Below are 144,179 nucleotides of genomic sequence, written 5' to 3'. Positions count from 1 at the left end.
ATTATTGAAATACCATCTTAAATCAATGGTGTCAGTACTTATTCTATTTGAAAATAACGCTTATTGATATCAGAATTACGTGAAATACAGCAGTTGTGATATTTGCCGTAATGTACCAGCTATGAACAGAATTCAGAAGAGATGCATTAATGTTATCAGTAAACAACGGATAGAATAAATTTCAGACATTTCTTAAATATCTTGTTTATTATATGGAATATATTTGTAAGACTTAGTTTAAAATGTATTACTTAAGTATTGTGTATTACAGCAAACTCATATTTCAGACTTAGTGTTTTTTCGTGCTATATTGTCATACAAATGAAATCTGGAGATAAATATAATTTGAACTCATTAATATCACCTAATAATTAATGCAGAATAATAAAAATAGCAAATTTTAATTATACCCTCAAATGTTCCTAAGTAAACTACCAAAAATGTATTGTAAATAAATGTGATATTTATCCTATAGCTAGAGATATGATTTGCTTTTAATGCTATTATTTCCGGATATGTTATTTTATGCCTATTATTGTGAAATTTTTTCTGAATGATGTCATATAAAGATTTTTTTTAATGAAAAATAGGTAAGTTATGAATTGCAGTTTCACAGTGGATCATTAATATAAATAAGCTTCTAGTTAGTTGAAAAAAATAGCATGTCAACAACAAAATATTTTTGAATATTTGCAGTCGCAAAAAAAAAAAAAAAAAAAAAAAGAAAGAAAAATCTGAAATTTTTCAGATTTTATATTACTCCTAAAGTTTTTTTTTTTTTTTTAAACATTTTGTGTGTTACCTTTATTTATTATTAATTAAATATCATGTTCTTCGCACTTAAACCACATAAAATTAAATTCAAAAGCAATATCACAGAATATTTAAAAATAGCATATCTTAAGAATTTCCGACAGATAGTCTCGTAATGCGCTGGAGATAAAAATGTTTTTCTTTTGCTATAGTATTGTGATTGCTCACTTTGAAATTGTTGAGTTTGTTCCAAAACTCAGGTTACCAGAAGGTTCGAGTTGAAGATTATGTTATTCAAAATTTGATGGGTCTAAGTACAATTGCTTTTTCACAGTGTGAGAAATATACATACATACATGCAAATTCTTCATTATTTTATTTTTTTTTAAATATAATACAGGGTGATAATATTAGGTGACAACAACAATTTAAAAAGGTGATAACCCATTTATAGTGAAACTGACGCAACATGCCATTTCAATATGCTTTTTCATACAGGTGACAAAAGTCCATGTGTATGATACAATATACACCATATCCATGTAAAATACCTCATACGGTACTTCGTATCCATGATATATAAGGCTAACCTAAATTACTATGGGCCCACTCGCCTGAATTGCCATAAACAGGTTACTTCTTGTTTTTTATCATAGATGCTAGTGACTGTTTTAAGTGAGACATTTCTTTCAAATATAAAAAATCAAGAGAAATTCATTTTAAAAATATTTTTTTATCAAAAGACTGAAAACTAACAAAATGGTGTGCTAAAAACACCACATATCTATCTATACATGAACCTATTTGGATTCCTAAGGAAATTTATGTAGTGACATAAAATGGCACAATAACACCAACACACAGCAACACTCAAAGCCACCTGGATTTCTATGTAAGTTAATTTATGAGGTGATTTATTCACCAAGTTAATGACTATTTAATGCCTTTAAGAAGTTTTGGCTTAAAGAATTAACCGCCTTAAAATATAATGAATTTGTTTGCCAGATATAATCTCAAACTTTAAGCACATATTAGTTTAAATTTCTGTATGCTACATTTGTAGTATATGGTGAGTACTGAAAACACATATTCTTTCAAACTTCCTCTAAAACGACTGCTACAAATATGGTGGGATCATAACCAAATTACAACATAAAATAATATTGAAGCAAAATAAGTCATTTCTTTTATTTAGTCTGATAGACTTCTCAGCACAAAATATGAAAACTTAAAACACTTTTTAATCATAAATATGTAATAGACCATTTAATGGAACATTGCACAAATATTATTAATTTGTTCAAAATACACCTTTAATTAATTTAATTTACATGTTGAAAAAATGCTTTGTTCAAAAGATATTTTAAAGCCAAAATTAAAATTTTAATGTAGTTCTGATAGCATTTAAAAAAATATGATATATTAAAAAAAAAAATCATTAGCATGGAATGAATCTCAGCAAGTACCATATGTTATATAAAATTTTAGTACTTTTCCATTATACGGGTGCCACAAAAAATATAAGATACTTTGTATTATAACAGCATTAATGAATCTTAGATTCATTAACTGCCTCCTACTCATCTTTAGGTATCTTGCAGATTGTGAAATCCATTTTTTTTTCTATAAAAATATACTTTTAGTCAAATAATGTTTATATAATCTATGTAATATAAGTAATGTTAAAGTCATCTATCAAATTATGTTTTGCACAGTTCTAAAAATGGTTGCATATCATAACGTGAATATTTGGCTGTTTCACTCGTAAAATCGAGATAGTTCATCCGATCACATTGTTGTCGTCTTCGGCATGTTATCACATATTTTAGCAATGTTTTTTTATTAGTACCCATATAACAGTAAAGTACCAAAGGAAGAAATATGTTCTGTATTTATTTGATAACAGGGAGGAGTAAAACATATATGCAACATTTAGAAATGCAAAGTCCTGCAAATCATTACAATGTTTATAGACACTAACTAGTAAGACAATCATAGATAACATTTGTTCACACTTTAATATTAGCAATAACTTTTACATTCTAATTTTTCAAGCATTCAGCCAAAACAGATTTATTATTGGTGCCTTTAATACAAGGTCACGCAAAAATAAACTTGATTTAGCATCTTGATCTGTGACTTATTCCATGTTCTTTCTGCGGTCTCTGCCTCCAGCAGCACATAAAGAAGTTAACCTTTAAATTTAGTGAAATTAAAAGTTCAAAAAAGCTCTTTCCTTCCTGCAAAGAATTTTGACGGACTAATTGCTATTGTTAAATCTGATTAACTGGAGTAATATGAAATGTTTACATACATACATAATTCATTGATTTTTAAACAGCACTAACTTGGTACATTTTTGACGAATATTTCTACCCTTTAATTTGATATTGGCAATTTTTGTGAGATGGTGGAAACGAATATTTAAAAATTCATTTACTATAGCTTTTGTAAGTGAAACAATATGATTTTCAGGAAATGAACTTTCTAACACATGGACTGAAAGAGTCTCAAAAAATGATTTACCTAAACTAAACTTTAACACTTTTAAACTTAATTTTGCTTTAATGTTACCAGATGGTATTTTTTCCTGATTCATGTTTAGTTCTTGTCTAATCAATTTCTCTACAAAATTGCAAATTGTCACCACATCTTGTGACGGCTTTATTAAACCACCTTTATCTTTATGTTGCAAAAAAGTATCATTCCTCAAGCTCTCATTTTGAAGATAAAGAGCTTCTGAACAATCAGGACATTTAATCATTTTTACAAGTTTTCTGATGATATAACCTGTGATATAAACAATAATACTATTTGTATATTCAGAAAGTTGCGAGTAGCTATCAAGAAATTCATCGTCTGCACTGTCAAAATTCTCATCATCATCTACAAAATTATATAATCTCTCAGCTGTTATATTTTTAAATACTGTTTCAGTTACTGATGGTAAAACAGTTAGACAAGGTAAAAGCTTTGTATTGTCCTGAGATGTAACATTGGCAGATTTGCTTGATTTTATGTCATTCTGCACTAATAACTGTTTATATGCAGCACGAAACTGTACCACAGATGGATTATTGTTCCAACCACCTCGTTGGCGAATACGGGAAAAAAACATCTCCAGGTGATCTTGGCTCATTTTGTAAGTAGCTATATATTTCAATTTATCACTTAAAACCAAGTCTTCAAAAATACCTTTTAAGCTTTTTGAGAGGCATAAAAATCCAATAACAGGAGTTTTACGTTGTGTTTCATATAAATACTTACCAGTTTTTAGGTCTTTCAGTTTAAGTAAATAATTTTCACAGTCTTCTAATAAGGGTTCCCAAAAAGTCTGATTGGAGATTTTTAAAGCTGCTTTTGAGCCTTTTGATAATGGATTTTTTGAGTTACATATATCAAACAAATTATTTATTTTTAAGAGAAACTCTACAGTTGATTCACAACCTTGAAACTGAGGAAATTTTAAGAAATTGTTAACATACTCAAGTGCTTCTGCAACTGATCTACTAAATACTTGAGTGGCTAAAGAAACTTTCATTTTATTACTATAAAAATTCAAATGCGAACTATTCAATTTATTTCCTAAATGTAATCCTTCAGCATTCTGAAGAGAATTTAAATCCTGAATATACTTCCACTGAATTAAATTCCCATTTTCAGCCATTAACAAGCGTTCCGCAAAAACATTACGCATCAATTTTAGCATATGACATGCATCAGGTATCACATATACATTTTTAGAAGGATTAGCTGGATTAGCAAAATATGGTTTGATACTTAAAGCATTTTGTAATTTTGCGCCTAATAATTCAGCTGCTGAAAAGTTCGTAGATATGTCATCAAATGTTATGGATATTACATTCACATTAACATCATTCAGAATATGAATAGCTTGTCTAATCAAGTTTGCTTTTTCATCAGCATTTATGCTATCAATCAAAAAATAAGCAATTGGAATTGACCATGGTACATTGATACCCACAATAAAAAATACTAGAGCTTCTTTAGCTTCAATAAGCTGACTGTTACAGATATTTTTACCAAATGTGGCATACCCAAAAAATTCTTTACCATCCCAATCTACATGCTTTCTTATTGACATTTCATCAAATATAAGAGCTACATAAACTTCATAATTTATTTTATCAACTCTTTCTCTTATAGCAGATAGAGCTTCTTCAGTGAAACCAGGACATCCATTGATGACATTATACCATCTTCTAATTGTGGTAGGATGTGGTAGTGATGGCATCAAAGTCTGCCTACAATATTCATAGGCTTTTGGAGAATAAAAAAAGAGAGAGAGAGCAAAAGATTTTAATTCATTGCCAAACGACTTGGTCTTCTTTTTCAAAACCTGAAGACTAAGTTCACTGAAGTTTTGTTCTAGCAGTTCTGCAGTTTGACAATTAACTAAATTTTCTGTTTTAAGTCTTCGATAACATTAATGAAATTATTAATCTTTTCAGCTTTCCTTGATACTCGCAAATTACAAACTTTAATTCTTTTCTTCAATTCTTCAATTTCCTCATTCTTTTTATCTATTATATTCTCATATTTTCTTTTCAGCTTCCTTGGGCTCTCAGAAATAAAATATGAATGATCAGAAGTTTGATTACTGAAATTATTTTCTTCAGATGTACTTACTTCTAAATTACGCTGTGTGGGTGGTTTTCTGGATGCTACCACCTAATAGAAATGAGGAAAATGCAAAATTATGCTTGAAAACATTGTAAAATATACATGCTATAACTGTTTGCCTTTAAAAAACTATATATAGATGACTCTAAACTATGGCAGCATTAGGAATGTTAGCATACCACACATCGCTGCAAATCCATATATACTTGCCTTTCCATAAATATTATTATTAACAGACTGCTGTTGAGCAGCTTACAATATTATAAATTACCTGCCATATTCATTATAAAAAATAAATTAAATTTTTATTTAAGAGTACAAATATTTACTCATTAATAACAAAGCACTAAAAATATAATTACTTTATAACAACTAGTTAAATGAAATCAACACTGTTTCATGACAACTCAGTATTAAAAGATCCATTACAATTAGAATAAAAATGCTATATTCATGCAAAGAAATAAGCTAAATTTTTATTTAGAAGTATAAAGATGTATTCATTTATAACAAAACAATGATAATACAACTACTTTATAATAACCAGTCAAATGTAATCAACACTATTTCATGAAAACTCAGCATTAAATGAATCATTACAATTAACATAAAAATTTTAAGGCTAGGCAGAGGTGGCAAACATCTGTAGGTAAGAGAGCCAATTTAAAATGCATGCTGGCTCTGTGAATTCAGTTACTGAAAATATTCATTTAAAAATTATAAATAATAAAAATGCATTGCAAAAACTATGTATCACATCTGCTATATACTTCTGTAGTACAATATAATCCCTGTTTAATGGAAAAAGGTCAAAAGTTTTCATGTACCTTTTTAAGATGCTCTGGAAAATCAAAAATGGTTGGAACTGCATTCTCTTTTAGGATTTTTCTGGACATGTGGTTTTCATAAAAACAATCAGGTGTGAAATGCTTGGAGCAAATAAAAGAATGCATGGTTGGCACAAAATCTTTCCTGTGTAATGACGAAACCCACTTATTTAATCTTTCCCTGTTAGAAAATGGAAACCTATAAAATAATAAGTAACTTTAAATATTATGAAAAAACACAATAAACTAAATAAAATACAATACTACTAATAACAAATACAATACAATTTGAATATAAAAATCCTACATTCAGCAGTATAATTTTTTTTATAAACAAAAATTAACTAATGTTAACATTTTTGACCCAATGTTTCAGAAAACCATTTCTACCTCCTATATTTTAGATTTTGCAATAGATATATAAAATTTACTGAATAAGAAAACTTATGTCATTTCTAATATGTGAGTCATCTTATTTCATGTAGTATATATTAATAAATTTTCCCAATATATACTTAGAGCTTACTCACGATAATGAAACTTATATTATTTCTAAATATGAGAGTTACGTCTTTTCATACAATATATTTTAATAAGTAAAATGAATTCAGGCAAAATTTCAGCTCAAAAGTACAAAAATTTAAATAACTAGCACATAGTTTTTTTTTTTTTTTATTATTTATTTTTTTTATTTATTAATTTTACCCGTCCATATCTACTTTAATACATTATTTACAATATTTAATACTTGATTAAGAATGAAGAAAATGGTTTAAAATTTCGCAAACAATTTTCATATATTACAAAAATATTACAAATGGAAAATTTGTTCCTGATGCTTACTTATGAAAACTTATTCCATTTCCTTTCACAAATCGATTAGTACAATTATAAGCAACGCAAGACTTCGGCATGGCTAAACCTATGGAAATTTAAGGAAACGGAAAAAACAAAAAAAATTCACCATATCAAAGACAAAAATTAAAAACAAGGATGTCGAAAGGTAATGTTTACTACTATAGATAACTCATACAAGAACCATGCTTCTTGCCACTATCATGGCTGATGCCACAAACTTCATTTGGAATCAAAATTACGTGTTTGAAAGAGTAGGCGTGCTCCATCTATTAGTATTACTATATCTATGATTTTATACGAGTTCGAAAGGCCAGGAAGAAAAGATGGGACAAAATAAAGTAAAAAATAAATGGCCCAAAAGTGATGGAGAGGAAAAAAAATTTTATTTATAATTAAAAAAAAAAAGGGCCTATAGAAAGATAAGGAAAGAAAGTAAAAGAATTTTGTAAAAAAAAAAAAAAAAAAAAAAAAAAACACCACGATTATGTTCATGAGTGTAGTCAAAGTTGTTATCATTTACATTAAATAGAGTCTTCCAGGTGTGTGTAATGAGTGTGTTTTGTACAGCTGAATAGATGTAAAGGTGGGGAAAAATTAATAATAAAATAATAAATATTGGGGGTCCAGTCACATAACAGTATAAGTCAAGTTTAGAAGCTAACTTTTGCTATAACAGGGAAACTAAAATTTAAAAATTTTTAAACTTAAACTTTTTTTTTTTTTAACATAGAAACCAATATTAGCCTCTACCTTGAGACACAGTAACAGAAGACACATAAGATCAAGATACATATAATATCATGCAAAGTTATACATTAAACTGGTGTCCGCGGATAACATCGCGGCAAAAACACCGCGGACGAAAACGTCGCGGAGAAAACAACGCAAGGCGAAAACGTCGTGCTACAAAACATCGTGGGAGAAAACTTCGCAAAGAGAAAACATCGCAGTTCTAAAACATCGTAGTACAAAATATCGTCGTCGAAAATAACGCGGTTCAAAAACTTCGCAGTTTAAAAACATCGCGGTCGAAAATATCGAGGTAAAAAATAAAGTATCTACAAATCATCGCATGACCATAACATCGCAGACACACTTTTTTCAAGCTTTAATAATTGTAAATGGGTATTCTCATGATGATTTGTGGGCGCAAGATGGAAAGAAGAATAATTTTTACTTCCATATTTTTTATTCACTAATAATTTTATGCTGGTAAAGTAAGAAGGAAACTTAAGCATAGAAAATTAATGCAACTTATAGCACTTAATAGAATTTTAAACCCACATAGTTAACTAACAAAGATCATTAATAAATCATTTTTTAGAAAGTTTTTACTGGTAATTTTTCATGAAAAGTATAATCTAAGAAAGATTAGAAAAAGGAAATTAACTGCATGATCTTAGATATAAGAAAATTGCTAATTTAATTATGAGATTATATTCTTCACTTTTGTTTTAATCTAATATTCTTATTGTAAAAAATATTTCTTGTTTTGTTTTACTTTATTCTTAAAGTGACATTAAAATTTTCATGCACAGCATGCAGTTAGTTAAATGAATGTTGATTTGCTAGTTATGATGAAAGTCAGCTATATAACATTTCAGTAGTGTTTGGATTTATTAGATTATGCCAAAGCACACTACGGCTATCTGCTCAAGGGCTGGGATTCCTTTGTGGAGTACATTCTCAGAAACTAGTGCATATGCACATTATACTTCAGGAAAATCACAAAAATTTTCACGCAGCTTTTTTTTTTTTTTTTCTTTTTTCGTGTGTGTATGTGTTTAGTTTTTGTTTCTTAGAAACAATGTATATTTTCAGTGAACCTTCTTGGTGACTATCTCCCTATGACGAACAATGTTTTTGAGAATAGTAAACATAGGTTTTAATCATTACGCAATTTCACCACATCCACACAAGATTAAAAAGATATGGAATTTTGAGTGGTCGCTTTAAATTGGATTGCTTACATTTATTTTTAGATTTAGACTTTTCTTATTAGCACTTTAAAAGTATTATTTAATTTTTCATATACATTTTATTCGAAAATTTCGTAGTTATTGAACTTACAGTGACCAACTTCTTAAGACAATTTTTAATGTTTTTTTTTTTTTTTCGTGTTTCTTAATTTTCAGAATATTTTAATTTATGCACTCCAGAAATCTGTAGATAAAAATCTGAAATAAAAATTAATATTTCTTGATAGTTAAATTAATATTTCTTGATTAATTTTATATTTCCTGATTATTTGTTGTCGGAATTCTTTGCGTAGCAACTTTGAAGCGACTAATTTTTCTTGTAAATTTTTAATTAAAGATAAAACTTAATCAAATTTCCCTTATATAATTTTCAAGGATAAAAACTGCACATATTTTACATTGACTTATTATCAGTTGTTTTCAGTGACTGAAACGTTTCAAGTACAATTTTTTTGTACTTATATGGCAAACTGTTTGGAATAAGAAAATGTAACATTTTTATGCATCATTTTAAATGCTTTAGAAACATATGATTTTGAATATCAATCATAACTAAAATTTAAAATCCGGGTTCGCTTCGTTGTATGATTATTTTTTAATTAAAGTAACCAGAAAGAATATTTTTTTAATGAATTGAAAGTATTTAGTGCTTCTACGCATTAAACTATTGGAAAAAGGTGGCTTGAAAAAAGGCATGTTAATTTCCGTATTTTACGTTTTAAATCAAACAAAACTATCTTTTTGTTTTAATAATTTTTCAAATCTTATAGTTTTTCTTCATCTGTAATTAACTGTAGTTTTAGTTTCACAGCTCATAATAATAAACAAAGATATACTGTGAATTAGCTAAATCAATGAGAGGTGTGTTATTAGGTAAATGTAGAATGCAGTTTATCCATGTACACCACTAATAAATAACAAATCTACTAATTGCTTGTCTGATTTCTTTACCTCAAGGTTAAACATTTTCTTCATCTTTCCCTTCCAGGGAGGAAAAAAGGCTTCTCTATCTCTTTTTTCAGCCATACAAACTCTACTACAATGCTCATTATTGCATCTGCATGAAACAAAAGGAACAAAATGTTGCATATAAGTTTACAACTTCATGGAGTTAACCGTTTTTTATATGGGATATGCGTTGCTTTTAATATTCATGTAAAGCTTAATTAGCGTGTTGGTTGCGATTCATACTATATATTTATACTTGTATATATTCGAATCACATGCTTTTTTGAGTGCTAGATTGCTTTAAATTTTTTTTCTTTTCATTTTATTATTGCAACATGGCTAATTTTTATATAAAGTTTAGTGGTGATGATGCGTATATAAGAGGACTACATATAGTCCTTATTCATTTTTGTATAGTGTCCGTATTTAATAGTCCTTATTATAATACATATTATAATAATGCATTTTAGTAATATTTACGAAGTCTCATTGATCCTGTGACACAATCACTTTCTCCTTGAACGTTACTTTTGCAATAAATTTCGAATGTTTCAGTTTCATCATAGAAGGGGAATGTTTTTCATACTGAATTATTTTTTATGGATATTTAGCGCTAAGATTTTGGTACGAAAAATGTGAACTGAATTTTGTGCTCTAATTTTCCATTAAGTTGGACAAAAAATTCTGGGAAATCCTCTGGTTATTGAAAACTAATACATATAAAAGCAGAAGATAGTAGTTTCTCTAAATTGTTTTGAATTTCTTTTAAACGAATGTCAAATGCTTCTGCGATTAATATATTCTTAAGTGTAATGGTTAAGAGTTGCTATAAAATTATAGCTCATAGGAAATGTAGAATTATAAAGCAATCAGATAATTATGAATTTTCTCATCTGTAATTGAATTTTCTCAGAATTCTTGAATCTTTTTTTAGTATTGAGTCATCTATGATTGTTTCACTAATGACCTAGCTAACTACAGTGTTATCAAATGAGTCTTACAAAAATGCATGATATTATGATGCTTAAAATCATTTTAACAATATAGATAATGGATATCTGGTTACATCTTTGTGTAAGGTCTTTCTGATTTGTATATAAAAATATTTTGCGTTATATTTATTTTATTGACAATTGTTTGGAAAGCAGACGTAAAAATCTGATTGACTTAAGGCCTTTACATTTATGACTTAAATGAATGTAGGTCTTTATACCGAAAATAGTGCTAGTTTCATAACTCCCTACAATTAAATATAATATGAATTTCTTGCTGATGTATGAATTTGCCCTTTCAACGACACATACGTAATTTGAGTTTTTGATTTTCTTTCTCCAATCAAAGAACAAATCTCATCAAAGAACAAATAAATTCAGCAATTTTAACGAACAAAATTTCTAATTTTTCTACAATATTCATTTATTACCAATTATGTATAGAGCTTAATTGCAAGAGAGAAGACTAGAAATGTTACTCTTTTGTTTGCTCGCTTTGCTGTAAAAATATCTGAAAGTGGCATTCGAGGGTAATTTGAAGTTTTTACTTAACATTAATATAATACACTTAAACAAAATCAAGTAATGTGATATACATTATAGAAGATATAATTTTACCAAATAATTACAATATTATTTTTAAAAAATACTGGTGTAAATAACTTATTTTTCTTTCATGTCTTTATTTATTTATTTATTTTGTATCAAATTACTAAACAAACTGCGTACTCTTGACTGATCTTACGATAAAAGGTGTGATTCCTGGACTAATCATCCAAAAAATTTTATAAATCATTTAAATTATGAAAAAGGTTAGACAGGAGGCAGGCAGCTGAAGAGCATTCAATATTCCCGTTTGAAAAGTAAAGAAAATATGTATCTTTTCTCATTTTAGATCTTTTTTTTTTTTTTTTACATGAACCAACCTTTTCACATATAAAATAAATAAAGCTTTGAAAGCTGCAGATCTTAGTAAGTTCAATCTCAGTGCAGATTTCAAAAGTTCTCTTGATGCCCTTCAAGTTCCATAACAGACATAAAATTTCCTGTCAAAGGCATTTCTCGTGAATAAAAAATGCATTTTTATTTTAACTAAATATGTTTACTTTTTGTTTATTTGTATTTTTCTGTTGATTAGTTCTTAAATGTTAATGTTTTTTAAAGAAATCGAAAGTTGATTAAAGAAATCGATATATTCATATGCTGAAAAATTTTTTCCTATGCTATTCACATACTCATATGTTTTTTTAAACTGAAATAAGTACTGAATACACAGTGAAATAGGTTTTTTACATTCATATACAGAAAAGTCTTTCCTCAGGCTATTCATATATTAACTTGTTAGTTATGAAATAATTTTTTTAACTTTGTCTCCATATTAATTTCCAAACTTAAGCTGAAACTTCGTCTGTAACATTAAACAACCAACGTTTTGTAAGACTCCCATCATAAGTCATCTATTTTATGAAACAGTATAGAGATTATTTGTGGAATTATATAATCACCTTATATTAGTACTTATTTCTCAGATCAATTTATATCCAAAATTGCATCCTGAAAAGTTCGTTTAAAATAATCTGTGCTACTTTCAAATTTTGCAGTGCGTCAGGAAATAATATTTTGAGTCTATATTTTAAGCAAAAGTTGCCATTCTTAATATTATACTAATTTTATTCAACACACTGCTTCATAATCCACTCTTTTTACGATTTTGAAGTAATTATCAAAATTAGGTGTTATTGAATAATGAAAAATATTTATGGCACCCTTATAAAATTTAGCGTAGATATTTCAGCCTTTTGTTTAAAATTTGTAGCTTAAGAATAAACAATAATTTTACTTTCCTTCATTTCGTTAAAAGGTGATATCATGTCAAAACTTTGCAAATAATGCACCATCTATTGATGCAGTTATAAAAATTAATTAAAAAATAATAAATACTTCATTATATACATTTAAAAAAATTAGGAGAGCGAGAAAACTGCAAACATAGTAGAAATTTCCGCCTAAGTTAGAACTAATATTTAATATTGCTTCAAAAATATTTGCGATTAAGCTATGCATCGCAAACCCTAATATTGTGAGAATATATTTTTGTAACAAAAGACCGATGTTTATAGTGTTACCCATTGCAGAAAGACAGGAAACTCTCTAAATGCCTTTCATATTTATCAAATTAAACTTCCATTTATATATTATTTTATAGCGGCCGAGCGGTAAAGTCGCTGAACACTGGTAGTTCGGTCCGAGGTTCGAATTCCGCGAACGGGCTGGCTGCATGGGCGTTTTCGTGGTTTTCCCCATGTGTAACGTGTATACGAGCCAGTTTCCCTTAGAAAGTCCTCCACGAAGGCATCCCTCCTCTTAGGCAGATAGCCCTAGTGTGCTTTGCCATAATTAAATACCCACACACACTATACCATTTTATATTTAACAAATGAAAAACTGCTGTGAAAGGACTAAGGATTTAAAAGCAAATCTGTTACTCAGTTTTCAAATTTTCTTCCTTTTAAATATGCAGAGATACGTAATAAAATACCATATTTTCTCAAAACATAATGGTGTCATATACTCGTATAAGCAAGTTTTGTCTTTTAAAAATGTTTCAGAAAGACCAAAGGGGCTTGCATATAAGATGTACTCGCGTATATAAATTTGATATATCAAAGTAAGTTACAAGAAAAGCCATTAAAAGTCTAATCTTATTATTTGAGATAAAATTAAGTAAATATATCTCCCATGGTTTTACGAGTTAAAAAAAAAGAAAGAAGTACTCAGCTAGGATAAATAACATAGAAGGGAACTGCACGGAAAAAAATAACATGAAAGACAGTGTTATTTAAACCTGAATGAATTAATGTGTGTCATTTTCTGTCCTGATAAATATTTTATGTAGGTTTGCAGTAATTAAGTCTTTTAATTTTGTTTAATTAGGTTTTCGTTACATCGTGTGGAATTCGACCATTTAAGGTAATGTGGATTACCTCAGGTAACAGGAAGTGAGAATAAATGGGCAACTGTAATTATTTCATAAAAAAATATTAATACGAAAATCTATTGCAACTGGCATTGTTATGCTGTTCGAAAAAAATTTTCCTGGAAAAAGTTAAACATGTTTCCAGAAAAAAATAAATATTTCTGGAAACTGTATGTTTATTTTCTTATTTTTCCAAAATTTATAGCAAATTATTTAGTATCATATCATAAATATCACCGCAAGTTTATATAACTTTTAAAATAAATTAACATTATTTAGCTTTTACATAAGAAAGTTGCCTTACATTTAATAAAATCTGTTATACAGATGTACTAAATGTGAAATATTCTATAAAAGAGATTTAAATTTAATAAAATTAATCATGCAATTGTGTTATGTGGATAATTAGATATAAATTTAAACTAGGTTTTTGGAAAATTGTGCAATATGTATATCAATGTAGAGGTTACGTCGATTATTTTTTTAACCGTTTTCGTCGTAAAGGCCAAATAATATTCCTTATTCGTAAAGGCAAAATAATATTCCCAATTCGTAAAGCCGTATATCATACTCCTAATTAATAATAATCCGTAAAATCATATTCCCAGTTCGTAAAGCCGTAGATGCTGTTTCAAGGCCGTAGATGTTAGATATATCATCATTTATTCTTTAAGGGACTGTGTATAATTCTAAATTTCATTTTGTATAAATTAATTTTTTTTAAAGATTACATTTTAATTTAGAATTAAGATTAATTAGATAATTAAGATTACATTTTAATTTAGAATTACTTGGTCCTGTTATTATATAGATTTAATCATACAGGAACAGACATTGTGAACACGAGAAACACAAAGAAAGACAGTCGCGTGGGCGTTTGTTGAGCAATCGAAAGCTTAAATACATTAAACCGTGAAAGCAAATTTTATAATGTTTGTGTGTAAAGAACGGAAACCAAATTTTTAAAGTTATTTTGACAGATTAAAACATGTTTCAGGAAAATCTGTATATTTCTGTTATTGGTCTGAAGAAGTATTTAATAATAAAGAAATAAATGCATATTGCACAATTCTGAAAACACACTGCTTAAAATTTATATAATTAAAAAAAATATATTTAATTTTGGAAAATCTTGTTCCTTAGATTCTAAACATTTTCCATTCTCAGCGACAAAGTTTAAATTTATGTTTTTATCATACGTATAATCGGGAAATTTCACCTCCTTAATCGAACTACATGGATATCCCATTTTATTGAAAAGAGATTAAAATGTTGTATTGTTAATTATTCGTAATGCTGAAGCTTGGCCAAAAAAGAAAGAAAAAGGAAAAATGTCAATTAAATCTATATTTTAATATAATTCATTCATGAAATTATATATCAATTAAATAAATCTGTATGTAAGAATACATGTATGCAAAAGAGGCAAAGAGCTTTATCAAAAACAATGAAGGAAGGACGATCTAAACATGTTTGGTAAACTAAACTTTTCTGGGTTCTCTTTTTAAACTGCATGATAGCTGAAAAACAAACAAATACTAAGTTAAGAAATGCTATTTCTGTCTGTACATGAAGCATCATCATTATTGACCGCAATTTTCAGCTGTCTTTTATTAACCAAATAGCCTTAAGCGCCAAGAGGGGACAGATCCCCAGGAGTTAAGCTTGATCGAAACACCCACTCCCACGGTTGACTCTCCCGATAGTAAAATTAGCCGTAACTCGTCCCTCCCGCCCCCATGGAGACAGCCCATGGAGGTCTACCTCCATGAGACAGCCATGGAGGTAAGAAAGGCCATGGAGTTTTCCATAGTTTACGTTTTAAATACCTACCTCCATGAGTTTAGCCGCTTAGCTTGTTTTTCAGGTCAATACTCAGAACTAAAAGCTTCAGGCCTTAGTTTCCTGAAAATTTCCTAATTGCTTTCATCTTGCATACAGATTGCTACAGTTTCCAGCCAAACCCTGATTCTCACGTCTCTTTCGAAACAAATATATACTACTCTAGATGAAAGAAAAATTTCATTTTATGAATAAAATAACTTAATATAAAAAGCGAAACTAAATCATTTACTAAAAAATGAACTTTTGTAAAAAACTCATAAATCAATATTCTGAAAATTTTAAGTGCGGTGAAATATAGCATTTAATTCTCTGCCTTAACTTTTCAGTGACAATGGGTTATATAAGTCTTAGTAGATGTTTAAAGAAGCCTAGAGGGAATTACACGCATCAATTTACTACATAGTTAATGTTCCACTGGTAGGAGGCATCATTTCTAACATACCCACTACAAAATTGTCGTGCGCCTCTTCTTATAGAGGTTTAGTTACAGACTGTCAATTTCTGTCAATGTCATTTGTTTCATTTGTGATAATTACCAAGAATACATAAAAAAATCAAGTCAGTTGAAACAAACAAATAAATTGGGACTAAAAGGGTTAAACTATTTAACTCCTCAAAAAAAAAAAGTATTTTTCCTTTCATTTAAATATTTTATATTTTTACAACTTGTACATCCTTGTTTTTGAGATTCTGCACTATATCATACGTAAAATTATAAATTTTTGCTCATAAAAAATTCATAGATGAGTCTATTTGAATTAATTGTGTTTCTTACATCCAAAAGCTGTTTAATATGAAGACGTATATTAATAGAGTTTTATAATATATTTTCAGTGGGAAATATGCTCTAACATATAACAAGCATTAAAATAATTGAGTCACAGGATCAGTAAGAAACCACGGTTATTACCAAAATAAATAATGACAATATACGATATAATAGAGACTACAAAAATGAATGAGGACAATATTTAAAATAAATAATGACTATATACAACTTCTCACACTCCCACACCATCGCCACTATATAAAAATTAAACATGTTGCAACAATTAAAGGAACAAAAAAGGGAGAGTCTGAGCAAACCAGTGCTTCAAAAAAAAGCATGTGATTCGAGTATATACAAGTATTAATATATAGTATGAATCACAACCAACATACTAAATAAGCCTTGCATGTGTATTAAAGAGAACGCATATCAAAGTATAAGAAATGGCTACTGCATGAAGTATAAAGATCAAAAAGATATTTCTGTTTGATTTAAAACGTAAACTATGGAAAACATGCCTTCTTTAAAGATACCGTTTTCCAAAATGTGTTAGATATTTTAGTTGAATGCGTAGAACACTAAATACTTTCATTTTATTGAAAAAATATATTTTCTGATTATTTTAATTAAAAAATAATCATGCACGAAGCGAACTCGAATTTTAAAATTTAGTTATGGTTGATATTCAAAATCATATGTTTATAACACATTTAAAGTAACACATAAAAAAGTTACATCTTCTTCTTATTCCAAACAAATTGTCATTTAAGTAAAAAAAAATTGTACGTGAAACGTTTCAGTCACTAAAAAAAAAAAGTCAATGTAAAATAGGTGTAGTTTTTATGCTTGAAAATTATATAAGGGAAATTTGATTAAATTTTTATTTCGTTAAATTTTATCTTTAATTAAAAATTTACAAGAAAAAATAATCGCTTCAGAGTTGCTAGGCAAAGAATTCCGATGACAAAGAATCGCCACAAAATAGATTCTCACTCAGAAATAGTAATTTTAATTTCGCTATAGATTTCTGGAGTGCATAAATTAAAATGTTTTGAAAATTAAGAAACATGGAAGAAAAACATTAAAAATTGTCTTAGGAAGTTGGTCACTATAAGTTCAATCAGTAACTGCGAAATTTTCGAATAAAATGTATATGAAAAATTAAATAAAATACTTTTAAGTGCTTAATAAGAAATGCTTAAATCTGATTTTTTTTTAACCAATGGCGGGCCCTTTTACTAATGGTGGCCGACTTCATCTCAGCCACTTATAAGAAGTGATGGTCACTCAATTATGGAGGCACCAAATAGGTGGGTTACCTTTGCCTCCTATGAAGGGACGGACAGTTACAACCATGCCTTCTCCGAGACTCGAGCCCGGGACCTTTGCTATCGCAGCCCGGCTTTCCATACCGTCTGGGTGGCCTAAATCTAAAAGTAAATGTAAACAATCCAATTTAAAGCGACCACTAAAAATTCCACATCTTTGGTGAACTTGCATAATAATTAAAATCTGTGTTTATTGTTCTCAAAAACATTGTTCGTCTTAGAGAAAGTCACCAAAAAGGTTCACTGCAAGTATACATTATTTCTAAAAAACAAAAAACAAAAAAACAAAGAAAGCTGTGTGAAGATTTTCGTGATTTTCCTGAAGTATAATGGGCATATGAACTACTAGTTCCTGAGAATGTACTCCACAAAGGACTCCCACCCCTTAAGCAGATAGCCGTAGTGTGCTTTGACATAACCTAATAAATCCAAAGACTACTGAAATATTATTAGCTGACTTTCGTCATAACTAGCAAATCGACATTCATTTAACTGACTGCATGCTGTGCATGAAAATTTTAATGACACTTTAAGAATAAACTGAAACAAAACAAGAAATATTTTTTACAATAAGAATATTAGATTAAAACAAAAGTGAAGAATATAATCTCATAATTAAGTTAGCAATTTTCTTATATCTAAGATCATGCAGTTACTTACCTTTCTTTTTCTAATCTTTTTTAGAATATTTTTTTCATGAAAAATTGCCAGTAAAAACTTTATAAAAAAATGATTTATTAATGGCCTTTGTTAGTTAACAATGTCGGTTTAAAATTCTATTATGTGCTATAAGTTGCATTAATTTTCTATGCTTAAATTTCTTTCTTACTTTATTAGCAAAAATTACTTAGTGAGTAAAAAATATGAAAATAAAAATTATCCTTCTTTCCATCTTGCCCTCACAAATCATCATGAGAACACCCATTTACAATTATTAAAGCCTGAATAAAGCATGTCTGCGATGTTATCATCATGCGATGATTTCTAGATACTTTATTTTTTACCACGATATTTTCGACGGCGATGTTTTAAAACTGCGAAGTTTTTGAACCGCTTTATTTTTTACGACGATATTTTGTATTACGATGTTTTAGAACTGCGATGTTTTCTCCCACGATGTTTTGTAGCACGACGTTTTCGCCTTGCGTTGTTTTCTCCGCGACGTTTTCGTCCGCGGTGTTTTCGCCGCGATGTTTTCGGCTGTAACCCATTAAACTAAGTAACATCACCTATTGCGGTTTCCAACATATTAATATACTCAGAAAACACCATCAGATAAAATCATAAATCCAAAAAAAGGCGAGAACATATCAGCAAAAATAAATAAGTAAATAAATTACGGAGTTTTTTTTATTAATTAATTATTTTTTTACAAAATAAGCATTTTATTTATTTATTAAGTTAATGGTCATAATTTATTATATGTGTACTATTTTATCAATTTGAGGCACACTGTATTAATATATGCTTTTAATTTAAATAGATAGGAAATATAGATTAAAGGAGCAAAAACTACAACTCTATACATTCATTGAGGCCCGAGATCGTGTTTTTCCCTCTCGAGAAATTCCTCAAAGGGGCCCCAATGGGTAGTGTTAACACTACTGATAAGGATAGCGTCCCTACGAGATGGTAACCAAAAAAGAACCACATGATTTAAAGCAATTACTAAGTATTTAATGCCAGAACATAATAAAATGAGAATAATAATAATAATGATCATAATAAATAAATGAATTTAAAGGTACTTTAGTGACAGATATTTGATTTAGCTAGAGAAAAGAAGTTCTACTTATCTGAACGCTCCGTTTTAATGCTGCAAAAGATTGCAAGGAAGACAAGACCCCCAGGTACAGGAGAACTCCCGGCCTTGAGAACGAGACAATGCAGAGGATATTCGCGAAAATTTTCTTAAATAAATGAAGATTTTCCGGAAAACACCTTTGAAAATTCAGCTCTTCCAAGATCCTACCTCCATCGTACGTGATCACAGCGTCCCCAAAATAAATGAATTACTGAATACAAAGGGCTGGAATAAACACGGTTAACGTTAAAAAGTTAACAAAAATTTATTCTTTCCACAAGAGATAAATCAAAATGCTGAAATATTTCTTCAAAAATATTCTAACAATATCACAAAATGTCAAACGTTGAGCAAAAATCAATTCAAAACAGAGCAACTAATTCTATCTCACAGCGAAATCGCTACAAATCAATCACAGCATTAAGTAAACAAACAGTTCGCTAGAACTACAGCTACTACTGAGATAAGTTGTTTGTTCTCGGCTTTTATAAGCTTTATAATTAATTTCTCGAATATACTGGAAACATCTATAAATATCTGGATTTTTGTCGATGGCAACAGCAATTACGAGATATTTATTTATTAGGTATTAAATGCACGCGCTATTCTATTTTTAACCTTCCAACGCAGCTGTCTTTTCAAAAATCGTCTGCGTTGCTAAGGCAACATGAAGCAAATCTAATTACAATTCTAAATAAAAAAAAACTAAATAAATAAATAATTATGAAATCCGTAAAAATATGAATTAAGTAATAATTAATAATAAAGCAAAGTGCATGCACATGCATGCACCAATATATCGAACAAAACTATGATTGGAAAACTGAGACCATGAGTTCGGCCACATTCCGCTATCGGGGGATGCGTACAAGTTCTGAGTGCAAGTGTTCCCCAAAAGCCGAAGGTAGCTGAACGCAAGCTTCTCACACGCATTTGTAATTTAAGTAGTGTGTGTCTCAGCTCGCTGTGAGTAATCTAACAACACTGAATAAATTATCGTTAATTACTTAGCAGTAAACATTTCATTTTTTCCTTCGTCGATATGTTATTTTATTATTATATATTATTATTTGCCGATATATTGGCCGGGCCGCAAAAATATTTGTTGTGGGCCGCGAGTTTGACATCCTTGATGTAAATAATAATAAAATTTATCAATTGCATCAATAATAGATAAACATTCCAGCTCAGTAATGGCATAATTTTGTTCATAAGATCTTAATTTTTTAGAATGAAAAGCAATTGGATGTAAACTACATCATGTTCTTGTTTTAAAACAGCACCAACAGCTTCTTTGGACGCATCAACAAATACATGACAGGGATATTTAGAATAAAACAAAGTTAAAATAGGTCTAGAAATCAATGCATCTTTTAATTTTTGAAAAGATTTTTGACATTCATCAGTCCAATTATAAGGAGTAACTTTCTTAAGTAAATTTGTTAATGGGGCTCTAATTTTAGCATAATTTTGAATAAAATTATGATAAACATTAATACTTCCTAAAAATCTTTGTAATTCTTTGATATTTTTAAGGGGTGGCAATTTCTTAATAACCTCTATATTTGCATTACTGGGCTGGTATTTACCTGCTTGAATTTCATATCCTAGAAAATTTATTTTTTCTTCAGCAAAATTACATTTAGATTGTTTTAATTTTATATTCTCATTCTCACATATATAAAATATTATTTTAAGATGATTTAAATGTTCACCAAAATTTGAAGAGAATACTATAATATCATCAAAATAATTTAAAGCAAATTGAATCTGATATTTGTTTAAAATTTGTCTAAGAGCTCGTTGGAAAACAGCTGGGGAATTTTTCCAACCAAAAGGTAATCTAGTAAACGCATAAGTCCAAAATTTGTAGTGAATGCCAATTTTTCAGTATCCTTTTCATTTAATTTTATATGCCAATAGCCTGATGCCAAATCCAGTGTAGAAAAGATTTTTGCATTTGTTAATTGATCTAATACAGCATCAATTCTAGGAATAAGTTCAGAATCAGTTTTAGTAATTTGATTAAGCTTCTTGAAATCAATACACAATCTGCTTCTGGACTGCTCATCTCGCTTACAAGCTAAAGTTACAGGAGCAGCATAAGGACTATAAGAGGGTTTAATAATTCCAGTTTTTAACAATTCATCTATTTGTTTTTTAATTTCACTATTATCTTTAGGAGATACTCTATATGGTCTATAGGCTTTTGGTAATTCAGAAGTTAATGTAACTCTGGGAGGTTCAACCCTTATATAACCAACATCATATTTACTTTTTGTAAATATATGATTATAATCATTCAACAATTTCTGTAATTTACTGTTAAGAGTTTTTACTATTTTCAAAATAATTACCACAATTTTTAGTACTAAGATCATTTTTACATACAAAATTTTCACTATTATCAAAATATTTACTAGATTGTTTAGCACTGATATCATTTTTACCTACATAATTATTTTGGAAAAACTTGTCTACTTTAACATTTTTACTTATCTGTTTTCCAAGCTGATACACTTCATAATTATGAAAATTCAATTTTAAATTAAATAATGAAACACATGGTGATGAAAGCAATAAATAATTCAAATTTGAATCTACTACATAATATATCACATTATTTTCTATTTTACCTATTTTACACTTTACTTTGATTATTTTCCCTATATGAACTTGACTAGATATTGAAAATATTTTATCATGAGATTTCACTGAAATTTCTCTAAATTTATCACCAATTTTGTTAAAATTTTTTAAAGGTAAAACGTTAATTTGCGATCCCGTATCAATAATACTGGGAATTTTTTCCTGTCCAATTTGGACATTCACTTTAAAGTAATATCATTTTTTAACTTCTCTTTTAGGAACCATGTTATAATTAAGAGCAGGTAATTGTGGATATCGAATTGGACGATACGGATACCGTAGAGGTCGGTATTGCACTTGTTGATAATTAAAAGGTATCACACTACTAGAACTTTGATAAGGAGTGGATTGCACTGGCCTGGGATAATAGCACCTCGGAACAGTGTGCCTTGGAGAAACAAATTGGTAATTACTATTTTCTAGACCTTCCAACGGCATCTGAACTGGAAACAGTTTCCTAGCAACAGTAAACCAGTCTTTCGGTGTATCTATTTTTTGCACTGTTAACAGCATTCTTTGAGACTCAGGAAGTCCTTCCGTAAGTGCTTCCACCATTGTGGACGCTGTTAGTTTCAAGCTGGCTCCTAATTTCAACTTATTACGAAAATAAACATCAATATTATTAAATTTCTCGTATTTTAAAGACACAAAATCGCTAAAAGTAACAGATTCCGATGTCGTGAAGTATGTCTCGAAAATATCCTTTATGTTGTTCTAGTCTTTATCTAAACAATCACGTAAATAGAGGGCTAAAGCCTCTCCTCTAATACACTCCGAGAAAACAAATTTCTTTTCCTTTTCTGGAATGTTCTTTGCAGCACATTTCTCTTCAAACAATAGAAGATATTTGTCTATTGAAAAATTTGTACTTGTGCCGTCAAAAATTGGGGAACTGAAATTTCGCTGTGTCCACAACAGCTACGGATTCTTGCTTATCATTTGACATTTTTGCCGTTTTTGAGCGTGTTAGCATTCCAATCATAAAATCTGGAATTTAAGAGCTCGCATACACATCAATTTAAAAAACTAAAATCAATCACTTTAGAAGCACTTGATAAACGCATAACTTTGGAGACGAGGGAGAGCACTTAAGCATCGCCGGAAAAGAAACAAAAGCATCAGACGATAACACACTGTCCTTGAACGAATTTCACCGTCGAAAGTTGCGTTGAAAGCGAAATGCGTGTTGAAATAAGACAGTAATAGAGGAGTTTCCCGATGAATTAATCCTACAGGCTGATTAATAACTGTAACATTTTTAGTTATTCCAACACATCGTGGGTGAATGGTGAGGGTATTCCATTACACGTTTTGGCAGATGGTTGACGAAGCTGGGATGATTGAACAACGGATAAAAATGACGACTCAGGACATTTCACTTTTAAAAGCATATCTTTATTTTAATTTAGAGCAGATGATATTTTCCAGATGAAGTTACTCAAATAACTTATTCAGTAACTGAACTATTAGATACGACTGACTTTAAACTTTAATACGTCATAACGTTCTAACAAAGAAAGAGGAGCACAGCGGAGGCGTTAGCAGGACGAAGGCGAGAAGGCATCTGTCTAGGAGAACTTATGACGCAGCATGTATATGAAGAGGTTATGTAACAGAGTAGCTTCTAGAAAAATCGCGATCTATTTTTTTTATATATATATTAAATATATATATATATATATATATATTGAATATAAATAATATATATTGAAATATGTAATTAAAATATATATATATTGAATTTTACGCTTTTAAAATCAAAGGAAGGCAAGTATTGAGACAGGAAACTACTAGATTCTTTATAATACTTCATTTATTTTCCGCTCAATAAATAAAATTATACACCTGAATTCTCTTAATCCACATATTCTGGTAAATGCTTTAGATTCGAAGCTAATTGTAGCTTGAGTCATTTTCTCGATATAAAGAGCAATAATATGCCACGAACATTAATCCGAATATCAGTGCGTGGTAAGTTTCGCAAAAGTGAAATGTTGAAGATTAAATAAACTTATAAAATGAAAGCATTACAATATTTTTTACTAAAATGGCAGTTGCATTTATACGCCATACATTTATAACTTCGAAAAAAATGCCATATAAAACGTAAACAAAAACTTGCCCTCATATACACAGTTCCAAAGGTTCAGCGTTGCAAGAGCAAAGCTATTTGGTCCATTTTGAAACCCCTCCTTAAGAAGCAATACTAATGTGCACCCACGGAGGTTAGAATTCTAACCTTGTGTGCACGTGTGAATTAAGCGCCCCTGTTTCATGGTTTCTACCCGTATCTGTAGCTCTATAAGAAGTGTCCTCGTAATTGATTGGTAAATTTCCAGAATTGAAAGATCTATGTTTATGTTCATGCATTATGTTGTAGATCTACTACAAGATAATACGTACGTTGTAGCATCTACAGATGTTGTACACACTAAAGTACAAAGTCTGTAATTCGGACGTCCATTATCCGGAATGATCTATAATACGGACCTCAAAGCTACAAACTTTACGCATGCGCGTTGAATATGCGCATACATTACGCATGCGCCCGTCGAAAGAAATGTTTAATAAAGTATACTTTATTTTGTTTATAAACAAATAAATATTAAGCTTTTTTTGTAAAATTTGATACCCTTTAGATCATAATTGTTCTTTATTTCATAAATTACGGTTTCATATTTTTAATTGTATAATTTATGCATGCCATCTTACCAGATTTAAGTTGAAGATCTATAATCCGGAATCGCCGAAGTCCCAACGAGTCCGGATTACGGACTTTGTACTGTACAACATAATACATGAACCAAACACGATACGTGGGCACAACGAAAAATATAGAAAGAATCAAAACAGTATAAAAATCATAATACAAGGAAATAAATATTAATCTTTGCAAAACTACAACTATATATTCGAAAACAGCTAGTACATTAAACATATAAATAGCAACACAGTTATTACATGGTCATGAATACATATTTAAGTAAGAATGCGAAATAAATAAATATGAACCCCCTTAAAAAAGCATAACATAAATAAATATTCAAATAAAGCAATACAAGTCAAAAATAAGTAAAAAACAAATTACAAATATATAACACTAATCTTAAAATATACAATCATATAAATTAGAATATAATAGGTAAATTAAAATTACAAATTCTCGATGCACGTTTTTGTAAATTGTAGAAGCAGAAATATTGTGGCAAAAGGATAAATGGTTCTTCTTATTTCTTCTTTTTTCAAATGCTAAGATTTGAAAAGGAGAAGTCAGACAGAAAACAAAACTTCCGGACATCCGATAAAAATCATGATTTTTCATTCTCTTATAAAGAATCTAGTGTAACATTTGTGATTGTGTTTCTGCCTTTAGCGTTTTTCCACGTATACAAAGAATGGAAATGGACTCCAAATCTTTTGCAAAAAATATTGAAAACCCTTATGCGGATAACAGACTTGAAGCCAAACTACAATATTACAAAAATTATTATTATATGCATATATTAATTATTAATCTGTTATTAGTTTTAGTTCTGATTTCTGAAACGACAGATAAAGTATTTTGTAGCAAATGCTTCCAACAATTTTGTGCAAACTACATATGTAAATAGTTACTACCGAACTTATGTGTACAAATTGAAAGTTTTTGTAATGCTTAAAGATATACTCTTGAAACATGTTTGTATTCACTTTATATCGTTTGATCATAAGTTTCAGAAGTTAATCAAAAAGTTATCTGAAACGGAGATTCGTGTAAGTAATACTAACAAAGATCAAGCAATTATGCACGCTATAAAATTACTTCCTGGTAATTACACACTGTAAAGTAATTTTGGAGTCAGTCACATATTCTTGTAATAATTATTACCTCCAGTACAATTTGTGGTACTGAAAAAGTGTACAAAAACATAGCTTTAAATGACTAAACGTATTGTCTGCAAGATATAAAATTTTACAGTGTGTTATATACATAAGTTAAATTCGATTTTTATTTACACATATACTTGTATAATACTGAAATAAATGTCTTCTAACCTTTTTCTGTTTTGAAGTACAAATTAATGTCTAAGTGAAATAATAAAGCACTCTTATTAATGCCGTATGTTACTATTTATTTCATTAGAATACGTGGAATAATATAATGCATTAAAATGTTTATATAGCTTTTTTATATTAACAAGAGATTCATTAACATTTTAGCTAATAATTTTATTTTTGCATAATGTTTATTTAATATTTTTGATACAAATATACTAAGAGAAAAGAGATTTTTTTTAAATCCTGTTTTGTATATATTTCACGTTTCAATAAAAAGTCGCATTTTTTTAAATTCATTGACGTGTACTTGCCTATTCAGCATTGACCATTCCTAACACCAGAAGTGGGGGCTATTTTATTGTGGAGGCACCTAACAGGTGACCGCTGTTGCCTTCTATAAAGAGGAGGACGGTTACAACCATGCTTTCTCTTGGAATCGAACCCGGACCCTTCGTTACCCGCACTAGGCTTCCTTAAGCATTATACTGTCTGTCACAGTTACAGCTTAAATTTTACATAACGATGATTTATTAATATTAAGACAATTTAGCATATTATTTGAAACGAGAAATATTAAAAAAAAGATTTTGTTAATTACAACTAAGAATGACGCAGCATTAGTTAAACAAATGCTAATCCTTATCAACATGATGAGTAACCTTTTATTTACTAGCATAAAACGGAATGAATGCGTAATAATTTTAATGAATCTAGTTAGTACATTTCATAAAAATATTTAATATATAATTATTTTCAATATTAAATAAAGATAATTAATAATTAGAAAACGTATTCTAAAAATTGAGTTTATTTATTTTTTTTATCCAGAATATCAGAGAGATTTAAATTTAGAAGATACTGATACGCTTTACTGAATAATAACACCCTAGTGCGAGGAAGGTACATGCATTTAATGTCGGGGAGTAGCAAAACATTTCTTTTAATTAACTGAGTTTGTTGATTAAAATTCAGATATATATATGTCCTTCATGTCGCCGAATGGCAACGGTCTAGCTCGTCGGAGATAAAAATGTTTTATTTTGAACAGTGTTGCCACTGCTCAACTATAAATCGGTAGTCTTCTGTTGCTTTGTTTTACCCAAAATTCACGCTAATGGGTGTGCATCGCATTATTTAATAGGGAAACAGTAGAAAACTTAATGTCTCAAAAATAAAATTCTGCAAATACGTAATAGACTTCCATACTATTAAGTCAAATTTTCAATAACTAACTATTAAAGCTAATTTTAATGGTATTAAATTGCATTTAAAAGCGCTTAATCACATGGTGGAAGCCCGAATATTACAGAAAAGAGAAATGTTTACTTTTGCCAATATCCTATTATCAAATTAAAATATAACTACGCTGCTTATTTGATATAAACATGCATTAACTGCGATATGTATTTAAATGGAAACGTGCCATTATAATTTGCTTAACTAATAATTAAAACCCACAAATATGTTAATAGCGCCCATTAGTAGAATTTTAATGGATAACAAATTGCCGAAGAGAAGTGCTCTCGCCTTACAATGGAGATTGAAGCAGTAATTGAGTCGTTATATAGGAATTTCAGGGAATAATATCTCGGTAGCATACTTGTATTTCCTGGGTAATGCATTTCGAGTATTTTGAAATTCGAATTCAGGCTGTAGAATTTGATTCATAATAACTGAACAACTGAAATTATGACCATTTGCCTTCGGCGTTGACTGCACGAGGTGTTGATTTCAGGGTAATGTTAAAACTATTGTAATAAATCATATTAAATTACATTTACAGTGCGTTAAGAAATTTAATGCGACATTGAAGATAAAGGTTTTAAATTCTCTTATGTAAGAATCGATTTGAAAATTCATACACATATTAAACTAATGCATTTTTTCCTAAGAATATCGAACTCCACTAATCACTTTCTGGTGTACGTTCGGAACACCGACGTCCAAGCGAGCCAATAATCTAAAAAAGAAAGTTTGGCGAGCCAAGATAAATTCTTCTAAAATTTCAAAAATAACACACAATTATTATAATTGAAATATGTCAATGAGATGAATGAAATTGCGATTTCATTTTTAAAAGTTCCTTATATTGAGATTCGAAGTGAGATGTACTGATCTCTGGAACGAGGCTAAATGCTCATCTGTCAGTCTACTTTTGAAATAACTCTTTCTAAGGTTCATAGTTGAAAACACTTGTTCATATGAAGCAAACATAGCACTGATTTTCTGGGCGTGAGATATTAAATTTGGGAAACATATTTTCGATAAGGATTAGTAAAACTCTAACTTTGGCATATTTAGAAACAATTGCTTTATCAAATTACTTAAAATCAGCAGGAAAAAAAAAAAAAAAAAAAAAAAAAAAAACCGGTGCAAAATCCTGAACAGGCAAAAAAATTAAAATTCGGGCAAATTCCAGAATCCGCTTCTAAACTACACAAGAAACGCTCTTTATGATAAAAAGAGTTGAAACATTCTATATACAAATCCGTGCAAATCACAAATAAACAAGCAAAGACACATGTAATCAATTACTGCATTCCTGTAATTAAATGCACGAAAGTTTACTTTCCGAACTCAAAATCACACAAACATACATATATACTTGAAAAGAGATAAAACAGAAATCGCTATATACATAAGCGTGAAATAAGAAAACATGCATAAAAACGCAAAAAATTACCAATAACAATTTTATAATTCCCTCACGCATGTATTCAAAGTTATTGAAAGGGACACAGTCATGAATATCTTCCCTAATTATATATGTAAATTCCTTTCAACTGTATAAGAAAGCGTGAAAATAAGAAACATCGCATTAAAACACTAAAAATTCCCTAAAACTCTCACATAATTCCTTCATGCACGGATACAAAGTTAATAAATCAACCATATAAAATTTCTTAAACAGAGCCAGTAAATACTTCTAATATTCAAATTAAAAGCACAAAAACACTAAGGCATGAGTTTTCAACACCTCAGTTTAATTTCAAGGACTATAGACTGTCAACGCCAAATGTAAACATGTGGTGATAGCGATAAGGAGCGCGCCTTGCGCCCTCCTATAAGTGTGGCAACCCTAGAGGAGAAGATTTTTACGAGTAGCGAGCAGAGCGAAATAGGCCGGCTGTCGGGCAGTGTGCGCGATGTTCCGAAATAAAGCTTAATTTTTATTGTGTACTGTCTTGTTAATATTCATATTATGTAGTAAGAAGAACATAATCTGTGATATGGAATTCGAGGATTTGTGGTAAAACATATAGGAAATCACCATAATGGTAACCTGGACTGTGTTAAATCAAGCCGTATGAACTCAAGCACTTTCGGTTTTGACTACAAGCCATCACTCAAGATCTCCAAACCAGAAGTAATGGATTACATCGGTTTTCATCCTCCGAATCACAGATGAGTAGTAATTATAGATCATTTTATAACTCTGTTTTCTACTTATCATTTAATTTCATTTTCTTTAGTTAAAATTTTTGCTTTTATTTTGGCTTAAAAACCTTGCACAATGTCTGATGTTCATGCCGTCCAAATTCCGGGTTATAACCAATCAGACCCATCTTTATGGTTTATTATGTGTGAAAGTACCTTTACCCTTGCCACCCCCAAACCTATCACAGAATCCATTACTAAATATAATTATGTAGTTTCTCATCTTCCTCCAGATATTGCATCAATAGTACGGGATTTACTTATGAAACCAGACCCTATTGATCCATATACAAAGCTTAAAACTGAGTTAATAAATCGTTCAGGAGAATCTTCTCAGCAAGAAATTCGCCAATTATTATCTGGAGAGGAATTAGGCTCTCGAAAACCTTCCGATTTGCTTAGAAATATGAAACGTCGAGCAGAATCTTTAAATGTTCCTGATAACTTAATGTTAGAATTATTCCTTCAACGTTTGCCTTCGACTGTTCAGTCTATTTTGGCAGCGGTTTCCAATTTAACTGTAGATAAAGCTGCAGAAATTGCCGACAGAATTTTAGAATTAAATCCAACTCCAGGGACTTGTGCCGTTTCTCGCACAGTCGATCAGTCGCTTGAGGATAAATTATTTAAACAAATAGAAAAATTAAACAAACGTATTGATTGCATTTCTCTTTCTCGTGGTCGTTCGCCAAATCGCGGAGATCGCAATAACGAAAGAAGCAATTCCAAAAGGAGAGATTATTCTGTTTGCTGGTATCATAGACGTTTTGGGAAAAATTGTAGAGAAGACAAATGTACAAAACCTTGTTCATGGCAGGGAAACGAAACCAGCAAAGAATAGAGGCGACTTATTCTTTGCCTCAAGTTTCACGTCGCCTGTTCGTTCGTGACCGTAGAACAAACCTTTCATTCTTAGTCGATACCGGCTCTGACGTGTCCTTACTTCCAGCAAATAATTCTCAAAAACGGAATTCTCCTCAACAAACACTTTTCGCTGCTAATTCTTCCACTATCATGTTTATGGTCAAAAAAACACTTTCTTTTGGATTTCAAATTAAGACGACAATATACATGGACTTTTATTATAGCAAATGTTAGTAAACCCATTCTTGGAGCAGATTTTCTCCATTTCTTTGAATTGGTGCCTGATCTCAGAAACAAATGTCTCAAAGATTTAAAAACGCATTTTAAAACCGTCGGTTGCGTGAAAAATGCAAGCATTTATTCAGTAAAAACTGTATTTAGTGATACACCATATCACAAAATTTTAAAAGAATTTCCTTCAGTTACTAAATTACCAGACCCTAACCAACCTGTTAAACACAATATCGTTCAACATATCATAACTAAAGGTCCACCTGTGGTTGCAAAACCTCGTCGGTTAGCTCCAGATCGCTTAAAAATAGCAAAGCAAGAATTTCAATTTATGATGCAATTGGGGCATTTGAGACCTTCGAGCAGCAATTATGCATCCCCACTTCACATGGTTCCAAGAAAGGGAAGTCTGGAATGGAGACCTGTAGGAGATTATCGAGCATTGAACGCTCAAACAATAAAAGACAAATACCCTATTCCATGCTTAGCCGATTTTACTGCTGCATCGCACGGTACTAAAATTTTTAGTCATGTCGACCTGATTAAGGCATACCATCAAATACCAATTAACCCAGCTGATATCCACAAAACCGCCATATGCACACCATTCGGTTTATTTGAAAGTACCTGTATGCAATTCGGCTTATACAATGCATCCGCGACTTTTCAACGTTTTATAGATGAAATCAAGCGGGATTTAGAAGGTGTTTACGCTTTCGTCGATGACATGCTCATAGCCTCTAAAGATTCTGAGGAACATTGCAGGCATTTGAAAGCTTTATTTTCTAAACTTCAGGAATATAGACTTTGCATAAATGTTTCAAAATGCACCTTTGGTCAAACGTCTATTGATTTCTTAGGTTTTAACCTTAGTGAAAACGGAATTGAACCTCTTCCTGACAAAGTCAAATGTATTTTAGATTTTCCTCAACCTACCACTCTCACTCAGCTTCGCCGATTTTTAGGCATGTTTAACTTTTACAGATGTTTCATACCTAAAGCAGCACATATTCTTTCTCCTTTCATAAAATTGTTAGAAGGCTATATTAATAAAAAGAAATCTCGTTCTCGTGTTCAGGATTCATCCCCACAATTAAATTGGAACGAGAATGCTGAACAAGTCTTTATTGCTGCCAAAAATGCCATTGCTCAGGCTACCCTTTTGAGACACCCTATTCCCGGAGCCCAGCTAAGCATCTGGGTAGATGCCTCAGACGTCGCAATAGGCGGCACACTTATGCAGTTGTCTCAACAAACGTGGGAACCTATAGCATTTTTCTCTATGAAACTCAGAAGTCAGCAGAAATGGTCTGCGTACGATAGGGAATTATTTTCAATTTATTCCGCAATTAAGAAATTCCGACACATGTTAGAGGGCAGAAATTTTATAGTTTATACGGATCAAAAACCGTTAATATACGCTTTTAAACAGAACCCTCATAAATGTTCACCTCGGCAATTGCGCCATTTAGATTTTATTTCTCAGTACTCTACTGATATTAGGCATGTGCAAGGTTCAAAAAACGTCGTTGCTGACGCTCTTTCAAGAATCGAAATTGATTCCATAACAAAATCTCCATTTTTGGATTTTAAAAAAATTTCGGAAGCTCAACGGCATGATCCGGAGGTACAAGACCTTCTCAAAAACAACACATCATCTTTGAAACTGGAATTTAAACCGTGCCAGTATTCTGATGGTAATATTCTTTGTGACGTATCAACGGACATTCGTCGTCCATTTGTTCCGAATTCCTTTCGCAGACTCATCTTTAATCATCTGCATAATCTGTCACATCTAGGAATTGCAGCTACTACGTAGCTTATTTGTTCTCGTTATGTATGGCCCGATATGAAACGTCATATCAAAAATTGGGTGAAATCCTGTGAATCTTGCCAAAAGTCGAAAATTACTAGGCATACTAAAGCACCACTGGGCACATTCTCTCTTCCTGATGCACGTTTTTCAGAAATCCATATGGATATCGTCGGACCGTTACCTCCATCAGAAGGCAACGTGTACCTTTTGACTCTTAATAGATAGATTCTCCAGATGGCCTGAAGCCATTCCCATCCCGGATATGAAAACGGAAACCATTTGCAGAGCCATCTTCAACTGTTGGATATCTCGTTTTGGCTGCCCATCGATCATAACAACAGACCAAGGTTCTCAAAGGAGATCCGCACTTTTTGCAGAATTTACGCGCATTTTAGGTACGAACAGAATCACAACAACAGCCTATCATCCAATGTCCAACGGCATTGTTGAACGATTTCATCGACATTTAAAATCTTCTCTCAAGGCTCACGAGACCAATAACTGGACTGAAACACTAACAGTTGTTATGCTTGGTATTCGGACATCCGTAAAGGAGGATTTACCGTCATCTTGTGCTGAACTGTTGTATGGCACAACTCTCAAGCTGCCTAGTGATATGATAACGTCATCTAAGATATCTCCGTATGACACTCAATTTATCACGAATCGTCGGCATAGAATGCAACAATCGAATTCACTAGCAACATCTGCACATTGCCAAGAAAAATGTTACGTAAGTGCTGCCTTAAAGTCGTGTACGCATGTATACTTATGTGTCGATCGAGTAAAGCCACCTCTGTGCCAACCATATACAGGTCCGCATAAAGTCCTTTCTAGAACGAACAAAACTTTCACAATTGATTTTAACGGTCTGAAATCTACTGTGTCTATAGACCGTGTGAAACCAGCCTATTTGCTTTCGGACTCTAATTCGCCTGAACTGAAAACAAATAAAGGCTTAAAGACAGTTCAGCAGAATAAATCTGCAAACGAACTCTCTAAGACACAAACTGTCACCAGATCGGGAAGACACATTCACTTCCCTAAGAAATTTGTATCTTACATAACAATTTAAAACCCTTTTTTTAAAAAAAATTCATATCGTAACATATTTTTTGTTATTTCATGTTTATTATATGTGTCAATACCTTGTTATATATTGAACTGCATTTTGATCTTTTCTAATTTTATATTCTAATTTTGTAATCATGAAAAAAATACCCGGCAGTACGGATCCTCTGAGATAATTTCATAACCTGATGTCGTTCCTTTCAATGGCCATCAAAGGAACTGGGGGGAAACTCTGTGGTGATAGCGATAAGGAGCGCCCCTTGCGCCCTCCGATAAGTGTGGCAACCCTAGAGGAGAAGTTTCTTACGAGTAGCGAGCAAAGCGAAACAGGCCGGCTGTCAAGCAGTGTGCGCGATGTTCCGAAATAAAGCTTAATTTTTATTGTGCACTATGTCTTGTTAATATTCATATTATGTAGTAAGAAGAACATAATCTGTTATATGGAATTCGAGGATTGGTGGTAAAACATATAGGAAATCACCATAAACATACCTTTCGGCATAGGCTTAGTGGCTCCAGCAAACAAGGCAACTCAAAATTCACAATACACTTCTTAATAAATCAGCATTGGAGCACATAAAAGAATACATTTCAACACCAAAATCCACTCACGCGGTCTTTTTTACCAAAGTATTTCATAAAAATTAAAAGCTCAGAAAACACACAACCATCATGGCTCCGGACAGGCTTAGAACTCCTCAAGTTTGGTATAAGAAAATTTGTTTCAGTATCGAGTAAGCACCCTCCAGCGGCCGAGCGGTAAAAAATACTGAATACTGATAGTTCCGACCTGAGTTCTTTTCCCGGCGAACTGGCTGGCTGCGTGGGCCTTCTTGTGGTTCTCCCAATGCATAACGTGTAAACGAGTCAGTTTCCCTTAGGAAGTCCTCTACGAAGATATCGCTTCCCTTAGACATAAGCCCTAGTGTGCCTTGCAGTACTGAACTTAACCAAACGAATCCTTCCCTATGTAGTGTACGTTGGTGGGATGTAATAAAAAGTTAGGTAATTATCCAGAAGCATCATAAAATTATTTGCAAATTATTCATATAGAATCTGGAGATTAAAGATTTTGGATGCACGAAATAGCTTTTACTAAGAACAAATAATTAAAAATACACATTGGTATTTTATAAATATTACAGGTTAACAAATATAACCAAATAAGTTACGAATATTTGGCAAGTTCCTGATTTTTCCGTATAACATTTTGAGAAGTGCCATATCTAAGAGCTTCCGGTTCTTTTTCCCCTTTCACTAACATCGGAGAGAACTATTTAGATGTTTCGAAATGTTTTATTTGTCTTTACTCTGCGAGGCGCAACATTCATATGTAATGAAGGTTTAATGGATGGACTGCGCAAGTCTTGTAAAACTGCGTACACATAATCAAGTTTCGCTCCCCTAAGACAACATTTAATCAAGATACCAACTATTTGAGACAGAAACTTCTTGTTTCACGTTATTTTACTGAAAGTTTCTTTAAAACTATTCTCAAGGAATTTGAAAAAAAAAAAAAAAAAAAAAAAAAAAAAACTAAAATAGTGATATCACGTAAAAATAAACATCATGTAACGATATTAGTGAGTTCGTTTAGTTCCTTTTCATAAAAATTTTTTTATTGTATTTCTAATCAGGATCTGTTAAATGCATTTTTATTAAAATCAATCTGATCAAAAAGCAGAAAAACATTTTCCTAAGAGCTGCGTTTTTTGTTTGCCAATTGCTGAATAGCAGACAGATTAAGTTTCAAAGTTGAATATGTTACGCTTTCTCGAGTGGCAAAATGCTGGCGCGTGGAAGACAAAAGAATATTATTTCCAGCAGGGACAACACATTGTTATCCAGCAGTTGAGTTTGTTCATTAAAATTGAAAGACTAATATCTTACATTTTGCCGAATGGCCACAGTGTGACGGGTTGGATACTTATTGCGAACAGTGTTGCCACAACTCGCTTTCAAACCGCAGAGTGTATTAACCAAAAGTTCGTTAAATATGGGCAAAATATGAAATAAATAAAAAACAAATTCAAAATTCAAAATTTGGGCTTCGAAAGGCACCTGTTCGGGTAATCGTGTTCAAAACTTGGTGGCTGTAGGTGCCGTCGTATTTCCCAATGCGAGGATCCTACAAATATGCGTTACGCAGATTCTTCCATACTTGATATTAAAGACAGAGATTTATTGTGTAAGGAATTTCGAAAAATTGAATATTATTCACACCGCATCAAAAATGTCTGCGGAAAATCCCTAAGCTAGCATTTATGCATTGCTAATTAGACATCAGCGTAACTAAAATGAACTTAATATTTCTAATATTACAAACAATGTAAAGCTAGCAAAGCAACAATCTCTCGTCTGGCGTAGATTTAGTCAAGATCTCAATGGATTTCGAGAGTAACATGTACAGGCCTCTCTTCATCAGGAGCAAAGTAATCTGCAAAGCTGGGCAATAAATGTCAATAATGGGCAATAAAATCTGCAAGAACCAATCTTGTAGATTTCTTTTGCTGCCTATGAAAAGGGACCCGTACCTGTTTACCTTCGAAATTGATTGTGATCTTGACTAAATCTACACAAAACAAAAGGTTGTGGCTCTGGTAATTATATATTACAGTACAAATGTTACTCTTCTGTTTTGATAAACGATGTGCCTAGATGAGAAAATTAGAATATTGATACATTTTAAAATTGAAAAATTTCCTTATTTCATTAGTTCTAAAATATTAGTCAAACAGCCAAGGTATATGTAGATTTAAAATCTGATCAAGACATGGCAACAACTGTGTGTCAGAATAAGTCATTTAGAGTACACACTTCCCAACACTAATTTCCATTTTTCAGAATGTAAGTCTAAATATCAATACAATATTAATTTCACTTAGTGTCACATTTCTTATTTTATATAAAATTCTTGACGTAAAAATAAATGAGTAGCATTTCACTGTGCAACTTCATTATCTAATGTATTAAAAGCATGAATAATCTTTCGTCGGATAGAAAACGCATTTATTATTTAAGAAAATGTGGGAATTATAATTATTGATTATGATATTCAAAGCATAGTAGCATATAGCCGGACGGAGGTTTAATTAATTCACCATGCGAAGGTTAACAAAATAAGAGCTAATTCGGTAACTGTAATTACATCACTTTCATTAATTCAATTATTAAGGAATTTTTCCTATTTATATATTTATGCACTTAATTTGGAGAAAAGCAAAGCCGTGATGAGTAGTTTTATAAGAGCTCGCATTGCTTTAAAGAACTGGAAGTTATTTTTAAAAAGAAATATGTTAATTGACTTAATAGCATCATAATCAGATCCGCTAAAATGGATTTTTATGTTGCTCACGTTTCAGTTCGAGACTTGAAGAACACTTTTTGCTTTCGTTTTTTGCCCATTGTAAAGGCTTGAATTAGATTCACAGTTGTTAGATTGCAGCCTCTGTTTTGTATTTAATTATTAGATTTTGATCTTTGTATTCGGAAAGTGCAACTAAAACACAGATTTATCTTCTGTTATAGTTCTTTCTGCTTCATTTCCGGCTATTATTAGTATTACTTTTGCGGTGTGCTGGAATCACATTTTCTATTTTATATATGCAAGGTACCATATACTGCAATGATGCAGTATTACATTATAACACTGAACTGGATTCACATTTCTTATTTTATATGTACAAAGTATCATATACTGCGCCGGTGAAATATTGCACAATAACACTGCACTGGATTCACATTTTGTATTTTATATGTACAAATTACCATATACTGCATTGATAAAATATTACATCATAATGCTGCCCTAGATTGACATTTTGTATATGTATATGCGTATATAGGCGCAATATTTCACCGTAATACTGCACTAGATTCACATTTTGTATATGCAAAGCACCATATAATATATAGGCGCAAAATGACAGTGTAATACTACATTAAATGTACATTTTGCATATGCAAAGTACCATCAGGTGAAACACGGAGGTCATCATCCCTTATGCAAAGTACCATATACAACATAGGCGCAATATTGCTCCATAACACTGCAATGGATTCACATTTCGTATTTTATATGTACAAAGAATCATATACTGCGCCGGTTAAATATTGCACTATAACACTGCACTGGATTTACATTTTATACATGCAATGTACTATATATTGCACAGACGCAATATTATAAAATAATACTGCACTGGATTTACATTTCGTATTTTATAGGTACAAAGATGGTTCGCAGCATTTATGTAAATGCTGCGCATATTGTGTGACTTTTCCAATAATCATGATTTTTTTCCATTAACCATGATTCTTCTCCAACAATCATGATTCTTCTCCAATAATTATGATTCTTTTCCAATAATTATGATTCGGTTGTTAGCTTACCAACGTAAATTGTCACTATCCTGTATATTCTAAAATTAATTTTTAGAACAATTTGTTAGCTAACCAAACTAAACTGCCAAAAAACTGTATTTTATAGTTAATTTAGAACAACTTGTTAGTCGACTAATGTAAATTGTCAAGCCTGTATCCTAAATTAGATTTTACAGCAAGGGGTTTGTTAACCAAAGTATGTAGTCTCAGGTCTTTATTCTAAAATTAGTTTTTAGGACAACTTGTTACTTAATCAAACTAAATTACCACAAGCCTGTATTTCTGAAAGCATACTTTAGGATATGTTTCGCATTTTGATGCATAATTGCTTAAATTAGATTCCTCTTTCAATAAACCTCAATTAATATTAAATTTTTTTTGCTTATTTTTAATTATTGAAATTTTGTTCGGCTTAACATTATGAGACGGCGGCATTTTTTGCGCATACAAAAGTTTTTAATATTTTCGAAATTCTAAATGCTGTTGTAGTCGCCAGTGGTTTTTAATACTTATCACAAGCACGGGGTTTGGTTAGGTTAGGCAAATACGGTCGGAGAAGCTTTCGAGTAGGTAACGACCAGGGAAAAAAATTTAAAAAAGCCGTCTGCATTTTCTAAGTAAAATGCAGATGTTAAAATTAACTCAAAGCTTTATTTAGGTACCGTAGTTTACGAAAGAGTATACGTAATGTTTTCTGCGTTACTGTGTAAACGAAAATTAATAAAATACTCAATGCAGAACCAAACATTTTTCACAAAAAATTAAAATTCACAAACACCATATTTTTGAAAATTTATTAACAGAATATTTTAAATAGACAGCGCTTGTGAAGAAAATGCACACATAAAATATATTTACATGTACTTTTACAACAGGCGAAGTCATGCCAAGTGTAGGCTTCACAAATAATTTTATACTATATACAAGATCTGTAAGAGCAAAGGCAAGCTCCAAAGCAAATGTATGTTTCCAAATACATATTGAAACTTTCAGGGGGAGCTTTTGAACAATTTAACAACTAGAAGGAATAATGTATTGTAATATTGTCACGGTTTATGGTTTAGGGTTAGTTGAGGAGTCACATTCAGTTCAACCTAGTAGTGAGCCGCAAAACCCCATGAACCTCTGAACTCTGAACCTACAATTATTTTGGTTCAGTGCTCTGTGTGTGACACTTCAAAAGGAATCATCTGCCAAAGCAAGTATTTTTTCAATTAAATTTTTATCTATTTCTCTGTATTGATATTTGCATATTGGAATTACTATTTTTCATTTATACTAAAATTTTTATGTCTTTAACTTAGGAATATTTGTAATTTCTTCATATTTAAAAAGTTATTAACATTTATTTCTACATTTTCTTCTGTCTACTATTAAACCTTTATTTCTGTACGTTATCTGTGTTTTATTTTGATATATTTTTAGCTTAAAATAATTTTTAATTTAAAAATAATACATTTATTTTAATATTTTATTTAATTTATCTAATTTCATTTTGTTAGGTTAAACGTTTTCTTTGCTATGGTTACTTCACCTTTAATGCAGAAATTGAAGTATTTAAACATGATAACAGGAATGTCATTGATAAATGATGAAGAAAATGCAATTATTCTAGCAACTGAAGCTGGCTTGCTTCCCCCCCCCCCAAAAAAAATGCCCCATCTTGCCCAAAATGTGGTGATAAAATAAATGTCAGTTACTGGAAAGAAGCCAAACTTGGATAGCGATGGATTTGATGCAACAGGAATAGAGGCAAGTGTCAAGGAATGGTTAACCCCGTTGTAGGCACATTTTTTGAGAGGACGAATGTATCAGTCAATGAGGGCATGGTCTTCATATTCCTCTTTGTACTGGAGATGAATTTCACTTTTATTAAGATGAATTTTATGTTATGGAGGAAGGAGCAGAATTTGCCAGAAATACGTTATGAAACAATATGCTACTTTATGTCCTAATATGCGAAGTATTCGTATCGCATCACAGTACACAACCTGGTGGCGCAGGTGAAGGATTCTTAATCTTTTCTGTATTTATTTTGGCTCACAAACTAACTGATCCTTTTATATTATTCAATTTTTAATGAGATATGCATTTACCTTATATATTAAGCCCCGTAGAAGTCAAGTGATAAAATGACTGAATACTCGTAGTTTAACCATAATTAAGATCCTAGCAAACAGGCTGGCTTCCCTCGCAAGAGTATTCGCAGTTTTCCCCATGTGTAACATGAAAATACAAGTAAGTTTTCCCTAAAAAGTACTCTATGAAGGCACCTCTTTTTTTATGCAGATAGCCACTTATTGCATTGCTATATTGTAAATAATAATAATTAGTTATATTTCAGAGTACTTATGTATTAGCAATACTTACAGATACACCGCTAACAATACGCTGCACAGATGCTTTCTTTAGATAACTGCAAATGTTCCGAAATAATAGTTCTAAAAAGATGCAAATTGTTAAAATCTAATAAAATTTTTTATTTAATTTTCAGTTTGCAGAAGAGTGTATTCCAGTTTCAATGCTTTAAATTGCAGATGATAGAAATCGTATAATGGAAATGTAATGTTATCGACTGTTTAAGCTGTAATTCAGTTGGGAATTGGTTGGGGGAAAGTTGCTTGCCTAGTTATGCAGCAGAATTCGTGTGGACGAAAGCTGCAAGTTAGGTTACGTCAGGACATTGTAACATATCTAAGTTAAAAGGGTTATCTGTCTAAAAGGAAGAATGCCATTGCAAAGATTTTTTGAGGGAAACTGGCTTATACTCATGGTACACATGTGAAGATTATGAAAACAGCTCGCATGCCTGGCAGACGCCATTTTATTGCATAATTGTGATAATATGTTTTACCTGGTATTTGCCTTACAGGTAACACCATTTTAGTTGATGAGACATTTGTTACCAAGCGTAAGTATAACAGAGGGCAGGTTACCAAAAACATGACAATAACTGTTTTAAGCAGTTATGACAATAGGCAGTTCAGGCAGTATGACAGGCAGTATGATAGGCAGTTCTTGACAGTATATTGTCGAGAAGACAATGAAGGGCTGTTTTTTAATGGGAAAAGCAAGCGAGACATATGGCCATATATAAAACATCATGTACATTCGGAAACTTCGATATGTTTCAATATGTTTGTACCGATACAGCTAAACAGTATAAAAATACAGAAGCAATGTTGAAAGCATGTTTCCTGGAGACAACAAATCACAGCAAAGGTAATTAAGTCACTTTGTTTTTATATCTGAATATGTTAATGAATTTACAATTTGTGAATACTTATTTTACAGGTCATGAATGGTTAATCGTTTACAGTAAGCTTGCGAAAAAAATATGTTTAAAAGAAATTTTCAAGTGTTAAATAATTTCCTCAAGAATCTACACAAAAGCTTGTTTACATATTTCCATTACAGGTGAATTTGTGGCTAAAAAGGATAAATTCAATACAACAAATCAGTTGGAAAATGAAAACAAAATTAAAAAAACACAATTATTAATAAATGCAATGATCAAAGTCTGAGACAGTATATGGCCCTACAGTATGATAAGCGTTTCCGTTTGCAGCAATCTCAATATCCGGACGAAAAAATTTACCAATTCCTAGAAGATATTAAAACTGTGCTAAAACTATATTTGACGGTGCTCCCTTGGCGAACTTGGCGATTCCTGGCGGTACACGGACACAGAGTTTATACAATTCTTTGATTTGTTATTTTAACTTTGTTTAGCGGCGATTTTCGAGCCAAAAATCGCCGCTAAACAAAGCCAAAATAACAAGTCAAAGAAATGCATAAACTCGATATCCATGTGCACATCGACCTATTTTCACTTAAGAAAACGTCACAGAATTGCACAAATTCAGCATTGCGCACCAAAAAATATATAATCTCAATAAACTGCGTTTTAAATCAAACAATGAAATAACAAAAAAAAAAAAAAAAAAAAAAAAAGCACTACGCACTACACAAAGAAAATAGCCACCTACCTTATTTAGAAATTTCTCTGTCTTCAGTCTGTGGCACACAAAATTTCTAAACAGCATCCAAAAACTTTCCTCAAACAATGTTCCCTTTCTAACGGAAAGCTTTATATGGTGACCATTTGAATCTTTCTTGCGACAAACCCATCTGAATGAACTTTACGTTCGACAATATGCATTTCCTTTGTATAAACAGGACACCTATAATTGCAACTAAGTAAACCTTTATTTACACAGCAGTCAATCAATGATTCCCTCCCCCCCCTTCGTTCCTATAGAAATCTCAAATTAATCTTATCACATTCAGCCATTTTATAGTGTAAACCACAAAATAAGCAACTTCATACCTGCCAACCTCTAAAGATAAAAATTCAGAAGATTTCTCCCCCAAATTCAGAAGAACACGAAGAATTAATATCATGCTTTGATATTAAAAAAATAACAACTTATACAAATAGAAAAAAAGAAAATTTTGTACTTACATTAGTAAATCTCAATTAAGTAGTGACTAAAAAATTTATTAGGAAACATAAAACAAGAACTGAATGTTACACAAAAAAATTATTGCAATGAATTTAGAGTGCATTTTTTTGGTTTAGCCAAAAATTCTTTGGAAAATTTCCTGTCATAACAATTAATTTCCTCATAACATTTAGCAATTAAAATGTTTTCTAGAGTTTTTGGTGAAATTAAAGAACGAAACATAGTTTTGATTTTCTTCACAACACTGAAGGCTCTCTCGCACTCAGCATTACTGTGTGGAGTTGCGAGAATAGCACATAAAACTCTTCCTAGTCTATCATATTTTGGTGTTCCATCAGCTCTTTTTATCCTTTTTAAGGTACCAACGAGGACATCAAGTCTATCTTCTCCAGAACTGGCAAAGTCTTCAAATGTGCAGCAGAAAATTGGTTCTGTAGTTCATCTAAAGCATCATTATGGCATTCATTTTCTTTAATTGTTAACAAAAATGGAAATTTATCAATAAAAAATTGAATCTTTTCAAAAGATGAATTTTCAATTTGTTTCAAATTTGCCCCTTCAGCATTTAAAAGAACTTCATTTTGCAAAGGAAACTTCCTTACAATGTAATCACAGGCTGAGGAAAAGTACTTTCTAACACATTGAAAAAATTCTTTTTTCTCATGATCTTTCAAAGAATTTACAAGTTCCCTGGTTTGATTTCCAATTATAACCATTATCATGAAGTCACACACTCACATGTTGCAAAATGCATAGTTATTTCCTTTGAAGGATTCTTTAATTGTTGGAAATTCGGCTTTGTAGGCAGGCCGAAAATGTTGAGAATACGGTTTTTTTGAACTCATTTCGTAACAACGACGTATTCGTAGCACGTGCAAAAAAAAAAAAAAAAAAAAAAAAAAAAAAAAAAAAAAAAAAAGAATGCGACAATCCACGCTCGCTGAGTAATTCCCTTGCTGCTGAAGCGAACGCGAAAAAAATAATCTGGCGCCCACAAAGTAAAGAGTGGGAGAAACAAGTTCAGCGCATTGGATTAGCTGGTTAAGCGGCGAGTTGGGAGAAACTGCAGGTTACTGGATTCGAAGTAGTCGGTAGTTGGCAGTAAAACACTATGCAATTGGCGAAAATCGCTGAATTGGCGAAAAATTCTAAAATTTCGACAAAAATCACTAAAAACACTTGAAAAAGGAAAAAAAATCGTAAAAAATGGATTACGATCGTAAAATCGTAAAGACAAACACCTTTTCGTAAAAATTACGAAAAATTCGTAAAAGTTGGCAGGTATGCAACTTCCTAACCAACATCCAACACACAAGCAAACCCTTACAAATCTTTTCCCATCAGGTCAAATTCACGCAACCAATTACGTCATAATAGGGTTTTCATAACATTCAACTACTCAGGTTATCAGGTTCAATGTTCCGTCTTACTTTCTTTGGGAACATGCAAGGACCTGACTCGGAACAGAGAGCTTACTAAAGCTATGTTCAATAACTGTGGGAAGTAGACAGTATACACAAGAAGGGTATACAAAACCCTTTATTTTTCTCTCTTTACAATAATTTCCGTACTTCGGAATACAAAGACCCACTACTTGTGGTCTAAACGTAAGAATATAAAAATATAACTAAACTCTAACTTTGAAATAATAAACGTGGAAGATTGGCTTTATACTAACAGGAAGCCGTATGTAGTACAGAGAACTGTTAACACTACAATACGTTTAAAAATTATCACGAGGATTAAACCTCTGGCCTGGAAGGCAACCAGCAACTGAGTAAAACTTCTAAGGTAAGCGGCCTGCTTCGACTAACTCCTTCCTCTCTATCGCTTGGCAAAAAGCCACCACTTAAGTACTTGGCGTTCGCCAGACAAATTTTACATAAATAAGTTAACGCTTTTAATTCAGGCCGGAAGTAGAAAATAAGAAGTGATAGTAAAGATTTAAAATAAAATAAACGTTAGTAAAACTTAAGATCCTTACATACTTCCCGCCAGAGTTAATTAGTTTGAAACTGAGGTCTAAAACGACCTTGTTGAAAACTTTTAGCTCTAGAATCTAACGCGAGGCCAATCTTTTACAAACATTTCTGACTAGAAACTAGAAATTAAAAAAAAAAAAAATTGTTTTTACAATAGCAGCTCCAAGGACACGCAATTTTTCATCTGTACTGCATCTAAACAGGAGCTATTATTCAAATCTGGTTCCTTCCAGAGATCTGGAAGGAAAACTAGTTTAATGAAATGTTACACAATTAAATGGCCAGTACATGCATATTTATATTTCTCTTAACATTCTTATTTCATTCATGACTATTTTAATTATCTCTCCCCGTGCTCTCTGACATGTGTTGTAAAAGAACACCAAACACGAATGTGTTTATGTATACGTGTTCAACACTTCCTCCTACAATCAAAACACTAACGTGTTAAAATTCAACATACGAAGACCTCGTAACACACCCTAACTTCAACTAAACCCTGAGGTACTATTCTGAAAGTGGCTAACTCTGAAGTGTAGCGTCAGAGAGCCTAACTACATTCATTCAACCTTTAACACATATTCACCATAATTTAGTCTTTTTACAGTCACACGAATAAAAAAAAATTTTTAACATTACTTTCATTTTTACCATATCACGGTATTTCTTAACATTTAAAATAACAGTTCACATTGTATATAAGAACATATTAACATGCCGTTAATTTTACGCATTTGAAAACATACATTAGTAGTACATTGTTAACTTCTATTCTTTTCAAAGCAAGTGCCAATTCTTCTACATTGAAATACTACATTTCAAAAAGTCTTTCAGACTAAAACTTTTTTCTTGCCAGAATGTTTTAAATAAAATTTATACAATAACTTTTACAATATTTAAGTATCGCTATTATACATCAACTTTAGTTTTACGCGCGAGTAATTGAAAAACATAATACCAAAATCGGTAACAAATCATTTCTCGTCCTTTTGGCGATAAAGATAGACCTCGCATGAGGTAAAACTTCTTGAAATCTGCCACTTGCAGTAAGAATGAAAGATTAACTTAAGTTTGCTAAGTAACATAAAATTTTACTTATCTTTGTGATATTCGGACATTCTTTTCTGAGCCCAGTCCTGCAAGGTAGCGCAGATTCTCGTTTGATTTATCCTCCTTCTTGTGCGGGCTCGCCCTTCAGTGGCTTCCTCTAGAAGCTTTCTTTTTTTCTCCAGTTCGGTCACCCTTGAATACCTTCTTTTTCGCCTCTGCCTGTGGTCTTGGCCGTTTGATGGCAGCTGGTCTTGGCGGAACCGGGACATTTCTCTCTTGTTGTTGCCTGGATCTCGTTGCTAGCTGTTCAAATTTTTCTTGTTTCTTTGCCTCTGCAGCTGGTGTTCCTTCATCAATTCGTCGACATTTGCTGCGTAGACTCCTATCCGATGGGTTAGATCTTTCGTTTTGGAGCCAGGTTATAGCTGCCGTCATTTCTCCTGGCTCTCTTTGCATTCGTCGTACTTCTCCCTTCTTCATTCTGGGGGTGGTCGTGCTTTCTCTTTTCTGGTCGGTGGAACGGCTTCTTTTTCTTGTTACCTTCAATTTTCCAACGGAGAAACTCTTTTCAATTGCTCCTGCCTCCTAATGGCTTGTCCTTGTGATTATCGTTGTTCCACCTCTGGAGCTTGTGCCTGCAGTGTCTGCCTTGCCGGATCCTGCAAAAGATCTTTAAATATTGGCATTTTATTACGATTATAGAATGGTTTTTATCTGGTCAATGTTTGCGGAGCATGTTTCACCATTGCTGGCTTTTAACACCACTACAACCTGAGTTATTTTTTCTATGACATATGGTCCTTCAAATCGCGGAAAAAACTTGGCAGATTTATCTTCTGGTGCTGAAGAAAGTGAATGCTTAATTTTTAACACTTCATCTCCTACTTTATAAGTTACTCCCCGTCGTTTCATATCATAATAAAGCTTCTGTTTTCTCTGTGCTACTTCAGTATTCTTTTTTGCTTCTTTAATTAGTTTTTCTATATCACCCATTTTAAATTCTGGGGCTCTTTGTTGCACATAAAATAATTTATCTAACGGCGTTATAATCTTTCTGCCTAAAAATAACTCAGCAGGAGTTTTGCCCGTTGTATCATGTTTTGCGGTCCTAAGGGCGAAAGCAAATTCATTGACATAGTTATCCCAGCTTTTATGAAACTTTTTAACATAACTACGGATAATTTTCACTATATTTCTATTGACCCGTTCCGCTATATTTGATTGCGGCCGATACGGGACCATTTTTAAATGACGTATGCCCAGTTTTTGGCACATGTCTTCAAATACATTACTTACAAATTGAGGACCATTATCCGATATAAGTTTTAGGGGCGCTCCGTATTTAAAAATATATTTATTTAAAATAGAATCAGTAACTAATTTCGCGGAGGCTCGTTTTAAGGGAACAATTTCGGTCCACTTACTAAAATGATCAACCATAACAAGGAGATAGCGACTTTTATTTAACTGACTTTTTGGGAAAGGGCCCAATAAATTGATGCCAATTATTTCATTTGGAAATTCGGATTTAATACTATTTAGAAACCCGGCCGGGCGGAAATTAATATAATTAACTGCTTGACATGTTGGGCAGGACTGGACATACGCCCTTGTTAACTTTTGCAGTTCAGGAAAATAGACTGCCTCGCGTACGCGTTGGATAGTTTTTCGAATACCAGCATGAGAAGCTAAAGGGCTGTCATGGAGCTCCTGCAGGATATTTAATCTAAGACTAGCTGGGATAACAGGTCGAAATTCGTTGTTGGAATTCGTAGTTTTTGTATAAAATAATAGACCATCTATTAGTTCGTAATGGGCCGCCCTATTTCTTATCGCCACAATATCTTGGTGGCTAAAATTTTCAGGATCCTTTAAATACTCATAAACGCTTAAAATATCAGGATCCTTACCCAGTTCGGTTATTACAGTTTCTCGGGAATGTAACTTACATGCTGTGAGCATTGCCACCTTTACAGTATTACTTTCTTCATCTATTTTTATTCTGGATAGGGCATCTGCTACGATATTTTCCTTTCCGGGGCGTATGCTTCATTACCAGATTATATTCTTGTAGCTTGAGTGCCCATCTTATTAACCTTGGGGATAAGTTTTTCCCTGAGTACAATTTAGTTACCGCCGCATGATCAGAGTACACTGTTATTGGCGCCTTTCCAAAATAGACTCGTAACTTTTGCACTGCTAACAGAATTGCAAGTGCCTCTCTCTCGGTCGCGGAATAGTTTCTTTGTGTTTGATTTAAAGTTCGGCTAAAAAAAATGCCACGGGCTGCTGATTTTGCGAAAGTACCGCTCCTACCGCATAATGCGAAGCATCCGCTGAAATTTCTAAATTCTCATCCTTTTCAGGAAATTTCAACACAGGGGCTTGCGTTAATGCTTGTTTTAATTTTTCGAAAGCACTATTGGCTTCGGCCGTCCACGAGAATCTTGCCTTTTTCCTTTTTAATTTTAACAATGGTTCAGCAATAGCTGGAAAATTTTTTATAATTGACCTATAATATGAACAAAGTCCTAGAAAAGAAGAGAGCTTCTTCGCCGTGTTTGGAGTCGGATACTTTTGTACAGCGATTATTTTTGATTCGTCTGTCTCTATTCCTTTCTGATATATCTTGTAACCTAAGTATTTTAATTCAGGGGCTGCAAATTTGCACTTTTCGACATTAACTTTTAGACCGGCCTCATTTAATAAAGAAAACACCTGTCTTAAATCCTGTACATGTTGGTCGAGATTATCACTAGTAATAATGATATCGTCTAAATAGATAAATGTGGACTTTCCAAGAACAGGCCTTAACACAATGTCCATACATCGCTGAAATGTTGCCGGTGCCCCTGAAAGGCCAAACGGCATACGCAGAAATGCATAAGTGCCAGACTTGGTTATAAAACCAGTCTTAGGCACGTCCTCAGGCCTAACCCCTATTTGAAAATAACCAGTCGTTAAGTCTAAAGTCGTCATATATTTGGTGGATGTTATGTTCCTTAGAATTTCTTCAATAATAGGTAACGGATATACCGGATATTTAGTTATGGAGTTTAATTTATGGTAGTCAATTGCGAATCTCCACCTTTTTGAATGTGTCAAAGGATAGTCATTATTTTTCTTGCATAAAACCACCGGGCTAGCATAACTACTTGAGATGGGCGTTATGATCTTTTTACGTAGCATATCGGTGATATGCCATTCTATAATTTTTTCCTTATTCTTATCATACCGGTATGGTTTGTGGCGAACTGGCATTGAATCTCCGGTGTCAATACTATGGTTAGTAACCTGAGTAAATCCTGGAATATCACTAAATAACGAAGCAAATTCACTTACCACTTGTCGGATTCTTCGTTGCTCTTCATTAGGCAGGTGGTCAAGGTTTAACATCGGCGGTTCAGCCTTTTCTTCACGTACTGGTTTCATTGTCAGCTTAAGGGACGCTTCATTAAAATCCAGCGTTGCTTGTGCCTCTGAAAGAAAATCTATTCCTAAGATAATATGTGCTTGCAGATTCTTTACTATGAAAAACATAACCTTTACTTGTTCGTCTTTGATACGGACATACAGCGGTAATTTACCTATACACTTACATCTTTCTCCTTGCGCAGCTAATACTGTCGTATTATCCGAATTATATATACGATATTTACGAAAATACTTCCTAAAAAAATCTTCTGCCACACAGGAACACTACGCGCCTGTATCCAGGAGTGCGGTGGCTGGGATATTATTCACCAACACTTCAATCTTCGGAAGAGTCAAATTTTTCACCATTACTATATTTAACTTGAAGGAAGAGGGGTTTTCGTGGCCTTCGGATTTCCTCACCCTCCCGTCAGCAGAAATCCGTTTTAGTTTAAATTATTTTTCATTTCCGTGCTTTCCTTCTTTTTCCACTGGCCTTGAGACTTTTTTCCTGGATTGCTATTGAACTGTCGACGTCCGCCGGCTGTTTTTGAATGCTCGGGTTTCCTTGCCCTCTGATTCGCTTTCCTTCCGTAGCCGTGTGCTTGAGTTTGCTGTAGTCTTGGCGCACCAAATTGGTTTCGCTGTTGATATTGGCGGCTTCTTTCAATGTCCGCCGTTCTTCTACTTTCAAACTGGATTGCTAGCTCAAATAACTTTTCCAGTGTAGTCGGATTTCTTAATTCAATAAAGTTTTGCACTTGGGGCAGTAACCTCGGCAAAATCACTTGAATTATCTCAGGATCCGGACGGTTTCCATACAAGAGTTTGAAGACGTGAATTTTTCTTAAAATAAAGCTTGAGAGATTTTCGATTGATTGTTGATATATGCTGAAAAGTTCCGTTTCTAATTTCGCACGATCCCTTACGACAGGGAAGGCTTTTACTAGGGCAGTCTTGAAATTCTCGTAAATATAGGTGGGACTTCCTGCTTGACCCAAGAGACTTCTGCCTATACATTTGAACCAGTTAAGCGCTTGGCCCGTCAAAGCGCTGGTAGCTAAGGCAACTTTTTGAAACTCGTGCACGGGGTAGAGCATGAAGTGGTCATCCAATTTTTCCAAAAAACTGGTTACCGGTGAGTTTCCATTAAATGTTGCTTCCGGTTTCATCGAAGCGCGCATGGTCTGGACGATGTAACCAAATCCTTCCAGGGCGGCAGCTGGCATTTCTGGATTCTGAGCCGCTTCTGCAGGCAGCACAGGTTCTTCTTGAAACTCGGCCATGGTTATTCTTCTTCGTTGGGCGATACTATCAGGTTCAATGTTCCGTCTTACTTTCTTTGGGAACATGCAAGGACCTGACTCGAACAGAGATCTTACTAAAGCTATGTTCAATAACTGTGGGAAGTAGACAGGATACACAAGAAGGGTATACAAAACCGTTTATTTTTCTCTCTTTACAATAATTTCCGTACTTCGGAATACAAAGACCCACTACTTGTGGTCTAAACGTAAGAATATAAAAATATAACTAAACTCTAACTTTGAAATAATAAACGTGGAAGATTGGCTTTATATTAACAGGAAGCCGTATGTAGTACAGAGAACTGTTAACACTACAATACGTTTAAAAATTATCACGAGGATTAAACCTCTGGCCTGGAAGGCAACCAGCAACTGAGTAAAACTTCTAAGGTAAGCGGCCTGCTTCGACTAACTCCTTCCTCTCTCTCGCTTGGCAAAAAGCCACCACTTAAGTACTTGGCGTTCGCCAGACAAATTTTATATAAATAAGTTAACGCTTTTAATTCTGGCCGGAAGTAGAAAATAAGAAGTGATAGTAAAGATTTAAAATAAAATAAACGTTAGTAAAACTTAAGATCCTTACAAGGTTCCCATAAATGAAACAACAACTTGGCGAGGGCACCGTCAAATATAGGCTAGCCGAAACGGTATATCCGGGCTATGGAAAAAATAGTATTTTTATCTGCTTACATGCAGCAACAAATATGACAGCTTTAAAGGCTAATAGACCATTGCAAAAGTTACAGTTTGTGTAACGCAATGCAATGTAAATGCAGAAGTCGGACAGCTTTTTAAGAGCAGATAGTTACCAAAAATAGCATTTGGTATTAACAACAGCTGTTCAAAAGGAACAAGTAGCAACTACACTGTGATACATGCACCACAACTAGGACAGATTTCTTTTAAGAGACATACATTGATTCTCCTGAAAAATGTATCAGCAAAATTAGTGTTAATTCAGGAGAAGTACATGATGTAAGCATCTTAGTCTATGCCAGTCATTTCTTCAGTGTTGTGATTTATATATTGTAGTTGACCATTTTTAATTTTAAGAATTCTTGTAAATAACCGTCAATAAAACAACCTTTCGTCCTCCATAATATTGTGTTCCTGTCATGACATTTGACAATGTATAATGAAAATTATTAATTTGCCATGTTCTGTCATCTCTTGTGTTATAAATTCTGTTACGCCCTGCAAGTATAGAAAGAGAGCTTTGTAAATAATAATAATAATAATAATAATAATAATAATAATAATAAGTGCTTAATTTTCAATTGCATTTCAGAGTATGGAAAGTAAAAATCATGCAGCCCTTTTACAAACAAATATAGCAGTATTACTGGCTCGAAAATGTAATTGGCTAATCTTTGGAATATGGTAACAGGTAATTTGGCGACATTTTGGTAAGGCGGTAAAGGTTACTAGGTAGGACTTTAGCAATAATCTGAGAAGTACGCAGTTCGAATCACATATTATTTTGTCTCAGAGAAATGAGAGATCATTAGACATGTCATGTGACATGTTCCGGAAAATTCCGATCGTGATTTTAGCTAATAAGCACTTAGAAACAAGTTCGCTGCTAAAGTGCAGAATCGCCCACTTATTTGTTTGGCGCTTTTTACAAGAGTAAGAAAAATTGGATTTTTGTCAATTTTCTTTGACTTTTTAAGTGAAAATACGTCGATGTGTACATGGATAAAGTCAAGAGTGTGCGTAATGCCATTTTTACGCAATTCTGGGATGTTTTTTTAAGTGAAAATAGGTCGACGTGTATATGGATACCGCGTATGTGCAATTCTTAAAAACGCGCGAAGCAGTGGGCGATTCTGCACTTTCTCCCAATTTCGCACCTAATCTTCGTCATGATTAAGCACTTTTGTTCCATAAAAGTTCTAGCATAAGCGTAATTCGGCTAGCAGATTCTACGAAAAAAATGTTGAGAAAAAAATGCCTTTACTTTGTGAAAATAAAATGGCGTCAAAAAAAAAAAAAAACTAGCAGGTTGCTATAGCAGGGTTGGTCGCCAAATTTTCACCAAAAAATCGCCAAGTTACCATAATCCGAAGATTCACCATGTAATTGGTAAGCAGTAAATGTAAATATATATAAAAGAAGGCGTTTGTTAAGTATTTAGTACTTAGCAGTTATAATTTGTTATGCATTTCATGCTTTGCAATATTAAGTTCTTCATGATTATAATTCAACTTTCATTTCCTTAAAACTGAAATTAATACTTTAAAGTAACAATTGAAATATTTAGCATGCTTTTTTAATTCTTAAAGAGTATTTTAAAGTTTCTGTTTTTTAAAGCAAGTGTAAACCTAAGGTGATGTGGAAATGGAATCTGTCCCCCCTCCCACCTTTTTTTTAAATATTGAACATTTTAAACAGATGCTGAAGCCAGTAAGTTTAAAGAATGCAAAATATGATTCTGAGTGTGTGATCTAATATGAGGAGGACCATGCAAGACAGTGACTATAACTGCTTGATTTGTATTGCATGCAGTTTGAAGATTTCATAAGTGTACAAGAGTCATTTGGATTAATTATTTCAAAACGCGAACCTCAGATGTTAATATTTCATGAAACTGTTTCTTAGAACATCTGCAAAATATCAACAAGAATATAATAAAAGGATACACAATACGTTATGCGCAACAATTGCAAAGGGGTAAGTTAAAATTCTTGTATGTATTTTTGCATTCATTCATATATTTGTTTGAATATAATGTAAATGGATAATTTTATATAAAATATTTATTCTATATAAAATGCTAAAGTAAGGTTATTTTAACATAGAAAGTAAAAATAAATCTATAACGATCGGTTTAGTTCATCAACATAAAATGTAACGTGTGAAATGAAAGTTTTATTTTTTAGAAAATAATATATTCATGTATATTTTATCTTATAAAATTTTTAACGTTAATTAAAAAAGAAAAGTATAAACGGTAATAATGTTGGAGTTATATATATCATAATCTAAAATACTGAGGTAGGAAAAAAGTATGTAGATTAACTTAACCACATCAATAACTAAATTAGTTCTATGTGCATTGTTTACCTTTTTAACGCAAATGTGCCTAGCCGTGACCTTCGAGAGGGAGAAGGCCATGATACTTAGCTGGCTGAGCATGGCTGAGCTTTCCGTTCGACGTTATCGTCGGAAAGTCGTCTGAATTTTTAAATTTTCGTCGGAAATATAACTTTAACATGTTGCTTAGTTAATTAAAATAGCTGAAAGAAAGGAGGATTTATATACATACACACTTTTTAAGCTTTTTACAGATATTTTAATTTGTGCATAAATATAATTGAAAGAACCGAAAATCAAACGAACGTTTTACAAAAATTTAAACGCTGATTGAAAATTACCTCTGTCATGATAAATTGGAAAGGGGTTCTTAAGATAATAATTAATATTTACCTAAGCTGAAGTATTAATTTATTCGCCTTTCAGAGCAAAATATATAACCATCAACGTCTATATCTCCAGCGTATGTAAATGAAATGCTATATAAATTAGCTAATAAATGTGATAAAAATATTTCATACAAGAAACACACCTAAATCTTATAACAAAAAAGCCTTCCAACATTCATATTTGAAATGAAATAACCTAACAAAAAACATACACAACTGGCAATAAAAAGCATATACATAAGAATCATAATTCCCATTATCCTAAAATTTAGAAGCTAAAAATATGTATATGATTGAAAGAAATGGTGCTAAGAAACATCAGCATTACTACTAAATATTGTAATCCATAATTATTGCATTTTTAATCGTATAATTTTTAAAAATATTAAATTTTACATTAACTGCAAATTGAAGTTCTGTTATTTTTCTCTTGGAATTTGAAGTACATCTCTTGGTATGAATACGAATGTTGCAAGTTATGTTTTTTAATTATTACATTTGAATGCATTCCATTTTCATTGTTAATTTTTGTACATGCTTGTGAAAGCAAAAGAATTCAAGATAAATGGGAAAAAAACTTTTTGTTGTGTGCCATTTAATGAAGAGCAGATTTAAATGTGCAGTTCTTACTATTGTGTATATTATTCAAATCATTTCTGCGCAGTATCCAAGGGAAAGTACCCAAAAGAATGTTATAGATTTGAAAAAATGAATAAAATGACCGTGAGAATCTGCCATTGGCTAAATTTAGTGTATATAAATATATTTACATATGATCGAAAGAAATGATGTTAAAAATCATCAGCATTGCTACTAATTATTGTACTTTTAACAGCTTGCTATTTAAAAACCATTAAATCATTTTTTATTTAAATGGAAATAGTAGTTCTGTTACTTTTTTCTGGTAACTATCAAACACTGCATAGTTTATGTGTTTTTTAAAATATTGCCACATACACTAAATGTCAAAGTATTTCCTCTACATACGCTGGAGATATAGAAGTTGATGGTTATATATTTTGCTCGGAAACGCGAATAATTTAATACTTGAGCTTAGGTAAAATATTAATTATTATCTTAAGAACCCCTTCTGAATTTATCATGACAGTGGCAATTTTCAATTAGCGTTTAAATTTTTGTAAAATGTTCGTTTGTTTTTCGGTTCTTTCAATTATATTTATGCACAACGTTAATTAAAATATCTGTAAAACGCTTAAAAAGTGTGTATGTATATAAATCCTCCTTTCTTTCAGCTATTTTAATTAACTAAGCAACATGATAAAGTTATATTTCTGACGAAAATTTAAAAATTCAGGCGACTTTTCGACGACAACATCGGACGGAAAGCTCCGCCATGTTTATTAAGTGTCATGGCCTTCTCCCTCTCGAAGGTCACGGCCTAGCACGGATATCTTTCCTGTATCGGGCTGAAGAAGGAAATTTCGGAAAGCGTCTTTTGAAGGAAACTCTTGGCGTCAAAAAATCCTTTTGGGGGTTTTCCGCTATTCAAGGGATAGCGAAAAAAAAAATGCACCAAGTGCGGGTTAGCATATTTCACATGTGCACTTTAGCGTAGCCATTGAGGGAGGGGTTTCTAAAACGCACCAATTAGCTTCTAGAACTTTTGTGACGCTAAATCTTCGAGCCTGTGAGTGTATGCTGTTTACGTTTTAATTTGTATCAGTTTTGCAGTTATAAATATGTGGCGTATTATTAGAAAATCTCGTAGTGCTTTCGTTTTATGTGTTTAATTAATCGCTGACCTTTCACTTTCACGGTTTTTATCACGCAATCCCTGACATTTCTTCGCACCTATTATCACGCATTAATATCTGGATTAATGTTCACGGTGCATTATCGCTCTTTACATAGAGAAAATGACTCAAGCTACAGTTAGCCTCGAATATTATGCATTTACTAAGAGTTCAAGCATATAATTTTTTTGGACTGGAAGTGTTACAATGAATCTAGTGTTTTCTTATTTCAGAGCTTGCATTCTTTTGAATTTTAAAGTGTAAGTTTCCGAATACATATTGTGTATGATCTGATTATATCCATTATTAACAGTAAAAGTTAATATGTGGATAAATTTAATATATTCGTTGTGAATAAGGTAAGTCATTCAGTTTGATGAGTATTTCTTGTGTAGACCGTACATGAACAGCGAGCAATTATTAAATGTGAAATTTAACCCACTAAAATGTATACTTATCCAAATTAGTAAAGTTTACTTTGAATAAAATTCTGCATTGGTTATTAGAACATCTTTTTTTCCTTTTTCCCCCCCCCTCTATTATTTTTTCGGGCTATTTATTTTAAATTTTAATTTGTCCCATCTTTTCTTCCTAGAATTTCAAACTCGTACAAAATGTACGAAGTTCCTTTTCACTCTCCTCTGAAATACCAAATTGCCCACCTTTCTATATACCTTTCTTTGGCACCTAAGCTTGTTTTTTTGCCCATCGGTACAGAAAGACTTAGCGGGTGCAAAACAAGCTGTCTGTTTGTCAACCACAATTCCAAAAATAAGAATATGCGCATGACGCGAAATAACTTGGCGAGAAAGTTATTAGATCTTCAATACAACCAAGGCCAACTTATACTCAAGGCCTGCCAGTGTGAAAATATTCTTTTGTGTTTTCGGTTGCCTGCGTGATATTCTTACTGACCGCAAGATGGCGCTACAATTCTGCTACACTTTGCGATGTTTACAAAATTCGGACAAGTACCAAAAACGAATTCTGTCTTGTTATATGCAAAGTTTAAAAAATAGTAATCTATAGTAGTGAGATATTGTTGATTTCTTATTAGTAAAAATATTTTAATTAGAAGGAAAACATGGAATTTTAAGCTATCTCACCTTTTTTTTTTCACACATAAACACCGGCTATTTGATCTCGATTTTAATTCCTGCTTTCATCTAGACATGCGCTATTCTGAATTGTACGCATTACAACTATTTACTCTAATTTAAAGGTAATTCAGAGTATACACCTTATTTTTTAATTATTTATATAGTAAGAATTTAACAGATAGCTTCAGATCATGTACTATTTCAGTGAAAAATTTTCAAAATATTTCTATCGGCTGTACTGGGCCAAAAAATAATTTAGTATCCCCTATGAAAGATGTAATTAACATATTTTGGAGTAAAAATATTAAAGAGATTAATAAATTAAAATATTAAAGAGATTAATAAATTTAAATATTAAAGAGATTAAAGTAAAAATATTACTTAAAGAGATTAAATTTTACATACTGAAGAATTTTTTTAAATTATTAAATAACTGTTTTTAGGAAATCTTAAACAATGCAGATTTTGATCTCTGTGCAGTATTTGCATTGCAGACATTCTAAAAGTATTAGGCCCCAAAAAAAAGTCTTACTGTGGCATAGATTTTGAATGAAACTCAAACCCAAAGTTGCTTTTTTGACTAATTTTAATATTACACAGGTGTGTTTCTCTTCACTTTCATTTGTGTTCTAAATTTCATTGATGTTAACATTAAGAAACTAGTAATTGAATTAAGTGCATTGCAGCAATTTACATTTTCAGTGTTTTAGAGAAACTTCAATTTTTCAAATGAAAATAATGAAATTTTTGATAAAGCTATTGATCAAATCAATCTGTTTGTTATAAATAAAAGAGACACAGACATCATAAAATATATTTTAACAGCACACAAAAAAATAATAACTCTCATAATTATATGATTGAGAAAACGTTCAGTTCTGTATATCAAGGATAAAATTTGAAAACTTGCAATGGCTGAATATAAATAATATATCCATCACACATGCCCACAATGCTAAGTAGAATGAGGTATATACACAATTTTAGATATATATGCATTTAAAGTTAGGCAAAAAAACAAGCTTATTAAATGCACCACTTAAATATACAGCAGGTAGACATTTTTACACACATACAACATTTATCAGAATGACATGTGTACAAAATTTTATGGCTGGCAGCGTGAGATACTGATATAGTTCATTATCAAGAATAATGTATACATGAAATATTACTGAAATTCACAAAACAATGTTATCACTATTAAGCACACATATACATGAGTGCCATCTTGATACATTACCTACATGTATACCTGACATAAATCCATGTGTACCATTCCCATTCCAGATTAATCAGAAGAAAGTTACAAACAAAATTTTGAAAATAACAGCATTACATGCACAAAGATTTCAGAATTAAATAAGCAGAATGAGTAATTTCAGAACTGAGTTCAACGAGCTTAATACACAATTTTAAACCTATATGCATATAAAGTTACGCAGAAACACCAAGCTTGTTAAGTATAACCCTAAAATATAAAGCAGCTAGACAGAAAATACACTTTTTTTAATAACGAGCTACGTTACAAATAGTGAGTTTATAGCAAAATTGTAGCAGAATGCGAGCGCCATCTAGTGATGAATTTCGCGAAAGCCACTGAAAACTGGGAACCGGAATTTCGTTCAGTCTGGCAGGCCTTGTGTATAAGTTGGCCTTGATACAACGCAGACAATTTCGTAACTCCTCCCATTTTCCCCCCTTTTCGCTCGTGAAAAGGATCTGTCAACAGCCGAATTCCTTCACTGATTTTATTAGTTGAATAATTACCGCAGTTATAGTTTTTTTAATGATGGTGACTGTTTAAAACTATGATGTGAGTCTTTAATTAAAGTTTACTTCATGCTGAAGTGTGATTAATACTTTTAAAGCTTGTAAGCCGTTTACTCTTTTCCGTGTAAGCTTTAACAGTTGTTACTAATTTTCTAATGTGACATGCAACTTCTTCAAGCTATAAAACGTTGACTAGCAACTATAGAAAAATTTCACGCACCCGTAACGTAGCATATGTGACCCAGTTTTACAAATTCTTGTTTGGATCTTGGAAGAGCTCCTGAATTTTCAAAGGTGTTTTCCGGAAAATCTTCATTTATTTCAGAAAATTTTCGCGAATATCCTCTGCATTGTCTCGTTCTCAAAGCCGGGAGTTCTCCCGTACCTGGGGGGTCTTGTCTTTCTTGCAATCTTTTGCATCACTAAGACGGAGCGTTCAGATAAGTAGAACTTCTTTTCTCTAAGCTAAATGAAATATCTGTCACTAAAGTACCTTTAAATTCATTCATTTATTATGATCATTATTATTATTATGCTCATTTTATTATGTTCTGGCATTAAATACTTAGTAATTGCTTTAAATCATGTGGTTCTTTTTTGGTTACCATCTCGTAGGGACGCTATCCTTATCAGTAGTGTTAGCCCTACCCATTGGGGCCCTTTTGAGGAATGTCTCGAGAGCTAAAAACACGATCTCGGGCCTCAATGAATGTATAGAGTTGTAGTTTTTGCTCCTTTAATCTATATTTCCTATCTATTTAAATTAAAAGCATATATTAATACAGTGTGCCTCAAATTGATAAAATAGTACACATATAATAAATTATGACCATTAACTTAATAAATAAATAAAATGCTTATTTTGTAAAAAAAATAATTAATTAATAAAAATAACTCCGTAATTTATTTACTTATTTATTTTTGCTGATATGTTCTCGCCTTGTTTTGGATTTATGATTTTATCTGATGGTGTTTTCTGAGTATATTAATATGTTGGAAACCGCAATAGGTGATGTTACTTAGTTTAATGGGTTACAGCCGAAAACATCGCGGCGAAAACACCGCGGACGAAAACGTCGCGGAGGAAACAACGCAAGGCGAAAACGTCGTGAATGTCCAAATTGGACAGGAAAAAATTCCCAGTATTATTGATACGGGATCGCAAATTAACGTTTTACCTTTAAAAAATTTTAACAAAATTGGTGATAAATTTAGAGAAATTTCAGTGAAATCCCATGATAAAATATTTTCAATATCTAGTCAAGTTCATATAGGGAAAATAATCAAAGTAAAGTGTAAAATAGGTAAAATAGAAAATAATGTGATATAATATGTAGTAGATTCAAATTTGAATTATTTATTGCTTTCATCACCATGTGTTTCATTATTTAATTTAAAATTGAATTTTCATAATTATGAAGTGTATCAGCTTGGAAAACAGATAAGTAAAAATGTTAAAGTAGACAAGTTTTTCCAAAATAATTATGTAGGTAAAAATGATATCAGTGCTAAACAATCTAGTAAATATTTTGATAATAGTGAAAATTTTGTATGTAAAAATGATCTTAGTACTAAAAATTGTGGTAATTATTTTGAAAATAGTAAAAACTCTTAACAGTAAATTACAGAAATTGTTGAATGATTATAATCATATATTTACAAAAAGTAAATATGATGTTGGTTATATAAGGGTTGAACCTCCCAGAGTTACATTAACTTCTGAATTACCAAAAGCCTATAGACCATATAGAGTATCTCCTAAAGATAATAGTGAAATTAAAAAACAAATAGATGAATTGTTAAAAACTGGAATTATTAAACCCTCTTATAGTCCTTATGCTGCTCCTGTAACTTTAGCTTGTAAGCGAGATGAGCAGTCCAGAAGCAGATTGTGTATTGATTTCAAGAAGCTTAATCAAATTACTAAAACTGATTCTGAACTTATTCCTAGAATTGATGCTGTATTAGATCATTTAACAAATGCAAAAATCTTTTCTACACTGGATTTGGCATCAGGCTATTGGCATATAAAATTAAATGAAAAGGATACTGAAAAATTGGCATTCACTACAAATTTTGGACTTATGCGTTTACTAGATTACCTTTTGGTTGGAAAAATTCCCCAGCTGTTTTCCAACGAGCTCTTAGACAAATTTTAAACAAATATCAGATTCAATTTGCTTTAAATTATTTTGATGATATTATAGTATTCTCTTCAAATTTTGGTGAACATTTAAATCATCTTAAAATAATATTTTATATATGTGAGAATGAGAATATAAAATTAAAACAATCTAAATGTAATTTTGCTGAAGAAAAAATAAATTTTCTAGGATATGAAATTCAAGCAGGTAAATACCAGCCCAGTAATGCAAATATAGAGGTTATTAAGAAATTGCCACCCCTTAAAAATATCAAAGAATTACAAAGATTTTTAGGAAGTATTAATGTTTATCATAATTTTATTCAAAATTATGCTAAAATTAGAGCCCCATTAACAAATTTACTTAAGAAAGTTACTCCTTATAATTGGACTGATGAATGTCAAAAATCTTTTCAAAAATTAAAAGATGCATTGATTTCTAGACCTATTTTAACTTTGTTTTATTCTAAATATCCCTGTCATGTATTTGTTGATGCGTCCAAAGAAGCTGTTGGTGCTGTTTTAAAACAAGAACATGATGTAGTTTACATCCAATTGCTTTTCATTCTAAAAAATTAAGATCTTATGAACAAAATTATGCCATTACTGAGCTGGAATGTTTATCTATTATTGATGCAATTGATAAATTTTATTATTATTTACATCAAGGATGTCAAACTCGCGGCCCACAACAAATATTTTTGCGGCCCGGCCAATATATCGGCAAATAATAATATATAATAATAAAATAACATATCGACGAAGGAAAAAATGAAATGTTTACTGCTAAGTAATTAACGATAATTTATTCAGTGTTGTTAGATTACTCACAGCGAGCTGAGACACACACTACTTAAATTACAAATGCGTGTGAGAAGCTTGCGTTCAGCTACCTTCGGCTTTTGGGGAACACTTGCACTCAGAACTTGTACGCATCCCCCGATAGCGGAATGTGGCCGAACTCATGGTCTCAGTTTTCCAATCATAGTTTTGTTCGATATATTGGTGCATGCATGTGCATGCACTTTGCTTTATTATTAATTATTACTTAATTCATATTTTTACGGATTTCATAATTATTTATTTATTTAGTTTTTTTTTATTTAGAATTGTAATTAGATTTGCTTCATGTTGCCTTAGCAACGCAGACGATTTTTGAAAAGACAGCTGCGTTGGAAGGTTAAAAATAGAATAGCGCGTGCATTTAATACCTAATAAATAAATATCTCGTAATTGCTGTTGCCATCGACAAAAATCCAGATATTTATAGATGTTTCCAGTATATTCGAGAAATTAATTATAAAGCTTATAAAAGCCGAGAACAAACAACTTATCTCAGTAGTAGCTGTAGTTCTAGCGAACTGTTTGTTTACTTAATGCTGTGATTGATTTGTAGCGATTTCGCTGTGAGATAGAATTAGTTGCTCTGTTTTGAATTGATTTTTGCTCAACGTTTGACATTTTGTGATATTGTTAGAATATTTTTGAAGAAATATTTCAGCATTTTGATTTATCTCTTGTGGAAAGAATAAATTTTTGTTAACTTTTTAACGTTAACCGTGTTTATTCCAGCCCTTTGTATTCAGTAATTCATTTATTTTGGGGACGCTGTGATCACGTACGATGGAGGTAGGATCTTGGAAGAGCTGAATTTTCAAAGGTGTTTTCCGGAAAATCTTCATTTATTTAAGAAAATTTTCGCGAATATCCTCTGCATTGTCTCGTTCTCAAGGCCGGGAGTTCTCCTGTACCTGGGGGTCTTGTCTTCCTTGCAATCTTTTGCAGCATTAAAACGGAGCGTTCAGATAAGTAGAACTTCTTTTCTCTAGCTAAATCAAATATCTGTCACTAAAGTACCTTTAAATTCATTTATTTATTATGATCATTATTATTATTATTCTCATTTTATTATGTTCTGGCATTAAATACTTAGTAATTGCTTTAAATCATGTGGTTCTTTTTTGGTTACCATCTCGTAGGGACGCTATCCTTATCAGTAGTGTTAACACTACCCATTGGGGCCCCTTTGAGGAATTTCTCGAGAGGGAAAAACACGATCTCGGGCCTCAATGAATGTATAGAGTTGTAGTTTTTGCTCCTTTAATCTATATTTCCTATCTATTTAAATTAAAAGCATATATTAATACAGTGTGCCTCAAATTGATAAAATAGTACACATATAATAAATTATGACCATTAACTTAATAAATAAATAAAATGCTTATTTTTTTAATAAAATTAATTAATAATAATAATAAAAAAACTCCGTAATTTATTTACTTATTTATTTTTGCTGATATGTTCTCGCCTTGTTTTGGATTTATGATTTTATCTGATGGTGTTTTCTGAATATATAAATATGTTGGAAACCGCAATACATGATGTTACTTAGTTTAATGTATAACTTTGCATGATATTATATGTATCTTGATCTTATGTGTCTTCTGTTACTGTGTCTCAAGGTAGAGGCTAATATTGGTTTCCATGTAAAAAAATAAAAGTTTAAATTTAAAAAATTTTAAATTTTAGTTTCCCTGTTATAGCAAAAGTTAGCTTCTAAACTTGACTTATACTGTTATGTGACTGTACTCCCAAAATTTATTATTTTATTATTAATTTTCCCCATCTTTACCTCTATTCAGCTTTACAAAACACACTCATTACACACACCTGCAAGACTGTATTTAATGTAAATGATAACAACTTTGACTACACTCATGAACACAATCGTGTTTTTTTTTTTTTTTTTTTTTTTTTTTTTTTTTAACAAAATTCTTTTACTTCCTTTTCTTTCTATAGGCCCTTTTTTTTTTAATTATAAATAATTTTTTTTTTCCTCTCCATTACTTTTGGGCCATTTATTTTTTACTTTATTTTGTCCCATCTTTTCTTCCTGGCCTTTCGAACTCGTATAAAATATACGAAGTTCCTTTTTACTCTCCTCTGAAATACGAAATTGCCCCCCTTTCTATATACCTTTCCTTCGCACCTATGCTTGATTTTCGCCCATCGGTGCAGAAAGACTTAGCGGGTGCAACAAAAGACATCTGTCTACTTTGTCTTGTCTGTCTGTCTGTCAAATTCTTGTTTAAAGATGTTTATATGCTCGGGCAGGAAATCGTATTTTTCTGAACTATAAGAAATTATTTTTCAGTGTAACATTATTGGAAATCAAGGCATTGAAATATCAAGCAGCTGATACGTCACAGGAATAATTTGTGTTGATTTTTTTATGAAGAAAACAGCATATTTACGATATTTACGTGAAACATGAAATGCTAGAGTAAACAATCTTAGAACTACTTTTACCGAAATTTCTGTTAAGCAACCCGTTTTACATTCCGTCAGAGGATGAAATTCATCACGAGATATGTAGCAAGTTATATTATATTAAGAATGTCATTCATCAATATAGTGCAGAAATTGCATGTTCTAGGAGGAGGAGGATCTATGTTCATGTTTTGAAATTACATGTTGTGGGTTAGGTAATATTTAAGACAGCACAGAATAATATTCAGTGAAACATTATTGGAAATCAAGGTATTCACATATCAAGCAGCTGATATGTAACATGAATAATTTGTGTTGATTCTTTTATAAAGAAAGACACTTGTATTTACATGAGACATGAAGTGCTAGAGTGAACCATTTTAGAACTACTTTTACCGAAATTTCTCTTAAGCAGTCCATTTTACATTCCTTTAGAGGAGGAAATTCATCATAAAATATGTAGCAAGTAATGTTATATTAAAAATGTTAATTACAGTTATCAATATAGTACAGAAATTGAATGTTCTAGAAGGGGGATGTTCTATGTTTGTTCTGAAATTACATTTTCTAGGTTCATGTTTTATTACAAGGTAATAAATCATTTTCAAGAGGTAATATTAAAATAGCACGTGCATATCCATACTGAACACAAACCCCATTTGTACGATTTCATTTAGTCGAAAACTTATTTTAAAGATGCATATGCTGATTCACATTGGAGAGAAATGTGAATTAGCATCTTATATGTGAGGTATGTAGACTTTTAGTTAAAAGATTAATTCAGACAATCATCTGCTTATTCTCGTAGGAGAAAAACATCATGTATGTGAAGTATTTAAGAAATCATTAAGTCAAAAGTTCATTCAAAAATCATTAAGTCATGTATGTGCTTACTCACGCAGAAGAGAAATCTTATATATGTGAAATATGTAAGAAGACATTTTGCCAGGAGAGTAATTTAAACAAGCATATGCTTACTCACACAAGAAAGAAATCTTATATGTGTAATGTGTGTAAGAAGTCCTTTAATCACAAGTCTACTTTAGACAACCATATACTTATTCACACAGGAGAGAAACCTCATGTGTGTGAAGTATGTAAGAAGTCCTTTAGTCAGAAGTGTACTTTAAACAGCCACATGTTTATTCACACAGGAGAGAAACCTTATATGTGTGATGTATGTAAGAAATCCTTTAGTCAGAAGTCTACTTTAAACTGCCATATGTTTAGTCACACAGGAGAGAAACCTCATGTGTGTGAACTATGTGAGAAGTCATATAGTCAGAAGGGTGCTTTAAACAGACATATGCTTATTCACACAGGAGAGAAACCTTATGTGTGTGAAATATGTAGGAAGTCCTTCGCTCGGAAGTCTAGGCTAAGCTGCCATATGTTTATTCACACAGGAGAGAAACCTCATGTGTGTGAAGTATGTAAGAAGTTTTTTAATCTGAAGAGTGGTTTAAACAGCCATATGCTTATTCACACAGGAGAGAAGCCTCACGTGTGTGAAGTATGTAAGAAGTCATTTAGTCAGAAGTGTGCTTTAAACAGCCATATGCTTATTCACACAGGAGAGAAACCTCATATGTGTGAAGTATGTAAGAAGTCATTTAAAAACAAGTACTATATAAACAAGCATATGCTTATTCACACAGGAGAGAAACCATATGTGTGTGAAGTATGCAAGAAGTCATTTATTCGGAAGTGTAGTTTAAACACTCATGTGCGTATTCACAGAGGAGAGAATACTTGTGTGTAAGGTATGGAAAGGTTCATTTTTAATAAAGGATTATTAAGGTATGTGTTCCGACAGAAGAGAGAAAACTGTCATGTATGTAAGAATTCATTTGGACAGTAGAGTATTTTGAAAAATATGTGTTGACCTAAACCAGAAGAGAAGACTTCTATCTTTTGAGATTTTAAATTAGTGTCAACATTTATATATCAGTGTAGTAAAGATTTGTGTACGCATCAAAGAAACCTCATTTTTTGCTGTCAAGTCATTTGAATTGAATGACAACCATTGTCAGTATTAAATGGTAAGAAAATTCTTGGTAATAAAAGAGCTATTTAACGGCATAATTTTAGGTTCAAAGGTATACCGTATGCTGACGCTGTGGCGAAGTTTTTGAATTGCAATTTGAGAAAAATAAATCTTAATTTAATTTTTGTTTCTCTAAAGCAAAAAAATACATTCATGCAAATTATATTATTTTTAACTAATGATGACTTGAAGCTGCATTTGATTATCTATTCTGTCCTAAAGAGTCTAAAGCTGCTTATACCAACCTCGATTGAAAAGTCTTGTATTGTTGCTCTTATTCAGAGTCTGCCATGATGTGTTATGTGTTTCTTCCTACTTTTCCAAAATTTTAATTTTTCACATTGGATGTAACTTTCCACAGATTTTTGTATCACTCATATTTAGTGTTACATCTGTTACCTACCAAAATGCACTGTGGTGATCTATGCTTGTTACCACTTTGACATACTTCTGAGATGCAATTCTGGAGCAGTGCTAAATGTTTCATCTCATGTGTGTACTGTAACTTGTATGTTCTTTGTGTTAAAAATATTTGCTAGTTTAACCATCAAAGCTATTAAATTAATGATAATCTTTTAGCTGTAATCAAATAATATACAGTACAAAGTCCGTAATCCGGACTCGTCGGGACTTCGGCGATTACGGATTAAGGGCTTTTCTAGATTATAGATCATCAATTTAACCCTTTGATGCGCGCAATATTATTTTTATATTTTTTTAACTAAAAATTCTAGAAATTGAATATTATGATCCTAGAGACAAATAATATATGAATTTTAAAAAATCTACTCTTGCCCATAGATCTGTGGGGAATGGTCGAAATGTGAAACCACCGCACATCTAGAATTTTGAAACTTACTGATGTAGTAGAGGGAAAAACTCACCATTTTCCCCGCGTGTTTCCAATAAAACAGATTTTTAAAAAATGTATGTAAGAATTGCATTATATATAATTTTTTTACATTATTTTATAAAGTAAATCGTCAGAAAAAATTTAAAAATAAACATTATGTAATTTCTCTATAGCAGTGAAAATATAAGGATATTTGGATAAATGGATTAAAAAACTCAATAAAATAAGGATAAAAAAGAACGCAGTGTTTTTTATTTCAAAGAAAAAAAGATTTTGTGACACTGTTCAAATCATGTTTTGTGTCTTTGGTTCATGCATAGACCCACACTGCACGTTTCGCACATACATCTTGTTCTATGAGGTTTCTTCCTTGTGCTACAAAATGTACACTGCCTGGATTTAAATTTCACTGGTATATGTCCAGCGTTATTTAGTTTCTTTTCATCTGGCACATGAAATTTTTGGTTTTTTATGTTAATGAGGGGGGGGCTTTGTCTTTTTCGCTTTGTACGGATCGTTCATTTCTCATTCATACTTGTTTTATTCGTATTTCGTCCCAAAATATTCAGAAAATATTTTTAATTTAAATAAAACTTTTATGCAATTTCTATTTTTAATTATAGCAAAATATGTTTACATTAAATTTAAACCACAAGAAATAATTTATAAAATCACAATACTAGCTTGAGGAGTAAGTGTGTTGATGTCATAGAAAGGTATTTGGAAAAGAAAGACCTTTTTACTAGGCAGGTGCATCTATTGTTTAGTAATAAAATAACTCTGTGGTTTCAAAGACCTTATCTCTATCCGGGTAAAAATAAACATTCCTATTTGAAAAGTAAGTGAACTCCATTGAGAAGCAAACGCCAGTGGTTTCAAGGCGGGACCACCGAGCCTCTAGAGTATTGTAAGCATTGTGACACAATGCTCTAGCGGCGCAGTGGTCGTGCCCTGAAACCACATAGCAAATGCCATATATAGAGAGGTTTTTTATATACATGCAGTTTAATTACTGCAATATTTTATTGTTTATGATAGAAATCATCATGTTCGATGACTAACTTTTGAAATTTAAAGTTGTTTATATTAATAAAAGGAAGTTATTTTCTCTCATAGAAAATGAATTTTAAAAGGCATCAGATCTGAAGTATTAATACCTAAAACATATATGATTCTACAGTCATTTTGTGTTATTTAAATGTTAATGATCAGTAATCAATTCATTTTCACTCAAAAATTTCGGAAAAAAGAGGAGAAAAAAAATTTGGAAAATGGTGGTTTCAAGGCATGACCACCGCACATCAAAGGCTTAAATCTGGTAAGATGGCATGCAGAAATTATACAATTAAAAATATGAAACCGTAATTTATGAAATAAAGAGCAATTATAATCTAAAGGGTATAAAATTTACAAAAAAAAAAAAAAAAAAAAAAGCTTAATATTTATTTGTTTACTTTATTAAACATTTCTTTCAGTGTAAGCTGTTTAAGTTGCTTCATTTTTTGTGTTAAACATGCATGCGTAAACGCATTACGCGCATGCATAAGTTTGTGGCTTTCAAGTCCAGATTATAGATCATTCAGGATAATGGACATCCGATTTACAGACTTTGTTCTGTATTAGGTGATTTGTTTATTGTGATGAAATACTAAAGACCTGCAGGTAAATTACACACGGTAATTTCCAGAAGAAAGGCCACATCAGCGTAAACGCGCACTCGAGAAAAATGGCGGCAAAAAAATTTAAATTACACAGAAACGCCGCATCAGCGTAAACGCCGCAATAGATTAAATTGCGCGTGACATCGTCTTGGACCGTATATATGCAAAAACTCAACCTAAGTCCTGATATATGACATACCAGTTAAGTTTTTAATAATGAACTATAAATAATATTTTTAATTATCGATGTATTGTTTTTTAAAAGATTTACAAGTCTTAAGCTTGCGTTCTGTTGTGTTAAATATATTCTCTTCATCTTATATCTTCTGAAGTTTAAATAGATATACACGGATTATAAAGGTAAATTGTCTATTTGCCGTCTATCAGCAAACCGAAAAAACTGCCTAATATTTCCCTGTAAGTAACCGTAGACACTAAGGCAATCCACCTTAGATATTTTTCGAACTTCCAAATGTAAGCAAACATATAGTCCACTGCCGTTGCATTCCTCAGAAAACCATTCTAACTCCCCTATTCCCCGATGAAAATAATAGAATCGCCTCTCTCATAGGCTGCCGTTTTGGGATGTAGACGCTAGTCTTAAAAACTATCCAACAAGTACTTGTACCCAAACTGATGGGATCTGTATCTGGCAGAATGCCAAGAATAATCCATTCGTGCTGAAGGGGAATACGTCAGAGTTCGTTATTGCGAGGCAGGTGGAGTCGTGTCCGCCTTTGAAAAAAATTGCAGAAAAGGCTGGGGTGGGGAGAGGATGGGTCCTGGAAGATTCATCGAATGGCAGAGGAGATAGACTATTCGAACTGATGAGAATGTTGATTTGAAAGGGGGAAGAATGTTATTGTTCTGAGATCTCGTTTAGGGTGAATAAGGCATGTAGGTCCGTTCAAGGGAAAGAATGTAAAGAAAATAACGTTCGCAAAAAGCAACTGAGTGGTCTTTTGTGTGGGAACAGCACCAGTCCATGCACAATGACAAGGCCATCCAAACTATGTACAATGACCATCATAGGAAATATTTTATTTTTAGTGCACCTAAATGCCGCATGGGGAAAAATGCGGCACCCGCTGAAAATTTAGGTTTTAAACACGTAAACGCCGCGCCGTTTCTTCCGGAAATTACGGTAGTTCCATTTTTTTACATACTTTTTATCTAATTAAATCTATTATCAACCAGTATTCTCAGTATGTTTGTCCACCTGCAAAATCAAATATCTCAAGTGTATAACATTCATAAAACCAGTATACAGTTATCACATAATATACGAGAATGGAAACGAGATGGTCTAAGATAAATTCTTTCATATCCAGGACATACCAAGTAGAGCAGCCCCATGTGTGTAAAGTACCTAAGAAGACATTTGAGAAAATGAATCAGTATGGCAGTATTATTTCTATGCAGGTAAGGATCTCAAATATAGTACACATTCATTCAAAAAACTGTTCTTTGTTTTTTTTAATCCAGTTTTGCAAGAAAATTTTTAATTTGCAAGGATGCACATTTTATAAGCATGAACATCTGTGTACAAAAGAAAAATATATATATATATCTGCTTCACTTGTAACTTTTTCATTGTTCTTGGCAAAAATTATTATAAGCATCTCAAGCATAAAAAAAAATTGTCTCAAATGGTTCCCATAATGATGCAACTTTGGAACTAAATAGAAAATGGCAATATTTGGCACTTAGCCACCATTTTTATGGTTTTAAAATTCAAGGAAAACCTTTTTCTAGAATCTGTTGGCAACTCCTCATGAGCTGAAAACAGCACACAAGCAATAATTTGTTTGATTGACTGATTGAACAGGTGATTGTAAAGCAGGACTCTCATGGAAATTTGCTAGGTTACTTTAAAACTTTATTTCATGGAATTTATTGAAGTAACATTGCTGTTCTTCAACCTGTTTATTTTATTTAATAAACCTTATTTACAAAAAAATTATACTTATAAATGCTTTTTTTATAATTTATTTACAGTCTTAAGGGTGAAATGGCCTAAAAAATATTAAAATTATCAAGATATTAAATTAAAAAATTTTTTCAACATAAATACTTCAAATTTTATATTTTAAATGCTTTCTCCCCTTAATTTTAATTAATGTGTTTAATGGAAGTATGGGAAGAATTTTGCAAATGCTTTGATAAATAATTGCTTAATTTTTTTTTTAATATTTAGCACTTCAAGCATAGATACTTTAATATTTAGTCAGTAACTTCTAAAATTTATGCATGTAAGTTTATTGTTGCACAGACACAATACACTTTACATGATATTCTCATGAATTCAATGTAAAATACCTACACAGCATGCATCTAATTCAGCATTCTGTACAACTTCGTATGCATAAATTAAGATACAACTGTTTAGATATAAATATTAGGTATCAAATTCAGAAATATATGCATGCATACATATATTTCTGAATCCGTTCCCAATAACAGAAGAGGGGAACCAAATATTAACTAAAATTAGCATTAACCTCATTTATATCAAACATGCTGAAATACTTTCCTTGCTGTTACTATCGTAGACATCTCATTTGTGATGTTGCATTTTTTCCCGTCAAGGTTACCAATGGCTAATCAGCAGGGTTCTAAGCATGGTATTAAGCATAATGTCGGCAGAAAATACATGATATTGAGCATAAATATATCTAATATTGCTTCTTAAATGTTTTGAATTAATTCAGTAAGTGCAAAACAGTTATAAATATTTGTATACTTACAGCAATACTTCATTTTCCTTTTATTAGATTTCTATGGCCCTTCTTCCGGAAACGGAACCTAGGAATATTACATTGCCGGAAAACAATCCTATTTGAAATTTCCTACAGTGAATTTTGCAGATTATGCTTAATTTCACATACAAGTATTCAAATAAGTGATCTGTTAGATTTTCAGAATGACGACCACTTTTTGACAGCTTCTCTGTGAGAGCAAGATAATGTTGAAATCATGCAAAATAATAAATCTTCGAAAAATAAATTGCAAGTACAAAGTCAATAAGGATTGGGATATAATATGCAAATTGTGCATAGCAGTCAAAGAAAGCAATGACAATACAAGAGAAATGGTTGTTTAATGGAATTACTAGTTTCATTCTCCTTTTTCTTTACTCAGTAAGGCATACAGACAAGATTTATTGGAAGCATTTTTCAAAAGTATTGTGAGAACTTTCTTCACTATTTGCTGTAAATGCAGTACAGAGTGTGATACTGAGACTCGTTGGGACTTCAGCGATTCCGGATTTGGAATTTTTCTGGAATTATATCATCAACTTAAATCTAGTAAGTTGGCATGTAGGAATTATGAAATTAGTATTTAGCATGTAATAAAGTATTTATGATCTAAAGGGTATCAAAATTTTCAGAACAAAGGATTATATTTATTTTTATACTTTTGATTAAACATATATTTCAATGTAAGTTGTTTTGTTTTTATGCAAATGGGAAAAACATATTTCAGGGTCTGACTTGACAAAAATGGCAATTTTTGTTACACCATTCCTGTTTATGGGCAATGTCCTCCTAAGTAAAATGGCATCCAAAACATAATGCAATAAAGCATAATTTAAACAAAAAATTATAATCTAAATAAACTGTATTTTATATCCAAATAAAACAAGTAAATACACATTATCTAATCTGCGCAGTACGAAAAGGAGACCTTACCTTATTTAGAGATTGTTGTTTCCGTGGTGTGTTTCTCATAGAATTCCTTAATAGTATCCCAAAACTTTTAAAAATTATCTAAACTAGAATCTGTATACTGCCGTCACCACATAAATTCACAAGAGTAAGAATAAAAATATTCTTCGTAGTGCAGGACTGTCGGTGGCATTTCTTTTGAAGATCCCTTTTTATTGCCCCCCACATAACTTCAATAGTGTTGATATGAGTTACAGTTTTTGAATCCTTAAAGGACGCTTATAATTTACTGAGAGGTGAACGAAGCCATTTATCAGAAACGATCGTTGTTCCAGGTAGGTTATTCCATTAAATTACAATTATTCTTTCATTTGCACACCTGTCAATCCATGTTTTTGTTCCCATTCACTCTAAATTGAAGAGAAACTTCAGGTTAATCTTACCACCGGCAGCCATTTAATAGTGTAAAGCACAAAATAAACAACGTACTTCCTAACCGATATCCAATGCCGAAATAAGCCCTTAGAAAAAGTCACAATCTCAATTCTACAATCAAAATCAGCGTGCTCACGCATTACAACCCATCAAGTCACTAAAATATTCAGGTTATCACGAATCAACAACTTGGCAATAATCCAAAGCATACCTCAAAATATGGACTACCCATGCTAATACTTTCTCCTTTTTGTACACAGACATAATTTGTTGTTCAGTTAAAAAGCTCCACAGTTCAAGTTCTGTAACTGCTGTGTCTAGAATTCTGACTAACTTCTCAGTAGAATTTTTTTTTTTTTTTTTTTTTTCCAGTAACCTCTTTTACTTTCGGTAGCATTATTTTCTGGATCTGGAACCATATTACAGATTTCGCTGTCTATTAATTTATTGATTGGCGCACTGTCATCTTGATCAAAAACTTCTTTTATATCATTTACATTGATTACCGCTTCTCCACATTTTTTTACAAAACCCATAATCACCCTTTCCGTTTGCAATATCCATAAACTTTAAACTTCACAGTTATCACCTTCACTAAGAAGTATCATGGCGGGCTGTAAATTATGCTGAGTGTTTTTTAAAGTTTCTGAAGGCACATCCTCTGAGGACCTTGCGATGCTCCACACAGTAGATTTTATGCTAAAAGATTTCACATATTGAATAGTCTTCCCTTTATTCAAGAAATTTAACGTGTACTTTTAACGTGTTTTTTTTTTATTTTTTATATATATATTTGCATTTCAGCATGCACACTATACCAATGTACTTAGCCTGAATAATTGACGTACAATTTGGAAGAAAGATTAATATGTACACACTCTCTTTCACTAATGAGTTGAATATTTTTCTATAATCAGGACAATTTTTTTGTCATCAGACAAACCAACCAAATTCAAATGCTGAGGAGCCTCAGGCATGAAATGATTTTCAAACCAATCATTCATTAATGCTTTTGCCATCCATGCTCTTTTATTTATGCACATGCTAAAATTGTTAGTCTCGCTTTGGAATCTTCTTGACACCCTTTGGAGCCTTTTCAGTAGAGGTTGCCAAGGTATTTCAGGGTACATATTGCCAGAAAGGATCAGTTTCTTCAGTGTTGTAAATTTCTTCTGCAGATAATTTTTCGCTAGTAACGAGTTTGGTGAATTCATCTGCGAATAGCTCAGTATCAGCTGAAGCACTTTCACCTGAAAGTTTTAGTCATTTTTATTTCACCCAAATTTTTCAATTGCCTTATACCATGGCAATTTTTAAATTTGGTTAACTAAACTGTCAAATTCGTGCTCTCAGCTTTAAGTGAATTTCTTCATTAAATATTTTATCTTGAACCATTAGCATTGGACCCGTTAATAGTACCTGCTCGCTGCAAGGATGTCTAACCCTTTCAGTCATCACTTTATCGTCACTTTTAGTATAACAAATAATTGTTCCCTTATTCATTGCGAATGGAGTGTCAGAATCCACATAAAATTCAAAAATTTCCTTTTTCTGTTTTCTCATGTCATATACAGTTGACTTTCCAATGCTCCTCACATAATTTTGAGACATATATATACCTTTATCCATTTTTTGCAGCAATTCGACTTTTTCTTAAATAGACTTCGAAACATGCTTTCACTTCGTAGATTCTATTGCAGCTCCAGAAATAGAAATTCTTTTTGACATAATCGAATGTTCAAACTCATGTGAAACTCTTAAAACTTAAAGTTTAATTTATGAATGTTTTAACTGTTAATACTTTCATATTATTATTATCAATTTTATAAAAAATGCTGTAATATGAAAGTAATACTGTAATAATAACAGCCTGCAAAAAGTAATTAACTGGTTGAAATCAGAAAGGTAAGGAACAGAGCAATGTAGTATATTAACTGAAATGCAGTATATAAAGTGAATTTTACCAATATATAACAAGCTTTCAACAAGTACAGTCAAAAGTCGTTAATCTGGACACCTATAATCCGGAATGATCTATAATCCGTACCTCAAAGCTACAAACTTTCTGCGCATACGTGAACGCATAGTGCGTTTATGCATGAGCATAGGCGTTTACGCATGCGTATAATACGTTTACGCATGAGCGTTTATTGTATAACAGACGGTATAAGCTAAGCTTAAGTTATCTAAATATCTATTTAAGTTAATGTTGCAGATTGCGTTGTTCCTTAATCTTCGAATTGGATCCAGCTTATTATTTTTTGCAGACTGCTAGAGTAAATTTATAAAAGTAAGCTTGAACTTTTGATTATGTCAAATAGAATTTCTGATGCTGGAGCTGCCAAAGGATCTACAAAGCGAAAGTATGTTGTCCATCAAACAAAAAGTGAAATTGCTGCAAAAAATGGATAAAGACATATACTTTGTTTCTCTAACCATTCCGAAATCTGTTTATCAATTTCATGCTGCTCTCTTTTGACTGTACTTATGTTAAAATGTTTGAGTCAAGTTCTGAAATAATTGAATAAAACAAAAGAGGTGCATACAGATATTTATAGGAACATCTTGTACATACTATACTTTACAAGACAATAATATAAGTGATTTATTTATCATTCTAATCTAACAGTTTATTTGTAAACTGATAAGAATATGTACTAAATACAAGAAGTAACATTTGAGGGAGTTACATACACATGTTATACTACCTTATAACGTTATTATTTGCAAGCCAGCTTACTGAAAGGAACACATGTGGGCGAGTTTTTGAGTGAATATATTGTTACTTATATAATGGAAGAATGTGCATATCAAAAGTGTGTTTTAAGTGATGTATTTGCATTGTTTCCAGAGTAACAAACACTATTTTAGAGCTTCCTGTTGAAAATCAAAATATCAACATAATTATTTTTATACCCTGCTTGAAAACTGCTAATGAGCAGTGGAATTATATATTATAACTAATGATGTTTAACAAAATGGCATGTATTTGATGAATATTCTGAATTATCATTGTAATGCACAATTCCATTGCAATTGGTGAACTTTCCAATAAGTTTACCATATTGTAAAATTAAATAATAAGTGTATATATATGCTTCTTACGGATATTTTTTTGAGTTTCAAAGAATTTGTTTTTGATAAAATATTTATCGTATAGCAGCCTTTCCAGTTATTTGTACTGTGACTACACAGTGATCAGAAATGAAAGTTTGCACAAATGAATTATTCCATAATAATAATCAAGCTGTATTTATTCTTAGCAATATCTAGCTATTTTAGTTCTTGTCAACCAGTGACTGTCAAGATAATATAAATGAAACACCAGTAGTCTAATTCACGTACCAAATTCCATTAAATATATTTGCTGAATAAATGTTTTTATTGTGACTATATAGTATATATTTTTAAAATGCTTTCTAATATCCATAATTAAAACAAAATTTTGGCATGATAATTTTGAAAGTTCAAGATATTTATTGCCACGATAACTGTAAAAGCTCCACTGTCTGAAAATATCAGGAAATGCTAAAATTCAAGATACGTAAAAATTCGAGGTAGTTGAGCATATAAAAAGTGGAATTCGTGTTAGAAAGATCAAATCAATGAGAAAAATTTAGCTCTAAAATTATAGACAATCATCTTATTTGTTACCAAAATGAATATCAAAAGCCTACATTTAAAATTATATTGTTATGAATTTTGAATATATGTAAATACTTTTATTGAAATTATATGCAAATTGTGTGTCATGCATAATGTAACACGAAAGGCCTCAACAGTGTGAAGCATTGCTGGGAAAGCAAATTTATACTAATAAGTATATTTAACATTGAGTTAAATGGCTGTCTTGCCAAATTAGTGAGATGGCATCAAGCTGGTAGTGCTCTTGGTAACTGTCTCTAAATTTGGTTACAAATCCCCAAAAGTCACCAAATTTGGAGTCAATATTTAACTGTAGTCCTGTTCGTATATAACTGTTAGTTCTATACTTAAGTAACTGCTCCATTCTCTATGTAACTGTATCCCACCCTATGTAACTGTGTGCTGTCCAGCAACTGCAAGAATGCAAAGGTGTTGGAAATTTCTCAGTGGACAGGGGAAAATTATATAAGACTTGATCAGTTGAGTTTAGTTCAGAGGTTTCATTGACAACAAAGCTTTTAATATTAACAATAGGTATAATCAGATCATTAACAAGATATATATATATGTAATATATGTATGTAATATTTTCAGTTATTCTAACACATCGTCGGTGAATGGTGAGGCTATTCCATTACACGTTTTGGCAGATGGTTGACAAAGCTGGGATAATTGAACCACGGAGAAAAATGACGACTCAGAACTTTTCATTTTTAACAGCATATCTTTATTTTAATTTAGAGCAGATGATTTTTTCCAGATGAAGTTACTCAAATAACTTATTCAGTAATTGAACTATTAGATACGACTGACTTTAAACTTTAATACGTCATAACGTTCTAACAAAGAAAGAGGAGCATAGCGGAGGCGTTAGCAGGACGAAGGCGAGAAGGCATCTGTCTTGGAGAACTTATGACGCAGCATGTATATGAAGAGGTTATGTAACAGAGTAGCTTCTAGATAAATTGCGATCTATTTTCTATTTATATCTTACATCCCCCCCCCCCGTCAAAAGGAGAGGCCAGGGTGAGAAAAGCATTAGTACATTAGTAACTAAAAATTATGAGAAAAGATATGAAAACATCCAGGACATAGCGTACAAGCTTTAACTATGGTCTATCATAGTTCATGACTTTCTCATATAAAATTTTGACTGTATAGCATATGAAATTTTGAACATTAAAACTATGAGTTATAAATAAATATACAATATATGACTAATTTTAAAACTATAACATAATAAATATGGAATACTGATAAATAAATAAGTTATAATTACAAAAGTCCTTAATTTTGTTAAAAATGTCCATTTTGTTTTTTGAAAGTCCTTTTCATAAAAAGAGTTCGAATAGCATGAAAATATCTGGTAAAATCTCTAAATGCCAGATAGTCCACAAATATGATGCATGTTGACAGGGGCGTAGCGAGCAAAACTGGCGCCCGGTGCAAAATACCTTTTTGGCGCTCATTCTCTCCCGAAAAAAACACAGTAATATGATGAAAATCTTGTCTGGAGACCATTTGGCGCCCCTCTGCGAGCGGCGCCCGGGGCATCGTACACCCCTTGCCCCCCCTCGCTACGCCACTGCATGTTGATAGTTCACAAATGTGATGCACTTTTTTCACTGAATATGTTTTCATAATAGTAAGCTTTGATTAGAAAATATTTAAAATTTTTCTTCCTTCATATAAAACTTAGAAAAGAAATAGATTGTACAATTTATGAATAATATATTAGTGCATTTGTTCTTTTCATCGTAGGCAGTTAAAGATTGACATATTTTACACTTCAATACAAATATTATAAATATTCAAAAAACAATTCAATGTAAATTATACAATTACACACTAGAACATGAACACTTTGACTTTAAAACTATGGCATGCGCTCGCCAACAGATCAGCGTGATTACTTGCTGATGGTTGGGGGGGGAGTGCTAGGTACAAATATCGAAAAACCTCCGTTGCCTAGTACAAGGTAACTGGTTTTTGGCATTGTACATTACCTCAAAGTGTTTTTACAAAAATAAAAGATCATACAAAATCAAAATTATACGACAGATAACTTGTATAATCAAGTTAAAGTCTTTTTTTATAATTTTGTAAATTAGAAACAAATATTATCCTACAATAAGAAGAAAATTTTTGCTACAAAATAATTTAAATTATGTGAAAAGTATAAAAGGTCAAGATCGGGAGAATAATTTGTCATAGTCGGAAAAATAACTTGTCATAGTTAGGGTTTAAGTCTAAATCAGGTATTAAAAGTCATAATCAGGAAAATTTTTAATAGAGAATTTTGAAAAAATTAATTTTAATTTTGAACAGAGAAAGGAATTCTACTATTTCTGACAGTTAACTTAAACTCACTTGCTGGATTAAAAGGTCTTAATCTAGTTGAATGAACAATTTCTGATTTCTTTTTAGTAAAAGAATTAGGTTTATCAATTTCATAAGTAACTTCAGAATATTGTTTTAAAATTTTATAAGGTCCTGATATTCGAGGAGATAATTTACATATATTAGGATATTGAAATTCTTCATACATTACTAAATCACCAATTTTAAAATGAATATCATATCTTTCTTTATTTACATTATGATAATCATCAGATCTCTTTTGAGCTATTTTTCTGGCTTCTTCTATTGACGGATACAATTCTTGATTTTGAATTAAGGAATCATAAGGTAATTTTCCATACATTAAATATGATGGAGGGAATTTTGTTACAGAATGAGGGGTATTATTATACTCTTCAGTTACTTGGGGTAATAATTTTGTCGATGTTATATTACATTTTAATCTAGTTATAGTAGTTTGATTAATACATTCAATTTTACCATTAGTTTGTGGTCTATTTGCAGAAGTTAGCAATTGTTTTACATTATGATTCCTTAAAAAGTGCTTAAATTTTGAAGATGTAAAAGCAGCATTCCTATCACTTAAAATCTTTTTAGGTACCTGAATTTGTAAAATTTGTTTTAAGCAATTTATATAAGTATTTGTAGTTACACTTTTAGAAGCAAAAGTCCAGATATATCTAGTTGCATGATCAATAATTATGTGAATATACTTTTTAGTAGAAATATAATAATTTAAACCACCTACAGTATCAATAGATAATATTTCAAAAGGTTCACTAACTAATGGTAAATTTTGCATTAAACCAAATTTCTTTTGTTTACTTTTCTTATTAAACTGACATACTTCATAATGTTTACAATAATTTCTAACATCTTAAACAATCCTGGCCAATAATATTGTGGAGATAACAAATTTAGCATAGATGATACACCAATAGGACCAAATTGTATATGGACCTTTTCAAGTAATTTCGTACGTAGAGACATGGGTATCACAATTTCGTACAATCCCTGTTTTTTGATAGTTAATACATCATTCATTTTCCTATACTTAGTATTACAAACATTATCTAAATTTTGATATTCTTTTATTTCTTCTAATGATAATAAATTAACTTGCAATTTTAAATGTTGACACATAGGATTTCTAGAGAGCATGTCAGCTTCAAAATTAATAGATCCTTTTATATATTTTATATCAAAATCATACATAGATAATTTTAAAGACCACCTAAATAGACGACCTGTAGGGTGTTTTATATTTTTAAGCCAAACTAAAGCAGCACGATCAGTATGTACAGTAAAATGGTTACCATGTAAATAATAATAAAATTTATCAATTGCATCAATAATAGATAAACATTCCAGCTCAGTAATGGCATAATTTTGTTCATAAGATCTTAATTTTCTAGAATGAAAAGCAATTGGATGTAAACTACCATCAGGATGTTCTTATTTTAAAACAGCACCAACAGCTTCTTTGGACACATCAACAAATACATGACAAGGATATTTAGGATTAAACAAAGTTAATATAGGTCTAGAAATCGATGCATCTTTTAATTTTTGAAAAGCTTTTTGACATTCATCAGTCCAATTATAAGGAGTATCTTTCTTAAGTAAATTTGTTAATGGGGCTCTAATTTTAGCATAATTTTGAATAAATTTATGATAAACATTAATACTTCCTGAAAATCTTTGACATTTTTAGGGGGTTGCAATTTCTTTATAACCTCTATATTTGCATTACTGAGCTGGTATTTACCTGCTTGAATGTCATATCCTAGAAAATTTATTTTTTCTTTAGCAAAATTACATTTAGATTGTTTTAATTTTATATTCTCTTTCTCAAAGATATCAAATATTTTTTTAAGATGAGTTAAATGTTCATCAAAATTTGGAGAGAATACTATAATATCATCAAAATAATTTAAAGCAAATTGAATCTGATATTTTTTTAAAATTTCTCTAAGAGCTCATTGGAAAACAGCTGGGGAATTTTTCCAACCAAAAGCTAATCTAGTAAACTCATACAGTGTAAAATTTGTAGTAAATGCCAATTTTTGAGTAGCCTTTTCATTTAATTTTATATGCCAATAGCCTGATGCCAAATCCAATGTAGAAAAGATTTTTGCATTTGTTAATTGATCTAATACAGCATCAATTCTAGGAATAGGTTCAAAATCAGTTTTAGTAATTTGATTAAGCTTCTTGAACTCAATACACAATCTGCTTCTGGACTGCTCATCTCGCTTATAAGCTAAAGTTACATGAGCAGCATAAGGACTATAAGAGGGTTTAATAATTCCAGCTTTTAACAATTCATCTATTTGTTTTTTAATTTCACTATTATCTTTAGCAAATGCTCTGTATGGTTATAGGCTATTGGTAATTCAGAAGTTAATGTAACTCTGAGAGGTTCAATCCTTATACAACCAACATCATATTTACTTTTTGCAAATATATGATTATAATCATTCAACAATTTCTGTAACTTACAATGAGAGTTTTTACTATTTTCAAAAAAATTACCACAATTTTTAGTACTACTAAGATCATTTTTACATTATCAAAATATTTACTAGATTGTTTAGCACTGATATCATTTTTACCTACATTATTTTGGAAAAACTTGTCTACTTTAACATTTTTACCTAGCTGTTTTCCAAGCTGATATACTTCATGATTATGAAAATTCAATTGTGAATTAAAGAATGAAACGCATGGTGATGAAAGCAGTAACCAATTCGGCTGATCTTTGGAATATGGTAACTGGTAGTTTGGCGACATTTTGGAGGCGATAAAGGTTAGTACCTAGGACTTTGGTAATAATGTGAGAAGCACTCAGTTCCGATTACGCATTATTTTGCGTGAGGGAAATGAGAGATCATGAGATATGTCATGTGACATTAATGGACGAATTACAGTTGTTTAATCGGAAAAGGGGAGAAATCTGGAAATTTCGTATTTAGCTATATTCAGTGTTGTGTGAAACGTGACATTAATGGACGAATTACAGTTCTTTAATCGGAAAAGGAGTTTAATTTGGAAAAGCTTCATTGTGTGTTGTGTGAAATAGTGTTGATTAATTTTCGGATTGCATGGCGCTATGTAAAGAGAATTCTAAATTTTTAATGCGTTTATCTGATAATAATAATAAGTTGAGATTGTGTGAAAGGAAGGATATTACAAGTTTAAATGGCGGTGCAAGAAATATGGTGAAAATGGACATATTGTGAAAAGGAGTGTAAGGAAGGGTACGTGATTTGCTGAAAGTAGTTTGAGTATAGGTGAAATTTTATTAATTTCTTATTACTTGGTGAATAGACTTCCAGTTGACTACTGGATTTAGGATTTAGAAATTAGCAGTAGTACTGCAGCGACGTAATGAAGATTCTGAAGAAGATTAGGTAAGTTAGTATTTTTAATCATTTGAGGATATTATTTTTATGCATTGTTCTAAAATGTAAGGAGTAAATAAATTAAAATGGTATTATTTGAAAATTGAGCAATGATTTAGTTTAAAGTAATTAAGATTGTAATCTACTTTTTATTAATTTAATGTATGTGCTTATTTATATTTTAAGTAGTGTTTTTTAATTTAATTATATTTTAATTTAATGATCGTGATTTTGTAAGTTATATGTTTGTAGTATTTTGGAATATGTTTGAGTAGTATACGTTGAGTATTTTCATGCATATTCGTGAAATGTTTCTAATTTATGAGAAAAAAGCAGTGTACATGGATATAGTGAAGAGTGTGCGCAATGCCATTTTTGTGCAATTCTGGGATGTTTTTTTAAGTAAAATTAAGTCGACGTGTACATGGTTTAGTGATATTTTAATTAAATGATAGTAGTTATTTTGTGAATTTTATGTTTGTAGGAATTTGGTATACGTTTTAGTTGAAGTAAACGTGCATGGAAATAATTTAAATATTTGACACTAAGTATTTGTAATGTTTGCGGTATGAATTCGTTGGTGACGTTTATAATATAATAGATAATTTAGAGGTAAAAGTTTTTAGATATTTTATTTATTTTATACGTGGAAATGTTCATATTTGGAAAGGGTATATACTTTTTCGCGATCAGGTAATTTCATATATGTTCTTTTTACCGGGTTTAAAGATTCAGAAAATTGTCATGCATTTTCGTGAAATTTTTCTAATTTATGAGAAAAAAGCAGTGTACATGGATATAGTGAAGAGTGTGCGCAATGCCATTTTTGTGCAATTCTGGGATGTTTTTTTAAGTAAAAATAAGTCGACGTGTACATGGTTTATATGCATGTGTTATTGTGAAAAACGCGCAAGGAGTTTGCGATTGTGCACTTTTTCCCAATTTTGCAGTGAATATTTGTCATGATTAAGCAGTTTTGTAAGATAAAATTTCTAGTATAAGTGTAATTTGGCTAGTAGATTGTTGGAAAAAGTGTTCAGTAATTAAAAAGAAAAGAAACATGTCTTTACTTCGTGAAAACAAAATGGCGGCGGAAAAAAAAATAGTGTTGCTGTAGCAGAGTTGGTCGCCAAATTACCATAACCCAAAAATAAACCGGAAAAAAACTAAATTAGTTCTATGTGCATTGTTTACCTTTTTAACGCAAACGTGCCTAGCCGTGACCTTCGAGAGGGAGAAGGCCATGATACTTAATAAACATGGCGGAGCTTTCCGTCCGACGTTATTGTCGGAAAGTCGTCTGAATTTTTAAATTTTCGTCGGAAATATAACTTTATCATGTTGCTTATTTAATTAAAATAGCTGAAAAAGGAGGCTTTATATACATACACACTTTTTAAGCTTTTTACAGATATTTTAATTTGTGTATAAATATAATTGAAAGAACCGAAAATCAAACGAACATTTAAAAAAAAATTTAAACGCTGATTGAAAATTACCACTGTCATGATAAATTGGAAAGGGGTTCTTAAAATAATAATTAATATTTACCTAAGCTCAAGTATTAATTTATTCGCCTTTCAGAGCAAAATATATAACCATCAACGTCTATATCTCCAGCGTATGTAAATGAAATGCTATATAAATTAGCTAATAAATGTGATAAAAATATTTCATACAAGAAACACACCTAAATCTTATAACAAAAAAGCCTTCCAACATTCATATTTGAAATGAAATAACCTAACAAACAACATACACAACTGGCAATAAAAAGCATATACATGATAATCATAATTCCCATTATCCTAAAATTTAGAAGCTAAAAATATGTGTATGATTGAAAGAAATGGTGCCAAGAAACATCAGCATTACTACTAAATATTGTAATCCATAATTATTGAATTTTTAATCGTATAATTTTTAAAAATATTAAATTTTACATTAACTGCAAATTGCAGTTCTGTTATTTTTCTCTTGGAATTTGTGGTACATCTCTTGGTATGAATACGAATGTTGCAAGTTATGTTTTTTAATTATTACATTTGAATGCATTCCATTTTCATTGTTAATTTTTGTACATGCTTGTGATAGCAAAAGAATTCAAGATAAATGGGAAAAAACTTTTTGTTGTGTGCTATTTAATGAAGAGCAGATTTAAATGTGAGTTCTTACTATTGTGTATATTATTCAAATCATTTCTGCGCAGTATCCAAGGGAAAGTACCCAAAGGAATGTTATAGATTTGAAAATATGAATAAAATGACCGTGAGAATCTGCCATTGGCTAAATTTAGTGTATATAAATATATTTACATATGATTGAAAGAAATGATGTTAAAAATCATCAGCATTGCTACTAATTATTGTACTTTTAACAGCTTGCTATTTAAAAAACATTAAATGATTTTTTATTAAAGGGAAATAGTAGTTCTGTTTCTTTTTTCTGGTAACTATTATCAAACACTGCATAGTTTATGTTTTTTTAAAATATTGCCACATACACTAACTATGTCAAAGTATTTCCTTTACATACGCTGGAGATATAGAAGTTGATGGTTATATATTTTGCTCTGAAACGCGAATAATTTAATACTTGAGCCTAGATAAAATATTAATTATTATCTTAAGAACCCCTTCCGAATTTATCATGACAGTGGCAATTTTCAATTAGCGTTTAAATTTTTGTAAAATGTTCGTTTGTTTTTCGGTTCTTTCATTTATTTATATTTATGCACAACGTTAATTAAAATTTCTGTAAAACGCTTAAAAAGTGTGTATGTATATAAATCCTCCTTTCTTTCAGCTATTTTAATTAACTAAGGAACATGATAAAGTTATATTTCCGACGAAAATTTAGAAATTCAGACGACGTTTCGACGACAACATCGGACGGAAAGCTTCGCCATGTTTATTAAGTGTCATGGCCTTCTCCCTCTCGAAGGTCACGGCCTAGCACGGATATCTTTCCTGTATCGGGCTAAAGAGGGAAATTTTGGAAAGCGTCTTTTGAGGGAAAGTCTTGGCGTCAAAAAAATCCTTTTGGGGATTTTCCGCTATTCAAAGGATAGCCGAAAAAAAGGATAAGGTTCGGAGAACAGCCTTCGTTGCGCCAACTTGGCTCCTTTAAGGATATGGGCGACATTTCATTATGCCAACGGAAGTAAATATCATTTGGGGAATAGGTGCTAGGGAGAAAAGGAAAATACATGGGAAAAAAACGGATTAAGATGTGTTTATATTTGTTTTGTATCTGATTGCTAATTTGCTTCTGTTATGTTACTAAATTAGCATTAAAAGTCGAGTAAAGTGCTTCAATTGCGAAAACGCAGGGCAATTACTTTTCGATCCGTTTTTATATATGTATTAATATATCACATTCCTGCTCATATGATCTACATATGTATCAGATAGCTAGCTACTTCTGACACTTATTTCTGGATGTGTATTATTTTACAACTTTATCTGCTTTGAAAACCCGAATATTGAAACATTATGTGTATGCTTGCGAAATATTATTTCAGATATTCTCGTATAACTAACTATACTATAATCTCATATTATTCAGTTCTCATATAACTAGAATAAAAATATGCTTTTTTTTTATTTAATTTAAAAATGCAGTATTTGATAGCCTTCCATATAGTAGCCATTCTAGAATTAGTTCTGTAATGTTATATAATGTTTATTAAATTGTCTTATGCATTATTTTGTCTAAATATTCATTTTCCTAAAGAGTATGTAATCAATGTAGAGAATGCGAGTTCAATATATTTTAAAGACAGAGATAATAAACAAAAAATAAAAGGAAGACTACACATGCAACCAGATAAAAGTGACCATATTCTAAAGAAAGTTAATAAACTCAAAATGATGTGAAAGCATAGCCCAGCCACGAAATTTGCTCAAGTATAAATAAAATCTGTTATTAGTTGCTGATGAAAAAGTAAGAAAACAATTTTTATGGATAGAAATTTATGTAGCTGAGTATTGAAAGTCTGATACTTCACCGACACTGAAATAGCAATTTATATATTTTATGAAAGTGAAAAAAAAGTGTTGTTTCTTGAAAACTTCAAAAATCTGAATAATTTTCAAAACATATTCTTAAAACAAATTAAGAAATCTTCTATTTCTTAGAAGTTAATTTTTTATAATTATATGCCATATTACCTTATGTACAGATCAAGCATAGCCAAACTGAGACTCGGAATTCATAATTTACTTACATTGTATTCATAATTTAATCACGTAATAAACAACTCACGTTGTTTTGCTTTTTAAACATAATTGTCATTTGAAACAGAATTTGTATGATATCTTTTTAATAATTATTAATTTAATTTTTTGAAATCGCATTGTGTTAATAATAATAATTTCAAACTATGCTTTATTTACTTATTTCTGATAATATCAACATGGTAATTACAGATATGGCACTATTTGATAAATCAAGTAGTGCCATATCTGTAACTACCATGTTAATATTACTCTTCAAATGTGTAGTGGTCATCATCGTAGCAGAAAAGATAAATTTTTTTTTATCCTGGTAGCACCTTCATTCATAATGTACCTCAAATCGTACTGAATGCCCTATAAATATCTGTACTGTGATTTGCATTAGGAAATACAAAACATATTTAATGATCCAAATTTCCAACGAATTAGTTATGTGATGCAGTAGTGAGGTTTGATCCCTATATTGATCCTGAAGTGGGCTGAAGGCCCATGTAATAGCAAAAAACTAACTATACTTTTCTATAACCCCAAAGTTTGACAGCTTACAGTCTCATTCCCCCCTTTTTTCCCATGCTTTTTACCATTACCATGAGGAGATTGTATAGATTAAGAATCAAGTAAAAATCCATAGTTCTGTATTTTCAAATTACTGCTTTATTTTTACATTATTCTAAACAGCAGTACATCGCTTCTTTTATTTACAATTTACTGCTATTAAAATCTGTTTTTAATTATGACCGAAAAAGAAAAATTGAAAATCTGAAGGAAAAGCTTTATTTATTAGCTATAAAAAGTAAAATATAGAAAATTTTATACTTTGTACATCCAAGGAATATGCTTCCTCGGATACTGAGCAAAAGCAGTAACAGATATTTCGGTACTGTTCTATTATCAAGGGACTGTATTCAGAAATGTATGAACGTGTGTTGGTATGTATGTGCTTATATGTGTATTTGTATGCACAAATTTTTTGGCGAGCTAACTACAATTTCTCTTCTCATTTATTTGTATGCACACATATATTTGTACTTATGCATACAATGAACACATAAATGCGTACATAAACGCATACATACATTTCTGAACTCGATCCCGATAACAGAACAGTACCGCTATTTCTTTATTCGTGTAAGTAAGCATTATTGTTGAAATAAGAAACCCTTGGCAATTTACTGAAAATATTTCTTTTTAATTGAAAAGCTTTGTTAATTTTGAAACATGATAAACACCTAATTGTGTTTCTTGAATATTTCTGAATTGTAACATGCAGTTCTTACTGACATGATGTCTGATGACTTTGAAACAGAATTAGCTAATACAGGAATATAACTGCCTATGCAAATGTTCTTAAATCTTTGTGAAACTTGTCCAGTTTTTATGAACCAACATTTGCAAAAGATCATTAAACACCAACTGGTGGTTTCTGGAGTTGGTTGCATAGTATGATTTTTACTGTTTTCAACTTTTCTTAATTTTTAGTATCTACTCAACATTTTGTGAACTTATAAGTTCTGCACGATAAAACATTTGTGAATTTATTTTTCTTTTTAGTCAAACTAAAGTTGTAACCTGGAAAATGATAATACAGTGCACAGGTTTTGAGAACATAAATGTTACAGTAGCATGACTAATCTGAGAATACAAAGGAAGTACAGTACTTTATGGCCTACCCTTTCACAAAAAACACAAAAATACTTCCTACGTACACATTTTAGATGAATATTTATTATGGCAATGTGTTTTTGAATGAAGATTAAAAGGATGTTACTTTGATTCATCAATTATAAAAGTATCTGAAAGGCATGGCTTTAATTATAATAAATACTATAACATAGATGTATTAAAAATAATAAAACAACCTATTCTGCCCCATGCATCTCTTTTCCAATTGCTAGAAAATTCTTCCCCCCCCCTGTCCAACTCTTGAAAAATGCATATACATTTATTTAGATTCAGACTATGTTTCAACTTGTTTCATAAATTAAACAACAAAAGTGTAGAAAATGTTGATAAGTGTCAAAACTTGAACAAAAGTAGATTTTGATATTCATGAACTAAAACTAAATACTTAACATATAAATAAAAGGCTGACCATGTTCTTCCCCCTGAAGCCCCCTTGGTTGAAAATCCCTGTTGAAGCTATATCAAGATAGGAGAGGAAAGAAAATTTTTTAAAAAGTAACATATTTTTCAAATGAAGTTGAATATTTACCTCACAAAAGCATTCAAGGGATGGCTGCTATGAAGTATATACCTAGCTAAAGGGTTTTTTCTAAGGATTATTAATATGTATTTATGTTAATTTTTTCGCCACTGGGAAGTGAATGTTTTATCAAGTGAAGTATATTTTGAAAAATATTTTAGCTAATGGAGATCAATTTCATAAAATATTTAGAAAGTTTCAATTAGGCAATAGCAGTTGTTACCTGTTATATACAGTGATGAAATTATATTACTGGATATTCAATAATGATTATTAACTTGTTTAATTATGAGTACACATTCAGTGTATGTGACACCATACCATAAATACTGGATCAAAGTATCACTAATAACAATCATGGTAATACAGTAAATTTTAACTTCTCTTGAAATCAGTAATCAATATTTGTGACATGTAATACATTATAGCATTTAATGGTGTTAAAATTAACCAGCTCTATTTTCTAAGTACTATAATGATGTTGGTACCATTATAAAGGACTCGATTTAAAATATTGGAGGCCATCTGATGTTTTGAATGTGACAGATGTCACTAATGCATGTTAATAATATTATTCATGTAAATAATGTACAGTACATTCGCATATAAAGTATTTTGTGAAATAGCCTTACATTACTAAACAATTTTAATTTGTTGTTATTTAAAGGAAAAAATGTCACCTTTTTGGATGTTTTGTTTTTATGTTTCAGTTTATTATCTAGTGTATTAAATATAAACTTACACATTTTTAACACAGTTTTTTTTTTTTTTTTTTTTTTTAATCTGAAAGAAACAGAAAATGTGAAGTACTTTAAAATACATACTGAAATTGTGCTAAGCTTTTATCAAGTTACAGATATGTGATAGTTTAATGCAATTAAATTGTAAATCAATTAAACAATGAAGTCTATGAATAAAATATAAAATTAAAAAACTTTTTTTTTTCAACTGTGAAAGAAATAATTTTGTCGAATGAATCTTCCTTTGGTATTTATATATTAAAACCATCTTAAAAATTAATTTTGAATTGTTTAAGAAATCATGTTATTTTGCTTTTCATAATTTATTATATAAAAGTTTAAATGAATAAGATGGTAGTTCTTTTTATATTTTATATCTCTATAATTAAATAGTCATCAATTAAAATTTTAAAAAAATGCTTAAGTAAGTAGAATATTTTAACAAAATTGGTCAGTTGAAAAAGGGACATTGATATAGTTTTGATTAGTCTTTATTCAAAAATATCACTGCTCTGCAAGAGTACGAGATAAAAATACAAATTCTGATAAAATGCTGAAATACAAAATTTGACATTTCATACCTACTTCTTGTAGTTTTTCTAAGTAGCCCACCAGCGACCAAGTGAATAAGAAAGCTGAATATTGTTAGTTTGACTCGTGTTCAAATCTCAATGAGCAGGTTGACTGCATGAGTGTTTGGATGGCTTTCCATATGAAACATAAATACAAACCAGTTTCTTCTAGAAAGTCCTCCACGAAGATATATGTTTCCTTGAGCAGATATTCTCATGTGTTTTGCTTTAATAAATTAATCTGACCTAACCCTGATTATCTGTATACCCCTATAGAGACTAAAATCTCAATCTGAATTCTGTAGATGTTTGTGTCTTCCATACTATAAACAAACATCCACCAGTGGCGAAATCCCTAAATATGGATGCTTCAAATCCTTGTAAATGGGCTGGCTGCATAAGAGTTTTTGTAATTTTGGACATGTTTAACATAATACAAGCCAGCTCACATTAAAAAGTTCTCCACAAAAGTACCCCCCTTCTGCTGATAACCCTCATGTGCTATGCAATATAAATAATCTAACCTAATTTAGTAAAAAAAAAAAATATATCGGGCCCTCCAGCGGCCGAGCGGTAAAGTCGCTGAACACTGGTAGTTCGGTCCGAGGTTCGAATCCCGCGAACGGGCTGGCTGCATGGGCGTTTTTATGGTTTCCCCATGTGTAACGTGTATACGAGCCAGTTTCCCTTAGAAAGTCCTCCACGAAGGCATCCCTCCCCTTAGGCAGATAGCCCTCGAAGCTTTGCCATAATCGCACACACACACAGTAAAAAAATATCTATTAACAACAGTTTTGCACTAAAACTATTCTGCCTCTTTTAACTATTGCCTGTATGTGCGTGTATGTCTTGCATCCAGACATAACATGAACATTTTGATTTTGTATCCTATCACATGCAGAACAACAAAGTTCTCATTACCAAACTAAAGTTAGTGACAGTTTTCACACAAATTGAAAAATTTTTGTTATTACCAGGTAGATTCTTTAAACAATCTCTGAAAACAATACATTGTCACTTGTGAAATGTGGTGTTATGTAGTTTACTGCCATATGATTTTTTTTTGGAATTTTTTATAATCTTTGCTTTATTTTCTCATATAACAGCATTAGTTCTATGTATTAAACAATTTTTATTGCTAGCATATTGAAATCTTGCTTTCATGTTTGAAATCATACACACTGGAAAGGAATGGAACATAAGGAACACACTGGGATGGCATAAAATCCATAAATGTGATTAACAACTGTATCTGTAATATATACGGCATAACATGGAATCTGGTGGGTAAGACTGCTGGACATTGTTTGACAAACTCCAAATTATGGTGAACAAATTTGCTCTGTGGATGCTTCCGTGGTTTTCCCTATATATAACATGAACGGAGGCAGTTCTTCGTAGAAAGTTATCCATGAAGGCATCTTTTTTCCTTCACAGCCCAGCAGGTAAGACAGCTGAGCACTGATAGCTCAGTCCAAGTTCAATTCTCAGGGAACAGATTGGCTGCATGCATGTTTTGATAGATTCTTCCTTGCATAACATAAGTACAAGACAGTTTCCATCAGAAACTGTCTTGTAATCCCCCTCCTTAGCAGCATTATTCCATCAAGGAATATAACACTAGCACACTGTTCCATAACTTAATAAATCCAAATCTCTTTAGGCAGACAGTTAGTGTCTGAAATCTGAACTATAGATAGTAAAGTCTTTTTCCGCATATATATTTAAAAAATACCTCAGAAAATAAAATATTAATTTTTTAATGTTTCTTGTATATTGTTAAGTGTGTATCCAGAGATTAATAGATAAAAACTATGTAAATCAAAATTCTAATTTAAATTTGTTTTGCCCTTAACTCATCATTTCAATTTAGTAGGTATTTTCAGTTTCTGTACTAAAATTAGTAACTGCTTATAATAAACCTCTCTGGACTGCGTCATTCCTCTTTTAATCCATGTCAAGTGACTTCCTACATACACTTTTCTAGTAATGTCTGTCTAGTCTGTCTACATAATGCTGGTGATGTTTTGTAATCCGAGATTTAACCAGCCAATATAATTTTAGAGTGGCATTTATCAATCAGTCAAACAACATCGAAACTAATTCACTCTAAATTAAGATTTTGTACTGACCACAAAAAAACTATATAAATCATTTTGGATTCCCCCCCCCCACACTGTACATTTATTTATGTTGCTCTTAATTTTTAGCTTTGAAAACTTCCTGTACTAACAGAATTTATAAGAATTTTCGGGAATACAGGAGAGGTTGTAAATAAATTTAGGTATATCTCACTAGGTTTCCGTTAATAATCATTTTTAATATTATTTGAGGACTATTAAGTTTAAAAACACTCTTTAATTTTATGGAAATAAATCTTTTCACATATTCTATCATATAGAAATTTCATTCATAACATCCCAACTGGAAAAGGCAGTTGTAGGTTAAGTTAATTGGTAAGCACCCGTCCATTCCCGAAAGTACATTTTGTATTGCTGAGTCTTGTTAACAAGTAAACTGCATCTCAGTTTTTAATGGAAGATGACCCTGCGGGTGTTCCGAGGGTCTCCCAACTTTTATTCCTCTACTATCAGCTTCTCGAGAGAATTTCGGCTTGCCTTGTATTTTGAGTGCTCGCTTGCTTCATGCATGCAGAAAGCATGGATGATTGTAAATTTATAATAGCTTCACATTATAAGCTGACAAACATCCATGCACATGGTGGCTTATAATGTGAAGATATTATAAGTTTACCAATAGCTACGCCTTCTTCGGGATTCGAACCCAGACCCTTCACTATGGCATTCAGCGTCATTAACCATTATACCGCCTGGGCAGCCCTATACATACCAACAGCATAGAAACACCAAATTCATACAGAACCAAGTGTTTGGATTTTATTCCTCAAAATACACTATAGGTCGAACTAGGGATCTGGTGGCCTTTTTGCATGCACGCACTGCGCACCTAACAGAACTGGACCTGAATATAAGATAGATTCTGATACAAAGATGCAAATATCGACGGTTCAAAAAATTAGATTGTAGTACAGATTCATAAGAAGATAACAAATACGGTGCTGTTCATTAAACTTTCTATACCAGGAAGCAAAGCAATTAACAGAATCATATTTATCGTATGTATTGTATTTATTAATATAATGAGAGGAAGATATGATTAAATTAACAAGTGGTTTGGCGTTCATAACATCCGGAATTCAGTAAAGAAAGCCGACACATCTGGCAGCCAGTAATCCGGTTCAACATCTAATTGAACTAAGGTGATACAGGTACTTCATTCCATGCAGCTTTAGTTCTACTTTCTGGTCAATGATGGCATGGCAATCTCCCGACAACCCATGATAAGATGTTCTCAATAAGTGAGAGGCCTGGAGGAAGTGCTGATCAGGGCAACACTCGGAAACATTCTGTCTCAAACAGAGCAGCATAAGTTCGTGCATCATTTTGTTGAAAGATGGCGTCCAGCAGGCCTTGAAGACGGCACGGGCATTAAGACATCACAAATGTAACGACATTTGCCCACATTACCGGTTATGGGAACAAGAGGTGACCAGAATGAAAGTGGAATGGCACCTCATGCCAACACGCCAGGTGCTGAGCCCGTATGACTTTCACGAATGCAAGCTGGCAACGTTCATTCTCCTCCACACACGGATGCGTTCGTTCTCATGCCGTACGCAGAATAAGTTTCGTTTGAATCACGATATGGTTCACTCCTGTGCCCAGTGTCGTCGATGGCGTCCATTGTAGGTGCACTTGTCTCTGTTGTAGCGTCATGGGAAGTAGCAACAGTGGTCACTGTCCGTGGTGCTGCAGACGTCGTATTTATTAATGTAATGAGAGGAAGATATGATTAAATTAACAAGTGGTATGGGGTTAATAACATGCGCAATTCAGTACATAAAGCTAACACCTCTGCAGCAGCAACATTTGTAATCCGGCTGAGCATCTAAACGAACTAAGCTCGAATGGCAAACACAGGGGTAATTCATTCCATGCAGCTTCAATTCTATTTTCTGGCCAGTGATGGCATGGCAATCTCCCGGCAACCCATGATGAGATGAGTGAGTGATCTAGAGAATGTGCTGATCAGGACAACACTCGAACACATTCTGTCTCAAGGAACTTCAGGACAGCACAGGCAACATAAGGTCATGTATCATCTTGTTGAATGATGGCGTCACGCAGGCCTTGAAGACAGGGCACAGGCATGGGCATTAACACATCAAATGTAAAGACGTCTGCCCATATTACCGGTTAGGGGAATAATCTAATCTAATCTAAGAAAATAAGCCGTACCGCCAAAATTGGCACAACCGGCAATTTAAAAGAAACAAACTGAAAGATAACTGGATAAACACTACAACAGAATAAGGACTACTTATCCAAAAACTCATCCTCCGCTGGAGATGTGTCGGCGTTGCCAACGGGTCATCTCGACCTTCATTCAGAATAGAAACCACCTATTTCTTAACATAAAATGACTAAATTGAACTCAAGACAACTGCTAACCTAAACAACAATTATAAAATACAAATATTGCCTAGCTTAACGAACAATAAGCATTTACAGTTTTCAGTAAATTATACATTGTATGTATACAAATTACATTATAATTTATGCAAGTCAACTAAAAAATTTAAGCAATTAAACAAAAGGGTCGAAATATACATAATTATTCAAATTGGTAATAATTTTTATAAGTCCTAATTTAGCTTTATTATTGCTATATAGATATTTTTCATTATTTACAGATATATTTTGAAAATATTCTCCTCTAATTTCCTTCGTTAAGGCACAGTCCCAAATGTAATGTCCATTAGATGCTCCAGATGCATCCTGACCACATCGGCAATGAGTATCTTTCCCCATGAAACCTTTTTAGATATTCTGGAAATTGGCCATGTCCTGTTATCAATTAATTTAGCAATCTATTGTAACTTAATCTTTGCTCTTTGACAACAGGAAATATTTTATAAACCTTTCGTCCAGTTTTGTCATAATGCCATCTTTGTTGCCATGTGTGGAGAATCTTGTCATGTAGTACACTCTTAATATAATTAAGAGATAAAGGAACCGTGATATCAATATCTGTATTATAGCATGCTTCCTTAGCAGCAGAATCTGCTGCTTCATTTCCATAAATATTCGAATGTCCTTTTATCCAATTTATATGTAATTTCATTTTTGAATTAATATTGTGAATATAATTTCTGACTTTATCTACTTTTGCAGATAAACATTTTCTAGAATTAAGAGCTCTAAGGATGCTCTGGGAATCTGTAAACACCGAAATCTCCCAATTTGTAATATATTTCTCATTTTCTTCCTCATTAGCCCATCTTATGGCATATTCAAAGGCAATAAGTTCTCATCAAAAATAGTTGAATTATTATTCAATCTTAATTTAGATTTATATACAAATTTATTATTTGCAAAAGCAACAAATGCTGCTCCAACATTTTTATCAATCACGGAGCCATCAGAGAATAATTCCAAACCAACACCAGTTGGAAGAAGTGTCTTCCAGGTAACCTCTTTAAATTGTGCCGGATGAAAATGAAACTTTTATAATTTTGGATCAATTTCTCTATTAGAAATCTTCAGGTCACAATAATCTATATTCTTCTTCATATGAACAGCTTTATAAATCAGCGTTTCAGCTTCAGCTACTAAGTCTATAGGCATAACCCCAGCTAAGACCTGTAGGCTGGTGGTAGAGACTGTTCTGTAGCATCCCGTAATGGGTAGCATTGCAACCCTCTGAATCTGTAGCAATTTATTTCTCACCCTTTCCGTTCCAGTCCACCAAACGGGTGAGCCATACAAGATTATTCGTTCAATTCCTCTATTGTATAACTCTTTTAAAATACTTTTACTTTTAAAAGAATCCATACATAATAATCTATTCATCTTATTCATAATCTTAAAAATTTTTTCTTTCAATTTAGTTAAATGTGGCAACCAACTTAAATTTGTATCCAAAATTATACCTAAGTATTTAAGTGTTTTTTCGTTGCGGATTCTTTTTCCATTCCACGTCAATAAAGGTCATCTGATTAATTTTGAGCCTTTTGGGATTGTTATCATAGCCATTTTATCTTGGCTAATATCCAGCTTATTTACTTTACACCAGTTATAAAGTTTATCTAGAGCATTCTTTGCTTTTTCTTCTATAATTAATCTATTACTTCCAGAAATCACCAACACAAAATCGTCAGCATAAGCCTGCAAAAATACATCCTTTTCAAATTTCAATTGTAAGGCAGTATCAGCCACTAGGTCCAAAGTGTAGGGCCTAAAACAGAACCCTGAGGAGCACCTTTATTATAATATTTCTCAATATTTATATTATTTCTTCTGTAAATAAAATTCCTATTATTTAGATAACTATTAATAATATTGAAGAGGTTTTGAGGACATTTTAAATCTAGAAGTCTTAATTTGATGCTGGGCCACCATAAGCTATTAAAGGCTTTGCTAATGTCGATTGCAATCAAAGTAGTATGTAAATTCTTTATCTTATTAATTCTTATAGTGTCAATAATATTATTAATTGCCAAGATAGTATCTTTTCCTGGCGTAAATCCATATTGATTTGCATATAGTAGATTATTGCTACCAGGAAAATAAACAAGCCTATTGTTAATCAATTTATCGAGAACTTTACCCAAAGTGGGTAATAAACAAATTGGCCTGTAAGAAGCCGCTTGCTCAGGAGGTTTATCTTGTTTTAAAAGCAAAACCAATTTGCCAATCTTCCATGTCTCAGGAAAATGTCCCTGTTGAAAACAAATATTAAATAGATCCAAAATGAATTTCCTATTTACATAATAAAGTTCTTTATAAATTTCCAAAGGAATGTTATCATGACCGGGAGCTTTATTCATTTTCATACTCTCCAGAGCAGCAGAAAGCTCATCGGCAGTAAACAAAACATCATTAAAAGACTCCAAATCAACTTTTATTTTCCTTCGGATATCCCGATGTTCACTTTCATCCTCCTCTTCTTTATCTTCCATAAAGTGGAAGTTCATAATTTCCTTTATTGTATCTTCTATATTTTCTGTGTAAGTACCATTACTTTTACGGATAGCAGTAAAAGTGACAGGATTCATCTGCTTATCTGTGGCAATTTTAAAATGTGTGCCAAACGGACTTTGCAGAGACAATTTATCCCGTATTTTAATCCAGTGATTTTCCTTTGCAATTCTAATGTTCTTTCTATATATTGCAAGATGTTTACAATAAATTTTTTTATAATTTAATCTATCTTCGCCACAGGAATTCTGAAATCTTCTTCTAGAAGCCGAACTTTTTTCCTTTCAGTATTTAATCCATTATTCCACCATGGAGAATAGTTTTTCTTTTTTCCTGTATCGTTATAATTAAACCGAACATTTTCACATATGTCACATATGATATAATTAATTTCATGTAATTGAGATTCTATATCTTCATTGATTTCAATGCCAGAAAAATTTTCAAACATAAGCTCCTTTAGAGCAATCCAGTTCAATCTCTTCAACTTAATTTGGTTATTTTGTGTATCATCAATTATCACATTTCTAATCTCAAAATGAATATAATTATGATCACTAAGGCTAATTTTATCAGAAACTTGCCAATTACATATCTCAATGTCTTTAATCAATCTGGAAGCAGTAATATCAATCCATGAATTTCCCAATACTGAAGAGTATGTGGGAAAACTGTTTCTATTGTTGTTTACAACAAAGTTATTTTCAAGTAGAAATTCTGCTAATTTTTTTTCCCCTTGAATCCATGTGGTTTTGGCCCCACAATGGATGTTTACAATTGACATCACCATTTATTACTAATGAAGTATTTTTAAATCTATCAAACAAAGAAGACAAACAACGTAAATGATCATCAATAGTTTCTGACGGGGAAAAAAGCATGTAATCAAGAGAAAAGGACTTTTTCCATCCACCAAAACAGCAACTATGTCTTTAGAAGCATAAATTTGTAAAATGGATAAATTTTCATTGAATACAAAGACACCAGATCTTATGTTCTCACCTTTATTATAATATGCTCTGGCACTTATTGGTAAACCATATATCTTTCCTTGATAAACATAAGGTTCTTGTATGCAGATCAGATCAGTATCACTTTCTGTAACCTCAACTCTCAATTGTTCTGTGGCCTTGATTGCATGATGTAAATTGATTTGACAAATTTTAATTGTATGAGATTTACAAGCCATAATCAATTTTTTTTGGTCAATAAATCAACTTGTCTAATATAACAAGGACATTCTTTAAATGTATTTTCATGTTTAGTATTAAGGCCCAGTCCAAATCTCGAATTTGCTATTGTACAATTATAACATTTATAATCTGTTGCGGTACATTCAGTTTGAGAGTGACCTTCTAAACTGCATTTATTACAAATAGAGGTTTTTGTACAAGCTTTTTTAGTGTGTCCAAAACCATAACATTGGAAGCATCTGGTAACTCTTTTATATTCTCTAATCTGGTGCCTTGTCCATTTTTAAATTTTCTTGTCTTTCATAACCAGATTAAATGATTGTGGGTCCAAGGAAACGATCCAATGACATCCCATATTTGATTTCATATTGAATCTCGGTTCTATAATCGCATTCTCGAGAACGACATTCTGAGATTTCAGTAAATCCCTTATTTCCTCTCCATTCAAAGCAGGATCAACATTATAAATCATAATTCGTGGATGTATTTTCTTAGGTCTTTTTACATCCAATTCTTCTTTCAATGTACTATTTTCTCTTATTGCATTTTCAATTATTGACAAATCGTCGTATTTAGTGACCTTAATCAATACTCCACCATTTTTTATTTTTTGTACACTCTGCACACCTATTTTAAGATCAGTTGGAGAAATGTTTTTAATTAATTTCTCCTTTACTTGTTCAGAAGTTTGATTCCTTTCTTTAGGATATATTAGAGTCACAAATTCTACTTCTTGTTTCTTAAAACTTTTTGTTCTAGATTGTGATCTTGATCTTTGTTGAACTTTTTCTGCATAAGTAGCAGCTTGCTTTTTATGCTTTCCTCTTATATTTTCTCTTTCGGCCAATCTTCCTCTTAGTTCACCATTTTCAATAAGAACACTATTCATTGCATTATGCAGTTTTCTAAATATTTCTCTAATTTTATTACCTACAGATTTGTTCACCTTATCGGATGGGTTACCTAAAACTTCATCCAATTCTTTAGAGTTTTCATTAATAAAGGACAGTACGTTGTCAGCGATATAAGATACAGTATCTTCTGATACCGTTGAAATTCTATCTTCTTTTTCAAGAACTTCCAGCTCATTATTCGCCATCCCACGCAGAAAGACTAACTGAATGGTGCACCAAAACCTCAATTGTAAATAAAGGCATCCATTATTAGCCGTGTTCGAAGTTTGAAAAGCTTATATCTCTTAAAAGACTTGTTGCAAATGAGTAAAATTTTGCATAAATATCCACAAATGTGTATAGAATGAAAGCACAATCAATTTATATATTTACATGGTGTATAAACTTCAAATAAACAGAAAAACTTTACAAATGTATGCAAATGAGCCACTCAGAAATTCAACGTAAAAAGGCTTGTAACTTTCAAAGTACTTAAATCCGAAGCACCAGACCAAGCACGTAATTCAAAAGTAGCATATAATTAAAAACTATGCATTATAAATCCACTTGCATGGTCTTTCAAAATTAAGCAAAAGTACTCACATGCGTATGCTAATGAGCAGCTTGACACGTAGAAATTTTTACACTTCTAACTTTCTCAGTTTTACTCATCCAGTCAAAAGATGCACATTTTCAGAAACCGGAATGAAAGATGGATATAAAAAACTCACTTTCACATTCACAAAATTAAAGTTTACCGAAATACAAAGACTTTTTTTCCAGACCAAAACACACACCAAACAACATGGATGCCAGTTACGGTTAGCCAGTCCTATGGGAATAAGACGTAACCAGGATGAAGGCGGAATGGCACTTCATACCAGCCCAACAGGTGCTGGGGTCATGTGATTTTCACGAATGCAAGTTGGCAATGTCATTCTCCTCTGTGCCTCCGCACACGAATGCGTTCGTATCATGCTGTACGCAGAATGGGTTTCGTCTGAATCACGACATGGTGCACTCCTGTGCCCAGTGTCGTCGATGACGTCCACTGTAGGTGCACCTGTTTCTGTTGTAGCGTCATGGGAAGCAGCAACAGTGGTCACCGTGCTGACTGTCGATGGTGCTGCAGACGTCATCTCACTGCCTGCAACGTTCTCTCGGGTTTTAATGCCCCAAGGCATATGAGATTTTGCACGGCGTTCAATATGGACCCATTGATCTTATATTCGCCTTACAGTCATTGGATCCCGACCAACACGGGCAGCAATGTCACGGAAGAATGAATCGTAGTCCAAAGAGTCCACGATCTTGCCGTGGTCGAATTCCAATGCATACTAGTAAGAGTTTCTTCTTTTTATAGGGGGCGTAATATAATCTTAATCCGAGCAACTAACGCTTAAATACGATTCCTGAATGAAAAACCCGTTGTTCAATTTTTCCCCACTTATATGCAATGCAGATGGTATTACTCATACATGCTTTGCGCTGGAATGCTAATTGTTCTTATATCCAGGATGCCGTACTTGGGGTTCGTGTAAATTTGACATTTATTGCAAGTCGCCATCATGATGTTGCAATTTTAATAGGCAGTAGCGTAATGTTATCAGCTGACAAATAAGTACTGTTGCAAATAAATTGAAATCTATCGTACGTACATACCGGTATACATACAGCCTATCACATAGAAATCGACTCATTGAGAAGTTATCCAAATAGGTAGAAATTGCGTATGGACGAATATGGAAATGATTAACATTTAGTGTTGAATGATTGACAAGCTATGGAGCTCCAGCGGAGCATCCAGATGAAATGGATAGCTGTGTCAACACCTCTACACTCCACTGCTCTGCCAATTAAGCTATGGACGGATGGTACATAAAACGGAAGATATTCCACTGATAATGCATAACTTCCATGTGAGTATGGGTCCGTCGATCTAGGTGGACTGTACCAACGTCTTGTAGACGGGTTCGTCAAAAGTATGAGCAGATGTCACTATTTAAAGAATAAAGGAATGAGGGTGGCCGCACCATAGCTAGATATTTGGATCCGAGCGATGAGACCATTCTATGATGTTAACATGAATGGGTGAACCATGGTTGTAGAGAGCGTCAAGAATGTAACGTCGAGCAAAAGCGACGGTAGAACGCGAGGACAAAGTGATCGTCCGAACGACGTGTAGCCGGAACATCAGTGCAATGACAAGTCATAATGAGATTCTGGAAACGGGGGCTGAAGTTACAGAAGGCATTGTGCCGGCTACCCATCGTCATTGCACACCGTTAAGCACCGTTAACCACCGTTAACCAGCGGTGCCGGAGGTATTCGACCTGGGATTTAACAGACTGGAATATAATTGCTTTCAGGGATGAGTCCTGTTTCGAAGTGAGTTCCGACGACTAGCGAAGACATGTCTAGAGATGTTCAGAACAGCAATGCATACCCATCTGGATACTGTCAACGAGACAACCAGGAGCTATGGTATGGGATGCCATTTCAGCTCCCACGTTGATGAGAATGAAACAGCGGATAATGTGAGGATATACTACAAGAGCCTGTAAGTTTAAGATAAGTACCCTTCTTTCATCTAAACTAAATCGAATTTCTATAAATAAGTGCCTTTAAATCAATAAATTTTAATTTTCATCAGTTCTTAGCATTACACAATACTTGAAATTGCTCATTGCTTGTGGCTTTCTTTGTGGTTATAATTCCAAACAGAAGCCAACGTTATCAGTTCACTTCTGTCACCACTTACAAAGCCCCCTTATCTTGTTTCCAGGAATCTCGTGAGAGGGAAAATTGAGGATTTGGGGCATCGCGCTACTTCCCTCTCGGATCTTTTGGTTTCTTTTTTTTAGATCACTGAAATATATTTTTGCCTTTAAATAATATTATACCTCACTGATTTTTTTTCCTCGTACTGTTCCTTGCTATCTGTTAAATGTCCATATGTAAAGGATGGAATATTCTTCACTGCCTTAAATAAATTCTTAGAAGTATGAGCTTATATGAATAACAGTGTGCCTCATTGTGTTAAACTAGCATCAATTAACTAGTAATAAATTATGATAGTAAAATAATTAAACTTGTAATAAATTATGACAGTTAAATTAATAAATACTACTATGTTTAATTTAAGTTTTTAATACATATACTCTGTAATTTAGACAGACACACACACACATATATATATATAAATATATACTTTTTTATGTGTGTGTGCGGTTGTGGTCTTGTATTGTGTGTGGCTCTATGTGCTTTGTCTGCTGCTGTTTTTTGAAAAATGTATGAAAATGTTGGGAAACAAAATAGCATAAGTTGCTTTAGTTAAATCAATATATACTTTTGTTTGATGTTATGGGTCTTTTGCTGTTGTGTCTCAGGATGCAAGCGTACATATTACTTTGTATTCCATGCTAAATACCTTGATGCGATGCATTTTAATACTGTAACTTTTTTTTCCCAGCATTGTAGTGGCCTAGTTATTGCATGAGAAATAATTATTTTATATTTCATATATTTGTTCATGTCTTTAATTATTTTATAAAATTAACTTTAATATTTTGTTAATATTCATATTTATATTTTTTATGCTGAATGGCAACAAGTAGTTCATATTTATATTTAAATTTCTTTATGCTGAATGGCAACTAGTTCTGATTCATGATTGCTAGGTTTTGGTTTCAAAACGTTGCTCGTAGTGTCGCATTTTGATAGCTGGAAAAAAATGCAATAAACTTAGCTATTTGTTCTTAATTCATGCTGTTCCTAATCATAAAGTAATTTTAAACATTAGTAGCCAAGGCCACATCGTGGTGACCCTGATTAATTTTTGAAATGTCAACAAATGACTCTTCTGAAACTGCTATGAAAGATACGATGCAGTCACCGGAGCTTCATAAGGTGAGTGTAAATATACCTCCTTTATATGGTTTTTTCAAGTTGAAGCTCAGTTCGGAATTAGTAATATCGTTTCGAAACGAAATTTAATTATTTAGTTTCACAGCTTGAACCTAAGTTCGTCGAAAATATTTGGAACATTGTAACGAGCGATAGTGCCACAAAATATTCGAATGCTAAAATTAGGTTTATTCAAAGAAACATTTATTCAAAGAAAGTGAAAATGTATGGATTAAACGTTTCATTACTGGTATCGAACTTGAAGACATGAAACCAAGCCAACTTTTGCAGAAGTTGAGATCAGTTGCTACTACAGATGTGTCTGAAAATCTAATCAAAACTTTACGGCTGGAGAAGCTACCTGAATAAAAAATATATTATTAGTAAGTGATGAAGATGTAACCAAGTTAGCGTCTATGGCAGATAAAATTAGTGATATGAATCGGAAACCAGAAGTATTTAGTGCTAATGCTCCTTCCGTTGCCGCAAATGATTTGTTGCAAAGTATCACCTCTCTTGAACAAAAAATTCAAATAAGCTCGCAGGGACTCGGATTTACGTAATTCACGTTCAAAATCTCAAAGCCGATCTCGTAAACGATATGACCCTACTGGCAAACTTTGTTTCTATCACTTTCAATTTGAAGCAAAATGTATTCCAGAAAAATCCTCCGTGTGCTTGGGTAAACAACAGTTCCCAAAACCAGGAAAACTCGAATCTGCAGTTGGTTCAGCGGCAAACCCTTCTGCAGAAATTATGAAGGATTGTCACAAATTTCGTTTATTCGTTCGTGACCGAAGATCAAATTTGCACATTCTTATTGATAGCGGAACTGACGTAAGCATAATTCCTGCTACTTCACAGAGTAAATGTAAAATTGGATACAAACTGTATGCAGCTAATGCCACAGATATTTCCACTTATGGAATAAAAACGCTAACTCTTGATTTGGGATTACGTTGTAATTTTCAGATTCCATTCATAATTGCTGATGTCACAAAAGGTATTTTAGGAGCTGACTTTCTTCACAAATATAAATTGCTTACGATGGAAATAAGAAAAAATTAATTGATGGCGTATCACAGCTTTGTGTCCAGTGTGATGTCGCTGCTATTTCCACTAATTACGCAGTAACCACATTAAACAAATCCATAAAAATTTTCGATTTACTGTCGAAATATCCCGAAATTTCTAAATGTAACCTTTATCCTACACACATTAAACATGGTGTTACACATTTTATCACGACTGATGGACTACCCGTTTATTCAAAGGCACGACAGCTCGATTCAAAACGCTTAAAGAGGAATTTTACTTTATGCTTGACAATGGAATAATATGTCCAACAAACTCCCAGTGGTCAAGCCCCTTGCACGAAAAAGGATGGTTCATATCGTCCTTGCGGGGACTACCAACGATTGAATGCGCAGATGATACCTGATCGATATCCAATTCCTCGCATTGAAGATTTTCATCATATTTTAGGAGGTACAAATATTTTTTCTAAAATTGATTTATTCAATTCCCGTTGCAGAAGAAGACAAATGTAAATTGGCTATCATCGCTCCTTTCGGTTTATACGAATTTAACGTAATAAGTTTCGGTTTAAAAAATGCTCCTGCCACGTTCCAACGATCTATTCACGAAGTCTTATAGGATTTTCCCTATTTAGACGATATACTCATTGCATCCAGTACCCATGAAGAACACGAAAATTACCTTAAATTAGTTTTCGAAAGATTGCATACATTTGCGTTATGAATTAATGTTTTAAAATCAGTATTTGTTCGAAAAATCCAGTTTTTAGGCTACCTAATTATACCTAAGGGTTCCTGTCCTTTGCCAGAAAGAGTTCAAGCTATTACTAACTACAAACACCCAGAAACAATTCATGAACTTATAACCTTCCTTGGAATACTTAACTTTTATCGTCGTTACATAAAAGATGCAGCGAAGAATCAAGCATTGTTTCATGCGTATCTTAAGGGAGCTAAAACGTCGGACAAACGTAAAATCGAATGAACTGAAGAAGCTGAAAAACAGTCTGAAAAGTGCAAGAATGACCTGGTGAACACGGCACTGTTGTCTTTTCCCAATTCTGAACTACCTCTGGCGTTATTTACAGATGCTTCAGATAAGGCGATTGGATCAGTGTTGGAACAATACGAAAACTCCTCGTGGAAGCCAATAGCATTTTTTACTAAAAAATTAAATGATACTCAGTAAAAATATACCACCTATGATAGAGAATTATTAAGCATATATCTTTCAGTTAGACACTTTAAGCAGCACCTAGACAAGCTCGCCAACTTCAATACATCTCCCAGTTTTCGACTGATATCAAATATGTAAAAGGGGAGAATAATATTGTGGCCGATACATTATCTAGAGTTAATGAGATTTCATCGATAGATTATGATAAAATAGCTGATGAACAAACTCAAGATGAAGAACTGAAGAGTTTGCAAACCACTACTTCCTTGAATTTAAAGCTATGTTCTCTACCTTCGGGGAAATATTTGTGATGTGATACATCAACTAAACATATTTGACCGTATATTCCTCAGGCTTTCAGAAAACACGTCTTTCAGCGAATTCAGGGTTTATCATATCCAGGAATAAAATCGACTGTGAAATTAATGATATCAAAATTCATTTGGCCTAACATAAAAAAAGATGTACAGTTGTGGACAAGAACCTGCATTCCTTTCCAAAAAGCTAAAATCAGCCGGCATACCAAAACAAAATTAGGTGAGTTTGAAGTACCACCAGGAAGATTTTCTTTCATCCATATTCATCTCATTGGACCACTTCCCCCATCTAAAGAGAATATTTATTGTTTTACTGGCATAGACAGATTTTTGAATTGGATGGAAGCAATTCCTTTAGAGAATATTTCAGCTGAGAATATCGCAAGAGCCTTTTATAGCTACTGGATTGCGCGTTTCAAAACGCCAAGTAAACTCATTAGTGATCGTGGATCCCAATTTAAAAGTGATACATTACGAGCTTTGTCCAAAATCTGTGGCATTAATTTACAACACACTACTGCCTACCAGCCCTCGTGTAATGGCAAAGTTGAGCGCCTTCATCGAACATTAAAAACAGCATTAAAAGCCCACAACATATCTTGGATGGACACATTACCAACAATACTTTTGTGTTTGCGTACTGCTATTCAAGAAGATACAAATCATTCTATTGGGCAAGTAGTTTATGGCCAGAGTCTCAGACTTCCTGGATTTTTCAGCGAACCAAGTATCCAGACAGCATTGGAGGGTTTTTTTTGCTAATAAACTCCAGAAACGGATGGAAGTTGTTGGATCTAGACTAATTCGTAAAAATATATCTGACCGTATATTTGTACATAAAGACTTAAAAAATTGTTCTCGCGTGTTTCAGCGAATAGATCGGGTAAAAGAACCTCCTTATGAAGGGCCATTTCTTGTTATTGATTGCAAGGACAAATATTTTACTATTAGCATAAAAGGAAAACATGTTAATGTATCCCTGGATCGTTTGAAACCAGCATATATTTTAGCTGAGAAAAATTCCCAGTTGACACAACCTGACAACTGTAACTTTCAGCAATCGGATTCAAATTCAGATGTGAATCAAAAACATTCTCGCATAGACAGAACTAGACGTTTACCTGTTAGATTCCAGGACTGACTCTAAATTCTTCTGAGAGTGGTTAACACTGCAATGCTAGTTACTACCTATTTCTTCATCTTCGTAACGTAACTTAGTTACTGGTGGGGAAGTAGCGTAGCGGCATAGTTTTTGCATGAGAAATAATTATTTTTTACTTCATATATTTGCTCATGTGTTTCATTATTTTATAAAATTAACTTTAATATTTTGCTAATATTCATATTTATATTTCTTTTATGCTGAATGGAAACAAGTAGTTCATATTTATATTTAAATTTCTTTATGCTGAATGGCAACTAGTTCTGATTCATGATTGCTAGGTTTTGGTTTCAAACGTTGCTCGTAGCGTCGCATTTCGAAAGCTGTACGGCAGGTTGCGTTCTGTATATTCACAAATAAACTACTTATTTAATCAATCACATTTATTTTTAATTTACATAGCGAAAGAAAAGAATATTCTATAAAAACATACCACGCCGCGTATATGCACGCTAGCGATAACAGCACAAGCACGAGGAAACCTAACTACAACAAATCAGTTCACTTAAGAGAAAAGTACAGAGTTTAGTTGCAGCACTGCTATACATGAAAACACAAACAGTGAACATTTAATTTAAAAGTTCGTTGCATTGTTGCCGCATACTATCCTCACAGTGTCAACGATATAGTACAGAGAAATGAACATGACGCCCAGAATGTGTAGTCTTAGGTTGCACCTTTGTTGCAGGCTGTGCTGAAGTTGTGATATCAGATGGACAATCATTTGATGGGGTATATGGATTAAGTGGCAAACCATGTACCACAGTGCCCTGCAAACGGTGAGGTGAAGTTGATGGTGGAGCGATTGGTTGATACCTGTTCAGAACATAAGCTGGCTTTACACAATCAATGGAAACAGGTACAGTTTCGCCATTTATGTCTAGGTGAAGACCTTCTCTGTTCTACGAACAACTAAAAACGGTCCATCATAAGGATGTTGAAGTGGGCGTCTCACCATATCATGACGAAGAAAAACATGGGTAGCTGTGGCTAAATCACGGTGTATAAAGGTTTTGCTATCACCATGTCTCTTGGGTGGTATGGGGCGAAGTGTTTGCATATGTGCACGTAAAAGTGGCTGACAAAATCTGTGGTGTCAACCGTTTCCGTCAACAACAGGAACCAAGAACTCCCCAGGCAGACGAATGGTGGTGCCAAAAACCAAATGTGCTGGTATGCAACCCAAATCTTCTTTCAAAGCAGCTCGAAAAGCAAGAAGGATCACAGGAAGGACTTCAGTCCACCGCTAAGTGGCATGGCACTTGATAGCAGTCTTAAGAGGTTGATGCAATTCCTTTATTAACCCTTTCAACTGGGGGTGGTAACTAGTCGTCCTGGATCTCTGAATTTCCAGGTGATGAGTGAGAGAGCGGAAAAGTGAAGCTTCAAACTGGCGTCCTTGGTCAGTTGTCACAGTAGAGGGCACTCCATACCTGGAGACCCAGCATGTGAAAAATGCTTCTGTAACAGTTTCAGCAGAGATATCCTTGAGTGGTTGAGCTTTTGGCCATCGAGAGAAACGATCAATTAAAGTCAAGCAGTAAGAATAACCATTTGAGGGAGGAAGAGGGCCTATAAGGTCCAAATGAACATGGTCAAATCTTTGGGAAGGCTCCTTAAAACTTGCCAAAGGTGCTTTTGTATGGCGATGAATTTTAGCCTTTTGACATGGGATGCAACACTTGGTCCATTCAGCTATATCCGATAACATTTTGGTCCAAACAAATCGTGACCGCACAATGTGTTGCGTTCTGCGTACACTAGGGTGAGCAATGTTGTGTAATGAGGCAAAAACATCCTGGCGAAACTGTGTTGGGACATAAGGACGAACTCTGCCTGTCGATACATCACAGGATAGATTAATGTTTGATTCCGGGAGAGTAATTTTTTTTAACTGCAGGGATGTGTCTTATGACAGTAAGGACTTCAACTCATCATCCAATGTTTGTGCTTTAGCTATTTCAGAATAATCAACTGATGCAGGAATATTCTCAGGCCCTGGAATGTACTGTATATTAGTTGTGAATTGCGAGATGAAATCTAAATGCCTCACCTGGCGTGGAGAGCACTTGTCATTCTTTTGTCGGAAAGCATATATCAGAGGCTTATGATCAGTAAAGCGGACAAACTCTCTTGCCTCCAACATATGTCTGAAATGGCGAATGGATGCATAAGCAACAAGGAGCTCCCGGTCATAAGCACTGTACCGAGTTTCTGCTGTACTGAGCTTTCTCGAGAAAAAACCTAAGGGCTGCAATTTGGAGTCCACTACCTGATGCAATGCACCACCAATAGCATGATCAGATGCATCTACACGCAAAGCAAGTGGGGCAGTTGGAGAAGGATGGGCAAGTAACGTGGCATTCGCTAGTGCTTGTTTGCATTTTTTAAAAGCCTCGGTTGCAAGCGAAGTCCAAATAATTGGTTTCTTCGAATTTTTCTTGCCATAAGACCCCTTTAAAACGTCACTTAACAAAGCCTGGTTGTCTGCTGCATGAGGCAAAAACCTACGATAGAAATTAATTAGGCCTAGAAAAATTACCAATAGCTTCAGGCAACTTAAAATGTATAACGGCTTGGACTTTATTTTGCAAGGGTTTAACCCCTTCTGGGCTTATATGGTGACCAAGAAACTCCAGCTCAGTGACACCAAACACACATTTTGAAACATTTAACTTGAGACCATAAGTACTCAGTCTTTGAAATATAGCATGCAAGTGCTTCTTATGCTCCACTGCATCATTTGAAAAGCATAGTATATCATCAAGATAAACATAACAAAATGGCAGACCCCTTAGGACCCCGTGTATAAAGCGCATGAAGATTTGGGGTGCATTCACTAAGCCAAAACACAGATGAGTATACTCGTAGAGACCCCATGGGGTTGTCACTGCTGTTTTAGGAATGTCAGCGTCTGCAATAGGAATTTGGTGAAATGCTTTAAAGATGAAAGCAAAGATGTTTGCTTTTGAGAAAATGGATTTACCGTAGAGTGAATGAGCAAAGTCTTGAAGGTACGTAATTGGATAACTATCAAATTCAGTCACAGAATTCAGATTGCGGTAATCTCCAACCGGACGAACTGCAGAATCCTGCTTAGAGATGACATGCAATGGTGAACTCCATGGACTCTTGGAAGGACGGATTATCCCTTGATCCAGGAGGAATTCGAATTCAGATTTCAATGCTTCATGCAGCTTGGGATGGAGTCGTCTCGGTTTTGAAGTCACAGGTGGTCCACGGGTCAAGATGTGATGCACTGTATTATGAGGAACAGTCTGCTTAATTAGAGTAGGATTTGTTATATCTGGAAACTCAGAAAGCAAGGAGTCATAATCTGAATTAACAGAAACAGTGACAATAGAAGGTTGGCTTTTGTGAGCAACATTGCCATAAGTAAACAGTGCAGTTTCAGGATTTATAAGACACTGCCGTTTCAAATCAACAAGAAGATTAAAATGTTTCAAAAAATCTGCACCGATGATAGGAGAAGTTACATCAGCAATCACAAATGTCCATGAGAAGGGCTTCCGGAGACCCAAGTCGACTTGTCTGCGCACAAATCCATATGCAGGAATTTTAGAATTGTTGGTAGCAAAAAGGGCAAATGTTTCACAACAGTTTCTCTTATCTTTAGGAGCAGGAGGTAACACTGAGATCTCACTACCAGAAACAATCAAAAAATTTTGACCAGTCTTCCTGTCGTGAAGAAATAATCGACTGGGCTTTTTGGATACTTCCGTCATCCCAGCTAAGACGAGAGTTACAGGTTTTTTTTGGTGTTGGTATGCGCAATGCTTAGCACACTTGCGTGCCTTATCACAAAAACGGTTATGATAGAAACACACATTACTGGAAGCATTACCTTTTCTGGAGCGAGAGGTTGAGCGACTCCGGAACCTAGTTGTCCTCCGAGCATGGAAGTTCAGAGTTCAGAAACTTGGCGTGTAAGTTCTTCAATCTGCCTGGTTAGGGTTTCAATTGTGATGGCATTGGGATCCAAGGACGTTCCAGCTCCAGAAGTAGCACAGATTGCACTAGGTTGAACAACCTCAGCTACTTTATCAGCTATAATCGCTAGCTCATCAAGTGTTTCAGAAGAAGCAGACAGAACTGTTTGGATATGGGCTGGCATCCGTTGCATCCATAAATTTTGCAAAAAGTCATCATTAAGCAGAAACCTCTTTCATTTTCCGTAGGAGATGACTAGGCCGTTCATCCTCCAACTGAAGTTCAGTGAGGAGTTTTTAATTTTCTGGTGTTCAGAATCTTCAAATTCACTGATGAGCCTCTCAGACAGTTTTTTATATTTGTCCGAGTCCGGAGGGTTTACTACGATATCCGAGACGTGCGACAGAGTTTCCGCATCTATATTCGCTATAAGAGCAAAAAATTTCGTTTCATCACTTGTAATTCCGCTGTAAATGAAAGCATTGTCACATTGTGTGATCCACAACCGCACGTTAGCCTTCCAGAAAGGTGGAAAGCGAAGTGCAACTTTCGCTACTTGGCTCTGCTGATCGGGTGGAGGCATCGCTAGTATGTGGAAATAGTTCCGGAGAGCAGAAACAAAATAAAGCAAAGTCGCCACAGTGGGATAGGCTTATCACAGCAAGGCTTAGCGAAGCATGTGACCAATTAACGTAACATATTTTTCATCCATAGGTCACAATTACGGCAGGTTGCGTTCTGTATATTCACAAATAAACTAATTTAATCAATAACATTTATTTTTAATTTACATAGCGAAAGAAAAGAACATTCTATAAAAACATACCACGCCACGTATATGCACGCTAGCTTTACATTGAACTGCGGTGCTTAACCACCAGGGTGCCTGGGCGCAATAGCCTTATCCCTCATCGAATAACATGATAAAAGTTTCGAATTATGAGAAATATAACTGAATGTGCTAAATAATTAAAGGAGTAAGAGTTTAAATACATAATTGCTAATAGTTAAATACATATTTTTTCCTTAAGTACCTAATTACTAATCCATTCATAATTAACTATTTTTTAACAACAATTTCACAGAATACATGTACACACAAGAGAAACAAAATACGAAGTGCGACGCCTTAGTGCCACTAGTAAAAACAAAATGCAATCAGGAGGAAAAAAGAACAATATACAATAAAGAATCTGAGCAACAATTTGCATAACACATATACAAAATTACATACTACTAACATTTAGGATCGCCCTTGGGTGTTTACTGAAATTGGGGTCCCTAGTATCATAACAAAAACGCACACTAGCGATAACAGCACGAATTTTACAGATAACTGAGTCCCTGATACCGGAAGTTTACCGAAAAACTTTTTCCCATGATGCCTTTCAAAATCGCTGATGCAATGTAAGGTTACCAGAATAAATTTTAGAGCGAAGTGCATTGTTCAAAAGTAGTCAAGCTTTTGTTCAATCTATCGTTGTTCGTAGTAGTATTGTTAATATTAGGTCGTTCGGCGTGTTGTAACGGGCTTGTAATTTTGAGGTTTTTATAACTTGTAATCGACTATGAAGGTTCTGATAACCGGTGATTCCATGATTAAATATATGTACCAATATTTACCGTCTCAGCTGTATGATAATAAACTGCATGCTCTCGCGTTTCCGGGCATAACAATAGAAAGGTTGACCAAAAAAATTTCATCCTTTAATGAATACGATTGTATCCTTTTTCATGTAGGGACCAATAATATAGATTTTACTGTGGATGACAGTGTCTTAAAATATAAAAGTTTAATTCGGGAAGTGAGTAGAGTGAATCCGTATGCGCGGGTAGTCATATCAGGAATTTTGCCCAGAGTGGATTCGAAGTATTTAACTTATAATGAGAGAGACGAATTGCGACCTCGACTGCGCTCTGTCAACAACAAGAGTTCTCAGTTTAATGAAAAAATGATTGATCTCTGTGAAGAGCTGGATAATGTAACCTTCTGCATGTCATCTCGTGACTGGAGTGGATGCATGGCTCTGGATGGGCTGCATTTGAATGCAGCAGGAACACGGCAGTTAGCTACACTGTTTGTTCAAGTTTTGACGCAACTTTTAACTGAGAGTTCCAAAAGTACCAGTAAAATAGAGCTTCGAAGTTCATTGGATTTTCCTCCTCTCTGTGATGGCGGCAGCGATATTTTAACATCTTCAGCATCTAACATCTTCGTCTCGTCTGTATTCTGAAGTTGTTGCTGAATCAGCTCTGTCGAGGTATGTATATATATATATAATTTCTTTCCTTCTTCGAAATTCAAACACAAAGAAATATTTTTACAGCAAGGCATTAAATATTTAAGCAATCTGTTTGTCAGCCAAGCTATGAATTTCTGAATCATACTAAGCAACTGTTGAACTATCAAAATCTTTATTCATTTTTCTTTTTAAAGTAATGAAATTTGACAAGTAAAATTCAGTGCCTAAGAATACAAATTGTATATTGTTTTCTTGAAAAAACTTAATGCTTCCTTGATAAAGCAGCTATTGCATTTAGTTGTGACAGCTGGAGAACGTAATCGCCCAGTCAATAACATTCAAATTTCTAATGTTCTCAAATGCTTATGTAGTGGCTTCTTTAATGAGGAATTTTTATCTGTCATGGATCATTTCAGTGCAGAGGCAGATTACAGAACAAGAGGCCCAAGACTGAGTTCCTTATTTTATTATATATGTGCTTATTATTCTTCCCAACACTGTAAAATTCAAATTTTCTTTGTTGATGACACAACTATTCTCATGCAAGCTCAAACACTAGAAAAAAAATCCATATTCAACTGCAAAATTATTTCTGTTTGTAGAAATATGGTTAGAGATACTCAGTGCAAAGTTCTGTTTCACGCAAAAAAAGTTTAACTTGCTATCCATTCCCATGTTATTTGAAGGCTACAATGCAAGAAATCACATTTGCATGTAATCTACTTGATAATAAACACACTTTTAAATTTCACTTTGCCAAACTCTGAAATAAATTCTTTATTTCTGTGGCAAGCTTGAGATATTTTCTTGGAAAATAAGTAATTTTTCCATTCACAATAAAAAATTAGGCAAGTAAATTTTATTTGTCTTATATGTTCTGTTGGGATTACACAGGTGATAAACATCAATTTGTTTCAAACTGTAGCTGTTTAAAAGACATTAACCTTGTGACTACAGATCACTTTCATGCACAAAGAATTACAATCAGATAAATATTTGTGTGTGTTTATAATAAATCTTTTTAAAGTGCATCACTTTGAAATCAGTCCTTGTCCTATGATTCTAACATGCTGCAAATGACGCATCTATTAAGATAACGGCAAATTTGAAAGTGAATGATGAAGTACAGAGAATTTTTATATGTACATGTAGGATATTTTGGTACAAAAGAATCAGTCCTTTGCCAGTCTTAATTTAATAAATGGCATTTTTGCTAGTGATTAGTATGTATTTCTTCTGGTTTCTGAAAATCTGAACGTCATAAATGGCTGAGTTTATTAACTATATGCATTATTGTTAGTGTTTATGTATATATGTTATAACTTACCAGCTGCTCATTTAATATTTGTTAAGAAAATAATACAGCCTACTAGGCAGTTAATCTTCTGATTGCTGAAAATATTGCCTAAAGTCACTGCAGAGGAGAGCATCTTCTAATGAATCATCACTGCTGAGGGGAGAAAACGCATCCCCCTATGGCCTTAATTTTTGCATAGCTGTCAAACTTACCTCAGAAACTGTGTGGCTGTTCTATTTAATAAATTGCTTATGGAAAAATAGTATTTAAACAGTAACATATATAAGCTACAGAATAAAGGGAAAAAACAGCATACAGGATAGTTTGCAGTGCATTTTACAGCTTGACTTTAGCTTTGATGCTCTAAAATTGTTTTTTTACAAAATAATGCAGAAAAGTGTAATCATAATTATTTTATTCCACAGGAAACTGCCATCACAGTTGAATGTGAAAGCTCCTTCAGAAACTGAACAGCAACTTCAAACAAGGTAGCTTTTTTTATGCAAATGCATGAAGTACTACAGAATCTATAATTTTTTGTTCATGAACTCTTTGCTCTAAATTGATATTTATTATACTTCATTGCATATAAATTAATTTTTTAAACAGAGAATTTCAACAGTGTTCATTTGCTGCTGTTACTCAAAAGAACCTAAAGGAAAATTCTGAATTGTCTTCTTTCTTGAGGTAAATGATAATTCATTAGTGGTGAATCGTAATCATTTGTACCCTATGCGGCATCCGTTTTTCATAACAGTTATTCCTTTTTAGTAATTTTGAGATTTCATGAATTATTAAAGAATTGGTAAATTTCTTTTTGTGCAACGGTAAACAAGATATGTTTCCTCCACCTTTCAGGAAATCTGCTCATACAGATCCTAATGGTTGGATTCATGTAGGGCGAAAACGTTTCACTCAAAATATAGAACAGTGGTTACATTATAGTAACTTGGCGATTTTTTGGCGAAAATTTGGCAACCAACTCTCCTACAGCAACCCTCTATTTTTTTTCCCCGCCGCCATTTTGTCTTCACGAAGTAAAGACATGTTTCTTTTCTTTTTATCTACTGAACACTTTTTCCAACAATCTAGTAGCCGAATTACACTTATGCTAGAAATTTTATCAAACAAAACTGCTTAATCATGACATCAAATAATTAAAAATACTAACCTAATCTTCTTCAGAATCTTGATTACGTGGCGGATACACTTTTCTAATTCATTCAATAAAATTATTGAAAGATTTTTTCTGCGAATTTTTCCTCCATACTTCCTCTGCTAAATAAAAAGCAAACTTCTCTTTATCACAATGCCTAAATACCCATTTCGAATTCACTTTAGTTAGGGCCATGGGATCCAAAAATTAAACAACACTGTTACACACAACACAGAATAAAGCTAAATACAAAATTTCCACATTTTTTCCCGATTTCCCCCCTTTTCCGATTAAAGAACCGTAATTCGTCTATTAATATCACATGACATATCCCATGATCTCTCATTTCCCTCACGCAAAATAATGCGTAATCGGAACTGAGTACTGCTCACATTATTACCAAAGTCCCAGGTAGTAACCTTTATCGCCTCCAAAATGTCGCCAAACTACCAGTTACCATATTGTAAAGATCAACCGAACAGTGTTGTCAGTTGAGGTGAGATATTGTTTCTAACTTTCCAAGGACAATAAATTAGAGCTTTTATCAAGATTAATTTCTTAGGATGTGGATATGAAATTACTCATAAACATAATGCTTCTATCTCCCATAGGAAGCCTTGCCTGGTTTCACCAAAGCATGTAGCATCTTTGAACTATGAAACGGATCCAAGGTAAATCATAAATTCTTGCATGCTTAATCAAACATTATTATTTATATTTTTGCAAGTCGTGTACATTTCATTAAATTATTATTCTTCATTTCATATAAATTAATTTTTTGAACAGAGAATTTCACCAATGTTCATCTGTAGCTGTTACTCAAAAGAACCTAAAGGAAAATTCTGAATTGTCTTCTTTCTTGAGGTAAATGATAATTCATTAGTGGTAAATCGTAATCATTTGTACCCTATGCGGCATCCATTTTTCATAACAGTTATTCCTTTTTAGTAATTTTGAGATTTCATGAATTATTAAAGAATTGGTAAATTTCTTTTTGTGCAACGGTAAACAAGATGTTTCCTCCACCTTTCAGGAAATCTGCTCATCCAGATCCTAATGGTTGGATTCATGGCCGAAAACGTTTCACACAAAATATAGAACAGTGTTATCAGTTGAGGTGAGATATTGTTTCTAACTTTCCAAGGACAATAAATTAGAGCTTTTATCAAGATTAATTTCTTAGGATGTGGATATGAAATTACTCATAAGCATAATGCTTCTATCTCCCATAGGAAGCCTTGCCTGGTTTCACCAAAGCATGTAGCATCTTTGAACTATGAAACGGATCCAAGGTAAATCATAAATTCTTGCATGCTTAATCAAACATTATTATTTATATTTTTGCAAATCGTGTACATTTCATTAAATTATTATTCTTCATTTCATATAAATTATTTTTTTTAACAGAGAATTTCACCAATGTTCATCTGTAGCTGTTACTCAAAAGAACCTAAAGGAAAATTCTGAATTATCTTCTTTCTTGAGGTAAATGATAATTCATTAGTGGTGAATCGTAATCATTTGTACCCTATGCGGCATCCATTTTTCATAACAGTTATTTCTTTTTAGTAATTTTGAGATTTCATGAATTATTAAAGAATTGGTAAATTTCTTTTTGTGCAACGGTAAACAAGATATGTTTCCTCCACCTTTCAGGAAATCTGCTCCTCCAGATCCTAATGGTTGGATTCACGTAGGGCGAAAACGATTCACTCAAAATATAGAACAGTGTTGTCAGTTTAGGTGAGATATTGTTTCTAACTTTCCAAGGACAATAAATTAGAGCTTTTATCAAGTAACCAAATGTATTTTCAGAAAAAGGGACTGAAAAATGTTGTTAGAGCTGGCATATGGGAATCCATTTTAATGGATTGCTCCCAGCTGAATATTGGGCAGCTCAGTTCAATATTCAGTTTTCTGCTGATGACCCGCTTAGGTCAAAGTAAGAAATATATATATATCTTAATGTAATGCAATCATTATACAGGGTGTGAATCAAAAGTTTAAAGACTTACCTCGAAATAGAAATTTATTGGACATTTAAATACAGCGGACTAAAATTCTTCAAAATATAATACTTCAGCATCAACACAGCGTGCCTTCCACTGTTCGTAGCCCTTCTGGAAGGCCTCGAGTGTCATGCTGTCAAGGGCTCTCGTCGAAGCCTGTTGGATGGGGTCGAATCGCTTTCCTTTTAGGACTGTCTTGATTCGGGAAAAGAGGAAAAAGTCACTTGGAGCCAAGTCGGGACTGTAGGGTGGCTGCGTCAGTGTTATCACATTGAACTTGACTCAAATGTCGGCGGGTGCATTGTCGTGGTGCAGAATCCAGAAGCCGGGCGGACTCGATCCCTCAAGCGGCGGAGCACTCCAACATAAAAGTCACCTGTGACAGTCTGTCCACAAGCAACAAACCCTTGTGAATCACTCCTTCACAATTAAAAAAACAATCAGCATGCACTTCACACGCGACTTGCTCATGCGAGCTTTCTTGGGCTTCGGAGAGGAAGCAGTGTGTTATTTTGAGCTTTGATACTTCGACTCAGGATCGTACTCGTAGACCCAGGTCTCATCACCAGTCACCTTTTTCTCCAGAAGGTTCAGATCAACATTCAACCGTTGGAGCATTTCCTGGCAAACAGTCATGCATAATTTTGCATAACATCTGTATATACGCACAGAATAAATGACTTCTTTTCCAAAAGGAATTTTTCAATGATGTCTGTACATACATATGTATTTATCTCACATAACTAAATAAGATTAGCCGTAGAATGTTTGTTGTATATGGGACTGCTATAGTTGTGCATCTCTCTTTTTATTGTAATTGCCAGAACCAAATATACACACACACACACCTTTACCTAGCCTTAATTTTCACAATCATTGGCCCTGGTCTATACTCCCAATTATCATTGAAATGCTTTAAATGATGAAAATAGTTGTGTTTTGGCGATGTAAAACTTTTTTTTTTTAAAATTATTTTTGACAAATAACGAAATCTATTTTAATGCGATCTCCAGCTTCCTTATGTCTGCAGAAATATCTGGGACATTTTTATACTCATTATAAAAAATAAAATTATGAGAAGTTTGACTCCCATGTGACAAAGACTGAGCAGTGTTTTAAATTTCAAAATCTGCAGTTTTTGTATAATTTAATAAGTAATGTGATGTGCACATCAGATTTTGCATATGTATTTTAAAATTTTATACTCTTTAATTTACTTCTAGTAATAATGTATTAGATTGAATTAAATTGTATAATATATGTTTCTGATGTTATTTTTATTTTAATGTTTGAATTTGTGTTGAGTCAGAATACATACATGCGAGCATCTCAGTCAAAGGATGAAAATATGACTTTTTAAGTAAATTCAAAATAGTTTCATTCAAATAATTTTGAAACTGATAAAAAGCTTTCGGAGATTTGTAAAATAATAATAATTTGTAATTGTCTCCCGAATCCTTCTCTTGTAAACATTGTATGGTAAAAAGTCTGAAAATATTAGTATATATGATGTTTGAATGCATTCAAATCAAATAGATATTTATTGAAAATTTTAGCATCTATAATCAGAATTACCTAAATCAAGCTTATGTTTGTTTGTCCCTTCATAATAACTGATGGGCAACAAAAATAAGCTTGTTTTAGTACCTGACAGATTGAAGGAAAACCAGCACCTGTATATCTAAGTGGGTACTTTAGGTATTGCTGGGCCTTGCTAAGTACTAAGCTTCCACCAAAATGGAATTTTGAAGAAGAATGCTCTGAATGTGGTCAGAAAGTCTCCTACCACCAACCTCACCTTCTGCTTTTAGTGCTCCTTGCTAAACAACCATTACACACTTACATTACAACATCCATGCCTTCTTTGGGATTTGAACTCGAACCTTTTGGTATGATAGGCAGCGTCATTAACTACTATCCTGTCTGGGTGCTACAGCATAGTGTTGCTATAATGGAAGATGTCTTGGTTCTGTGAAGACATGAAAACAATCACAAAAGAAATTGTGCCTTTCTGCATGTGAAGGAATTCTTTGTGAAATATGCTCTTTTGTCAATCGAAACAAAATTCAGAAATTGCTTGGATGCACAAGCAGATATGCGAATTGCTATTAACAATAAAGTGCCACAATTTGGAAAAAAATATCCAATACAGAGGAACAGAAATAGTTATTAATTATTGTTTTGAAAAATTTATGCAAATATTAAATTTTGTAATATTTTTTTAGTTCCATTTTTTTTGTTTATTATTAAAATTTGATTACATAACTGTTTTCTTTTTCCTCACCCTCCCTAGAAACTTTGTTAGGGGCTGCAAGAATATAATTTTTTAGAACTGCTAGACATGGAAAAGTTTGGGAACCTGTGTCTTAGAAGATGATATTGTGAAGTTCAGTTTTGAACTAATAAAGAATACTGTATATGTACATATAAAAAAATCTAATATCTATGTCAATATGTTTCAAACCTGTTTCTGAATATATATATATTTATTTATATTTACATAATACACTTAAAAAAGGGAAGATAACTAAAGTTTTCATTTAATAAACTAAATATACATGCAGGAGTAGTGTTTGACCTACTCCACTCTCATGTAGACATTACTCCTGCATGTATATGCAGGAGTATGCAGGAGTAGTGTTTGAGCCCAATACTGGCATATGTATCTATAGGAGTGAAATCATTAAGCAACTGGGAAACAAAATAATTTTGCCCTTTACAACATTAAATTTTTTCCATACATCTAAAGCATTCTTAGTTATATTGCTGTCATAAAATCTGGTCTAAATTTTTGTGAAATGTAAGTTAGTACATTGCTTATACCACTTGTCCATCAGAGTTCTTATGCAATCATTGGTTGTATGCATATATTGGAGTTTAAAAAATGATTTAAAAAACATGTAACTTCAAGTTGCATAAGTCAGGTTTAACTCTACTTGATATGGGATTAAGACCAGGAAATTAGCTAGATGCTTTTCAACATGGACTGTTTATTGTATGACATTCTAACTCGATGAAAAGGAGATTATCATTTGCTTATATTATACATATCAATAAGTGTGGTGTTAACTTATTCTGAGTCTTTACATGCGGAAAGATCTTGAATAATCATAATAGTGCAACTTTATACCTGTTACTTGTGGTGTTTATGTTGCAGCAGTATAGGTAATTATTTCTTAGATTCGATACATAAAACCCGAAAAGACAGATTCCTGTGGTTTACACCTTTTGTTTCCTTTCTAGCATCCACATCAGAGCACTTTTGGACTGACAGATTTCAAGTGTCCTTAATGTGCTTAAGCATAACAGTAAAAAATAGCTTATTTGAAATTCGAATCTTGGCACAAGTGAGTCGGTTCTGAACCATATTGATCAAGTTGCTGCATAGCAATGAATTATCTAGGATTTATATTTCAGAAAACACAAACAGTTCATTGCTTCTGGCAAAAAAAGGGGATGCAATGTCACAAAATAAGCGAAATGTAATCACAGAAAAATGCAATGAAGTTCATTCACTATGACATAAATCAACAGTGCTATGTATTAAATCGATGAAGAATTAGCAATTTAAAAAAGACTGGAAGAAAAATAATAGATCGAATAAGAAGCAGACTATATTACTTAAAATGAATGACTCATAAAATTTCTGGGCTGGCGTAAACATTCAGGAAATGTAGTGTTAGAAGAATTAATGTGCAATTTGAGAATACGGCCAATGCGTGGGAAGGTGCAGAAAGAACGTCTATGCATACAACGTCGAATATATAATTATTGTTTGATCAGTTGACTTATATGAAAACCGGTTCTTTGGAGAAATCAAACGAGAAACAGTGCTTCAAACGAAACATTTTCATTTAAGTATAAAACTATCTCGCTAGCTATGCGAGACGCAGTTTTCAACGAAACATGTTTCGGTTAGGAACACTTCAGTAGTACACTGCTGGCCATTAAAATAGCAACACCGTGAAGAAAAGCAAATACAAAAAAGATATTTATTGCACGTAAACTGTATGGTATACGACGTGCAATCTCCTCGCTGCCTCCAGACACATATACGGCCATCAGAATATTGCACGCTGAACAGGGTCATGTCTGAAAAGACAACATTGTGACATTCTTTTATCCAGCTTTGTCGTTTGGTGCACCAGAATCACCGTCTCTCTCTATGCTGCATTTTCAAGGGAAGCCAAAGTAGCGGTCATCGTGTTGATAGTTCACTCCGCTGCAGGGCTTAAATTTTAAAATTATAAGTGCCGGAGCCTTATGGAAGACCGCCAGCAAAGAGCAATAAAAGTAAATAAATTAATTAAATGACTATTAAACTCATTAATAATTTTTAAATTAAACAGTTAATTATAATCAAATTAATTAATAGCTATTTAATTAAAGTTTATAGATTTTATTCAATTAACAATTATTATATAATTGATTATAATTTAATTGATAATTATTATATAATTAATTATTATTTATTGAAATAATTAAAACTAAAATGTAAAGCAACAAATTAAAATGTCATAATCGATTTTTAATATAATTTTATTGCTAAAAATAAAATTTTCGAGTTAAAATTTCTACGGAAATTGTTATTCAGTTATATAAAAGAATTGCCGCAGCCTTCTAATTTAGGGCTCCGGTGCACTCCGGCTAGAATTGTAATTTAGCTTAAAAATTGAGAAATACCAGAGCTGGGCTCCGGTGCAATTTAAGCACTGCTCTGCTGCAAACGTCGAAGCACCGTACGAGCGGATACTCGGCGTACTACAAATATACACATTTCCTAACTAATGGTTCGTTATGTGTTTGTGCGGTTTTTTTCAAGGCTAACCTCACAATATGTCTGTCCTCTCGAGCGTTAGTCAGGAGACGGCGTTGAGATCCTGCATGCCGTTCAGTATGACCCTCAGCAACCCATTGATTATATATTCGCATGACAGTGATTGGATGTCGACCAGTGCGACGGGCGATATCGCGGAACGATAATTCACACTCTCTATGGCAAACAATCCTGCCTCTACCGAATTCCGACTCTTGCTGGTAAAAATTTCGTCTTAATATTTGAGGCATAACACTATATTCTGAGAAAACTCTGGCCGTACAAAGCGCGTTTCGAATGAGAAATCCACTATACAACATTTTTTATGCAATGCGTCAGATGTCTTTTCTCCCTCCTGCATGCGCTTAAATTCTAATCCATTTGATACCAAATCTCTTCTTCTTCCTTTCACGTGCTTTTATCGTTCGTCACATCATTCCTTCCTGGTGTTGCAATTTTAATGGCCAGCAGTGTAGGTGAAGACAAGCTCATTTCCCGAAAAAAGCAGTGTGCTTATATAAGCCTTCTCTTGTCTTACTTAAAACTGCCTGAGCAAGGTTTATTCAGTTAAGCATATCGACTAACGTGTCAACGTTCTATAACTTTGACTACTTATTTCACAGTTTTGTTAGCATTAGCTAATGAGAATGTATCCGAATACTCAATATAATCCAAATGAATAAATTCGACAGCGACTGCATTACCACTTTCATAGGAACGGACTGATCTTACTGATGCATCGTCTGACCTGAGAACCAGAATTCTGACAAGAGTGTAGTACAGTTAGAACTATATTGTTACTAAGTATTACAATAAGGCATTCAGAATCACCAAAAGGACAGACGCAGAGCTAGAATGGCAGTTTCTGGGAAGGATTGTGGGATAGCAAGAGTTACTGCAAATTAGTTGAAAGCTTCTACCATTCAGCATCACTTACCTACATACTCTAGACGTGTAGTTTTAAAAAACAGTGTTGTAAGGAAAGGTGGTTTGAATTTTCGGCGTCTGTTGCAATATGCATAACTCCTAGGCATGGAGAGCAGAATAGAACACTGGAGACGAACTCCTGCCCTGGATTAACTTTCAGAAAAAAATCCTCAGATCTGCAGGAGACCATTCAGGCGGACGTAACTCCCGCGGGTTCCTACGGGCTTTATATATATTACATTGCACGAACGATAACGCTCAGTCAATAAAAGTTCCGATTGGGTACCAGTCCGGTAGCAATGATTATATTTGATGTGTTGTTCCATCTACTAAGTGCACCAGAGGACCGAAGAGCCAATGACCCAATGAAAACGCCTCATATCTAACCATGTTGCGACCTACAGTGAATAGGCAGACAAGACAGTGCCATATGGTCCTAAACCATCCTCTGAATGAACGTATGTTCTAGTCCTGTAAAGACTGATTATACGTGGCAGAAACTGCCTATGTATAGATCTTAGACAGTAGCTTCCCGATTTTCCGACTTAGATCCCCGGAGAGGGGCATTGAGAGCAACGTTTATTCTGGTGTTGCGGCTGATAATTTTCTAATGTATCGGGTTAGAACTGGATCATGTTCTGCGATGAATTATGATTTTCGTTAGCTTGGGATTCATACGTGAAAGAAGATTGGCTTACCTTAATTCAGCATAGAAGTCCGAGTGAGCTGTGTACCCTTTGTCAACGTAAAACAACCATAGCTCTGTATATACTGGCATTATTATCTAGGCAGCCAAATTCTTACTTAATAACCAAATTTTTACTGATCTTTCGCAGCACTTTAAGAGCCCAATGATTTATGGACAAGATCCTGCCAACTTCTGTATTGCCAAAACTATGGCATTCGTCAGCGATCATCCTTGAGCAAGATAATAGCCAGCTGCATGCGGCCAACGCTTCCAAGGAATGTCTGTTTAATATTACAACCTCCCTTTTGCTTGCCAGATCTTCAGTTTTTTTCCCAAAAGTGATATGTATGCATGAGGCGTGTTAGGACGACAGTTACAACCATTTGACAACGCGCATAAACCTGATCAACAATTAAAAACTCTTGTCAGCAAGTTTCGAAATTATGTTTCAATTTTGTTTCTGAAAGTGCTTATGGGATTGAAACCAAAGAATTGAGTTGGCACGGAAACTATTTATGTTCCGAAATATGCTCTTCAGCCAATATGAGATCAATTATGCACGGTGACTATCGTTCTCTTGAAAGTTAACATTAGCATCTGGTGGAATAGCATCAATGAAGGAGTGTACGCAGGGCCAATGGTAGGTTCTTTGCCGCACGGTGCAGTCTTTACTGTCTTAACTTCTGCCACCCAGTGCCGCCCTAAATTCTAAAAAATTTGTCTTCCCTAAGTGCTACCGCCCGGTACGGCTGCACAGGCTCCGATCCTGGTCCTGAGTGAATGTGATCGGCAGCGATATTGTGGTAAGCTGTAGTGCTAATAGCTGTTTTCAGACTTATCAATGAAAACACTGTACTGCAAAGAGATATTTCCGAGAGCATAATTTCATTGCCGTCAGTGAATAGTTGTCTCTTTTACAGTTGTCTATTTTTCAATCGTCAGGAGTTCACTTTTAGGGCTCTTGGGCCATGTTTATCAGTCCCTCTCCGTGGGTCCTTCGTCGACGTAGGGAAGAGGCGGCAATGCATGAGTTGGCTGCTCTACTTATGCGGGTTAATTGGACCTGACCTCCCCCACCCTGCTCACTTATTCTGCGCATACGTTGGGAGTGGAATATGGAGAAAATTAGCGGCCTTCACAGGACTAGAAGCACCGTTCTGTTCAGTGCGCGCTCAGGCGCGGTAGGGATTCGTAATGATACTACCAAGGTCTGACTCGGGCTGAGTGATCGCTAAATAGTTTTTAGACACCCTTTGGTGTCACAGCATTCAACACTGTATGGCTTATTGCCGGGTCGGAACTATTTTAATCTTTATGGCATGGTAGGCTGCCAGATTCGGGCAGAACAAAATATCGCAGATCTGGAGCGACAACTGATGAATGCTTGGCAGAATGTGTCGCAGGATGACATTAGGAACCTCTACCATTCCTTGCCTCGACGAATTCAAACATGCATTGCCGCCAGAGAAGGTTCGACCAACTACTAACTTGAACACTCAATGGGTGATTGTAAGCCATGAACAGGTACTATAACCTTGACCTTTTAATCAGTTTATTACCTGTGTATCAGTTATACATATATTCAATTTCATCAAAAACAACCACTTCCTTCATGGTGCTTGGATTTTTTGCAAAAGAGTGTTCCGAAGTATGCTCTTCAATCAATTTGAAACCAATCATGCATGGTGACTAAGAGTAGACTCATAGGCTTCCATCGTATTTTCATTTCTGTATTCTCATTCCTCTTGCATGTTTCATGATGATCATATAATTATTCTAAATGCACACAGCTGATGGTTAAAGTACTCTGCTTTTGGGCGTTAAAATTGCTACACTTCCATATATGGATACGTCCATCATGATGGCTGACGCAGAACCGAGTTTCATCATGATGTTGAAGCAGAACCTCTACAAAGAGGATGTGGTGGTACTCTTGTGTCCAATATCGTCGTTCGTCAATCTACTGGTATGTACGCCTGTCTCTGCTGCGTCAACAATTGAAACCCGCAATAACGGTCGCAGTCCTAACAGTTCGTGGTGCTGCAGACGTCATAGCGCGGTCTGTGCAGACACTTGTAGTCCTGAACATGAGGAGGCAAATTCCTGACTCAGGGCACGTGAAGTGATTGTACAATCCCGCAAAAGCCGAGACGAAAAGATATGGCTGTCCTCTAGGCGCTAGTGAACCGATAAACCCTCCAATCCTGGAGCAGTCGATTTCTGACAGGTGCTGGTAGGAGTTTTTCGTTTATAATAATATATTCGTAATACTCAAACGACCGATGTTCAGTTGCGATTTCTAAATGAAAATCGCGGTGACTTTACAATTATACACAATGCAGATGTTATTCATACCTGCTTTGTGTGCATGCGCTAGAATACTGATCATTAACTATTTGCACATCCCACCATGTAGTACTGTAGGCAAATTTGACATTTGTTGCATGCCACAATCATGGTATAGTAAGTTGAGCAGCTAGCAGTGTAATACCAATTTCAAGGAAGAAAGCAAAGTATGACAGTAGGGACTCAAATAGGTGGGAAATATAGTCCTCAAATATGTACTTTGTAGGTTATGTAATCATCAGATCCTGACTAAGGCAAGGGCATATGGGGCAGTTGCCCCAGGCCCCCACAGCACAGAAGGGCTCTTAATCGACTAGAAAGTTTATTACTAGAAAAATTTAAATATATCTAAAAAGTTCGTGTGTCTATTACTGAAGCAGTAAAGCATAGGAGGGTCCCAAAAAAGTTTTTGGTAAAGTCCCCATTTAGGCTAAGTCGGACACTGGCAATCATGCTTCTTATATCATTGCTTCTCATTTCAGTTTGACAACAGCTTGGATTTTTTTCTGAAATCATATACGGCACATTACATAAGTATTAGGACCAAGCAAAGGAAACAGTGTGATTTAATTAATGCCAAGGTGATCAAGAGTTACATAGCACTAATAATTTACTATTGAAATTTAGAGGTACCAAAAGATATAGCATTGATCAAGAAACCAAGCTGCAGTGTTCTCATATGCTAGCATCCTTACACCAAGAATTGTGTTCTTTCCTAATAAATAATGCTGTATGATACATGATATCTCTAAATATTTATTACAAATATTACTGTTATGTGTAAAAAATTTGAATATTTACGAAACACTGCCTTCGAAAAACTTAAATTACATACCAAGGTAATTTAAGTTTTTCGAAGTGTTTCATTTAACTTAAAGTGTGTAAGGGACATCTGCTAATGGAAGGGATGCTTTTGTGGAGGATTTTTGAGATACTGGCTTGTATTCATGTTACAATATTTTAGTTGGTTGTCAGGACGAAAAGGGGAAGTTCACTTTTTACCGAAGACTTCTACATATTTGTTAACATTCCAGGTTTCAATCGATTAGAATCTCCTGAGAAGTTAGAACAACTTCTATGAATTTAGGATAAATAGGAAAAAGTAGGAGGAAAAATAAACTTACTCAAAATTCTGAATTTTGAGTAAATTGAAAATTTGATTGAAATTTTCATTACAGCAGCCAAGGAAATTTGACTTATTAAGAAAAGTTAGTATCCATTTTTGATAAAAATTTTAAGGTATTTCTCCGACTTTCTTGGCATGCCTTCATGATGTAATGGTCTACACACTGGGCGCGTATTCCAGACGTCCGTGGTTGGATTCCCGGCGAGAGCATTGCTCATTTTTCATCTTTTCTGCTTCCAAAAAATACATAATGTCTCTAAAGTGGCGCTCAAACTAAAAGAGTGGTGGATGATGATTCTCCACACCCAGGATTTGGCGAGTGGGTCCCATAAAACCTCAGTCACCTTTTAAAAGGGGAAGTGTATAAGGTAATTCTCCCAGCTTCCTAGCATGCTTTCGTAGTGTAGTGGTCAGCACGCTGGGCACGTATTCCAGAGGTCCCTGTGAAGGCGTCGCTAATTTTTTACTTCTCCTGCATAAAAAAAAAAAAAAAAAAAAAAAACAATATCTCTACAGTGCCGCCTGAACTAAAAATGATGGTTGATGACGATTCTCCACCATCAGAATTTGGTGATTGGATCCCTTAATCCCCAGTGTCCTTTAAAAGGTGGAGTATACAACGTATTTCTCCCAGCTTCTTAGTGTGCCTTCGTGGTGTAGTGGTCTGCATGCTTGGCGGATATTCGAGAGGTCCGTGGTTCGATTCCCGGTGAGGGCATTGCTCATTTTTCATGTCTCCTGTTTTAAAATAACTTAATGCCTCTACAAACTCATCAGGGAAAGAGGAATTTAAATTATCACAAATTTTGAATTATCAAAGTTATGTTTGATTTATGAAGAAAAGTTAGTATCCATTTTTAAAACAACTCATCAGGGAAAGATATATCTAAATTTAAATTATCACAAATTTTGAATTAACAAAGTTCTATTGTCTTTTCAAACTATTAGATATTAGAAATAGTATTAGTAAGTCTGAATACTATTATCAGAAGCTCTATGCTAACAGGAATAATTTCATAACTTCATATCAGTGAAATCTCCCATCTGTTAGGTACAATTTTATCTTTATTTCCAACATTAGCAATGAGATTCATTACATTAAAAACAAGAATTTTTATTTTAAAAAAAGTTAAAAATTTCCATAATTTTTAAATATTAAATCTGAGAACTTGCATTGACAAATTATGTATGAATAAAAAATTCAGGATGTTTATTTCATTAACACATCATGATGCTAAGTTTTTTCCCCCCTTGAGAAAGTAAATAAAAATTCCATATTAAACATTTCTGAAATGTGAAAAAAATTAATAATATATACTATTGGATTAAAATTATAAATTTTTATTAAACATATTTCTGAAAATCTTTTAAGCATCATGCATATAGTTTATGTGAGAGAGCAGAAGCAAATAATGAGTAATGAAATAGCAATAACTAAATATCTACACAGTGAAATCTCTGCAAGAAGGGCATCCATGGCTTTTATCTTTCATGGAATCCATCATCTTATAGAGATATTTAAAAATAAATTCTGTGAAGATTGATTTATGATAATAGAAACATTACTCATTTTCAGGAAGTGGTTGCCCCAATGATTTCACTGTAACTGTTAAAAATGATCAATAATTATAAATAAGTAAGCAGTAAAATCAAAACTTCTAACCATTTCACAAACCACTGCATTTAATAATTGTTATTGACAACTTATGTTAGCACACAGTGATGAAATAGCACATATACATATATAAATAGTAAACTATTACATAAGTTATATTAAATGTAATGAAATCTCCCTAAGATAACCATATAATGATTCCTGATGATTTTTCAATTTCTGTTTCTTTTAATAGCTTTTAGATTGCTCAAACAAGAAAATAACTACATATTATTAATGCTCAATAATAAAGCTTTTTTATGTTCTCAGAATTACTGTTAACTTTCAGAAGTTTCCAAAATTGTTTTACCAAAGATTTTGTACAATAATAAAATTTCATATGTGTTATATGTTATACTTATTATAAGTAATGTACAGATCATAATTAAATAGCCAGATTAATTTTTCAAACTGCAGATTGGTATTTTTGCTTTCATTGAAAACATCAAAATGGATGTACGTCTAATAGTATGTGGATTTGTGCCTTTATGCAAACAAAAGCAAGCTCTTATGATATAAGTTGCATTTAAGAAATATATAACTTACAATCGTTACACAAAATACAATAAATATCAAACATCTTTAACATGACTCATCCTCGCCATTTTAGGTCAATACCATTTCTTACTGCTGGATAGAAATTTCTATTAAAATTTTATATGCTGGATATGAAGGTTTATATATTCAGGAAAAACATGACTATTGATTTGACCATTTGTCATTTTTTATGGAAATTTTTTTCTATGTAATTTCATTCCATAGTCTGTTTTGTTTTTAAAACAGTATTTTATTCCTTTATTATAAATAAAATGACAAAATAATCATATTTATCACAATATGGCTTATTTTAAATCCTTTTCTTTATTATTACTTATTTTTATTTTTCGCCTTTTGGGGGTTTCATTCTGTCCATCAGAATATATAAGTGAATAGTAAAAACTGATGTTGAGAGGATGAAGGATAATTGAATTTCTGTTAAATTATATTTAACAGTACATATCTAAAAAAATATAAATTTAATACAGATCTCCACTTTGCAAAAGGACAGCACTGCTGTAAAATCTTTAATAAGAAAAAATGGTAAAAAGTAATGAAGCAGCTAAGGTGAATTTATATAGAAAAACTAACCTTTATTAAAGGATATTATATAGAATCCTTTTTTTTTTTTAAAAAAGGACAGCTATTAAATCATCATTGGCATTTATTTCTGTATGGTTAGCTTCTGTGCTTGTGTTTCAGATGCTAATGTCTGAAATATTGACTCATACCTGATACTCTGAAGAAACTTATGGAAATGATTCACCACGAAAATTTTATCACAAATGAAATATGCTTAGGAATACACAGAGCTAAAATGTCTTACAACTAGTCCGAAGACAGTATGAGAATTATAATAATCTGCCTGGGGAAAATCTTAAAGCTGATAATGTAACCAAAGTCATAGGTAAGGTTTTCAGTGCCCAGCTGAAGTTTTCGCAACCCCTTTTGTTTGCTAAGAACAGAAAATATTTAATTTTAAAATTTAGTAACATCAGTTTGGCTCCCCTTGGGGGGGGGAAGCCAAGGGACATATGTCTACCCTCACTCCCCTCTAGCTATGCCCCAGGAGGTAACAATGAAAAGAATGTTACATGCAAACCACCATGCAAGGAGACCAATTGTCCTCCTTTGGTAGACTCTGTCCTTCTTTAAGAAGTGTCCTGCCGACTGTCTTCCTTTTCAATATTTTACAACTAATCTGTTTATCTCTGTATTAGTTAAAGATGCTGCTTCGAAATGTTACACGTCAATGGTCAGGTGATAGTGCAGTTCGAAAAAACATGATTATAAAATGCACAGACAGCACATTCTGGGCATATCAAAACATCACGCAGCCACACTTGTCATGCACCCTCACACTTTTGCGCACTTTACTTTGTTTATTTTAATGTGTCTATAATATTATAGTTCACATTTACATCTGATGCAAATACAAATTTCCTTTCACTGTATAATTATTATACTCTGAGTATAATAATTGTGACAATATACTTGCAGAAGACTTGAAAAATGCAGTATTTATAACAGTTTTATCTGAGGCATTAAATCATAATGAAACAAAATTGTATCCAATACTAGTAAGATATTATAATGTTAACAAGAGCACTCGCATAAAAATTTTTAATTTAAAGTCTATTGAGGGCGAAGAAATTTTGGTGAACCATCTATACAGAGTAATAAATAAAAACAATTTGAAATATAAAGTTGTTGCACTAACAGCAGATAATACAAATACAAATTTTGGTGGGAAAAGATGCAAAAGGAGTAAATAATGTCTATGAAAAATTACCAGATTTACTCTAAAAGAAAACACTAGGCATAGGTTGTAATACACATATTTTGTCAAATGCAATAAACATGGCATCATCTGCCATGCCAATTGATGTAGAAGTAATAATAACAACAATTTATTTGTATTTTAGTCGTTTTACGGTTCGTGTGACTGCTTTAAAAAAGTTTTGTGAAGACACAAATGTCCTGCTTTGTTCGCTTTTTGTCCTCTTTTTCATTGTAAAAAGAAAAGGGTCACCTTCATTAAATCATTTTCTTATAATATAAATGTTGTCCTTTTTTAAAATCATATCAATTTCTTAAGAAATAAAACATAAATAAAAGAAACAATCATATGATGACTACATAGATTATGTAGATAGAAGTACATGTATATTCGGTGTAAAAAAATGAGTCCATTGGAAACTGTAAAGGAGATGGCAGTGAAAATGTAAAGTGAGTTGTGAAATATCTGGTTGTGCAAGATATAGGAGACAGGTTGAAGACCACTTATTAATATCTAATTATTTGAATCTATAAGATCACTGTCTATAATTTAGGTGCCCAAATGGGTCAAAAAGTTAAAAATTTGTTACACCTTGACTAATGTTTAGGATAATATACCTAGCTGTTAAAATTGATATCTGCAGATACTTCCTTAAAATTGTTGGTTTCCTTGTTTTTCCTGTTACATCATAATTGGTCCTACTTTTCTGCAGGCATTATATGAAATAAATGTTGCACCATAATTCTGCTTTCCAACTTTCTTCATAAAAGTGAAAAGATGTAAAAAAGAACAACTTTTTAAACAGAAACAGTAAATTTTACATAAGCTGCAATAATAAGTGTAGTTAAATATAGTAATAAGCAATAAAATCTGTATCTAAAATTATCTAACATTCTCGCATTCAAAATTCCTTAGTTTTTAGTCATCTAAATTTTCTCAGTAATCTGCTGATTACGTCCTAATTTGTAAATAAAGATAAAACAATTGATATCTAAGACACTACTTAACAGTCTTACTTTTATTTTCAAAGAAAATATATCTATACTTTTTGCAAATATGCAGTTTTACGATTGTAAGGACAAATATTGTAGAAATCAACACGGAATCTCTGCATTGATGAACTCTGACATAATTGTTCATTATATATAAAAACAAATTCTGTTAACATGAAAATATATATGTGGACAAGTTTTTTTACATACACAATTCTTTTGACCTAAATATTTATTTTTGATTGATTTCAAAGGTTGCAATCATAAAAATTCCACATTCATTACATAATATATAAAAACAAGTATTTGAGAAAATGAACAATAATTGTCTTCCTTAAATCTTTTAGGGAAATATGTTTTTAATACAATGCAGGTTTCTTTTCATAATACAGTGGACATATTCAACAAAGAGTTAACAGAGCGTAATGTTCGGAAAAAACTTGCTTAGCAAAACAATCCATTATACAGTTTTTATAATATTTCAAAGATTACTCCACTTAACAATAAAACCGTAATATAATAAAACGTATCTCTCCATTAATTCAGTAATAAATAAGTAATAAGTATCTCTCCATTATATAGATAATAAAATATAACACAGATTTCAATCTGATTTCATAAATTTCATGCATTTTAAAAACTACTGCACACTCCAAATATTATATACATATATCCCACAAATATATATTTCTATTTGTGTATGTACGAAGAAATAATGCATGAGTAAAATCACATATCTAATGCATTTTTTGAGTAGACTGATTAGTTTTAATGCACGCGTATGTATAATGATAATCTTAAGTTCTTGCTACTATACTATAACACTAAAGAGAAGAGTCGTAAATATTTTGTAAAAACTTCCCCAAACTCATTCACATAGCAATTACAACATACGTAAAAGTATGATAACAAAAAATAACCAGTACGGCGATAAATAGCCAATTACAATAACCCTTCATTCGTCAATACCACTCGTGTGTCGAGAGTATTTGCCTTGAGGCCGGTAAATATCCGGGTAAGCCTCCTTCGTCGGGTCTCAGATATCAGACAGATTCTAACAGCACAAGCAACGAGGAAAACTAACTACAACAAATCAGTTCACTTCACTTGAGAGAAAAGTACAGAGTTTAGTTGCAGCACTGCTATACATGAAAACACAAACAGTGAACATTTAATTTAAAAGTTCGTTGCATGGTTGCTGCAGCTGGAAAAAAAAATGCAATAAACTTAGCTATTTGTTTATAATTCATGCTGTTTCTAATCGTAAAGTAATTTTAAACATTAGTAGCCAAGACCACAGTATCACATCTATTCAGCATTATCAAACACACTCACTACACACACAAACACACCTGTGAGACACTATTTATTGTAAATGAAGACAGCTTCTTCTCCTTTTAATTACACTCATGGACACAATCGTATTTTAGAATATTTTCCTTTTCTTTCTATAGGCCCTTTTTTCCCCCTCTATTATTTTTTTGGGCTATTCATTTTAAATTTTAATTTGTCCCATCTTTTCTTCCTAGCCTTTCAAACTCGTACAAAATGTACGAAGTTCCTTTTCACTCTCCTCTGAAATACCAAATTGCCCACCTTTCCTTGGCACCTAAGCTTGATTTTTCGCCCATCCGTACAGAAAGACTTAGCGGGTGCAAAACAAGCTGTCTGTCTGTCTGTCAACCACAATTCCAAAAATAAGAATATGCGGATGACGCGAAATAACTTTTGGCGAGAATGTTATTATATCTTCAATACAACGCAGAGAATTTCGTAACTCCTCTGATTTTTCCCCCTTTTCGCTCGTGAAAAGGTTCTGTCAACAACCGAATTCCTTCACCGATTTTATTAGTTGAATAATTACTGCAGTTATAGTTTTTTTAATAAAGGTGACTGTTTAAAACTATGATGTGAGCCTTTAATTAAAGTTTACTTCATGCTGAAGTGTGATTCATACTTTTAAAGCTTGAAAGCCGATTACTCTTTTCCGTGTAAGCTTTAACAGTTGTTACTAATTTTCTAATGTGACATGCAACTTCTTCAAGCTATAAATCATTGGCTAGCAACTGTAGAAAAATTTCAGGCCGCCGTAACGTAGCATATGTGACCCAGTTTTACAAATTCTTGTTTAAAGATGTTTATATGCTCGGGAAGGAAGTCGTATTTTTGTGAACTATAAGAAATTATTTTTCAGTGGAACATTATTGGAAATCAAGGCACTGAAATATCAAGCAGCTGATACGTCACAGGAATAATTTGTGTTGATTCTTTTATGAAGAAAACCGCATATTTACGATATTTACGTGAAACATGAAATGCTAAAGTAAACAATCTTAGAACTAATTTTACCGAAATTTCTGTTAAGCAACCCGTTTTACATTCCGTCAGAGGATGAAATTTATCACAAGATATGTAGCAAGTTATATTAAGAATGTCATTCATCAATATAGTGCAGAAATTGCATGTTCTAGGAGGAGGAGGATCTATGTTCGTGTTTTGAAATTACATGTTGTGGGTTAGGTAATATTTAAGACTGCACAGAATAATATTTAGTGAAACATTATTGGAAATCAAGGTATTCAAATATCAAGCAGCTGATACGTAACATGAATAATTTGTGTTGATTCTTTTATAAAGAAAGACACTTGTATTTACATGAGACATGAAGTGCTAGGGCGAACCATTTTAGAACTACTTTTACCGAAATTTCTCTTAAGCAGTCCATTTTACATCCCTTCAGAGGAGGAAATTCATCATAAAATATGTAGCAAGTTATGTTATATTAAAAATGTTAGTTACAGTTATCAATATAGTACAGAAATTGAATGTTCTAGAAGGGGGATGTTCTATGTTTGTTCTGAAATTACATTTTCTAGGTTCATGTTTTATTACAAGGTAATAAATCATTTTCAAGAGGTAATATTTAAAACAGCATGTGCATATCCATACTGAACACAAAGCCCATTTGTATGATTTCATTTAGTCGAAAAAGTATTTTAAAGATGCATATGCTGATTCACATTGGATAAAAATGTGAATTAGCATCTTATGTGTGAGATATGTAGACTTTTAGTTAAAAGATTAATTCAGACAATCATCTGCTTATTCACGTAGGAGAAAAGCATCATGTATGTGAAGTATTTAAGAAATCATTAAGTCAAAAGTTCATTCAAAAATCATTAAGTCATGTATGTGCTTACTCACGCAGAAGAGAAATCTTATATATGTGAAATATGTAAGAAGACATTTTGCCGGGAGAGTAATTTAAACAAGCATATGCTTACTCACACAAGAAAGAAATCTTATATGTGTAATGTGTGTAAGAAGTCCTTTAATCACAAGTCTACTTTAGACAACCATATACTTATTCACACAGGAGAGAAACCTCATGTGTGTGAAGTATGTAAGAAGTCCTTTAGTCAGAAGTGTACTTTAAACAGCCATATGTTTATTCACACAGGAGAGAAACCTTATATGTGTGATGTATGTAAGAAATCCTTTAGTCAAAAGTCTACTTTAAACTGCCATATGTTTAGTCACACAGGAGAGAAACCTCATGTGTGTGAAGTATGTGAGAAGTCATTTAGTCAGAAGGGTGCTTTAAAGAGCCATATGCTTATTCACACAGGAGAGAAACCTTACGTGTGTGAAGTATGTAGGAAGTCCTTCGCTGTGAAGTCTAGGCTAAGCTGCCATATGTTTATTCACACAGGAGAGAAACCTCATGTGTGTGAAGTATGTAAGAAGTTCTTTAATCTGAAGAGTAGTTTAAACAGCCATATGCTTATTCACACAGGAGAGAAGCCTCATGTGTGTGAAGTATGTAAGAAGTCATTTAGTCAGAAGTGTGCTTTAAACAGCCATATGCTTATTCACACAGGAGAGAAACCTCATGTGTGTGAAGTATGTAAGAAGTCATTTAAACACAAGTACGATTTAAACAAGCATATGCTTATTCACACAGGAGAGAAACCATATGTCTGTGAAATATGCAAGAAGTCATTTACTCAAAAGAGTAATTTAAACACTCATGCGCGTATTCACAGAGGAGAGAATACTTGTGTGTAAGGTATGGAAAGGTTCATTTTTAATAAAGGATTATTAAGGTATGCGTTCCAACAGAAGAGAGAAAACTGTCACGTATGTAAGAATTCATTTGGACAGCAGAGTATTTTGAAAAATATGTGTTGACCTAAACCAGAAGAGAAGACTTCTATCTTTTGAGATTTTAAATAAGTGTCAACATTTATATATCAGTGTAGTAAAGATTTGTGTACGCATCAAAGAAACCTCATTTTTTGCTGTCAAGTCATTTGAATTGAATGACAACCATTGTCAGTATTAAATGGTAAGAAAATTCTTGGTAATAAAAGATCTATTTAACGGCATAATTTTAGGTTCAAAGGTATACCGTATGCTGACGCTGTGGCGAAGTTTTTGAATTGCGATTTGAGAAAAATAAATCATAATTTAATTTTTCTTTCTCTAAAGCAAAAAAATACATTCATGCAAATTATATTATTTTTAACTAATGATGACTTGAAACTGCATTTGATTATCTATTCTGTCCTAAAGAGTCTAAAGCTGCTTATACCGACCTCGATTGAAAAGTCTTGTATTGTTGCTCTTATTCAGAGTCTGCCATGATGTGTTATGTGTTTCTTCCTACTTTTCCAAAATTTTAATTTTTCACACTGGATGTAACTTTCCACAGATTTTTGTATCACTCATATTTAGTGTTACATCTGTTACCTACCAAAATGCACTGTGGTGATCTATGCTTGTTACCACTTTGACATACTTCTGAGATGCAATTCTGGAGCAGTGCTAAATGTTTCATCTCGTGTGTGTATTGTAACTTGTATGTTCTTTGTGTTAAAAACGTTTCCGAGTTTAACCATCAAAGCTATTAAATTAATGATAATCTTTTAGTTGTAATCAAATAATATACAGTACAAAGTCCGTAATCCGCACTCGTCGGAACTTCGGCGATTACGGATTAAGGGCTTTTCTAGATTATAGATCATCAATTTAACCCTTTGACGTGTGCAATATTATTTTTATAATTTTTTTAACTAAAATTTCTAGAAATTGAATATTATGATCCTAGAGACAAATAATATATGGATTTAAAAAAATCTACTCTTGCCCATTGTTCTGCGGGGAATGGTCGCACTGTGAAACCACCGCACATCTAGAATTTTGAAACTTACTGATGTAGTAGAGGGAAAAAACTCACCATTTTCTCCGCGTGTTTCCAATAAAACAGATTTTAAAAAAATGTATGTAAGAATTGCATTATATGTAATTTTTTTACATTATTTTATAAAGTAAATCGTCAGAAAAAATTTAAAAATAAACATTTATGTAATTTCTCTATAGGAGAGAAAATATAAGGATATTTGGATAAATGGATTAAAAAAATAAAATAAGGATAAAAAAGAATGCAGTGTTTTTTATTTCAAAGAAAAAAAGATTTTGTGACACTGTTCAAATCATGTTTTGTCTCTTTGGTTCATGCATAGACCCACATTGCACGTTTCGCACATACGTCTTGTTCTATGAGGTTTCTTCCTTGTGCTAGAAAATGTACACTGCCTGGATTTAAATTTCACTGGTATATGTCCAGCGTTATTTCATTTCTTTTCATCTGGCACATGAAATTTTTGGTTTTTTATGTTAATGGGGGGGGGGGCTTTGTCTTTTTTGCTTTGTATGGATCGTTCGTTTCTCATTCATACATGTTTTATTCGTACTTCGTCCCAAAATATTCAGAAAATATTTTTTATTTAAATAAAACTTTTATGCAATTTCTATTTTTAATTATAGCAAAGTATATTTACATTAAATTTAAACCACAGGAAATAATGTATAAAATCACAATACTAGCATGGGGAGCAAGTGTATTGATGTCATAGAAAAGTATTTGGAAAAGAAACACCTTTTTACTGGGCAGGTGCATGTAATTGTTTAGTAATAAAATAACTCTGTGGTTTCAAAGCCCTTGATCTATATCCGGGTAAAAATAAACATTTCTATTTGAAAAGCAACCAAACGCCAGTGATTTCAAGGCGCGACCACCGATTCTCTAGAGGATTTAAGCATTGTGACACAATGCTTTAGAGGCGCAGTGGTCGTGCCCTGAAACCACATAGCAAATGCCAGACATATAGAGGTTTTTTTTTATATATGCATTTTAATTACTGCAATTTTTTATTGTTTATGATAGAAATCATCATGTTCGATGACTAACTTTTGAAATTTAAAGTTGTTTATATTAATAAAAGGAAGTTATTTTCTCTCATAGAAAATGAATTTTAAAAGGCATCTGATCTGAAGTATTAATACCTAAAACATATATGATTCTACAGTCATTTTGTGTTATTTAGATGTAAATGATCAGTAATCAATTCATTTTCACTCAAAAATTTCGGAAAAAGAGGAGAAAAAAAATTTGGAAAATGGTGGTTTCAAGGCGCGACCACTGCACGTCAAAGGGTTAAATCTGGTAAGATGGCATGCAGAAATTATACAATTAAAAATATGAAACCGTAATTTATGAAATAAAGAGCAAGTATAATCTAAAGGGTATCAAAATTTACAAAAAAAAAAAAAAAAAAAAAAAAAAAGCTTAATATTTATTTGTTTACTTTATTAAACATTTCTTTCAGTGTAAACTGTTTAAGTTGCTTCATTTTTTGTGTTAAACGTGCATGCGTAACATGAAACATGCAGGCGTAAACGCATTACACGCATGCATAAGTTTGTGGCTTTGAAGTCCAGATTATAGATCATTCCGGATAATGGACATCCGGGACTTTGTCCTGTATTAGGTGATTTGTTTATTGTGATGAAATACTAAAGACCTGCAGGTAAATTACATACCGTAATTTCCGGAAGAAAGGCCGCATCAGCGTAAACGCTGCACTCAAGAAAAATGGCAGGAAAAAAATTAAAATTACACAGAAACGCCGCATCAGCGTAAACGCCGCAATAGATTAAATTGCGCGTGACATCGTTGTGGGCCATATAGATGCAAAAACTCAACCTAAGTCCTGATATATGACATACCAGTTAAATTTTTAATAATGAACTATAAATAATATTTTTAATTATCGATGTATTGTTTTTTAAAAGATTTACAAGTCTTAAGCTTGCATTCTGTTGTGTTAAATATATTCTCTTCATCTTAAATCTTCTGAAGTTTAAATAGATAAACACGGATTATAAAGGTAAATTGTCTATTTGCCGTCTATCAGCAAACCGAAAAAACTGTCTAATATTTCCCTGTAAGTAACTGTAGACACTAAGGCAATCCACCTTAGATATTTTTGGAACTTCCAAATGTAAGCAAACATATAGTCCACTGCCATTGCATTCCTCAGAAAATCATTCTAACTCCCCTACTCCCCGATGAAAATAATAGAATCGCCTCTTTCATAGGCTGCCGTTTTGGGATGTAGACGCTAGTCGTAAAAACTGTCCAACAAGTACTTGTACCCAAAGTGATGGGATCTGTATCTGGCAGAATGCCAAGAAAAATCCATTCATGCTGAAGGGGAAACACGTCAGAGTTCGTTATTGCGAGGCAGGTGGAGTCGTGTCCGCCTTTGAAAAAAATTGCAGAAAAGGCAGGTATTTCAGGGTACATATTGCCAGAAAGGATCAGTTTCTTCAGTGTTGTAAATTTCTTTTGGAGATGATTTTTCGCTATTAACGAGTTTGGTGAATTCATCTGCAAATAGCTCAGTATCAGCTGAAGCACTTTCACCAGAAAGTTTTAGTCATTTTTATTTCACCCAAATATTTTAATTGCCTTATACCATGGCAATTTTTAAATTTGGTTAACTAATCTGTCAAATTCGTGCTTTCAGCTTTAAGTGAATTTCTTCATTAAATATTTTATCTTGAATCATTAGCATTGGACCCGTCGATGCTCGCTGCAAGGATGCAGTGAGCATTGACGGGTCCTGCAAGGATGCTCAGAAAGGTCCTGCAAGGATGCTAAAAGGCCTGCTCGCTGCAAGGATGTCTTTCAGTCATCACTTTATCGTCACTTTTAGTATAACAAATAATTGTTCCCTTATTCATTGTGAATGGAGTGTCAGAATCCACATAAAATTCAAAAATTTCCTTTTTCTGTTTTCTCAAGTCATATACAGTTGTCTTTCCAATGCTCCTCACATAATTTTGAGACATATATACCTTTATCCATTTTTTGCAGCAATTCGACTTTTTCTTAAATGGACTTCGAAACATGCTTTCACTTCGTAGATTCTATTGCAGCTCCAGAAATAGAAATTCTTTTTGACATAATTGAAAGTTCAAACTCATGTGAAACTCTTAAAACTGAAAGTTTAACTTATGAATGTTTTAACTGTTAATACTTTCATATTATTATTCCAATTTTATAAAAATTGCTGTAATATGAAAGTAATACTGTAATAATAACAGCCTGCAAAAAGTAATTAACTGGTTGAAATCAGAAAGGTAAGGAACAGAGCAATGTAGTATATTAACTGAAATGCAGTATATAAAGTGAATTTTACCAATATATAACAAGCTTTCAACAAGTACAGTCAAAAGTCGTTAATCTGGATACCTATAATCCGGAATGATCTATAATCCGGACCTCAAAGCTACAAACTTTCTGCGCATACGTGAATGCATAGTGCGTTTACGCATGAGCATAGGCGTTTACGCATGCGTGTAATACTTTTACGCATGCGCATAATACGTTTACGCATGAGTGTTTATTGTATAACGGACGGTATAAGCTAAGCTAAAATTATCTAAATATCTATTTTAGTTAATGTTGCAGATTGCGTTGTTCCTTAATCTTCGAATTGGATCCAGCTTACTATTTTTTGCAGACTGCTATAGCAATTTTATAAAAGTAAGCTTGAACTTTCGATTATGTCAAAGAATTTCCGATGCTGGAGCTGCCAAAGGATCTACAAAGCAAAAGTATGTTGTCCATCAAACAAAAAGTGAAATTGCTGCAAAAAAGGGATAAAGACATATCCTTTGTTTCTCTAACCATTCCGAAATCTGTTTATCAATTTCATGCTGCTCTCTTTTGACTGTACTTATGTTAAAATGTTTAAGTCAAGTTCTGAAATAATTGAATAAAACAAAAGAGGTGCATACAAATATTTATATGAACATCTTGTACATACTATACTTTACAAGACAATAATATAAGTGATTTATTTATCATTCTAATCTAACAGTTTGTTTCTAAACTGATAAGAATATGTACTAAATACAAGAAGTAACATTTGAGGGAGTTACATACACATGTTATACTACTACCTTATAACGTTATTATTTGCAAGCCAGCTTACTGAAAGGAACACGTGGGCGAGTTTTTGAGTGAATATATTGTTACTTATATAATGGAAGAATGTGCATATCAAAAGTGTGTTTTAAGTGATGTATTTGCATTGTTTCCAGAGTAACACTATTTTAGAGTTTCCTGTTGAAAATCAAAATATCAACATAATTATTTTTATACCCTGCTTGAAAACTGCTAATGAGCAGTGGAATTTTATATTATAACTAATGATGTTTAACAAAATGGCATGTATTTGATGAATATTCTGAATTATCATTGTAATGAACAATTGCATTGCAATTGGTGAACTTTCCAATAAGTTTACCATATTGTAAAATTAAATAATAAATGTATATATATGCTCCTTATGGATATTTTTTTGAGTTTCAAAGAATTTGTTTTTGATAAAAAATTTATCGTATAGCAGCCTTTCCAGTAATTTGTACTGTGACTACACGTTGATCAGGAATGAAAGTTTGCACAAATGAATTATTCCATAATAATTATCAAGCTGTATTTATTCTTAGCAATATTAGCTATTTTAGTTTTTGTCAACCAGTGACTGTCAAGATAATATAATGAAACACCAGTAGTCTAATTCACGTACCAAGTTCCATTAAATATATTTGCTGAATAAGTGTTTTTATTTTGACTATATAGTATATTATTTTTAAAATGCTATCTAATATCCATAATTAAAACAAAATTTTGGCATGATAATTTTGAAAGTTCAAGATATTTATTGCCATGATATACCATAAAAGCTCCACTGTCTGGAAATATCAGGAAATGCTAAATTCAAGATACGTGAAAATTGAGATACGTGAAAATTGGTTGAGCATATAAAAAGTGGAATTCGTGTTAGAAAGATCAAATCAATCAGGAAAATTTAGCTCTAAAATTATAAGCAATCATCTTATTGGTTACCAACATGAATATCAAAAGCCTACATTTAAAATTATATTGTTATGAATTTTGAATATATGTAAATACTTTTATTGAAATTATATGCAAATTGTGTGTCATGCATAATGTAACACGAAAGGCCTCAACAATGTGAAGCATTGCTGGGAAAGCAAATTTATACTAATAAGTATATTTAACATTGAGTTAAATGGCTGTCTTGCCAAATTAGTGAGATGGCATCAAGCTGGTAGTGCTCTTGGTAACTGTCTCTAAATTTGGTTACAAATCCCTAAAAGTCACCAAATTTGGAGTCGATATTTAACTGTAGTCCTGTTCTTATATAACTGTTAGTTCTATACTTAAGTAACCGCTCCATTCTCTATGTAACTGTATCCAACCCTATGTAAGTCTGTGCTGTCCAGCAACTGCAAGAATGCAAAGGTGTTGGAAATTTCTCAGTGGACAGGGGAAAATTATATAAGACTTGATCAGTTGAGTTTAGTTCAGAGGTTTCATTGACAACAAAGCTTTTAATATTAACAATAGGTATAATCAGATCATTAACAAGATATATATATATATAATATTTTTAGTTATTCTAACACATCGTGGGTGAATGGTGAGGCTATTCCATTACACGTTTTGGCAGATGGTTGACAAAGCTGGGATGATTGAACCACGGAGAAAAACGACGACTTAGGACTTTTCATTTTTAACAGCATATCTTTATTTTAATTTAGAGCAGATGATTTTTTCCGGATGAAGTTACTCAAATAACTTATTCAGTAATTGAACTATTAGATACGACTGACTTTAAACTTTAATACGTCATAACGTTCTAACAAAGAAAGAGGAGCATAGCGGAGGCGTTAGCAGGACGAAGGCGAGAAGGCATCTGTCTTGGAGAACTTATGACGCAGCATGTATATGAAGAGGTTATGTAACAAAGTAGCTTCTAGATAAATCGCGATCTGTTTTCTTTTTATGTGTTACATCTTCCCCCCCTCGGTCAAAAGTAGAGGCCGGTGTGAGAAAAGCATTAGTACATTAGTAACGCAAAAGTATGAGAAAAGATATGAAAACATCCAGGACATAGCGTACAAGCTTTAACTATGGTCTATCATAGTTCATGACTTTCTCATATAAAATTTTGACTGTATAGCATATGAAATTTTGAACATTAAAACTATGAGTTATAAATAAATATACAATATATGACTAATTTTAAAACTATAACATAATAAATATGAAATACTGATAAATAAATAAGTTATAATTACAAAAGTCCTTAATTTTGTTAACAATGTCCATTTTGTTTTTTGAAAGTCTTTTTCATAAAAGAGTTCGAATAGCATGAAAATATCTGGTAAAATCTCTAAACGCCAGATAGTCCACAAATATGATGCATGTTGATAGTTCACAAATGTGATGGACTTTTTTCACTGAATATGTTTTCATAATAGTAAGCTTTGATTAGAAAATATTTTAAATTTTTCTTCCTTCATATAAAACTTAGGAAAGAAATAGATTATACAATTTATGAATAATATATTAGTGCATTTGTTCTTTTCATCGTAGGCAATTAAAGATTGACATATTTTACACTTCAATACAAATATTATAAATATTCAAAAAACAATTCAATATAAATAATACAATTATACATGAACACTTTGACTTTAAAACATGAACACTTTTAGAACATGAACACTTTGACTTTAAAACTATGGCATGCTCTCGCCAACAGATCAGCGTGATTACTTGCTGATGGTTGGGGGGGGGTGCTAGGTACAAATATAAAAAAACCTCCGTTGGCTGGGTAACTGGTTTTTGGCATTGTACATTACCTCAAAGTGTTTTTACAAAAATAAAAGATCATACAAAATCAAAATTATACGACAGATAACTTGTATAATCAAGTTAGTCTTTTTTATAATTTTGTA

General features: G+C 32.6%; 1 protein-coding gene and 2 long non-coding RNA genes across 3 annotated transcripts; all 3 read left to right on the top strand.

Moving 5' to 3' along the window:
• Positions 1–63,663: 63,663 nt before the first annotated feature.
• Positions 63,664–141,694, top strand: LOC118190335 (uncharacterized). Its single transcript, XM_085826292.1, has 10 exons — positions 63,664–65,656; positions 95,083–95,275; positions 110,109–110,256; positions 112,163–112,643; positions 114,388–114,450; positions 114,572–114,649; positions 115,730–115,789; positions 115,905–115,982; positions 116,152–116,235; positions 135,176–141,694. Exons 1-10 carry the CDS (start codon positions 64,779–64,781, stop codon positions 136,059–136,061), a joined length of 2,949 nt encoding a protein of 982 aa, XP_085682418.1. The 5' UTR covers positions 63,664–64,778; the 3' UTR covers positions 136,062–141,694.
• On the top strand, positions 65,659–71,826 carry LOC146994032 (uncharacterized). Its single transcript, XR_015043968.1, has 3 exons — positions 65,659–65,940; positions 69,791–69,881; positions 71,234–71,826. It is a non-coding gene; the product is annotated as an uncharacterized LOC146994032 (long non-coding RNA).
• LOC146994031 (uncharacterized) lies at positions 116,349–118,904 on the top strand. Its single transcript, XR_015043970.1, has 3 exons — positions 116,349–116,410; positions 116,526–116,603; positions 116,775–118,904. It is a non-coding gene; the product is annotated as an uncharacterized LOC146994031 (long non-coding RNA).
• Positions 141,695–144,179: the final 2,485 nt, after the last annotated feature.

The sequence above is a fragment of the Stegodyphus dumicola genome, chromosome 11, assembly GCF_044657685.1.
Source record: "Stegodyphus dumicola isolate Sdum_Otavi_A_Nest chromosome 11, ASM4465768v1".
Taxonomy (NCBI): domain Eukaryota; kingdom Metazoa; phylum Arthropoda; class Arachnida; order Araneae; family Eresidae; genus Stegodyphus; species Stegodyphus dumicola.
Note: the sequence above shows the minus strand (reverse complement) of the source record. Positions and strands in the feature narration are given on the sequence as shown.

Coding starts and splice junctions, on each gene's coding strand:
- LOC118190335 (XM_085826292.1), top strand. CDS start 64,779: ATGTATGTGCTTACTCACGCAGAAGAGAAATCTTATATATGTGAAATA. Junction 95,276..110,108: donor TTGGAAGAAGTGTCTTCCAG/GTAACCTCTTTA, acceptor TCTTATCTTTAG/GAGCAGGAGGTAACACTGAG. Junction 112,644..114,387: donor GCATCTAACATCTTCGTCTC/GTCTGTATTCTG, acceptor TTTATTCCACAG/GAAACTGCCATCACAGTTGA.